Here is a 144,179-nt window from a genome sequence, read left to right on the forward strand (position 1 = left end):
AAATTGGGGGTCATCACATTTAAAAGAAATGGGCCAAAGCTTGACAAATGCAATCTAAGAAGATAATACAAATTCTAGAAGGCTGTGCAATTTTCTGTATTTCCCAGCATTTTACCTCAGAGTTATCAGATCGCAAGCATAAACCGTTTCTTAGATGGTATTAATTTTAGCAGAAATTATCCAAATGATGAGATTAATTAAGGCAACACTGAAAAGTCATATATCCAAAACTAATCTTTTTGTTGTTTAGATTGTTTTATTAATTTGAATTACAGAGAGGGAGTGAAAGACTGGATGGTTGGTAGTGGTAGGAGGTTGACAGAGTGAGGGAGAGGGAGAGGGAGAGAGAGAGAGAGAGAGATCTTCCACCACTGATTCACTCCCCAAATGGTCACAATATCCAGGGCTGAGCCAGGTCAAAGCTGAGAGCCAGGACCTTTTCCAGGTCTCCCGTGTGATGAAGAGGCCAAGCACTTGGGCCAACTTTGGCTTCTTTCCAGGCATATTAGTAGGGAGTACGATCAGCTGTTAGTAGCCAGAACTCAACTGGCCCCCAAATGGGGTACAAGGGCTGCAGATGGTGCTTAACTTACTAAGCTACCACTCTGGCCCCTAAACTCACATTTTGTTATTCTAGGTGATTTAGTGTATGTATGCGTGTGTGGGAAGTGGTGGCAGGGATATGTATAGAAAACTGGATTTAAAAAACTTTGAAACTTCTTCAGTCTGATCCTAAATCATAGGTTCCTTAGTATATGCTCAGGAGCCCTATTTTGGGAATGGGATGGTACTATCTCTTAACTTTCCACTACCTAACATGGGTCTAAAACTGGGCAGCCCTCTGTAGTTTGGGGCTTGCTGTTTCCCACTGACAGATGGTCACTCTCCGCCACGGTGAAAAACAGGGACAGGTGACATTTGATAGTTCCCCAGAGCTTCGGTGGTCCTCCCTGTACAAATTACTTCTGCAATTATTCACTGACAAAGAATATTTTCCTTGAAAACAGCTTTCCTTGAAAATATTAATTTATATGATTACTATTCAAATGCTGTATGTTGGAGTAAATTTACAAATTCAAATTTGACTAAATGAGGTAAAATTTGCATGATTTCCAAATTCCAGAAAATGTTCAAAGGCCCAGATATGTTTCATTCCTTTATGTCAAATTTATGTGAATAAGCTTAAGAAAAAAACTTAAAGAAAAAAAAAACATCAGTGCAGGACACAACTGGAAGGAAAACAGTCACATCAAACCTTGGATGATTCTTTCAGAACAGTAGGACCTCACTCAAGCTCAGATTCAAAAACTCAAAGGAATATCAAGAATTGGCCTTTATCAGGGAGTTCTAAAAAAAACCCTACCATTTGGGATATTTTATGTATATCAACTTTGTGGGTCTTTTTAGAAATGAGCTAATGCTTTTCTAGCTATGTGAAATTATTCGGGGTAATTTTACTAAGAGGAAACTGGATATAATTTAGCATCTTTCAGACAGTGCCTGGCAAGCCCCTCCACCTTCCAGGAATTAGAAAGGAAAAATAAAATTCAGGCAAAGGAACTGGTTCAAATCAGTGATATGATATGGCATCTAAATTAACCATCACTCAATCTCCAGCTTTATTTTACCTTCACTGTAATCTATTAGCTTAGTAAAAGCCATGCCTCCACGGTGCCATGACAACCTGTACAAATGACCATCTGACTGAGAGAAGAGGTGGAGCCGGAATTCCTGGAAGTTCATACCATTTTCCCAGAGCTAAGCTGAATACTACTCCTGTGGTCAGCAACACTCATTTCCTTGGGCCGTGGAACTCCACCCACACACAGGGTTGCCCTGTTACAGAACAGACTCTTCTTTGCCACTTTCCTTAATAAAACTCCTTTCCCGCTGCTGGCTTCACTGACTTCTATCTACGCCAGAGGTCAAGGGCCTTCTTGAGACCATAGAGGTGGGAGAAGGTGCCAAGTGCAGGAGCCCCCCAGCTGTCAGGGGTCATTTTTCTCACCTGCCAATGACATGAAATAACAAATGGCAGGTGGCAATGGAACAGGAGGGAGAAGCAGTACAGAGTGAATCCTAATAGGGGCAATATTACATTTCAAAAAAGCATAGGAATGGGGAATTTGACACTAGAAGAGCAGAGAATCAAATGCATTTATATATATGTGTGTGTGTGTGTGTGTGTAAAATAATATTTAAGGAGTAAGACGGGAATGTCACAGAATTCAAAATACAAAGCATACAAAATGCTCTATAATTGTAAAAGGAGAAAATACACTAAGGCAGATTTTTAATGTTCTAGCAACTGAGTTTTGGGTCAAAAATTTCCATGGCAAACCTTTTTAAATCAAATATTTATTCTGGGATCACAATGTGCATGATGTCATAAATGCCCACCTTGGCCAGTCTGCAGATGCTGACCTCACACAGGCAGGTAGGGCTGCAAGTTACTCTCCATCCTGAAAAGCGTTCGCCAGTCACCACTCTCATGAGCACTGCTCACTTTTACCTAAACACTTTTAAGTACATATGAGTTATTTCAATGGAGATAGCTGTAGTTTTCTACTAAACCTTCAGTTACTGAATTCAGTATGTTTTTTTACCTTGATACCTTATGTTCATTACCAAGTGAATTTACCTACGTAATATATCATCACAATATATTATGATAAATATCCAAGTGTAACTACAAGAAGCTCACAGACACATTATTGACTATGTCATAAAGAATCATGACCCAGCACATGGCATTATGGCTCAATTGGCTAATCCTTCTCTTGCAAGTTCCAGGATCCCATATGGGTTCGTGTCCCATCCAGCTCCCTGCCTATGGCCAGGGAAAGCAGTAGTGGACGGCCCAAAGCCTTGGGACCCTGCACCCGCATGGGAGACCCAGAGGAAGCTCCCGGCTCCTGGCTTTGGATCCGCTCAGCTCCAGCTATTGTGGCCACTTGGGGAGTGAACCAGGGGTAGAAAGATCTTTCTCTCTGTCTGTCTCTCCTGTTCTCTGTAAAAATCTGCATTCAAATAAAAATAATCTTAAAAAAAAAAAACAAAACAAGACACAAATTTCAGTGTAAGAGATTTACTTCTCTCCCCCTTAAAGCAAGAAATATCCCACAGATTCACATACATAGTGCCTCTTCTTAAATAAATTAAAAATAAAATGCTGTCCAGTCTATAAAATTATAAATATTTCTAGTCCATTTTACAGAATGTTAAAATGTAGTAAGTGTATTATCAGGAAATAAACACATGGCACTGCAAACTAGTTTAAAGGAAGAGAAAGTCATGACACTGGCCTATGGAAGCACCCGGGATTATCTTATAGCTCTCAATATTAGAAAAGTAAACTGAATCAGAAAAAAAAGCAAAAGAGAAACAAGAAACTTTACAACTATGACCTAAAAGAGTGTAATCAAATATCTTCATTCAGCTCAGTAACTAAATCATTTCTGGAATGAACACTGGACAAGATGGGAAGAGTGCTGCTCAGTCCTCGGGTTGGAGTCCCAGGGGAAGTAACTGACACACCTCCTGAGGAAAGACCTAGTCCGAAACAGAGTGACTGTTCAAGAACACATACCAAGATATAGCCAGCAAATTCCAGGTTGGCAGATTTTGACGGAGTGAAACTCAACGGAAAGTCACGATCCTAGGGATGCCAATTATCTTTTACCAATGGGAAGCAAGGAAACATGATTGCAAGGTACAATACACACTGGCAGGCTAGAATGAGAAATTATCAACAACTGAAGTAGCAGCGCGTTCGCCAGCTGCAGAGTGATCTGACTTGTGATGTGTCATCCACAAGTAAGGCAGCTCTAGTTCTGTCTGTGGCCTGTTCCATTGCTGTTCTAGCACAGCGCTTCCTTCCTCTCAGGCGCGATGGCCACTGGATGGCGCTGTGGTCAGCATGGACAAGGAGAAAACAGGCCACGTCCAGTGGTTGGAAAAGCGTGCTCCCAAGGTGATGCTTACAGTATCTCCAAATCTACATGCCGAACTTCAGGATTTCGTTTCTGGAAAGAAAATCACCACTGTATTAGTAGGAATCAAAACCTGCTGTTTCTTTTTATGCCTTTGGATCCTAAGAGCCACTGAAGTTATCTGGTCAAATTAATTTACTATAGCTTGATAGGGAAGAGAACTCTCCGTGCAAGAAGCGCATATGTTCATTAATACAAAGACGCATTAGGGATTTAGGGTACACACTGCAACTCAAAAGCAAAAATGTGGGCCAGTGTGGTGATGTAGCAAATTACTCCCTTTGCGGTGCCAGCATCCCATATGGGTGTTGGGTCAAGGCCCAGCTGCTCCCATTCTGATCTAATTCCCTGCTATGGGCATGGGAAAGCAGTGGAAGGGGCCTTGGGTGCCGGCACCCACGTGAGAGACCCAGCAGAAGCTCCGGGCTACCGGCTTCTCGCTCTGGTCACTGCAACCATTTTGGAAGTGAACCAACAGATAAAAGATCTCTCTGTCTCTACCCCACCCCCTCCATAGCTGATCATCAAGTAAAATAAATAAAATTTAAAAAAATAATAATAAATGATCTATCATATATACCTGTTGTGAGTTAGGAAATGAAAACAAGCCTTATTTGCCTTCAATGACCTTACTATATCTAGTGAGGATCTACAGATAATTAAGCAGTGCAATTATTATATTAGGGGGAAGATAAAGATTTTGCTATTATTTAGTACACAAAGAAAGAGCACGCAATGCAATTTGAGAGAAATTGTAAAAATACAATATGAGGATGAAGGACAGAAAAGAATGTATGAAAGAACAAAGTCTATGCCTATAAAATGTGGGTGTGATGGGTTAAGCCACTGCCTGCAGTGCTGGCGTACCACATAGGTGTGGGTTTGAGACCTGGCTGCTCCACATCCTGCCGATGTGCCTGGGAAAGTGTATGGTTTAGAATGACCAACCTGTTTCACATCTAGCTCCCGATTTGCTGTTTCTACTAAAGTATAATGAATAAAAGATTGAGTTCATTATTTCCCTTGCCAAGGAAGTAAAAACAAACAGATCAAGGTTTACACTTTCTCAGGTTGTCCTGTACAGAAGTAACTGCAAGCTCCTACTGCATACCTACCAGCGTGTCTGCTGAGGTCTAAGAGCTTTTCTGGAGGACTTGCAGGTCAAAAACACTTCCAAAACAATTCTAATATGTTAACTTTCTGCTCCGCTGGCATTTTTTCAAAGGACACAAAAGCAATGGAGAATAAAACTATGGGCACCTTTGTAGAGGTCAAGGCAAAGAGAACCAAACTGCACCAGTTGCTACTGGTTCCTTTACTGCCACACACTCAACAGTTAGAGTAAATAAATAAAACTAGTTTTACTTTAAAACATCTGTCTTTTGAACTAATGAAATGTATCAATTTGATTAATCCTCAACTCGGATACACTTGTAAGATGCAGGACAAAATGGGAAGTTACGTATAAAGCACTTCCATATCATACTGAAGAATGACGTCACCCAAGACACTTTTGTTTGTTTGAATTTACAAGAATATCATTTGAAAGATCTACGGAAGTCAGTGAACCAATGCTTTCCAAAATATCAGTTCACGATGTCATAGAATCATGTCTGGGTAAAAACAGTCAAAACAGAATTTAAAGACAGACTATGGATTTTATTTTTTATTGGAAATTCGGTTATACAGAGAGGAGGAGAGATAGAGAGAAAGATCTTCCATCCAATGATTCACTCCCCAAGTGAGTGCAATGGCTGGAGCTGAACCAATCTGAAGCCAGGAGCCTCTTGCAGGTCTCCCACATTTGTGCAGGGTCCCAAGGTTTTGGGTCATCCTCAACTGCTTTCCCAGGCCACAAGCAGGGAGCTGGATGGGAAGTGGAGCCACTGGGATTAGAACCAGTGCCCATGTGGGATACAAGCACGTGCAAGGCAATGACTTGAGCTGCTAGGCTACCGTACCAGGCTCTAGACTAAAGATTTTTAAGACAATAGTCGTCAGTAGAGGATTAACTGACCCAGATGGAGGTCTGGCCTTTGTCCTCTGTTACTGTGATGTGACTTCTAGAATGGGCTTCCGCGGGGCTATGTCTCTTAGTGCACTGGCCACTAGTCTAACAGTGGGATCTGTGGTGGGGTCTTGCTCTGTCTCTGGAGAGGGTGGGGATGAAAAGTCATTCACTCATCAAGTCAGTCATGGAGAAGTAATAGAATCTCTGGCTATTAGTACTGCTCCCTGTCCCGATTGCTCCACTACTGATCCGACTCCCTGGGGTGCCCAGGTCTTCCTGCACCCACAGGGGAGACCTGGAGGAAGCTCCTGGCTGCAGGCTGACCCCACTGTGGCCACTGTGATCATCTAGGAGGTGAACGGGTGGACGGATTTCTCTGTATATCTCTCTGAACTGGCAGAGAAAGATCTTTCTCTCCATGTCTCTCTGTGGCTCTTTCCAATTAGAAAAAAAATCTTAAAAAAAAAAAAATGGAAAAGATTAAGAATGAAAAGAATAACCAGACCAAACTATCTAAGAAATGCTCATCTACAATTTTGTCAGATAAAACTCATAAAAAAAATCGTAAAGCACAGAAATACTTAACTTCCATTTTGTTTCTCATTTCAATTTTAAACAAAATTAATGTCCACACCAACTGAAGAAAAGCTCCCTTAACAAATTACACGTTAAAGATCATTTTCAAGTTTGTATGTAAAGGAAACAAACTCTGTTAATAAACGACAGTTAAAGGATATTGAGACATTTTTAAGAACAATTTGATCAGGCAATATTTAAGTAGCATAACCAACAGGTTTCAATAATCTCAATTAAATAGAAAAAAATGTTAAATAAAATCCTGATTACCAAAATATAACCATTTTTCTTATGCCTTCTGACAAATTTATAACCTGCAAAAAGTTCATCTGAAAATTTAGTATAAAGAACTCTGTGGCTGCTCTAGAACTTCCCATGTGTTGTAACTGAAATTCTATCAGAGATTTTGACTATTTTAGAAATTAAACAAGACCGTACAGAGCAGTCAAGCATTGAACAGTGGATCAAATCACAATCCCTGTCATCCAATTTCTCCAACCCAATTATTTTCCTGGCCTTCCATGGAATTCCTGAGGGGACAGTATGCATACCACACACTCAGAACAGTGGCTGATACCAAGTACTCAAAACATGGCTGCCGGGCCCAGTGGCATGGCCTAGTGGCTAAGGTCCTCACCTTGAATGCGCTGGGATCCCATATGGTTGCCAATTCTAATCCCGGCAGCTCCACTAACTCTCTAAATCTCTCCTCCTCTCTGTATATCTGACTTTGTAATGAAAATAAAATAAATCTTTAAAAAACAAAAAAAAACAAAAAAAACATGGCTGCCACTATTATTAACGTTTCTTCTATGAACACATCTTACTTTTAGTTCCTTCTCAAGTCTATCAACTTCAGCTCCTAAGGTATCAATAATATTTTCTCCATGCTTAAGCATAAATGTCTCTAGTTCTTCTGGAGTTTTTACTTCTTGAATTTCCTATTTAGAAAAGAAAAGAAGAAAACAAATTATTTTTTCCCACAGAAAACATATTTTAAAGTTATCTTTGTAAAGATTTATTATTGTATTTGTATATTTAATTTATCTGAAGAGCAAAGTAACAGAGAGAGAGGGACAGACAGGGGGAGAGGAATCTTCCATCTGCTGGTTGATTGCACAAATGGCCACAACAGTCAGGGATGGGTGAGGTTAAAGCCAGAAACCAGAACTCTACCCTGGTCTCTCACCTAGGCAGCAGCCAAATACCAAGTTCATTGGCAGGAAGCCAGACTAAAAGCAGAGCAGCTGGGATAAACTAGAAAAATAGATGTCTGTACTCTCTTTTCTATCACTTTGCCTTTCAAACAATTAAATAAATCTTTTTAAAAAGGAATGTATACAGTACTAACTGTATCTACACTAACTTTTGTTTTTAAGATTTATTTATTGTTATTGCAAAGTCAGATATACAGAGAGGAAGATCTTCCGTCTGTTGATTCACTCCCCAAGTGGCCTCAATGGCCCGGGCTGAGCCAATCCAAAAACAGGATTCCGGAGCTTCTTCCAGGTCTCCCACGCGGGTGCAGGGTCCCAAGGCTTTGGGCCGTCCTCGACTGCTTTCCCAGGCCACAAGCAGGGAGCTGGATGGGAAGTGGAGCAACCAGGATATGAACTGACGCCCGTATGGGATCCTGGTGCATACAAGGTGAGGATTTAGCAACTAGGCTACCGTGCTGGGCCATGTACCAATTTTTTGAAATATTTATTCAGTTCAAGTGTACTGATTTATTTGAAAATTGGTGTAGACGGTATTGTACTGTATACATTTCCTTTTTATTTATTTATTTGAAAGGCAAAGGAAAGAGAGAAAGAAAGAGGGGGAGATAGAATAACAGGGAGGGAGGAACAGCGAGACAGAAGGAACCTTGCAACCACTGGTTTACTTCTGAAATACATGCAACAATGATCCATGTCATGTCAATGGCATAAGAGTTTACCACTCTGCTCAGAACAGCAACTTAAAACTTAAAAAAAAAAAAAGGACTTACTTAGTTTTAATGCAAAGGCAGATATACAGAAAGGAGATAGAGAGAAAGAGAAAGATCTTCCGTCCACTGGTTCACTCTCTAAGTGACCAACAATGGCTGGAGCCGGGCTGATCCGAAGGCAGAGCCAGGAGCATCCTCCAGGTCTCGACACAGGTGCAGGATCGCAAGGCTTTGGGCCATCCTCTATGACTTCCTAGGCCACCGGTACCCATATGGTATCCTGGTGCATGCAAGGTGAGGATTTGGCCACTAGGCCATAACATCGGGCCCCCAAACTATTTCTTTCATTCGTTTTCTTTTATTTATTTATTTATTCATTTACTTATTTGACAATCTTGACATAATTAGGGTAAAAAGCTTCAAGCACTACAGGAAGATGCATTCATTTTCCATTTAGTATTTTCAGACCACAGTTGACAGTGAAGAGATATAAACTTATAAAGTGAAAATGTGGAAGGAGGGCAGTCCCATTAATTCTTCATGAAAAAGTACAGATCCCGATTCCATACACAGGGCTCTGCAACTTCAGACAGGTTACCTAGCTTCCCTATGTCACATTTTTGCCTACATATTAAAATGAAAATGTTATTTCTTTACTTTACGGGGGAATTAACAAAAAATCAGATGAAACAGATAAAATGCCTGGCACATAATAAGTGTTAACAATTCAATAATAATTTTGCCTTTCTGCTGTCCCCTCAACCCACTCTCTCAAATTTTGGAACCTACAAAATGGACAGTTGAAGCTACGTTAAGACCAATAAGATATAAAGTTTATTACCCAAAGAGTCATTTTCTAATCTTTGGCCATAGAAGAAAATGATAAATATATAAACTCACTTGCAGCATTTGGTCGAAGTCTTGTTTTTCCAAATAGGATCTTGTAACAACTCGTCCATCAAAATCTACTTCTGCCTTAAATCTGACTTTACCTAATCCCAGATCGGTGGCTTTAACATCATGAATTGCCCTGCAATCAAAAACAATGCACACAAGTTCATGTAGACACACGCTGACGGCACACAGTCTAGACCAAGTCGCCTCTTCCTGCTGGTGATGAAGATGAAGCGTGACAGTTCCACAGGCTCACCAACCGTTTCTCACGGTTCATGATATATCTAGTATTTCTTAACCTGATGGTACACAAAGGTGCAAACCCTGATAAATATGCTTTGTGGTCATTTGTATGTGAGTTATACACTTGTACATTTTAAAAAATCATTACCTCTAAACTGGTTTCCTAAAATGTTATCATGTTAGCTCATAGTTTTCCCTATATCTACTTAGTAGTTTCCTAAACATTACAAATTTGTTTTATTGGTAACAGAACTTTAAAATATGTGAGCTGCTTTATATTCACTAGCTTCTTTAAAAGTATTCATACAGCTCTGTGAGGTGTCCTGTTAGGATGCAGTAGCAAAAACTACCTCAGGGGTGCTACTATGTTAGGAATGATGCACTAACACAAACAGAAAGGTTCCACCTTAAAGGGCCTAATCCAGTATCATCTAAAAAACAGCCATTTAGGGCCCAGCACGATAGCGTAGCAGTTAAAGTCCTCGCCTTGAGTGCACTGGGATCCCATATGGGTGCCAGTTTCTATCCCAGCAGCCCCACTTCCCATCCAGCTCCCTGCCTGTGGCCTGGGAAAGCAGTCGAGGACGGCCCAAAGCCTAGAGACCCTGCAAACGCATGGGAGACCCAGAAGAGACTCCTGGCTTCGGATTGGTTCAGCTCCAGCCATTGCGCTCGCTTGGGGAGTGAACCATCGGATGGAAGGTCTTTGTCTCTCCTCCTCTCTGTATATCTGCCTTTCCAATAAAAATAAATAAATCTTTAAAAAAAAAAAAAGCCATTTAGGGAACAGCATTCACAGATTCGACAGGCTGACCTCTTTAGATTCCAAACGGTCCACAGGGACTCCAATCACTGGCCCGAGGCAAGCTAGCCAGTCCCCAGAAAGCAGGTGGCCTTTATTATGCTTTTCCTCCCAAGAAGAACATAGATGCTTTTCCTGTCTGCTTTAGTCCCCAACCTCAATCTTACCCAGAAAGCTGCTGAAAAGTCCTCCCCTTTCAATGGTGATTACATCACCTTGTCATTATAGGATATAAAAGAAATAAGAAAGCATTCTGAAACCCAAAGACAACAGAGATCCACAGGGGGAAAGTGTGAAACTTCAAGAATCCTTAATGCATTCAGCCCTAATATCTCAGTCAGCTAAGTCCCAAATCCTTTACCCAAATAAACGATCTCTAGTTTTTAAAAAGATTCACCTTTATTGAAAAGACAGATCAGATTTATGAAGTGGAGGGGAGACAGAGAGGAAGATCTTTCATCCGTTGACTCACTCCCCAAGTGGCCACAATGGCCCGAGCTGAGCCAATCCAAAGCCAGGAGCCAGGAGCTTCTTCCAGGTCTCACACGGGTGCAGGGTCCCAAGGTTTTGGGCCATCCTTGACTGCTTTCCCAGGCCACAAGCAGGGACCTGGAAGGGAACTGTGGCCACCGGGACACGAACTGGTGCCCAAAATGGACCCTAGCACGTGCAAGGTGAAGACTTTAGCTGCTAGGCCACAGTGCTGGGCCTGTGATTTCAGTCTTGTTCACACTCAATTCCTTTTGCTATATTAGTTTGAGTGCTTTGATAAAGCTTTCAATGGGGCCTGATACTGTGGTATAGTAGGCTAAGCCTCTGCTGTGGCACTGGAATCCCCTATGAGTGCTGGATTGTGTCCCAGCTGTTCCACTTCTCAGCCAGCTCCCTGCTTGTGGCCTGGGAAAGCAGCAGAGCATGGCCCAAGGTCTTAGGACTCTGCACCCACAGGGGAGATCAGGAAGAAGCTCCTGGGTCAGATGGCCTCAGCTCTGGACACTGCAACCACCTGGGGAGTGAACCAGCAGATGGAAGATTTTTCTTTCTGTCTCTCCTCTCTGTAACTCTGTCTTTCAAATAAACTTATAAAATAAATCTTTAAAAAAAGAAAGCCTGCCATGTTGGAGAGATACAGGTGGCAAGAAACTAAGTCCTGCCAACAACTGTAATGGAAGATGATCCAAGAACTTGGGTCTATGTGGAGGTCAGGATGGAGGTCTCGGTTCCTGGCTTCAGCCTGGTCCACACCTGGCTGGTATACACATCTGAGGAGTGAACCACAGGATGGAGTTCTTTCTCCCTTTTAAAATTAAAAACAAGCAAACAAACAAATAAAAAAACACAAAAAGCCAGAGGACACATAAGCCATGTATGGATTCCTGCCTCACAGAAGCTGTCAGATTATTTCAACCCCAACACTTGGGGCTGTTTTGTCAAATATGAATAGTTAGCTAATGTGACACTTTAAAAGCTGTATGAATTTTCTGGGTTGCTATCATTTAGTTTTTCCAAAAATTTAATACAAAGATCCTTACTTTGCAGAAAATTTCGAATTTGTCACAATCTCTGAGATTATAGTGTTCAGATTTTAATTATATGTAAAACTATAAACATACACGTACCATACAACCAACCAAAACACATTAAGAAAAAAGGAAAAAAAAAGAGGAAAAACTGATAGAAATGAAAGGAAAACCAGACAATTCAACAAAAGTTAGCTGAAGACATGAGTAACCAACTTTGAGTAATAGATAAACCAATAGGATCAGAAAATAAACAGGAAATTTAAAATCCTAAACTACAAAAATTTACTTGTTTTAACTGGAAAGGCATCTTGCAGAATGAGTTCTCTGCTGAGACTTAATTAGTGATCACAGAGTGGGCTGTGACGAGGCAAGTTATTTCTCATCTTTTGCCTCTTCCAAATGTTTGCTCTTCTGTTTTCTGCAATGCACTGAGCAGCAGGAGGCCCATGTGAGATGCAGCCTGCAGGTCTAGATCTTCTCTAGCTCTAGAGATATGAGCTAAACAAACACCTTTTCTTTATACAGTCTTCAGGCTTGGGTATTCTGGTATAACAGCAAGAGACAAACTGAAGCACTGCTGGACCCTGTGCGGTAACCTAGTGACTAAAGTCCTTGCCTTGCATGCATTGGGATCCCATATGGGCACCGGTTTGAAACCTGGCTGCTCCACTTCCCTTCTAGCTCCCTGTCTATGGCCTGGGAAAGTAGTTGAGGATGGCCACGTGGGAGCTGAAAGAGGCTCCTGGCTCCCGGCTTTGGATTGGCTCAGCTCTGGCCATTGTGACCACTTGGGGAGTGAACCAGTGGATGGAAGATGTTTGTCTCTGTCTCTCCTTCTCTCTGTATATCTGACTTTCAATAAAAATAAATCTTCTTAAAAAATCTTGCTGAAGTTTGAAAAACACATATGAAGAAACACTAACAGAAAATGAGGAGTTTTAAGGTTTGTTCTTCCAAGCCATCACGAAACCACACAGCTGCTGGATTTTGCTGGAAATTTCTATCAGAACCACAGTTCTCTGTTTCTCCTAAGACTTTAGTTTGTTCATCTTTCACAATGTTAAAATATAGTTACAAGGAAAATAATTGTTGAATAGGCTGAAGCAGTCAATTTTCTTTTTTTTTTTTTTAAAGATTTATTTTATTTTTATTACAAAGTCAGACATACAGAGAGGAGGAGAGATAGAGAGGAAGCGGAGCTGCCAGGATTAGAACCAGCGACCACATGGGATCCCGGTGCATTCAAGGCGAGGACCCTAGCCACTAGGCCATGCTGCCAGGCCCAGAAGCAGTCAATTTTCAAAAGAAATATAATACATCTTTAGCTTGGTAATCAGTTCATCGTGAATAAAAATTTTGCAAAATTATTCTTGCAATTGCAATATAAATAGTAGCAAGTATAAATGTAGGGATTCCACATGGAGTTAACCACTTTGCAAACTTCAAAAGGCTAGGAATACAAATCATCCTCTGAAAGTGTTTACAAATCAAGCACTTCTGTTTTCTAATACATTTTGTAAGCCATAAAAGCATCAGTGAAGTAAGGCTGACCTTACTGAAGGGTCGTTCTCCAATAGCTCAGTAAGCCGTTGCACTTGTTCTGGCTGGATGGATCGCCCCAAGAGGGCCTCTGTGTTAGTGTAGATGAGAAAAGCTGAGACCACACCTAACAAGGTGCCCACTCCCAAAGAACCCAGGCTGTCATACAGTGGATTGCCTAGATAAAGCACATTTTAAAAAATTATAAAATAAATTAGCTTTCATATTTATCCAATATGATGTTACATATATCAAAACTAGTAGATAAAGTAGTAGTAGATAAAATCCACATCTAATTCCTTTAGCTACTTCCGTTAGCGTTACCCTGCTACAAAGGGAGGTGTTACTATCACTTGCTATGTAATCCAAGAGTATTACATGAAGAGTACCATATGACCTAGTTACTTAAGACCCATTTCCCACATAATTCAGAGTTTTTTAAAATAAGAAACATGATATGTATATTTTTTGGATATATTAGTAGTATTTTTCTTACCCCAGACTGACAAAATAATTGTGAAAACAAATGCTTAAAAAAAGTAAAGACTTTTTTTTTTGGTCTTCTTCCTATTATAGTTCTGAAGAAGAATTGAGGTCTACAGAAAATGATGAATGATTTTTCCTCATTAAACCAAGGATGATATGTAGCTAGTATTCCTCTAAAAGGCAAAAAACAAGCTAGTTCATCCCATGCCATGGGTGCCTTAAGGTGGCGGCTCTCAAAAGTGATTCCTTGACCAGCAACAGCATCACTTGAGAATGTAGCGAAATCAACTCAGTCAAGAAACCCTGGACCTTCAGAGTTCTGGAGATGGGGCTTAGCTGGCTGTGTTGCCCTTGGCCCTGGAAGTGATTATGACTCTCACATCTGCCTTAGGTTGTTAGGGCTTAATTCTCTCCCAGAACCAACAAACAATGCTAATTTACTATGAACACATATGTAATATTTATATAACAAATGCTAATAAGCATTAATAGTAAATTTTATAGGTATGCCCTTTTATCCTAAGAGTGAAATGTCAGGATTTTGCTTAGCTCTCTTAATAACTGACAAAATAACCATTGATTTCATCAAAAATCCAAATGTATACACTAGTTTTACTAACATTTAGTCAAGACATAACACTAAAAAGTAAACTCGCTATCTATACTAAGAAAAATGACCCACTTGCAAAGCACAATTGACTAGAAGGTTTATAATTAGAGTACAAAATCAAATAATCAGGTTTTACAAACAAATCCTTAGCAGTTTAGACATATTTACCTGTTACAGACGTAAGACCCATGCAAGTGGCTGCTATCATCACACCCAGCACTGCAGCAGTGTCCTCCAACAGGATGACATTCGTGCTAGGATCACGACTTCCCATCACTTCATCATTAAGAGAGGAACAAGAAAATTTCTGAAATCTTAACACTGGATGCTATCAGGTAACATTTTATCTACTTAAAATCAAACTATATAAATTAACATTAGAAACTGCATGAAGGCATCATGGTTTTTAAAATTCTGTTAAATATAATTTCTTGGCTTATGTAGCAATAACATATAATATATAAAGCCAATTACTTTCCCAAGTTGTACTAACATTTTTGGAATATAATAGTTCATTTGGTTAGAATTTAAAGTATTTGTGTTCAAATTGTACTACAGTTCTCTTTTTAATTTTTTTTTATTTGAAAGAGAACTCCTATTCACTTATTCACTGCTCCTGAAATACCCACAACTTGCGCCAGCTAGGAACAAGGAACTCAGTACCCCATCTCCCTCATGAGCGAGAAGGATCCAACTACTGAAACTCCACCTGAAGGCAGGATGTAACGCAGCTACTGCCCCTGGAATGTAGGCATCCTAGGTAGAGTATCACTGTTACATCAAAAACCCACCCCTATTTTTAAAATATTATTACTTATTTGTCTGAATACTAGAGAAAAACACAAAAGAGAGTCCCCAGCCACGGGTTACTCTCTAAACTCCCACAATGGCCAAAAGCCAGGAGTTCAATCTAAGCCTCCCACGTGGATATCAGAAACACAATTACCTGAGTCAAGACAGCTGCTTAGGATCTGCGTTAGCAGGAAGCTGCCAGCTATCAAGAAGAGTGTGTCTTAATCTGTGTCTTAACCACTAAACTCAACACCCACTCCCACATTTCTGTTTATAACAGACCCAGTGTACATGAGAGCCACATAAGGAAGAGACAGATCCACAATATCTATTAGGAACAAAGCAAGAGTATTAAGTAATTTTAAGCAAATAAAAGAATTAAAATAAATATCTAGTTTCTAATACACATACCATACTTGTAAAATGACATTCCTTTGGCCCGAGCACTCCTACGAAGTTCATTTACAGCAACAAGAAGTGTAGCTGAAAGAAAAGCATTCATATCAACAAGGAAGAAATTTCATGCCTTCATTTTAAAGATGGCGATTCAAAAGATAAATAAATAAATAGCACAACGCTTTATTGCCAGGGTTAAAAATAAGGGAAAGTGCTCTATTAACTAAATCACCATCATAATACGAATCCCATAATAAACATAATTTCTCTGGCAACAGCCTCAACTGTCAGGTACCACTCCAGGACAAACATTTTCTGATCCTCTCAAAATTCCAAGGCAGGTGTTATTATTAGATGATACATTACCAAAGATAAAGGGCCCAATAAACATTTACAATTATGATCTGACAATGAAAATACTTTTTTAAAAAACCAAATGAGGGAAACAATGTGCATGGAAAATGGCAATGTGTTTATGCATTCAACAATAAACCAGGCAGTTCCATGTCAACACTTGTTATTCTCTCTGGGAATACGAGGGCACTTCAAAACATACATGGGAGAATGGAATTCACAGAAGTTCACTAGCATTGACACAGGTCAAGCTGCTCCCTGCAGTTCAGAGATCCCATATGCCACTGTGCTGCCTGGCTCCTCCATTTCCAATCCAGCGCGAGCGCGCTCCCTCCCTCTCTCTCTCTCTCTCTCTCTCTCTCTCTCTCTCTCTCTCTCTCTCTCTCAGTAATCCTGATTTTCAAGTCAAATAAAATAAATATTAAAACAAAAATCTTCAATAAAAGATAAGTTTAACTTGGTGCAAAAAAATTTTTTTAAATGTATGCATAGTTTTTTCATAACACACATTTCTCAGCTTTTGGAAGACCCTTCATACATGTGGATTTAAAAATTTTTTGTACCAAATAAACATATACTTAAATTCTATTTTCCCAACCTTTAAACATTTTCTAACTTTAATTCTTATTATTTATTATTTAATTTGAAGGAGAAAGAGACAGAAATTTCCCATCTGATGGTTCACTCTAAATGCTTGCAATAAGCAGGACTGAGCCAGGCCACAGTCAGGAGCCAGCACTTCAGCTGGGTCACCCTTGGGGTGACAAAAACCCAAACACTTGAGCCATCACCTGCTGCATCCAGGGTGGACATTAGCAAGAAACTGGAATGGACAGCAAGAGTCAAAACTCAGATCCAGGCACTCCAATGTGAGATGTTAGCATCATAAGCATCATCTTAACAACTGTACCAAACACCCACTTTAAACAGTTATTTTATTTATGTTTTTGTTTATTAGAGAGAGAAAGAATGAGAGTAAAAGAGTGTGTGCACACACACCCATTCACGGGTTCACTCTCCAAACGCACCCAATGGTTCCTGGTTGAGGCTAAGAGCCATGATTTGGGTCTCTTGTGCAGGTGGCAGGAACTTGATTACTTGAACCGTCATCACTACTGCCTCCCGGGGTCTGCATGAGCAGCCAGCTGCAGTCACACTCAGGTTTCCAATCCCAGCACTCCAATGTGCAATGTAGGCATCCCAACTAGTCTCCTAACCAATTGGCCAATGCTTGCTTCTCTCTCCATGGACTTCTGAAATAGCTTCCTATTACTACAATTGTATATTTCAGAAATGAGCTATTCACATTACAGACACAGTTGTCTTCTGGGTGACACTACTAAAACCTGACTTTAGAAAGCTCAATACAGTTACATTTGTATATTCTATTTCAAATGTTCTGAGATGATATGATACCCAAGAACCAAAACACATTCTCCTTTGCCTCCATCCACTACAAGAACAGTCACAAATCATGATACAGATTTTATTCCCTTATAGCAGACAATGCTTATAGTTCTAGTCTCACAATTTTCTTTAATCAACAGATTTTAGCAAACTGCAATAATGGACCACTGAATAAATATTATTACACAATAAAGATAAACTTGGACAATATTTACCTCCTTCAGATACCAATGATCCTGCTAAAATACAATATGCCTAGAAAATAAATATAGCACAAAATGAGTACTTTACTACAGAACTGCTCATGCATGGTTTGTAATATCCAAAACCCAAACATAAATTCCAATCCAAGCTAGATGATTAGGCTCTTGATGAGAAACAATTCTTAAAAGCACAGTAAGATATGAACACAAAAATTTCAAAGCTGGAGTGTGCACATCAGATGCCGTAAGATCCACAATGATACTCAATAAAGTTGTGGATTGTTGTCTGGATGCCCAGTGCAAAAGGAATCTTGATTTGAAGGAGAAAAACAGTTATAAACAGTAATCCATTATTTTCTTTTTGGTAACACTACTTTCCTTGTCATCTCAAGATCTGTCAATTAAATAGATGGCAACAGAATCTTTAGTCCAGGGCTTAAAAAGCCCAAATTTTTCAAAACTTATAGTGAAAATGAAGCCAAGCATCTATTGAATTTTCAGTGTGCCCTTTTAGAACCCCCTGACCTTTCTTTCAAAAAACAAGATTGATTGATTGATTGATTGATTTATCTGAAAGCAAGAGTTAGGGAGAAACAGAGAAAGATTTTCTACTCATGGGTTCATTTCCCCAATGGCTGCAATTCCAGGTCTGGGCTAAACCCAAACCAGGAGCCAGGAGCTTGCTCTGGATCTCCCACAAGTGTGCAGGGGCCCAAGTTCTTGGGTCATCTTCCATTTTTGCTCACCCCAGGCCATGGCAAAGAACATTTCATGTGGAGCAGGTAGGACACGAACTGGCACGTTTATGGGATGCCAGCATCACAGGTGGCAGCTTTACTAGCTACACCACACTTTCCTGAAGGACAAAGTCCAATACTCTCACAATGCTGAAAAGGCAATTGGTATCTTTCAAGCCTGTTTTTCCTTAGAACACAGAAATAATAGAGTAAGAACTACACTGCAGGCTCTCTAGTTCATTTCCAAGTTTTTTTCCACTCAATATGAAACATAATTAACACAGTAGCTAAAAATCCCAACAACTTTTCAATCCTTGCATCTCCCTCTCAAAAGTGTTGATTTATTTTTTAAAGATTAATTTATTTTTATTGGAAAGGCTGATTGACAGGAGAGACAGAAAGATCGTCCATCCGCTGGTTCACTGCCCAAGTGACTGCAACAGCCAGAGCTCAGACAATCCGCCAGGAGCCAGGAGTTTCTTCTGGGTCCCCCACACAGGTACAGGGTCCCATGGCTTTGGGCTGTACTCTACTGCTTTCTCAGGCCACAAGCAGGGAGCTGGAAGGGAAGTAGAGCAGCCAGGATACAAACCAGTACCTATATGGGCTCCCAGTACATCCAAGGCGAGAACTTTAGCCACTAGGCTACAGTACTGGGTCCTCTCAAAAGTATTCAAGACGTTTATCATCTCATGAAAAAAGACAGCAAGTCAAGTAAGGATTCCAAAATAGTAACTAATAAACATAAACTGGTTTATAGTGCACTGAATCTATTATTTATTTAGCAAAATATCATGGTCTAACAAAATCCCTTTTAGTAAGGGCTCATTTGGCTGATCCTCTGCCTGCAAGCGCCAACATACCATATGGGCACTGGTTCGTGTCCTGGCCACTCCACTTTCCATCCAGCTCCCTGCTTGTGGCCTGGTAAGGCAGCGGATGATGCCCCAAAACTTTGGGACCCTGCACCCACATGGCACACATGGAAGAAGTTCCTGGCTCCTGACTTTAGATTGGTTCAGCTCCGGCCACTGTATTTGAGAAATAAAACAGCAGCTGAAAGATCCTTCTGTCTCTCTTCTCTCTGGAAATCTGTGTTTCCAATAAAAATAATTAAATATTTTTTTAATCCCATTTAGCTACTAAGATATATGAGTTTCTAGAAGCTTTATAACTTACACACAGTTTAAAAATTCTCTAACTTTGAATACTGTTTTGCCCTATAAAATAATGCTATGAAAGACTGGTTTAGGCACAGTGGTTTAAGTTGCTGCCTGTAATGCCAACATCCCATATTAGAACGCATGCTCAAGAAATGATTGCTCATTTCTGATTCTGTTCCCTGCCACTCACTGTGCCTAGGAAAGCAGTAAATGATGGTTCAAGTACTTGGGCTCCTGCCACCCACGAGAGGCCCATATAAAGGCGTAGGCTCCTGCCTTCAGCCAGGCTCCATCCCAGCTGATGTAGCCATCTGGGGAGCCAACCTCTTCTCTGTGTCTCCCTTTGTTTTTCAAATTAATCAAGTAATTAATCAACCTTAGAAAAAAATAGATGGATGTTAGGACAATGAAGTAGCTGTAAAGCGGTCAAACTTGTTTGGAAGGGAGTACATTTGGTCATTTTAATTACATAAAATGTATTATGGCAAGAAAAATAAACTAGTAAATAAAAAGCATAGGAAACTAGTCAACAACAAATGTAAATGAGTTAGCTGAATGGCTTTGCTTTACTTACATTTATATGATCAACAGGATAGTTAAAATGATAGCAATTCTGTCTTGTTCTAGCTTCAACCCAAACCAAAACGAAATAAATTTTGTGTACGCTCATATTCTAACATAAGGTGTTAAGTCATTACTAATCCTTGCACAGAAGGTAAGCACAGCCTGGGGTCTCTACCCACTAGACTACACCCTAACTCCACATCCAATGAACCACCCAGGAAAAGCTGAGCTGCGGAGGTCAACAGTGAGGGTTTCACTGGTGTACGCAATTGAGTTGTTGAGATTGCTCAGAAAGTTTTATGTGCGTCCCCCAGATTCTAGAATCACAGAAAATGGTGTCTGAGACACACCTGAACAATCACTCTACAGACAAGTCTGCTATTAGCCGCGTCAGCAGAATACATGACTATTAGGGAAGAACCTCCATTTCCCCAGAAAGTTAGAGATGTCTGTTTTGGCCCTGACATGAAGTCCAAAATCTTTTTTTTTGCTTTTTAAGATTTATTTATTTCTATTGGAAAGTCAGATATACAGAGAGCAGGAGAGACAGAAAGAAAGATCTTTCATCTGTTGATTCACTCCCAAGAGGCCACAGTGGCTGGAGCTGAGCTGATTCGAAGTCAGGAGACTCTTCTCAGTCTCCCACGCGGGTGCAGGGTCCCAAGGCTTTGGGCCGTCCTCGACTGCTTTCCCAGGCCACAAGCAGGGAGCTGGACGGGAAGCAGAGCTGCTGGGACATGAACCAGCAACCATATGGAATCCCGGCACGTGCAAGGCAAGGACTTTAGCCAAAAGGCTACTGTAATGGACCCAAAATCCAGAATATTCTGCAAACAGATCAACTATACAAAAGGTATTCTTGCCAAACATAGGGCAATGTTAGCAGCATCTGCAATAACAGCATGAGCTGAAAGGGCTGACAGTGATCAATCTGTGCTTGTCAAGGAGCCAGCATCAGAACAACCACACATGTTAACCTCTAACAAGAAAATGCAAGCCTTAAACAAAGGACAGAGTAATCACACAAAATGGTATCATCCCAGCAAAAAGTTGTACCTTTTATTTCTATTCCAACCTCAGACACTGCCTAAGGAAGCAGAAGGGGAGAAGCCCTAGGTGGGAGAATACAGAGGTAACTCTCCTCCCATTCCTACTGGAAGGTTCTCTCACTATTACTATACAAGATGGGTTTTTTTTTCCCCCAGCAATGTGGTGTAGCAAGCTAATCCTTCACGTGAGATGCCAGCATCCCAAATGAGCACCATTTGAGTCCCAGTGTCCACTACCAATCCAACTCCCTGCTAATGTGATTTGGAAAGCAGCAGCACATGGCTCATGCCTTTGGGGCCCTGCATTCATGTGGGAGACCCAGAAAAACCTCTGGGCTCCTGGTTTTGGCCTGGCCTAGCCCTGGCCTTTGCAGCCATTTAGGGAGTAAACCAGCAGATGGAATCTCTCTCTCTCTCCCTCTGTCTCTTCTAATCTCTCTGTAATTCTACATTTCCAATAAAAAAAAAAAATCATACCCCAAAAATGCAGCTGGGTGTTTTTTTAATTACAGGTACTAGAATATTCTTGTAAGTAAAATGAGCAAAGGCACCTCTTAGGTTCTTCAAAAACAACTGAAGAAATTAATAGAACTGCCTAAAATGTTAATAAAGGAGATGAGACTTAATAATTACAGAGATCCTCTTATTAAACATCAATGGGTCATGTGGGTTTAGGTCATATCCAAGCAGGTTGTGTGTGTGTTTTTAAACAAACACAACTACAGAGCAACAACCCTGTGTTGCAGTCAAAAAGGTCTATGTTATTCTTGTTCTTTAACAATAAAATGACAAGGGACTCTGCTGTACTCAATCACGAGGTCACGTTACTTCAAAATAGAAAAGAAAAATTACCCATAGAAGAGATTCTATTGGCTGAGGATGAAGCAATCCCATGACTCCATGGTACCAAGATAATCCTGCTCCCATCATGAAAATACCAACACCACTAATTAGTGAAGAAATGTAGCGCATATTTGAAAATCCATACCTGAAAGACAAAAAATACATTTTGCAAAAATAAAAATGGTTTCCTTCAAAATACATAGCTAATAGGCCAATGAAAAAAAATTCTAAAGATTATGAAAATATTATAGTTTTATATATTTAAGTTACATATAATTGCCAAATTCTAATCAAAAAAGCAACGTAAAAGTAGGAAAATTTTATAAGATCTTCAAAAATACATAACGTGAATACTATTTAATTCTAGTCTAATTCCCTTTTGTTATACTTATTTTGATTTAGTAGAGTTACTTTACTGTTATGTACTACAAATGCTAGTAAAATTAACCTCTCTTTTAAATGCATTCAGATGTTTAATGAATGGAATAATCTTTAAATTGCCTTGTAATGCAGCTTCTAATTGAATATTTAGCTCTTTGTGCAGTCAGTCCACAATTCATATCCCTATAATCTGATACTGGATATGAATAGTTTAGCATTAATAATTTATTGCATAACTAGGAGAGCAGGTAGTTTTCTTTTTAATATTTATTTTATTTCTACTTGAAAAAGGAGAGTTATACAGAGAGGAGGAGAGACGGAGATCTTCCATCCACTGGTTCATTCCCCAAATGGCTGCAATGTCCAGAACTGACCAAATCTGAAGTCAGGAGCCAGGAGCCTCTTCTAGGGCTCCCATGTGGGTTCAGGGGCCCAGGGACTTGAGGCATTCTCTGCTGCTTTCCCAATCACATTAGCAGGGAGCTGGATGGGAAGTGGAGCAGCCCAGATGGGAAAGCCAAGCTGCAGGCTGAGTATTAGCCTGTTGAGCTATTGTTTAAATTATTTTTCACATAGATATAATCTTTCCATAAGGAATTCTTAGTTTACAGATATAACAATTTCAACCAGTTTGATTTGGAATAAAATACTTTTCTCTGAAATACCCTCCCAAAGTAATATAGGATACAAATTTAAGTTAAACTTGAAATTAAATGCATTACTTTCATCTTAGGTATTTTCAGTGGCTCTGATGGCTCTTGGGAAAATTAAAATTATGTACATCTACATTCCAATTCACAATTCAGTTGCCACATGTGGCAATTTAAATTAATTAAAACCATGTATGGTTTAGAATTTAGTCCATCTGTAGCACTGGCTACACTTCAAGCCCTCAGTAACATCACACAGCCAGTGACGACCACACTGTCTAGTTAGAAAACTTTCTTCAGGAAGCGGATATTGAGCTTAATGATTAAGATGTTCATAGGAAACGTCAGAGTGTTGGGGTTCAGTTCCCAGCTCCTAATGGCAGCTGTCTGCCAATGCCGACTGGGAAGCAGCAGTGATAGCTCTAGTACATGAGTTCCTGTCACCCACCTGGCAACCTGGCTCAGATTCCTGGCGCCTAGCCTCAGTCCCAGCTTAGCCCCAGTCACAGTGGGCACTTAAACAACAAAGAAGCACATGTGGGAGCTCTCTCTCTCAGTGCCCTGAGATGGGCTCTCTTTCTCTCTCCCTTGCTCTCCTGTTCTCTCTGTGCCTCTAAGCAAAAAATAATAAAAGAAAACATTTTTAAAATTCTTTCCATCAACAGCAGAAAATTCTATGGGGCAGCACTAAAGTAGATTACTGAAAACACCCTGAGAAGCAATCTTCAGAACTAAAGGAATCTTACAATATTTTTTAACCATTGGTATATTAAATGGTTTGGGAAAAAAATTTTCTTCAGGAGAAAAACTTTGTTATGTGTAACTAGAAGATTAGAGAACTAGCTGTTCTCTGTACTAGCTTACTAATAATTACAAGGTATTTAAACTGTATTATTATTTCTAATAAAGCAGTAGTACCTGCTTTCAAGTGAAGAAAGCAATGCACAAAAGCACAGAGATGGGTTCTTGCATTAAAAACTAAAGGTGCATTTTTGCCTTAAGATTCATCACATTTGGGTCTGAAGTGGTAGTATAGAGGCTAAAGTCCTTGCCTTGCACACGCTGGGATCCCATATGGGCCAGCCCATGTCCCGGCAGACCCGTTTCCCATCCAGCTCCCTGCTTGTGGCCTGGGAAAGCAGTCGAGGATGGCCCAAAGTCTTGGGACCCTGCACCCTCGAGGGAGACCGAGAAGCTCCTGGCTTCAGATCAGTGCAACTCCGGCTTTTGTGGCCACTTGGGGATTGAATCAATGGACAGAAGATCTTCCTCTCTGTTTCTCCTCCTCTCTGTATATCTGACTTTCCAATAAAAATAAAATAAATTAAAAAATGAATAAAAGGATCATCACATTTGGGAAGATGCTGTGCCTGCATCTCACACTGCAGTGCTGGTTCAAGTCTTGAGTACTCTGCGTCTCATCCAGCCCCCTTTAAAAATGCCTGGGAAACAGCAGGTCATGCTTCAAGACCGTGAAATCTGGCCATCCATGTAGGTGACCAAGATGGAGTCCCTGGGTCCTGGCTTCAGCTAGGCCCAGCCCTGGCCACTGTAACCATTTGGGGAGTACACTAGCAGATGGATGAGCTCTCTACTAATCTCTGACTCTGTGTGTGTGTGCCACTCATAAAAAGAAAGAAAGATTAATGAAATTCTATTAATGAAAGCTAGATGAAAAAATGATACATGTTAAAATTCAAACATTTCACATGCTTTAGTAAAAGCAACAGAAAATATTTGATATTCTATATACATTTGCTTCTGTCTTCATGTTGTCAAACAAACAAAAACAAAAGTCGTGTCCTTACGGGTGTGAAGGGTCTGGTGTCTGTACTGACTTGCTGATGCCCACGGCTAGTAACCCCTAGGGGGGAGAACAAAGGTAAACAAACATTAGTGAGATGAAGAGTACAGTATGACAAGGACAACCCGGAAAGCACAAGCTGACAATGGCTAAAGGCACTGGGTGGCATCTTGAAGAAGCTCATGGAAAACACGTATATTTACAAACTGAAGGACTTGAAAAGTTCTTACAGCAAACAGATAAACATTCTGATTCCATTTTGTGTGTAGCAGTACCCTTGCATACCTGTCCACTGCTTTCTAATATTTATTTTAAAAAATAAAAGAGCTCAAACCATCATTGTTTATAAAGATCAAGAACATGGAGACAACCTGAAAAAAAATATTTGGAAATGTTAAAGAAAAAAAAAAGCTGTTAAACCATAATTTAATTTCCTAACAGTTCAGAGAAATGGCAATGAGATGTGGCTTCCTGAACTGACATGACGTAGAAGGGAGCAGGAAAGGCAGTTAGGACGTGCAGTACTGTACAACCAAAGTGCAGGACAAGGGTGCCAGAACACAAACTTCACTCTGCTCATGCCCCTGGGGAGAGCAGCAGGCTTGGGGTGTTCTTTACTATTTGTGTTTTTACAGGAAGGATAGCTGACCTAACTGCAAGTCAAAGCCAGAAGCATTTCTGTTCCCATGTCTTCTGGGGACATTCACAGGGTTTGGTCTGAGCAGATGCTTAACGACAGAGCCGCTGAGTCATGGGCCGAGATGCATGTCTACAGGAGGACTTGCACCATCAAGGTCTGAGATAGGGCTGCTCTACATCCTCACCAACATTTGCTTTTTAATTTTAATCATCATAAATGGATGTATAGAGAGGTATCTTGTTTGAACATTCTTGTCCTGATGCCTTTATCATGTCTTCTGACCACCATTCATGTCTCTGCTAGTTCACTCCCCGAGTGGATACAGCAGCTGGAGCTGAGCTGATCCGAAGTCAGGAGCTAAGATCTTCCAGACTCTTTTTCTCTAACCTTCATTTTTAGCTTTTTACAGCTGGGTATATGATCCATCTCAAATCTCTATACGGGTAAAGTGGGAGTAAAGGTCCTTGATTTTCTATATGAACATCCACATTTCTTTAGCACTGTTAATAAAAAATTTCTCTCAGGGATTGGCGAGGTAGTGTAGAGAGCTAATCCTCCACCTACAGTGCTGGCATCCCATTTGGGCACTGACTCTAGTCCTGGTTGCCCCACTTCTGATCCTGCTCCCTGCTAATGGCCTAGGAAAGGGGGGCCTTGGGACCCTGCACCCATCTGGGAGTCCTGGAAGAAGCTCCTGGCTCCCAGCTTTGGTTGTTGAGGCCATTTGGAAAGTGATCCAGAGGACGAAAATCTCTTTCAAGTAAAAATAAATACATCTTTGAAACAAATACTTCCTTTCTTCACAGAGCTGCCCCCATGCCTCTGCCCAAGTCAACTGGCCGGTAACACGAGCCTGCTAGTGACTCCTCTGCTCTGTTCCATCGCTATCAGTCCTCCTGCCAATGTCTCACTGCTGCAGTTACTGTACTTTATACAGATACTCAAAGTCCACCAAATTTCTTTTTCCAAGCTTACACTGAATATTCCGGTGCTTTGTGTTTACATGTAAATTTCAGAATTTACTGGTGTTTCAGTTTGTATAAAAAGTCTGCAGACACGACTGTGATTGAGATGAAATCTACCATCATGGTACCTAATTCATGTGAACAGACTCTATGCCTCCATTTCTTCAGACCTTTCATTTTTCCCAGCAGTATTTAGAGATTTCAGTATTCAGGTCTTCTGCATCTTTTGAAGATCTATTCCTATATATTCTGTGGTACGTCACAGACTAAATTTACTAAAAATTTCATTCTCCATTTATTTGTTGATTTTCAAATGCAGACTTCTGCACATTAACCATCTATACCTAATATTTTAAATGTTAAACCAACCTTACCAGTCTTGAAATCACTCACTGATTATGATAGATCATCATTTTCATATGTTGCATGATTGAATTTTATTACATGTTAAGGATTTTTTTTTAAATTAATTTATTTATTTTGTGCTAGAAAGTCAGATTTACAGACAGAAGGAGACACAGTCCACTGGTTCACTCCCCAAGTGGCCACACTGGCCAGAGCTGAGTCAATCTAAAGCCAGGAGCCAGTAGCTTCTTCCAGGTCTCCCATGTGGGTGCAGGGTCCCAAGGTCTTGGGCCATCCTCGACTGCTTTCCCAAGCCTCAAGCAGGGAGCTGGATGGGAAGTAGAACAGCTAGGACATGAACAATGCCCATATGGGATCCCAGCATATGAAAGCAAGGATTTTAGCTACTAGGCTATCACATCGGGTCCTGTAACTTCTTTATTTTTTTAAAAAAGACTTATTTATTTTATTGGAAAGGCAGATGTACATAGAGGAGGAGAGACAGAGAGGAATATCTTCAGTCCAATGATTCACTCCTCAAAGTAGCCACAACAGCCAGTGCTGTGCCAATCCGAAGCCAGGAGCCAAGAACTTCTTCTAGGTCTCCCACACAGGTGCAGAGTCCCAAGGCTTTAGACCATCTTGACTGCTTTCCCAGGCAACAAACAGGGAGCTGGATAGGAAGTGGAGCTGTTGGGACTAGAACCGGCCCCCATATGGGATCCAGGCGTGTTCAAGGCGAGCACCTTAACCATTACGCTATCACGCTGGGCCCCAGGTCCTGTAACTTCTAAATCTGTTCCTACACAATAGCAGTATAGATAAATAAACATTGAAAATATAGTCTCTTAATATGGTAGTCTTTAAACTATTAAATGATACCCAAGTAGAAACTTATTGTAATTGTTAAGAATTCACAATTGCATGTCGTGGGGATTCAAAAGGTATTTTAATTTTACAATAGTTAATTTGTAAATTCAAGGAAGGTCATTCAAACTACTGCTTTCACCAGTAACATGATTATTTTATTTCTTCAAAAGACTTAAATTCACTTACTCTTATAATCATAAGTAACTTACAGTCAGATTCAAAAATTGTACTCAACATAAGAAATCTCCACAAAAACATGTCCAGAACATTCAGTGAATGGTAATCATGTACTGCCCTGCCTGGGCATTGTGGGAAGTTCTAAAGCATTATATCCTGCTTCAAAACACCATGGTTGGGCCCGGCACAGTAGCCTAGTGGCTAAGGTCCTCGCCTTGAACGCGCCGGGATCCCATATGGACGCCGGTTCTAATCCCAGGAGCTCCACTTCCCATCCAGCTCCCTGCTTGTGGCCTGGGAAAGCAGTCGAGGACGGCCCAAAGCCTTGGGACCCTGCACCCGTGTGGGAGACCTGGAGGATGTTCCTGGATCCTGGCTTCGGATTGGCAAAGCATAGGCCGTTGCGCTCAGTTGGGGAGTGAATCATCGGACGGAAGATCTTCCTCTGTCTCTCCTCCTCTCTGTGTATCTGACTTTGCAATAAAAAAATAAATACATCTTTTAAAAAAACACAAAAAACCATGATCATATGTAAGTACATTCTATCACTCAGATGTAAAGTTCTGTCCTCTTCAACAAGCAAACTAAAATAATACATGTTTATAAGTAGATCAACTTTCTGGCTTAAGCCTAAGAGAAAATACCTCTAAATTTTTATTTAGAAAAAAACTTTCAATCTCACCTGATTACAAGTATCAGATAATGAATGTATAGCTTCTGAAAACATACTTGCTGATCCCGTATAAATCCAGGCAAGAAACTTAAAGAAGCAGTTTAATCCATTGCTAGGAGAGAAAAAGAAAACAACTTAGCCGGGTTTTGATTAAAATTTCCTTCAAAAGCTCATGGAACTGACTTACACATTACATTCTGTTGAAAGCACATCCTTAGCCTATAAGGGCCTTAAATTTAGGCAACAAAGCAGAAGTCTGAAGGATAGAGATTATGGTGCCATTAAGAACTCAAATGAAGAGATGTGCCAAATGTAAGCAAATCACTTAAATATATTTTGAGATTTGATGAGGGAACACATGCTCTATATTGGGACATGACGAAATTAAAAAGAGACGCTGTGGAAAAGAGGATCTGCACTTGCTACTGCCCAGCAGGACAGTATCCAAAGCAAGACTTTGGGGAGGGTCTACTTATTCAAACAGGCAGATGCCGGACACACTGGAGCAAGCGGTCTCTGGATCATCCTAGGAGATCCAGCTGTTGAACTCAACATGGTTGTCTCCAAGGGAACTTGCTGCCCAGATTTCTTCAGTCATGAAGAAATGTTATGAGGGCACAATCCTAGTCACTACCATGTTTGATGACAAATCTTACCTCAAGGAAAACACACACCTCCATCCACTTCCAACTACCCTTTTCCCTGCGTCTCTCCTTCAATCTTGAGAAAATATCTATTCTTGCTATTTCAGTTTTCTTCACTGCATGAAGACTTCAATTAATTCAGTAATGCTTTCTGTCTTCAAATTCCACCCCAGATTGTCCTTACCAACACTACCACTCATTCCTTGCAATTCAATTCCTGGAAACATGTTAGTATTTTCCTTACTTCCTCAGATGCATTTTGTATTATTATTTTTTTTTTCAAATAGTCTTTCCTCAGTTTCCTGGTATTCTATGTGTACAGGTTCTTTCTTCCCTACTCAATTCTCAGCAATGTGGTTTTATTTCTCCCAAAGGCTTTCTCTTCCTCACATTATATATATATTCTCTAAGCTATCTTAATGATTCCTTTTGACTTTAATTGTCACATAGATAGCAGCAAATTTTTGACACCAAATCTCTATCTTAGGTCAGCTTCCTGAGTTTTGGATAAATATATATATATTAACAATACGCATCAATTTATTAAGTACATATTACCAGCTGGTATCATAAGCAGTTCATTTATATTCCTTTGATGGAGACTGTAATGATGTCCCTGTTTTCCTGGCCAAAAAACCCCACTAATCTGCCAGCTCTAACAAAAGCCTATAGACTCCTCGAACTCAAACAGGAATGCATCATTTTCTTTGTTCCCACTCTGTGTTGTTTCCATGAATGATGCAATAGCTTCCCAACTGTACATTGGAAACTTTGGGCCCATCCTTCCCCATAACTTCTAAACACTTCTGGAACATGTCCACGTCTCTCCAGGTTTACCACAATAACCACCCTCTCTATGTCTACATTATTGGAAATGCCTTCCTCTAGTTTAGCACCCTTCTAATCCTTAAATAATTATGAATTAAAATTAAGTTTTATATTCCCAGACCCCATCACAGTATCAATCACAAATTTCATGTATTGTTTTCTTAAAGCTTTCTCTTATTTTAGAGGCAAAGACAAAGTTCCAATCTTTGGTTCACTCCCCAAATACCCACAACAACTGAGGCAGGAGCAAGAAGCCAGCATGCAATGCAGTCTCCCACAGGGTGGAGAAACTGAATTGCTTAGGCCATCACTGCTTGTCTCCCAAGGTCTGCATTAGTAGGAAGCTAGAGTCAGGTGACAGAGCCTAAAATTAATGTAGGAATTCTGATGTGGGGTGCTGGTATAACTGCTAGACTAAAGGCTTACTCCTGATCAATTTTTGTTTTTTTTTCTTTGAAAAACATTTATTTTTATTTGCAATTCAGATTTCTGCACAGAGAGAAGGTGAGAAAGAGGGGAGATCTTCACCCACTGAGTCACTTCCCCAAAAGCCCAAGACTTGGATCTGGGCTGAACTGAAGCCAGGAGCCTGGAGCTTCTTTTGGGTCTCCCATAAAGGTACTTGGGCCCCACGACTTGAGCTATCCTTGGCTGTTTCCTAGGCACATTGGCAGGGAGCTGGATTAGGAAGTGGAACACCTGGGACACAAAGCGCCCACTGTATGGAATCCCGGGCACATGCAAGGCAAGGATTTAGCTACTGAGCCATTGTGCCGGGCCCCCAAATGTTCTTAATTACATTATAAGTATACAGAGCACAAACATGGGTGTCTATACAGACTCATACTTCTCCCCCACCCCTTATAAACACTACTGAGGATTTCTTCAATTTTCGTAAAACAACATAGACTTATTTAAAGGAACATACTGCTATCTAAGAAGGCTTACTTTTCAGTACTTACATGCAAATGGCAACCATCACCACTTTTCCTGGTCCCTTAAAGAACACTGATGCCGTTCCAGAGCGTGGCTGCAAAAAAGCAGAAACAAAATCCTCCAAAAGGTCCGAGCGCAGTACTACAACAGGTGGCCCTGACACACCAGAGAATTCCTCTTAGGTCAAAGACTTCAGAACAACTAGGTTACTTCTTTCTCTCTAAAATTTCTTCCTTAAAATGGGTCTTTTTCCACAACTTTGTCTTGTTTCCTTATAATTCATGACCAGTCTACTTTTACAAAAGGATCTGAGTCTGCTACACAGAAATGATTAATAAAGTGATACAAATATTGAACTGAAAATCCAAATATTCTAATTTTTTAAAATCTTCTTTAGCAATGTGTTCACTTTTAGGAAAGAAACAATCCAAACCAACAAGTTTCCTGCTCTATTGAACTCCTGAGTGCTCTCTGCAGATGAATGAAACATAACGAAATAAAAATAATGCATTTGCTTTGTCAAAGTGACCCAACAAAGGTAACAAAACAACAGAGAAACATAATCAGGAAAATTATTTTCTTGATTTAAATTTGTCATTCCTTGAGTGGCTACTTCCTCTGGTTTTTCTTTCCTCTCCCTGAAATGTTACTACCTTCCACCCCAATCTATCAACTTTTTATCTATCTTCTTTCATATTGGGCCAAAAGCCAGCATTCTTTGGTGATCCACAAAGAAATACACATCATGTAACAAATTTATTATTTTATTTTACATTTCTATCAAAGTGCTTCTTTTTTGTCTCCTGTCCAGAAATACCTATTGTGCAACTACTCAAGAGCCTCCTGGTACTGTCGCTGTTAGGCACAGCAGTGAATAAGACAGTGTTCCAACTTGTGTAGCTTTCTTTCCCACCTGTGTAGCTTTTACATTCTAGTACAAAAGGACAGAGAATAAATCCATAAACAAATATATAATAAAGAAAATAAAAGCACTGGGAGACACACTAATGTGATGGATAGGGAAGGATATGGTGGGATTATTTTCACTTTAACCAGAAGAATGAGGGAAAGAGCATCAATCATGAGAAGGGAGCAAACATGAAAACGTGGGATAACGTTTTAGTCAGAGTATGTAACTGACTTAAGCTTGGTGTGGACAAAAGACAAAGACTGATGCTGCTAAAGCGTAGAGAGCATGGAAAATGGAGAGAATTAAGGACAAAGAAGCAGGCAGAAGCCATACCCTAGAAGAATCAGCAGACCATACTGGGGAGTTATTCTAATGGAACAAAAAAACAAAGCAGTCACTGGATGATTTTAATTTTAAGTAGAATCTTGACATAGCCGAATTGATTTATGTTTTTGAAAGGTACAGTTTATTATGGCTGATGCCACGGTGTGGTTGGCTAAACCTCCAATTGTAGCACCAGAATCCCATATGAACAACATTCCTATCCCAGCTGCTCCACCACTGATCCAGTTCCTTATATATGGTCTGAAAAAGCAGCAGAGTATGGTTCAAATCCTTGAGCCCCTGCACCCGGGTGGGAGACGCAGATGCTCCTGGCTTCTGGCTTCTGATCAGCTCAGGTTCGAACACTATGGTCATTTAAGAAGTGAACCAGCAGATAAAAGATTCTTTCTCTTCCTCTTTCTCTCTCCTTCTCTTACTCTGCCTTTCCAATAAAAATAAATAAATCTTTTTCTCTAAAAGGTACAGTTTACGATGCAGACAAAAAGCAAAATCAAAAGGTATAGGGATCAATCATGATGATGATTTAGACCAAATCTAAAGTTTCAATAAGGTGCAGAGAGAAGCAGTCACGTTAGAAATCTATTTCGGAGAAAATAGCAATAAGACTTGCTAATGGATTTTCGGTATGGAAAGAGTCTATAATGAATTTCCATTACTTGGAGAAGGAGATGAGGAAGAATTAGAGGAAATAAAATTGAAAGAGATTATCTTAAGCTCCCTGAGACGAGGCATTCCAAAGGGGACAAAAACTTGAATACTTTCTAACTTCTCTGATTTCTATGAAAAACATTCAGCCCTCATCTCCATACTGCTGGCCCCTTACCCACATATTTCCCTTCCTTCTACTGCTTCAGTAGGTAAACTAAGTTTAATAAGGTAGGTAAACAGGTAGCTCTACTAGAGAATCCTTACATCTCTCCTTTATTTTAGGATTCGGTATTCATTCTCTAAATCTGTTCTTCCACGGTTCTGTACCTAGGCAGTGGATAGGACAGAGCTGGCTACAATTTCTCTGGCTCGGTCCAAATCAAGAGTGTCCTTAGAAACCTAATGCACTGGACTAGACCACTGATAAACAGGTGAGGAGAACAAATACAGAGTGAAATCTGAGATTTTTAGTAAGGCCATGCAGCTTAAGAAATGGTTCTTAGTAAGGGTCCAGAATTTATGCCAATTTGGTCTCCTTTCTCAAAGGTGGCAGCAGCCCAATATTTAAGAGCAATCATCACTGCCTCCCAGGGAGCGCATCATCAACAACTGTAGTATGACTGGTTGTCTAAACTGCCAGGCCAAGCCACTCTCTTTGGGAGCAACTTTTTTTTAATCACTCTATTTGGTAAAACTCACAAACTAACACTTCACAGTTCATCCTCCCCGACTTCGTTCTCCTTGAAGAATTTGCATGTCATCCCTGCTTATGGTCCATGCTAATCTTCTCTGTATCATTCCAATTTTAGTGTATGTTCTGCCCAAGTGAGCAATGGAACAACTTCTTGATAAGAGATTCCTCCTAGCCAAGTTTCAATGGATGGAAGGCAACAAATCATAGGCGGATAGAATGCTCTGGAAGGACTGCTGACAATGGTAAGAGCCATTCAGTGGAGCACATCATAAATGCCCAAATTGTACTAGCATCAGTAGAAAAAAGAGGCGATGACAGCAAACTTTCTATGTGTGTCCCAATATTAACTTCCTTCTTGAAAGAAGAAAAACAGTGCATTCTGGTATACAACTGGGGACAAAAGATGATGCACTTTTATTAAATTACTATGTACTTATTTTTTTTTTCAATAAAACAGGGCCAACAGTTGAAGAGTGAACAGTGGGAAGACAGGCAATAACTATTGCAAATAGTGTAACTGTTGCAAATGGTAGGAGAGTGAATGTGCTGGGTAAGGTAAGTAAGACAAATAATATTGTCTGTTGATTTTATACAGTCACATAAGAAAGAAACAAATGGTCAAGATAATTATGTAATTTTCTCATCTAAGGGCTGAGTTTCTCGGGTCTGAGCTGAGAGTTAGTAGCTTGAATGCTGAACCAGAGTCACAGCAGCAGAAGGGAAAGAAAATTCAGGGTATCCATGAGAGCTAATCCTGCCAAAACTTTAGAAAATAAAATCTTCTCCATCTACAACTACAGGTTAATGTGCATATATGGTTATATTTTAAAGAAAATCTACTTCAATTTTTAAAATTTGAAGAAAATCAGCAACGAATAGACCATAATTTAGTAAATTAGTTTTCTCAAGAAAACCCTGAATTGAACACCATAGACATACTAGAATTTGCAATGGGCTAATATTAGTGCTATAATATCACCATCAGTATGAATAGCAATATTAATTAATATTAATAATAATATGAGATATCTGAAGTAGTCAAATTCAAACACACATTATTAGAAAGATTTCCTTACCTTGGTATTTCCCAAGAAATCTCTATATTCTCTTAATATTTTTTGGTTTCTAAACAGCCCTATAAGAATTACAAAATAAATTTAGGTCATACATATTTTTAGCAGTTGCAGCTTAGACTAATGCAGTTATTCCTTTTAAGATATGTTGGGGTCAACACTGCAGATAAAGACACTGCTTGCTACGCTGGCTCTCATATAGACAGTGGTTCATCTCCCAGCTGCTCCCCAATCCAGCTCCTTGATAATGTCTTGGAAAAGCAGCGAAGGATGGCTCAAGCCCCTGGGCCCCTGCACCCACATGAGAGACCAGGAAGATGCTCCTGGCTTTGGACCAGCCCAGCTCAGGCTGTTGCAGCACTTTGGGGAATGATCCAGTAGATGGAAGACGTCTCTCTCCCATCTCTCCTTCCCTCTGTGTAACTCTGCCTTTCAAATAAATAAATAAATGGACTATGGTAAACATGCTTTACTAGCTCCCAGCAAAAATATCAAGTTAAGGATATTTACATGTGCAACACCATAAAGAATAGCAAAGAATTAACAGGTATTTCTCCAAAAGTGATATGCAAATGTCAAGAAAGCACATGAAAAGATACTCTATCAAAACCATTAGAAAAACAGAGATAAAAACCATAAGGAGGAATCATCTCACACCATTAGGATGGCTACTATTGAACAAAAACAAAAACAAAAAGCACAAGTGCTGGCAAGGATGTGTGGAAAGCTTGTGTACTGATGACAGGAATACAAAAAGATGCAATCACTGTCGAAAACAATGTGGGGTTAGTTAAAAAAAATTAAAGCTAGAATTACTCTGTGGTCCAGCAATCTCAATTCTAGCCATCTATCTAAAACAAATAGGGTTTTGAAGAGCTATGTGAACACTCATGCTAACAGCAGCACTACTCACAATGGTTAAATGGTGAAACAACCCAAACATCCATTGGATGAACAGATAAAGAAAGTGTGATACACACATCCAGTGGAATACTGTCTGGTCTTAAAAAGAAATCATGTCACATGCTACAACAAGCAATAACCTTGTAGATAATATGCTAAGGAAAGCAAACCAATAACAAAGGACAAATATGAGTCCATCTATATGAGGTATCTAAAGTTCTCATATTCATAGAAATGAAAAGCAAAATGGTTGTTGCCAGCAGTTGGAGTAGGGGGAAAAAGCGTGGTAATTACTTAATGGGTACAGGCTAAATGGTGAAAGATGAATGACTCTGAAAATCTGCTTTCTAACAGTGTGAATATACTTAAAACTTCTGGACTGCACATTAAAAAACAGCTGCAATGTCAAATTCTGTCTTATTCATAGTCTTCACCACAATAAAAGTAGATGGGGGGGGTGCCTGGGTTTGCACTGAGGTAGCCAGTTGGATACTAGTTAGTAAAAATTATTTAAACTCAATATAACAAATCTTTCATTTAAAAAAATATTTCTTTTATTTGTTTGATAGGCAGAGTTAAAGAGAGAAAGCGGGAGATGAGCACCTGCTGTTCACTCCCCCAGTAGCTGCAATGACTGAGGGTGGGACAGACCATAGCCAGGAGCTTCTTCTGTCTCCCAAGTGGGTGTGGGGGCCCAAGGACTTGCACCACCTTTTGCTCCATTCCTAGGCCATTAGTAGGAAACTGCATTGGAAGTGAAGCAGCTGGGACTTGAACTGGTGAACAGATGGCATGCCACGGTTGCAGCCAGCAGCTTAATCCATTACAACACATATTTTTTCATTCACAAACGCAAGAGATACAAGTATTTGGCATAGTAGTTAAGGTGTTTCTTGTGAAATGTGCAAGCCAAACTACAATTCTTGGGTTCAAATCCTAGCTTCACTCCTAACTCCAGTTCCTGCTAATGCATTTCCAAAGACAGCAGACCACGCACAAGTACATGGAGCCCTATAGCCACACAGGAGTCCAGATTAAGTTTCTGGCTCCTGGATTCAGCCTGACCGATTCCTAGCTATTATAGGCATTTGGAGAGACAATATATGGCTGGGAAGTAACACAGCCAGGACTCAAACACCAAGCACAGCTTCTTGTTCACAGTAGGTGTTTATCAAATATCTACTAAATTATTTAAAGTCAAAGCTGAATTAACAGACTTTTCTGGAAGAAAGCAGTTACTGTTTATTATTTTCATAACAAGTAGAATCTTCAAACTAGACTGAAATTCAAATAGCCACATACGTTATAAAAACTACAACCTGTAGCCTCTCTCCCTCTCATCCTTAAAATGCTATGTGGAGGGGCCCAGTGAGGTAGCCTAGTGGCTAAAGTCCTCGTCTTGCATGCACTGGAATCCCACATGGGCATTGGTTTGTATCGTGGCTACTCTACTTCCCTTCCAGCTCCCTGTTTGTGGCCTGGGAAAGCAATGAGGGATGGTCCAAAGCCTTGGGATCCTGTACCCACGTGGGAGATCCCGAAGAAGCTTCTGGCTTTGGATCGCCTCAGCTCTGGCCATTACAGCCACTTGAGCACCAGCAGCTGGAAGATGTCTCTCCTTCTCTCTGTAAATCTGCCTTTCCAAAAAAATTAATCTTTAAAAAAAAAAAAAGCTATGGGGAAAAAAAACAAAGCATCCTTTTTTTAAATTTTTCTTTGTAAAATAACTGAGTCCAAGGCTAGTAGGTGTGCAAACCTTATAGATACGAGGTTACCACGGTACAGCTCTTAGTTACTTTTCAATTAACTTTTTTTTTCCATTCGCAAGTTGCTTTTCAATTAACTTTAAACGAATCCACTCACGTTCTCTATATTCTATTTCTGCTTCCTTGCGTAGTTTCTTCTCTCTGGCAAGAGCTTCAGGGCTTCCCCAAACTTCCAAAGATCTATGCACACACATACAGTCATCAGCAATGAACAACGTTCATGACTCTGATGCATCATAGTCAAATCTCTACAGAAACCATATCATATACACATGACAATCGCATAACAAAGCATAAATTCCTTTTGGAAAACACAGATCACTTGAGAAACTTCTAAGTCAAGTCTAAAAATATGAGTAAATTCAACAGTGAGTTTTCTTATACATTGCAATATATATTTTACATCTATATATACATGTAAGTTAGAACTAATACCCAGTTAGACACATTTGCAAATATAAACATGTAATCTTTTAAATATTTGATACAATAAATTCTGACTGTCTAATGTTTATCAGTGCTGTATTTGGGTTGTACTTTAGTTAAACAGGCAGGGGGTGTTCTTACTTTGCCTCCACATCTGATCTCAGGTACACAGTAAAAGACTCCGTATCTTCATGAGGACTTCGCCGCCTGATTTTTCTCAGCTGTTCTAGATCACTGGAGAAAGAAACATATTGAGTTTATTTAGACAAAGCATATATAGTTTATGTACTTTAAAAGATTACTATGGGCAGATAAAAGCTACTACATAGATCTTCAGCTTTTGAAGAACAGTTCAAAGATGGTATTTCACATTAAAAAACGATCCAGAGACAGTAGGGAAAAAGAATTATTGATATTTTATAGAAACTCCATCATGTAATATACAGAGATTCACTTCCTCCTCATCCATGTTTTTTTTTTTTCTTTTATCTGTAATGGGCACAACAGTGCCATTTTTAATGTCTGGGGGAAAGAAAACACAGATTAGTGGATCATTTTTCTATCTAAGAATTTAACAGGCAGGTATTCGTCCAGTTGGTTACGACGCAGGTCAGGATATGGAAGGCCCACACTGGAGTGCGGGCTCAGTTCCTCCTGCTACTGCGGACACTGGGAGGCAGCAGTGGAGCATCGGGAACTGGAGAGACTGCAGTCGCATTCCGTGCGGTCATCAAGCTACTACTAAGTAATCATTTCATATTTAACTTTGCTTCTTCCTAAAGAATTGTCCTAATGAGGACACCCATAAATAAAAATCTGGACATCATAAATTACAGAAACTAAACCTATATTTTCAAGAAATTGACAGCCAGTACCTGTCAGAGTTTGGACAACGCATCAAAAGCTATGTAACTAACTCTCTGTCACCGATTTGTTAAATTAATTGGGTCAAGTAATTAAATATTGAATACTGAGACAGCAATCAATACCTGATCCACTTAATTCACAAAATTTTTCTTGGAACTAAATGTGAAATGGAATAGTTTTACATCCGTGTTCTCACTGCTATTTTAAAAGTTAAATTGTGACATTTGTTATGGAAATACATATTTCTTTTTCAAATTAATTTATTCTTATTGCAAAGGCAGATTGACAGAGAGGAAGATCTTCCATCTGCTAGTTCACTCAATTGGCTGCTACAGCTAGAGCTGAACTGATCTGACACCAGGAGCCTCTTCTGGGTCTTCCACGTGGATGCAGCGTCCCAAGGCTTTGGGCCGTCCTCCATTGCATTCCCAGGCCACATCCAGGGAGCTGGATGGGAAGTAGGGCAACAAGGACACAGACACCCATCTGGGATCCTGACATATGCAAAGAAGGAATTACCTACTGAGCAATTGCACCATGCCCAGGACTTTCTAGATGATACAGCAGTTTGAAAGAACTCGACATTGTGATTTTAAGATGTCAAGAAACAAAATTTCTCATATGAGGGAAAAATGTAGTTTGGTCACCTAACAACTGTCACATTTTTGACTGGATAAAAATATTTCCTTGGGCCCGGCGCCGTGGCCTAGTGGCTAAGGTCCTCGCCTTGAACGTGCCAGGATCCCATATGGGCGCCGGTTCTAACTAATCCCAGCAGCTCCACTTCCCATCCAGCTCCCTGCTTGTGGCCTGGGAAAGCAGTCGAGGACGGCCCAATGCTTTGGAACCCTGCACCCGCGTGGGAGACCTGGAAGAGTTTCCTGGTTCCCGGCATCGGATCGGCGCACAGGCCGTTGTGGCTCACTTGGGGAGTGAATCATCAGACGAAGATCTTCCTCTCTGTCTCTCCTCCTCTCTCTGTATATCTGACTTTGTAATAAAAATAAATCTTTAAAAAAAACTATTTCCTTAATTTAGAAGGAAATCAAAAGGAAAATTCCCACATATGGATGGTAGCAGATTCTAAGACATAAGTGCTTATTGGGATTATGTAGCTAGGCACACTATTACATGTAAACAAACCACTGTACCTGGATTTAAGGCAGAACTCATTGATTGCTCTGACTCCAGTGATGAAATTATTCTGTGTGTACTTAGATCCATACTCCCTTTTCTTAAGGACTGCTTTGACTAAACAAAAAATGAAGAAAATAAATACACACACTAAAAGATGAATATATGCTAATACTAACAAATTCTACTTAAAAAACTCCTTTCTTGTGACACAATGACATCAGAAAAAAAGAATTATCCAAGTATAAAATAGAGTGAAATCGCCTTTGTCGCCACCTAGCTTTTTTTCACAGTTCATCTATAGCTGATGACACTGAGGACGAAGTGCAAACCATGTCCTATCAGTCTATCTAAACCAACTTAATGTAGAAGCTACTCAGCAAACATCTGTAGAACAAAAGAAAAACAGTCAGGTGATCTGCTTCAAATTGTAATGTACTTCATAGTCTGTTCCAGGATCTATCAATTCCGTTTGCTATTCTAAATTGCAGAAGGACTAAATACTACATGTTTTTAAGTATAAGTAAATATACTCTATATTTTAGAATACAAGAAAACTAAGGAGAACCATATAAATTAACAACATATACTTAATTCAGAGCATGCTCACGTTAAAAAATGGAATGAAACAGATACTCACCTCTTACTTGGAGAGGTTCTTTCAGTGGAGCCTTGAGTTCCGCACCTATATTTTCCACTGCAAGGTTTATTAAAAAAAAAAAAAAAAAAAGTTTACATTAAAAAGCTTATTTCATACTAATCCAGAACAATTAATATAACAATGTCTAAAACAGGTAATGTATCTGATGAATGCATTCTAAGACAGCAAGAGTAATTAACCTTTACTAAAGTTATTTTTCCCCTCATTAATAGATTAAAAAAACAACAACTATAGAACCATTTCAGAAGCTAAAGAAAAATCATGCAGCAAATTTAATAGCCACACAAGTCACAAGCCCTTTCAGAAATTAGGACAAAAATTTTTCTCTAACATGTAAAACTGATAATGAATAATGTATTCAATGGTGAAAGTTTACAGACATTCCTTGACAATGAAGGAAAAAACAGTATATAGTATATAGTTTTTCCACTTACAACTGTTCTAGAGATAATTCTCGGGAAAAGGAAAAAGCCTCAACTGCAGAGAAGATATTTCCAACTAATCAAGAATATTTAAATATTTTACATATTTAAAAAAAATGCTTCCAGGTCAAAGAAAAATACTATTCATGAGGGGGAAAAATGGAGATTAAAAAAAAACAAAAAAACTTTCACAGGAAACAAGACCTAATGCTGGCCAGGGCAGATAGCAACAGAAACACACACACTGCAGGAACAGACACAGGCACAGACCTTTACAAACACACTGCCATCCTCTAACATGCCTAACTACAACCCAGCAACTCTTCTAGGTCCATTTACTTGCCTTTAAGAAACTTAAATCAGGGCACAAAGGCAGAGGTACACAAATGCTTAGAACAACGACAGTGGAAAACAACCCAAGTGCTCACCAACAAGGGAAAAAAGGAATCACGTCCCAGTCACACCACATTTCATATAGGTGAATAATAAACATGGCTGTAGGTCCTGGCATGTTAGCATAGCAGTTAAAGTCCTCGCCTTGAACACACCAGGATCCCATATGGGCGCTGGTTCTAATCCCAGCAGCTCTGCTTCCCTTCCAGCTCCCTGCCTGTGGCCTGGGAAAGCAGTCAAGGACAGCCCAGAGCATTGGGAGCCGGAAGAGGCTCTGGGCTTCAGATTGGCTCAGCTCCAGCCATTGCTTGGGGAGTGAACCATCGGATGGAAGACCTTCTCTCAGTCTCTTCCCCTCTCTGTATATCTGCCTTTCCAGCAAAAATAAAATTTTTTTTTTTAAAATGGCTGTTTTTCTTTTAGATCTTACTGTGTGCCAAGCACTACTCTAAGCACTTAGTAGGTATTAATTCACTCACTCAACATCTCTCAGTAGTATGTGGTATAGTTATCTAAATGACAATTAATGAATTGACATTATAATACTTAGAATGAATTTTAGGATGGATATTTAGAATGAATCTCAACAAAATTTACCAGAAAAAGTAAATCACACAAGGAGTAACACAAACAGCCATTGCATTAAAAGTCCCAAACAAGCAGAACGATTAGAGATATAAACAAATGTATAAAGTGATTCCTTTTTAAAAATCAACACAAAATTCCAGATAGACACCTGGACACATGGGGTAAAAGGAGGGTAAGGGTGTGACCAAGAAAGGCCAAGTCTCAGATTAAGCACTAAATTTCAAAGTATTAATTTTACTCTGTCTCCTAACTTATATGTATTATATACTGTAATATTCTTTTACATGTATCAAATTTTCACAATAAAAATCTCACTGTTGGGGCCAGTGCTACGGCGCAGTGGTGGAAGTACCCTCTGAGTACTGACACCCCGCATGGGTGCTCATTTGTGTCCTGGTTGCTCCACTTCCAACCCAGCTCCCTGAAAATGTACCTGGGAAGGCAGCAAGTATGACCCAGGTGCCGAGGCCCCTGTGCCCAGGATGAGGACCCAGAGGAGGGACCTGGTTTCTGGCTTTGGTCTGACCCCATCCCAATAGCTTGGTCATCTGGGGAGTGAACCAGAGGATGGAAGACACCTATCTCTCTCTTTCTTGCTCACTCTTTCTCTCCCCCCCCTCTCTCCTTCTCTTTCTCTCTCAATAACTCTGCCTTTCAAACAAATCTTTTTTAAAAACCCACTGTTGAACGTTTTCCCTTATGTGTCTTTATGTCATCAATTAAAATAACACATCAAAATTCATCAGTTAGGGCCCGGCGCCGTGGCCTAGTGGCTAAAGTCCTCGCCTTGAACGTGCCAGGATCCCATATGGGCACCGGTTCTAATCCCAGCAGCTCCACTTCCCATCCAGCTCCCTGCTTGTGGCCTGGGAAAGCAGTCGAGGACGGCCCAATGCTTTGGGACCCTGCACCCGCGTGGGAGACCTGGAAGAGGTTCCTGGTTCCTGGCTTCGGATCGGTGCAGCACCGGCTGTTGCATTCACTTGGGGAGTGAATCATCGGACGGAAGATCTTCCTCTCTATCTCTCCTCCTCTCTGTATATCTGACTTTGTAATAAAAACAAATAAATCTTTTAAAAAAAAATCCTCAGTTAGAGGTAACATTTAACCATTTAACATGTGCCATATATTATTCTATATACTTTAAGTGTATTATTTAAGACTCACAAAGTCACTGTGAGATAAATACTGTTATCTTTATCTTCTGAAGAAACTGGGGCACAGAGAAGTTCTCACCACCTCCCTCAACATCACAGTCATTATTTCCATATGAGGAGAAATCTGGGCCACAGAGGTTGCTGTAACTTTCCTCAAAGTCACAAAGCCAGTATGTTAGGCACAGAAGCATGGCAGGGCTGAAACAAGTTATTTTGATTAGTCTCGGCTCTGAACTAGTGGTGTAAGTACTATTAGTACTAAGAACTACTGCCTCTGAACTACTGCTTCTAAGTATAAAGTATTTCAGCATCTTTTTTTCTAGGAGAAAAAAGAAAAGGACAGAAGTGAGTACCACATGTAACAAATCAATGGAGGTGAGCAAATCACTGGAGGTGACAGCAGCAGGTTCAACCCAAGCGTCGGGACGAAGGCAGTAGGTTGAAGACAGAATGAAGATGGAGTGGAAGCAGAGCTGGACTTTGCGCAGAAGAGGATCACACAACAGCTGACTGTGCTTGACAGGGATGTGGGAATGGTGCAGGAAAGAGAGAACCTGCTATGGGAGATTAAGGAGATTTCACAAGAGCGAAGTCTTCAAAGCAGATGAACCAGTCGTGGTCCCACGAGGGAACTCTCTCATGTCATGAAATAGGAACTGACCATGTTCCCACACATCTACAGTACTGTGGAGCCACTATGACCGTGCTGCACTTGACCTCCTGCGGCCTACTGTTACTTTCACTTGCCATATTTTTCCTTTATCTTACCTGCCATTTGTTACAAGGATCAAGTTTTCTTGTTTGCTCTGTAGCTGAAGAAAAAAAATCATAATCATGTAACCCTTCAATTTATATTAGAAATACATAATTTATTTGTATTTATTTAGAAGAGTGCCTGAGCTCCACTCTCAGCTCTATTTCCAATTTTCGGCTAATGCGTATCCTGGAAGGCAAACATGATGGTTAAAGTCCTTGACGCCAGCAGGGAGATCCAGGTTGGGTTCCAGGCATTGGCCAGGTCCAGCCCCAGCTGTTGGAATCCAGGAGTCAATCAGTAAAGAGACATCTCTCTTCTTTTTTCTCTGCCATTTTAAGAAATAAAATTTTTTTAAAGATTTATTTTATTTTTATTATAAAGTCGGACACACTGAGAGGAGGAGAGATAGAGAGGAAGTGGAGCTGCCGGGATCAGAACCAGCGGCCATATGGGATCAAGGCAAAGACCTTAGCCACCAGGCCACGCTGCCGAGCCCCAAGAAATAAATTTTTAAATGAAAAAGAAAGACACTGTTTATCCTTTGAAAACCTTCTTCTCATTATTCTTAAGAGTTTAATATTGAATATTAAGTGACAGTTCATTATTTTATTATCAATAGCTAATTTCACCAATATGTTTCACTCATTTCTTGTTCTTCATGGTTTTTTTTATATTTCATCCCTTTTTTTTCTCAGCTTATTCTGCTGCTTCTTTTTTTTTTTTTTTGGAAGATGTATTTATCTATTTGAAAGGCACTGATTTAAGGACTTGAGCCATCATCTAATTCCTCCCGGGGTATGCATTACCAGAAAGCTAATCAGAAGGAGAAGCAGGACTTAAACCCAAGTGCTCCCTGCCACGGGATGCAGGTATCCCTCCAGCAGGTGATGATGCCACATGGGTAAATTAAGAACAGGCCTGGCCAGCACCATGGCATAGCAGATTAGGCTCACATGGTGCCAGTTCCAGTCCCAGCTGCTGCACTCCCACTGCAGCTCTTCACTTATGCCTGGAGAAAGCAGTGGAGAAGGGCCCGAGTCCACAGGCCCCCGTGCCCTCATGGGAAGCCCAGAAGAAACCCCTGGCTTCTGGCATTAAATTGGCTCAGCTCCAGTCATTGTGACCATTTGGGGAGAGAACCAGCAGATGGAGGATCCCTCTAATTCTGCCATTCAAATAAAAATAAACAAATCTTTAAAAAAATGAAGACTTAAATAAAACTTTAAAACAAATTGAAAATTGTATTCAATTTATAGTTTATAACATTTGGATTGAAGGGTTACACGATTATGATTTTTTTTCTTCAGCTACAGAGCAAACAATTTCTCCAGCACCTTTATCTCTGGAACGTATATGCCAACTTCCTACCACTCTGCCTTGGGTGACGGCGGGCCAGAGTAAAGGGAATGGAGCAGGGTAGCACGTTCTCCACACAGCTGAGAACTCAACAACCAAAAACTCCTGCCCGGTTCAGAAACAGCTCCTTTCCTTTCCACAGTTCAAAGCCATTTAACCAAATCATAGAAAATGAGCTGCTGCAAGATGAATATCTCTGGATATTCTCCTCACTGCCAAACTGTCTAGCTGTTACTAAATATATACTGTTATCAAGCCTAAACAAGAGTGATAGTAAACGCCTCGCGTACATATATGAATCTTATTTTACATACCATCACTTTAATAAACTCACACTGCATCCTGGAGCAGAATCTTTATGATTTCAACAAGTAACCCAACATTCTATCCACGAATATCGCTATACATTCATCTTAAGTTCAAACCCTGGCTGTTTGCCACACATCTGCTATCATTATCAAAATTAAAACTAATTTTACTAAAATTTAAAACATCTGACTGCTCCTTAAAAACTTAAGGGTTCCTTAGCAAGTCTCGGATTCCTAATGAGCTGTTCCCGCTTCCTCGTGTGATCTGAATTATTCAAGAGTCAATCTCCAACCTTTAAAAATAAAAATTATCTTTCAGTCAAGCAATTACTTGCTGTCTATTTGATGGCTAACAAGACCTAATTCAGTCTAAGAAAATGTTTAAAAATTGAGTACAAAATAAAACCTTTGAACCTGGCGTGGTAGCCTAGTGCCTAAAGTCCTTGCCTTGAACGCACAGGGATCCCATATGCGCGCCAGCTCTAATTCCGGTGACCCCTCTTCCCATCCAGCTCCCTGCTTGTGGCCTAGGAAAGCAGTAGCGGACAGCCTAAGGCCTTGGGACCCTGCACCTGCGTGGGAGACCTGGAAGAAGCTCCTGGCTCTTGGCTTTGGATCGGCTAGGCTCTGTCCATTGTGGTCATTTGGGCTGTGAGTCAGCAGACAGAAGATCTTCCTCTGTCTCTGCTCCTCTCTATGTATCTGACTTTCCAATATAAATAAATAAATCTACAAGAAATAAAAGCACTACATTAGCTTTGTCTAGATCTGAGTTTCTATTTCTTTCAGTCTTCCTCCATTCCAATGTTTGCATTTTGCAAGGAGTTACTTTCTAAAATCTTGTATTTCATTAAGAATTACCTCTACCTGGGGCTGGTGTAGTTGCACATAGGGTAAACCCACCACCTGGGACACCAGCATCCCAGACAGGTGCTGGCTGACATCCTAGGTATTCTACTTCCAGTCCAGCTCCCCAATAACCACTTGGGAAAAGCAGTGGAAAATGGCCCAAGTGCTTGTCCCTGCTATTCACATGCAAGACCCAGATGAAGTTCCTGGCTCCTGACTTGAACCTGGCTGAGTGCTAGCTATTATGGCCATCTGGGAAATGAACAGTGGATGGAAGATTTTCTGTCTCTGACACTCTGATTTGCAAATAAATAAATATTTTGGGAATGGATTTCCCCTATTTAATATCCTCCAACTGATTCCCATTGCCTAAAATATCATGTCCATGTATGACTGATTGTGAAGGACCATACTATTGTAATGACATGGGGGAAGTCAGGGGGCTGGGACTTGGAGAGGGAGGAAGGGAAATCCCGAAGCCTGTAGAACTGTATTATGAAATCATAAAATAAATAAATAAATTTAATTTTAAATTAAAATAAAAGATAGCAGTAATAAATTTTTTTAAAAAATCATGTCTAATTCCTGAACAAGGGCCTCATCTGACTGCTGCATTCTTCGTTAGCTCCACCTCTCACACTGGCACTGCCAACACAACCAACACCCTCCCTAGCTCCTCCCCACTAGTCCAGGCAATTCTACTTCCTTTCTCCTTTCTCTGACATTCTAATTCTGCTGCTGTAAAGGGCATGGAAGACCAGAGAATAAGATTAAGTTATTCTCCAAATGAGTCTAAGAAGCAACATACGTAGCATATTTGCAAACCAGAAATAACTAATACATACAGAAGGGAACAACAAGGAAACAGACTTGCCTCTGCTTTGTCACTGAGTAAAGGAAAAGAAAAACGCTCCCCTGAAAATGCCAAGGACCAGCCACTGCTCACACAGGTATACAGCCTGAACTCATGCTACCACTGCAGTTTAAACGATATAATACAGAATTTAATTTAACACGGCCCCAAGTTGTGCCTCAAGCATTTAACAGAAACAAAAGCGGGCCAAGCGGCGTGGCCTAGCGGCTAAAGTCCTCGCCTTGTAAGCCCCGGGATCCCATATGGGTGCCGGTTCTAATCCCGGCAGCTCCACTTCCCATCCAGCTCCCTGCTTGTGGCCTGGGAAAGCAGTTGAGGACGGCCCAAAGCTTTGGGACCCTGTACCCGTGCGGGAGACCCGGAAGAGTTTCAGGTTCCCGGCTTCGGATCGGCGCGCACCGGCCCGTTGCGGCTCACTTGGGGAGTGAAACATCGGATGGAAGATCTTCCTCTCTGTCTCTCCTCCTCTCTGTATATCCGGCTTTACAATAATAATAATAAAATCTTTAAAAAAAAAAAAAAAAAAAAAAACAGAAACAAAAGCAAACCTTCTACACAAAAATGCATCCTCAATTTTTCAATCCAGATAAAGAGATAGCTAACAAAAAACTACAAGGAAAATAAACAATCTGGTTACAAAACAGATACAGCATCATGAATGAGAAGGCAAGAAACAGAGGGAAAGGATAATATAGTGAGTCCAAAAGATTTCATATAGTGGAATTTTCAGTCACAAAACACAGAACAGCTCTTTACTGTGTCTAGTGATAAAGTAGGAATTTGATAATACAAGAAGGAATGAAAGACTACTCAAGCAAGGTGGTACACAATTTCTAAAAAAAATTAGAATTACAAGCAGTAAAAATAAGAGCCCAACACATGCAATTAGTCATCAGATTATTGGCCACTAAAGAGGAAATCAGTAAACTAACACAGACTAGAAAAATAAATTAAAAAGGCATGACGGAAAGGTTTGGAGACCTGGAAAGCAAAGCAGGACAATCTGACACATTTCTAATTGTAGGTACAAAAGGAGATAACAGAAACATGGAAGAATTACTACCTGAGAGAGAATGACAATGCATGGTAATTCTAAAACTGTAGGAAAATACCAGTCATCAGATCCCGGAAGCCCAATAAACCCCAAGCAGGACTAATACCAAGAAATACACACCTAGTCACTTCATAAAACTGCCACTAACACCAAAGAAAAAGACTTTCAAAATAAAATTTTTGTACCTTCCATAGAATGTCAGAAAAAAAAACTATCAGAGAAATACAAAAAGGTAGTTCATAAAAAAATTCTAGATAAACCTAAGCAAGTGTATTATATATATATATGTTTAAAAAAAAAAAAAAAAAAAAAAAGAATAGTAGGATAGCACCAAAATACCAGTCAACGAATGGCAAGTTAGAAGGGAAGGAAACCCAAGTTCAAATATTTTGATTTCCTTGTATTTTTGAGAAGGAAAAGCGACATATCTATTGCTTCAGGGTTTTGAACACAGACCATATAACTTCCAAACAAAAGTGGGGTGTGTGTGTGTGTGTGTGTGTGTGTGTGTGTGAGAGAGAGAGAGAGACGGGGGGGAGGGAGGGAAGGAGAGAAAGACAGAGAAACCATGAGGAAAGAGGATAATGAAATGGCGATGTGGAAAAAAAACATTAAAAGGCAAAAAAGAAATTATAAACAACGAAAATTATGCTAGAAGTACACAATAAAATGGTAGAAATATGCCCAAGCATATCAGTGACTACTATAGCAAATGTAAACAACCTAAACTTCTAGTTAATTCACAAAGAATGTCATATTAAGATAACTATGTCAAAACCAATCTTACACTAGTAAAGAGAAATGCAGATGTTATAAAGAAAGCACTATTTTACAGCCAAAACGTTTGAATATGTATTAGCTAATGACAAAGCCTCAAAATATAAAAAGCAAAAATCAGAACTATAAGGAACATCAGAATATGAAATGCCAACACTATCTTGATAATAATAGACTAAAAGAAAAGACAAAAGTCCATACAGCACAGCAAAACTGAAAATGACACAAACTCTGAGCCAGCAGTTGAAACACTCATTGAAATCAAGCACATGAGGGCTAGTAAGAAACACCAACCAAATGACAAACGAAAAATTTATTCAACAGTTACTTTGACTAAATCACACAGATCACACATTTCTCCTCAACATAGTTACTACAAAATGATGCCTATACAAATTCTATCTACCTGGCAATTTTAAATTATACCTGAACAAGTTAAAGAATGACAATGTAAAAACAACACTGATGGTTGCCCCAGTAACCAGAGTAGGGCAGAGCTTGTTTAGAGCTGGTCCCAGGCTGCAACCCAGAACCCACGGCAGAAATTCTTGTGGGCTCCTGAGGCAGTGAAATCACCATTGCACCAACGCAGGGCCTGGCGACCCCCCTCCCAGCTCCAGCTCCCGTGTTACAGGGAGTTCAGAACTCCCTTGCACGGCTCGTCCGGCTTTCCTTCCCTCTGCTGTCCCCTCCAAGGCTACCTTTCCACTGCACCGGGAAGGGAAGCCTGGGACCGCGGTTTCCTGGAATAAAAGCCATCTAAATTCTTTTTCTGTATTCAGGGGATACATTCCTTCCATGGTGGTAGGCAAATCTTACACAATCAGAAGTACAAAGAATTTAAAATACCACATATCAAAACTTGCGGGCTGAGTTATCACGGCTTAATGCCTCCTTCAGAAAAAAGTCTTAATATTAGTGAGCAAAGTATCCAACTGACAAAAATAAAGTAATGACAGGATAAACACAAAGAAAGCAGAAAGGGGACTATAATTAAAGAGTAGAAACTGACCAAAAAGCATAGAACAACACGGTTCAAAGTAAAAAAATTAATATTTGGAAAAAATAAAGGACAAAGCTCTGGCAAGATTAATCAAGAAAATAACAAACATCACTGAGAATGAAAAAAGATATACCAACACACGTAACTGAGGGGAAACATGAGCGTATACATGGATTTAACACCAATAAAATTAAGATTTAGGGAAAGTGGGAAAATTCCTAGAAAAGGAAAAGCAAAATTAAGTAAAAAATGTTATATAAAACTTAAGTTAAAGCATTAGTTAGGCAGTTCCTACGAGGAAAATATGATTCTAGTTAGTGTTACTACATGTTCTATCAAATATCCAAGCAACAAATAGTTATACACAAACTAATTCAGTATACTAAAAAGCAAAAAAAAAAAAAAAAGGGCTTAAGAAATTGTCCACATACCTGTTTCATCAAATGATGGTACTTTTCCCACTCTGGGAGTTTCAGAACCCTGCCCTTCTTTCTGGACATTTGTAGAGTACAGCTTTACTGGACTTAGTATACAAGCATATGGTCGACCACAAGGAGCTACATTTGCAAAGCGTCCAAATGTCACCACATTCTGCCATTCTAAAAAGAAAAAAACAATTATTTCAATTTCAAATCAACTCACAAAAGCACCATTTCAAGTCATCCCCTCCAATGACGGTATCTTGAAAATGCTCTAATTTTCTGTAATTTTAAAAATTCACATAGGTTCTTTAAACTATATAATATATATACATTATTCTGACATTCTGGAAGGTGTCTAGCTCATTGTAGATAAGCTTTATTTTTCATACTGGTTGCATGCCCACAAATTGTTGGCATGAAATCTTTTTCAGGGCCGAGGACTGGGGAAAGTAGGGTAGTCAGGAGGGCTTCCCATTTAAAATAATCCTGAGTCCCCCTTCCAATTGCTGGACATATTCATTCCTCTCTCATGTCACAAACACTGAGTCCGTGATACTAATCAGTCATTCATAGTAACTGATTTTTAATCAATTAGATCCACATTGGTGCAATGCCTTGGCATCAGCGGATTTTAGTTGAGGGAAGAGTAGGATTTTAACACCAAGCACTTGAGCTGCTCATCTGTGCTCACTGCGGGCTGTAAGGGCTGCACACAGCAGGAAAACGCAGTCCCCAGAGGCACCAAAGTAGTGGAAAAGTGAATCTGTCCACTCGTTGGGGACTTCTGCCTGCACTGTGAGCACTTGGAGAATTCCTCTTTTTATAAGAACTCACAAGTCCTGTGTAGGTGTAGGTATAACTCATATATTTTCTAAAGTTTTAGGTGAAATAATAAAATTTTATCATTACAGATGACCAAATTTTTCCAAGAGGGGGAGTGCTGAATATATTTAACAGTTGAAACTTTTCTCACAACTTAATAACTGTCTTCCCAAAAAGTTAGTTCATTTAGGAGCAGTGCAGATACATGACTTCTAAAATAAAAAGCATTCTTGTTTTTTAAAGATTTATTTACTTGAAAGGTAGAGTTACAGAGAGACAAGGAGAGACAGACACAGATTTTCCATCTACTGCCCTACTCCCCAGATGGCTGCAACAGCTGGGGCCTGGCCAGGTGCAAGCCAGGGAGAGGAGCTTCATCTCTCACATGGGTCAAGCAGCCCAGGTGGTTGGGTCATCCTCCACTACTTTTCTGGGCACATTAGTAGGCAGCAGGATCCAAAGTGTTACAGCTGTGACTTGAACCAGTGCCCAGCATAGGAAGACAGCACAGTGGAAAACTCCTACATGTTCAGATATGTGGCCTAGTAGCAACATTAATTAATGAAGCAAGAGCTACCACAAATTTTCTTAAGAAACACACACTGGGCCTGGCGCAACAGAGCAGCAGTTAAAGTCCTCGCCTTGAGGGCCCGGCAGCGTGGCCTAGCGGCTAAAGTCCTCGCCTTGGAAGCCCCGGGATCCCATATGGGCACCGGTTCTAATCCCGGCAGCTCCACTTCCCATCCAGCTCCCTGCTTGTGGCCTGGGAAAGCAGTTGAGGACGGCCCAATGCATTGGGACACTGCACCCGCGTGGGAGACCCGGAAGAGGTTCCAGGTTCCCGGCATCGGATGGCGCGCATCGGCCCATTGCGGCTCACTTGGGGAGTGAATCATCGGACGGAAGATCTTCCTCTCTGTCTCTCCTCCTCTGTGTATATCTGTCTGTAATAAAATGAATAAATCTTAAAAAAAAAAAAAAAAAAAAAAGTCCTCGCCTTGAACACACTAGGATCCCACATGGGTACTGGGTCTAAACCCAGCTGCCCCACTTCCTTCCCATCCAGCTCCTTGCCTGTGGCCTGGAAAATCAGTCAAGGACGGTCCAAAGCTTTGGGACCTTGCACCCGTGTGGGAGACCCGGAGGAGGTTCCTGGCTCCTGGCTTCAGATTGGCTCAGCTCCAGCCATTGCGGTCACTTGGGAAGTGAACCATGAGACAGAAGAGCTTGCTCTCTGTCTCTCCTCCTCTCTATCTGCCTTTCCAATAAAAATAAATAAATCTTTAAAAAAAAAAGTATGTCGGGCCTAGCGCCGTGGCCTAGCAACTAAAGTCCTCGCCTTGAACGCCCCGGGATCCCATATGGGCACCGGTTCTAATCCCAGCAGCTCCACTTCCCATCCAGCTCCCTGCTTGTGGCCTGGGAAAGCAGTCGAGAACAGCCCGGAGCACTGGGATCCTGCACCTGCTTGGGAGACCCGGAAGAGGTTCCTGGTTCCCGGTTTCAGATCAGCGCAGCACCGACCATTGCGGTCACTTAGTGAGTGAATCATCGGACGGAAGATCTTCCTTTCTGTCTCTCCTCTCTGTACATCTGACTTTGTAATAAAAATAAATAAATCTTAAAAAAAAAAAAAAGTATGTCAAAATTAAAAAAGAAACAAAAACACACACACACACACACACACACACACACTCCGGAGAGGCCTCTTCACCATGGCCACGGGTGCTCTGCTTCCTAGCTGTCTTTGGGTAATCTTTGCACTTACCAACTGGAAGACAATATGCCACCTGCACATCCATTTTTTCACTCACTCTATAGTTTGGTCTAAGGGGTTTTTTTTGTTGTTGTTGTTGCCTTTTCCCCCACAATATTAATGTTACAAGAAAAACAAAATGGATTTTGTATCTTGGTAGTTTCCTAATCTGAATTTTGCTGATTTTATTCCCATTTTTCTATATATTCTATAAATCAACAGATGTAAAGGCTTTATTCAAATTCACTTTTTAAAAAATGAGAACAATGTTACTTGTTAAGTAGTGATGATTCTTTTTTTTTTTTTAAGATTTATTTTACTTTCGTTACAAAGTCAGATATACAGAGAGGAGGAGAGACAGAGAGGAAGATCTTCAGTCCAATGATTCACTCCCCAAGTGACCGCGATGGCTGGTGCTGTGCCGATCTGAAGCCAGGAACCAGGAACTTCTTCTAGGTCTCCCACACGGGTGCAAGGTCCCAAGACTTTGGGCCATCCTCGACTGCTTTCCCAGACCACAAGCAGGGAGCTGAATGGGAAGTGGAGCTGCCGGGATTAGAACCAGCGCCCATATGAGATCCTGGCGTGATCAAGGCGAGGACTTTAGTTGCTAGGCCACGGCGCTGGGCCCAGTAGTGACGATTCTTACATCAGGAATCAAACATCTGCTACGGTTTCTTTGTGATAGTATCTACTGCTCTTCAATGTCTGGAATTAGTCATTAATTGGTTACAAAAACATCTACTAGTCAGAATATAAACAGAAAGGTCCCGGGGGCCACTCTTGTGCTGGTTCAAGTCTGCTCCACTTCCAATCCAACTCCTGGCTAATATATCTAGCAAAAGTCCCAAGGCTTTGGGCCATCCTCTACTCCTTTCCCAGGCCACACAAGCAGGGAGCTGGATGGGAAGTGGAGCAGCTGGGACACGAACTGGGGCTGATATGAGATCCCTGCACATGCAAGATAAGGATTTAGCAAAAAGTTAAAAATTTTAAAATAAACATTAGTTGCCATATTTCAACTCACTTCAGTCTTTTTTTTAATTAACCCTGAATCTGTCCCATTTTTGGCCAGTAGGGGTCTCTTCAAACCCTTTTGACACTACTCTAGTAATAGCTAACTTCCTCACTAGCCATTTTTCAAAGTCTTTATTTTTAACGTCAGTAGAATTGCAGGGATCAGTGACTCTAAAGTACAAATCTGCAACAGAGTAGCAGTTAAAGTCCTCGCCTTGAATGCACCGAGATCCCACATGGGTACTGGGTCTAAACCCAGCTGCCCCACTTCCTTCCCATCCAGCTCCTTGCCTGTGGCCTGGGAAAGCAGTCAAGGACGGTCCAAAGCTTTGGGACCTTGCACCCGCGTGGGAGACCCGGAGGAGGTTCCTGGCTCCTGGCTTCAGATTGGCTCAGCTCCGACCGTTGCGGTCACTTGGGGAGTGAACCATGAGACAGAAGGTCTTCCTCTCTGTCTATCTGCCTTTCCAATAAAAATAAATAGATCTTAAAAAAAAGTACACATCTGGTATTAATGTAGTCAAAAACTGCACATTCAACACATTGTCTTCTTGACATTTTACATTCTAAAAGGCATTTGAACAAATGTAGAACAAATGTATCCAAACACACAGCAGTAGAAACACAACCATCTGGGCCCAGCAGATAACTCAGTGGCTCAAGTTCTTCCCTGCATGAGCCAGGATCCCATATGGCCATTGGTTCATATCCCGCTGCTCCACTTCCCATCCAGCTCCCTGCTTGTAGCCTAGGAAAACAGTAGAGGACAGCCCAAAGCCTTGGGACCCTGCACCCCCGTGGGAGACGCAGAGGACACTCCTGGCTCCTGGTTTCAGATCAGCTCAGCTCTGGCCATAGAGGTCACTTGGGGAGTGAAACAGCAGATAGAAGATCTTTCTCTCTGTCTCTTCTCTCTGTAAATCTCAATTTTCAGTAAAACAAACAACAACAAAAAATACCTGTTGAATGAATTATGAATTAATTGATTCTAGCAAACAGAAAGCAAAAAGTATTACTACTAATACTCTTCCATCAAGGTGACTTTTAGAATTTAACTATACATGGAAGATTAGTCCTTAGTTTGCCACTTACTCTTCCATCAGCAATGGGTCAAGGACTTTCTATACATACAGAGTCTGTTTTTCATCAAGATTGCAAGTACTGGTGTCTTATCAATCTTATCAGGTTAATCACACTAACCATCAGTCTAACCGTAAGTTTTAAAAATTATTTTATTTTATTTGAAAGGCTAAGAGATAAAGATACAAAGAGAAGGGGTAGGGAGAGCTAGAAGGAGTGGTCTTCAATTAATTACCAGGTCACTCCCCAGATGCTGGCAACAGCCAGGGCTGGAACAGGTTGAAGCCATCACCCACTGCCTCCTAGAGCTGCATTGGCAGGAATTTGGTAACAGAAGTAGAGCCGGGACTCAAACCTAGAAACCCCACTATGGGATGTGGGTAAACCAGGCAAGCAGTGTCTTAACCACTATGGTCATCGCTCACCTATCATGAGTTCTTTAATTTTGCTGTTATTACCTCCAAATGATGATTCTATGTCTAATCTGGAATGTCATCTACTACTCACTTTGGCTTTCAGACAAAATCTGGCCTTATTTTTAGACTGTGAATAATTAAAACAAACCGACCAAAAACTTCCTTTCCCAACTCATGCAAAGTGACAATTCAATGTATCGCTTTTACTGTTTCTGCAACAGTAAAAACAAAAATGTTTCTTGCAGTTTGAGTTTACTTCTAGCTAAGAAGAGAGTTAAGCTTGTAGCTTAAGCCTCTGGAAGTTGGTCTCCTTACAAACACTGTTTCAGCAGTTTGTCCCGCAAATTTCTAAAGCACTGACATCCAAAAAGACTGAAGAGGAAGCAGGCATCTGTCCCGGCTGTGCAGATTCTGCTCAGGAGGACACCTGCCACCAAGGGAGAGTGCCCAGGTTTGACCGCCAGCTCAGGATCCTGACTGCAGCTTCCTGCTAACGCAGACCCAGCAGATGGAGGCCCCTCTCTTTCTGACTCTCAAAAATTTCAAAAGTTATTTTTAAAAATGTGAACCAGTGAAATATTTGGATTATGCCTAATTTTCACTCATCTCTTGTACTTCTTTATATTTTTGAATCCTAAATTTAAAAATATTTTATTTATTTGACAGACAATTAAAGAGGACACAGAGGGAGGGATCTTCCAACCGCTGGTTTATTCCAAATGACCAGAATGGTTGGGGCTGTGCCAGGCCAAAGCCAGAAGCTAAGAGCTTCTTTTGGGTCTCCCATATACTTGCAGGTGACCAAGCACCTGGACCATCTTCTGCTGCTTTCCCAGGCACATGAGCAAGAAGTGTGATAGGAAGCAGAGCAGCGGAACGCGTGTATGCTACCAGAGATGATGCTGGCCCCACAGGCATCAGCTTAACTCAATGATGCTACAGTGCTAGCCTAAAATGTTTTTAAAACTGACAAATACATCCACTGCTAAATTATCTGGAATTTCATCAAGGTCTTATAACATCATCATCACAATTTGTGAAAGCCTGTGTAATATTAACATATTGACAATCTCCAGATGTTTTTATTCTTTCAGTTAGCCGAAATAGCAGTACAACCCCTTTTTATTCCTAACCATCTAGCAAGCAGAAGAGTGACTATGACCAAGTCACAGCAGCTCAGCCTGGTTAGCTACTGATGATGCAGTTCTTCTTCAAAAGACCAAGCAAACAGGAGATGTTGCCAACCTCCTGCACAGCATCACCTGGATTTACATACACACTCACACATTCACACACCTGCATACCAAGTAACGTTTTTCAGAAGGGAAGGAGAGAGGCAGTCACTGAAATCCCAGCTACTCTGCAATTCCAATCCAGCTTCCTCCAAATGCATCTGGGACGTAGCAAGCGATGGCAGCAGGTAACGGCACCCACATGGCAGACCAGGAGGGAGCTCCTGGCTCTACACAGACCCAGTACTGGCTGTTGCAGATATTTGGGGAGTGCATATGCCTTCCCTCTCTTGGCACCATTCCACTCTTCAAATAAGAAAATAAACCTTAAAAACAAACTAGTGGGGGCAGGTGGCATGGGAGAGCTGGTAAGCTGGAGCCCTACGGGCAGACACTAGAGGAATGGGTTGAAAGTCCCGGCTCTCTTTCCCATGTAGCTTCCTGCTGGTGTACACCCTGGCATGCAGCATGGGATGGCCTCAGTACCAGGGTTCTGTCCCCATGTGGAAAACGAAGGGGTTCCAAGCTCCCGGCTTCAGCCTGGCCCAGTGCCAGCTCTTGTGAGCAGTGAGGAAAGAACCACTGGGTAAAAGATGTCACTTTTGTTCTATTTTTCTCTCTCTCTGCCTTTCAAATAAGTGAAAATAAAAAATAATAAAGAAGTATGTGTTTGCTGCAGATCATTCCAAAAACACCAAAATCTTTTTAGAGAAACCTACTGTTAACATCACAATATATGCTCTTAGTGTTATCTTTTTCTATGGTTTTAGTTAATGAAAGGAGTTTTCTATGTCATCCCCCTAAAAATGGTTAAATATATTATCAACACATGAGACATATCATAGCGGGTTTCCAATTCTTCATAACTGTAAATTATCATAGTCCTTTAACAACGACCTTCTGCCCATGTTCTTATTTCTTTAATCATTTTAAGCAGCATTGTTAGGTCAGAGAACATGAATTGTCTATAGTTCTTTGTATGCAAAGAATAACCTCCCAAAGCATTGTTTGGAGCGCAGGCATCTGGCCTGCTGGATAAGGTATCAACCAGGACACTTGCATCCCATCGGACTCTGGGCCCAGTTCTAATCCAATTCAACTTGCTAATGTGCCTCCAGAAAGGCAGCAGGTGCTGGCTAACATAGTTAAGTCCCTGCTACCTCTTTGTAACCCTACCTTCGAAATGAAAAATCAATAAATCCTAAAGAAATTCTTTTTAAAAAATCAGGATCAGTAACTCTAACTAATTGTCACTCTATACAGTGGACCAGTTAGTATATCGAGCACCTGAAGTAAGATTAGTTGCAACTGGGCCCAGTGCAGTAGCCTAGTGGCGAAAGTCCTAGCCTTACATGCTCCAGGATCCCATAGGGCACCAGTTTGCATCCTGGCTGCTCCACTTCCCATCCAGCTCCCTGACTCTGGCCTTGGAAAGCAGTCAAAGATGGCCCAAGGACTTGGGACCCTGCAATTGTGTCCAAGACCCAGAAGCAGCTCTTGGCTCCTGGTTCCAGATCGGCTCAGCTCTGGCCATTGCGGCCACTTGGGGAGTGAACCAGTGGATGGAAGATCTTTCTCTCTGTAGATCTGAATTTCCAATACAAATAAATAAATCTTAAAAAAAAAAAAAACCCAAACTTTAGTTGTAACTGAACTGTGCCAGATTAGATTTTTTTAAAAGTTAAATAGCTCTTTAATTTTCATTCTGATTATCTATTGAGATACTCTTGAATATAGTAGGTAAATTAATTAATTAATATCAAATTAATGCCATCTGTTTCTACCAGACAACTCGAATGGCACAGGCAGCTCCCACATTCTTCGGACAGCATGGCTCTAGAAGGCATTTCTCATGGTGAAGTATCCAAGCCAACCAATCCCTTTTCTCATGGTTTCCTTCTCTATCCCTGACCAGCTTCTCCCAATCACATGGGTATTTCAAAAACATAAATACTTTATTTATTTATTGATAAACAAAGACATCTGTTTGTGAACTTTCCCTTCTCCCCCAAAGAGTGTCTTCAAATAGTCCTCACCTGTTTCCAGCTGAATAGCATTCTTTGGCTAAATGATTCTTAAAACTTTATCAGAATTTATGATTGCCCTTTTAGAAAAATGTTTAGTTTCACAACCAATTTTTCACAAACGTGGTTATTTTAAAAAAAAAGCTATTGTTTTTAAGTGTGAAAATGCATTTTAGGAATAACGCTCCAGGGAGCTGTGCAAAGCCATTCCGTCTGGTGAGATGGGTAATGACTATCTGTTTCACAGACAGATGAGATGAGGAGCATATAATTTTCAGCGTGATGACAGCCCCAAGGAATAGGCATTACAAATGACAGCATTTCAATTCCTTTCTATCAACATTTAATGGGCAATTTGGGCTTCATTTAACAGCCACTAGAAGTAATTTCAGTATAAAACCCCAAAATCGTTTGGTCAATAGAAGTAATTATATTAGAAATTTTTGGAATACAGTATATGACCAAATAAATCATTTCACTCATTAGAAAACCAAGTAGTCTGCCAAAATGGGGAGAGCTCAACAGCAGGGTTTATCACTCACTACCCTACAACGCTGAGTTAAAATGAATCCACCTGAAATATAAGAGCCAGCTTTTACTTCTTTACAAACAGAAAACGACAGTACCTTCCTTATTTGCACAGGTAAGCATTAACACAGCACTGCAACTTGCAACATCTCCCGTTCTGCCTCCTGCTGGGAGGTCACAGACAACCAGGCTGGTTTAAAAACACATTCCTGGGCATCTATGCCACCCCAAGCAGCTGGGGGATTAAGTTGGGCGTGGATGAGTGTCCCGTCTTCTCCCTTTGGTGTTCCCACCGATTTCTTAGGGTCATGCCATGGCAAACACTAGGATAAACTGGATTACACTTTACCACAGCAATGCAAACTTTAAAATGTCAACAAAGAACTGGAGGGGGAGGACGCACATTGTCGCTGTTCACGGGAAGGTAGGGTCTGGTGTTTCAGTCCCAAACCCGGCTCATGCGGTGACCGTACACGACCCTCCTACCTCGTCAGCGTTTAGCAGAGCCTCCCTGCCACTTAGGACATTTAAGAAAACAAGTTCGGAGTGTGGAAAAACGGGCAGGGCAGGCAAACCGCGGCCAACAAGAAAGATGAGTCAGACATTCCGCCATTTCCAACTTTGCCGGCGACGTGTACCCAAGGCTTCGGGACACATTCGTCAGCTCCCCTGCTCGGCGCACCGATCCGCCCTGGACACACAGGAGCCCACAGGGCGCCGTGCTGGGAGGAGGCTGCAGGCGGGACCCCGATCGGAGAGCTCGGTCCGGGCCCCGAGAACCGGAGCGCAGGACAGACAGCAGGGGCGGACGAGGCGAGCCCCGGTCCGGCCCCGGCGGGGGACACTCACCCAGGCGGTCGCTGGAGCCGCGGGCCGCCGCCCTGCAGCGCAGACGGAGCCGCCACACGGAGGACCAGCTCCATCTGTGTGCCGCAGCGGCGGCGGCCAAGCCCGGCAGCATCCTGGCGGGCCACAGGCCCCGACTCGCGCAGCACCGCCGGCCTCCGCGACGCCACGGCCACCCGCTGACTCCATAGACCGGACAGCAGCACAGCCCGAAGCCTGAGCCGCCGGGCGGCCTCGGCGACCCGGAAACTGTCACTTGAGGGAGCGACGCCCGCCGTGGCCACAGCGGAAGGGACGTCAAGGGCGGAGCGCGAATCGCCGGCTGCGGAGAGAAGGGCGTAGCTGCAAGTGAAGGTGGGGATGGAGCCCGGCCTTCTGCCCGCACCTGTGTGGTGTGTTTTCTTGGAAATCATCCCCGCCAAGGGACGCCTTTGGGGACGCAGCCGCCCTCTCTGCCCCTTTGTGCTGGGCCCGGGTGTTGGAATGTCCTCACACAGCACTCTCCGATCCTCTACCCAGGTCCCTCGTTCTCTGTCACCCCGTTGTGGACCAGCACCCTAAAGGCGAGCTCATCTCGGAACCCTGAAGTGTTGCCTGTAATGTACCAAGAAGTGCTATATGTTCCCGGTACGTTGGGTTCTGCAGAGGTGCACGGAGACCTAACAGAAGCGTGAACCGTGTGTATCTGGGGGTGTGCTCCAAAGGGGCCTTCCTGGACTATCTTTGCCATAGGAGATGTCCTTAAGAAGTTAGGGCAGATTGTGTATTATGAAAAGAGGAAGCATGGCTTTCAAATTTTTCACATCAAAGTAAATTTTTTATTATTATTTTGCATTTTGTCTGAAAACCAAAAAGATGGAGAGAGATCTTCTATCTGCTGGTTCACTCCCCCAAATGCCTGTAGTAGCCAGGCTCAGGTGAGGCGAAAGCCAGGATCTTGGACTCAGTTTGGGTCGAAGGAACTCAAATTCTTAACCCACCGCCTGCTGCTGCCAGGGTGTGCAGCAGCGGGAGTCTGGGAGGCAGGCACTCAAACACGGAAATTAGGAGCCCTAAGCAGGGATTTAACCAGGTGAAGGATTAGCCTGTTTAACCACTGCATCAGCCCCTTAACAGTCTTATTTTACCAGATGAGTGAAGTGAACAAATTATCACTAGAATATTGAGGCAATTTTAACCTCCTATGATAATGTAAAACATTCAGTGGACAGACACTAAAAGAAAGAAATGCCATCTTACATATATTCTTAGACTCAGTATTACCCAAATCTCTGAATATTACTGGAAAGTTATTCCTTCCTTATGAATACATCTTAACAGAAATTCAACTTTGTAATATACCTAAAAGTTTAATAAATTTTACTAATTGCATGAAAATCTCCACTAATCTTTATGGATGATTCCCACTGAAGAAAGCTAACCTGATACTTTAGATTTTTTTTTTTTTAAAGATTGATTTTATTGGAAAGTCAGATCTACAGAGAGGAGAGACAGAGAAAGATCTTCCATCCATTGGTTCACTCCGTAAGTGGTCGCAAGGAACCAAGCTGATCTGTAGCCAAGAGCCAGGAAACTGGAGCTTTTTCCACATCTCCCACGCGGGTGCAGGGTCCCAAGCCCTTGGGCCGTCCTCAACTGCTTTCCCAGGCCACAAGCAGAGAGCTGGATGGGAAGCAGGGCTGCCAGAATTAGAACTGGTACCCATATGAGATCTGGGTATGTGCAAGGCGAGGACTTTAGCCAGTAGGCTAAATAAAATATTTTTTTTAAAAAAAAGAAGACAATCTTTCTCTCTCTGCCTTAAAAATAAATAAAAAAAAATTTTTTTTAGAGAGAGTAATAAAAGGAGACTGACTTGAGTCAGTCTGGTGTTACTTATAACAATGCTATGTGTACTTCTGGACACAAACAACTGTAGAGAAATTGGAATGCAAAGAAAATCTAATCACTATCCTGTTTTCTGGCCAGGAGACAAGCATGGCTGTGACAGGTTGCAAATATGTCCTTGGAAGCTCAGACCTCAGCTCTGTGGCTATGAGATGGCAAACAAGGCTGATCGTGGCTTTGGCCCATTTTCAATAAGGAACAAGCTCACTGAAGTATTTCACATCTTCATTGCCTTTAACGGAAGTAAGCCATAAAAAGTCAGAGACTGCCCCCCCCCCATATTGGAATAAATGGAAGGATTTTGTGGAAATAAACAAAGGGGTATTTAAAAAATTAAGAAGTAATGCTTTATAAAAAGTTGAAAAAAGAATGATTGCTCAACCCACATGTCTGTGGCAATGCAATCAGAGGCCAGAGTACAAGGAAGAATTATTCATTAACTTATACTGTGGCATCTGCTACATGTTATTTTAGCAACTGCACTGTGTAGTAATGACAGTGAATTCAACACTTGAATATCTGATAATTTAACAATCACCCTTGCAAACAAAAAAAAAGAAAGGAAGCATAAAAATGATAGACAATATAAAGTGATGTCAAGACTAGTCATAGTATTTGATATGCTGCCAGACCTGGGTAGCCAGCTTGCCACTGACCTTGCTACTGAATGCAGTGGTTTTGAGGGTAACACACAGGTGAGAGCTCTGAGATGACAGCCCACTGCTTTACATCCTGGCTGCATTTCCTGATAATGGGTTCATAGCCTTACTCCTTTGCCATAGTAATATGTTCACTTGTTAGCTCACCCAACACCCCACCAAAGGAGTACCAGTCCCTACTCAAGGCATGGATTTGGGGTATTATTTATCAAGATGTCAAATGAGAAAATATGCAGCTCGTAATGATAGGAGCAAAGTTAGGAATGAAGAAAACTTTGAAACATTTTTAGTTGCTATAAAAGCAAATTCTAAATTAAAAATTGTTTTTTGCTAAATTAGATCTGTTCAATTGAGATTTAAAAAATGGGCAAAAGGGGATGCTGTATTTTGGTGCAACAGCTTAAGCTGCTACATTGTGACAGCAGCATCCTGTATCACATGTCATGCTTAAGGGTTGTTTTGGACTGGCTCCCTGCCAACATGCCCGGGACAGCAGCAGATGACCCGAGCCTTTGGACTCCCACTGTCCATGTGGATATGGATTTCCAGGCTCCTGGTTTTGGCCTGGACAATGAACCAGTAAATAGAAAATTCTATCTCCCTGTCACTCTCCCTTTGAAATAAACAACTCTTAAAGCAACAACAAAGAACTCAGTGCCAATGGAGGAAATTTATCATATTTTTGAACAATGCTTTGCCGATGAGGAGATTCCTATCTTGTCAGGCTACCTCCTCTTGATAAAAGACTGGAACTTGCTTTCCGAGGCCGCTGCAATCAGGACCCATGCATGGGACAGGTTCCAGCCCTGAGAAATCTGTGAGCAGCTTCAATTTCAAGCAAAGTAACTGGAAAAGCAAGGTTTTTCATGGAATGTATGAGGGCACTTCAAAAAGCCCATGTAAAATGGAATTACTTTGGTTCCAAAGTTTTTGAAATCAATGTATGTGGTTTTTTCATAACATGCACTTTTTTTTTTTAAAGATTTGTTCATTTTATTACAGCCAGATATACACAGAGGAGGAGAGACAGAGAGGAAGATCTTCCGTCTGATGATTCACTCCCCAAGTGAGCCGCAACGGGCCGGTACGCGCTGATCCGAAGCCGGGAACCTGGAACCTCTTCCGGGTCTCCCACATGGGTGCAGTGTCCCAATGCATTGGGCCGTCCTCAACTGCTTTCCCAGGCCACAGGCAGGGAGCTGGATGGGAAGTGGAGCTGCCGGGATTAGAACCGGCGCCCATATGGGATCCCGGGGCGTTCAAGGCGAGGACTTTAGCCGCTAGGCCACGCCGCCGGGCCCATAACATGCACTTTTAACGAACTTTTCAAGACCTGTCATTTGTATGGATTTCCAGGAGAGTTCCACAAACAGCAATGACTGTTCCCAGTGCAAACTCCCGGTTGTGTAGCATTCAAGCCAAATCCTCTGCTGCTTCCAGGTTAACTACCCAATGTCCTTCAAAACAGATTTCCTCTCCTGTTTAAGTAGGGTGTGTTTGGTTGCAAGTATTCTGCATTTTACTTATGGAATGCCTACTGTTTCAGGAACTGGCTTTTGGTAACAAAACAAAAACCATTCTGGTAAAGCATATCCACTTGTAGGGGAGACAAATGATAAACAATTGTGCAGTGGTGCTGTGTGCTAAATACCAAGTACTAGCAGACAATGATGAGTGTTTCAGAGAAAAATAAAGCAGGGAAGGAGAAAAAGCACAGAGGTGAGTGTAGCAATAATTAGGGTGGTAAGGAAAGGTCTTATGAAGGTGGCACTTCTATACAGAGCTGAAAGGGGTAAAAGAATGAGCTAAAGCATGTCTAGGTCAACATTCTAGGGTGGAAGTACTTGTATGCTTGGAGCAGTAGCACATTTCAAGCAAGGCAGCCAGCCAGGCTGAAACACAATGAATTAGGGGAGCCCAGATGAGGATACCAGCAGAGGGAGACAGATGTCTTGCCCATCACGGCAAGGACTCCAAGGTCAGAAGGCACTGCAGGGTGTTGTCCACGGGAGACATTTTCTAATGAATGGATCACTTAATAGAATCGCTGTAGTTAATGAATCAAGAACAGAAATTGGGGAGGCCAGTGACCCAAAGCAGGAGAGGAAAAGGAAGGAAGCTCTCGTAATAATCTAGGTGAGAGAAGGTGCTCTGGTCCCTGATGGTAACTTTGGTGGGTGAAGAGAAGCAATCTGACTTTGGATAACTGCTGAAGACGCAACTGATACAAACTGTTCTTGGGCTGGTTTGATGAGGTAATGGTTTGATAAGTAGGATTAGCATTAGGAGACACTGTGTTTTCTAAGAATCCAAACCATATGGTGTGTTCAACATTATTAGTGGTGTATACACTCTCTTGAGTTCACATTATCTGATGCATGTAATAAGATATGAGAAAGTTTTCAGAAAGTTCATGGAGAATGAGTATTATGGCAAAAACTTGCTCATGAAGTTCAAACATTTTTTGAACCAAGGTAAACTTATCTTTTGTTTCCATTTTTTTTCTTCCCCCATGAAATTTTTGAAGTCCCCTCAAACCTGGATTAACTGTATTGCCATCTCCCAAATTCAGCCCTCGCCATGGAAATCATGTGGGAGTGGGTCAGAGTTCTCATTCTCTCAAATGAAAAAAAAAAACAAAAATTAAATGTGTGGTTCATATCTGTGCTCTGAATTATATTTTTACTGGGCAGTGCTTCTCTATAAACAATCTTTTACTCATTTTTTAAAAAAAGATTTATTTTATTTACTTGGAAGGCAGAGTTAGAAAAAGAGAGAGAGAGATCTTCCATCCAGTGGTTCAGTCCCCAAATGACTGCGATGCGGCTAAGCCAGGCAGAAGCCAGAAGCTTCTTCTGGGCCTCCCATGGGATGCAAGGGCCAAAGCACTTGAGTCATCCTCTGGTGCTTTACCCAGGTGCATCAGCAGGAAATGGACCAAAAGTCCTGGAACAGCCCAACTCATTACATCACAGACCACCCCCAGTGAGTAGTTTTCACCTATTCCTTCCTATATGCGGTTCCAGTTTTCCTTGGGTCTTACCTCCAAAGGACAATGTCAGTCGTTCTCAGCTCCAAATGGTTCTGCTTTAATACTGGGCAGATTCCAGAACTTCAGGGTGCATGGAGGCACAGGAGCCAGAAGGCAATAACCTTGATGGGGCCTGACTCCCAGGGAAAACATTTAACAGTCAGATCTTTGCTGGTTTTACAGATGTTTCTCCTAAGGGACATCATTCAAACAAACACCCCTCTGCGAGAGTGGCCTTTTTTTTTTTTTTGAAGATTTATTTATTTATTTTATTACAAAGTCAGATATACAGAGAGGAGGAGAGACAGAGAGGAATATCTTCCGTCCGATGTTTCACTCCCCAAGTGACCGCAACGGCTGGTGCTGTGCCGATCTGAAGCCGGGAACCAGGAACCTCTTCCAGGTCTCCCACGCGGGTGCAGGGTCCCAAAGCTTTGGGCCGTCCTCAACTGCTTTCCCAGGCCACAAGCAGGGAGCTGGATGGGAAGTGGAGCTGCCGGGGTTAGAACTGGCACCCATATGGGATCCTGGCGTGATCAAGGCGAGGACTTTAGCCGCTAGGCCACAACGCCGGGCCCGAGAGTGGCCTTTAGAGAGCCAACATTCTAGAAAACAGATGAGGGTGGAAGGCAAGAAAGCCCATGCCGTGACTCATACATGGCATGATTTCGTGTATCACTCTCCTTGTTTTACAAGAGGAAACAGATGTTCAGAGTGCTTACATGTGCTCGCCAAGGTTTTGAGCTGTGTGAAGTACTCACTCCTGAAACCTAGGTACTCAACTGAAGCTCTCACTTCTATCATAGTATCATGTAGTCTCCAGAATGTAAACAGTACCTGGGTGGGGGTGAAATCATCAATTACAATATGGCATCTAGGGGATAATTATAGTTACTTACTGTTTGTGATATAAGTGGGAAATTATGCTAACTACTCAATTTATTCAGCCATCTACAGGACTGCTCTAAATTACAGATGAAATGACAGCAAAACTTACTGAGATCTTAGTGTGAGGCACTATGCTAAACACTGTGAGCTCATCTCACAGTATAGGAGTTACTGCTCTAGTTTACAGAGGAGAAGTAGAGGTCAGTTAACAAGTGTCAGCAACCGGACTTCAAAGCCCTAGGGCTGGGCACCTTTACACCGCCCTTCAGGGAAGATGTTCTGATCGCAACACTTCCTATACCTCACACATGGTCCAGCCACTCCCCATTTGTGGCAAATTCCCTAGTGATCACAGAACTGCAAGTCTAACCCGTATTTTGAACACTACAGCTAAATTTCATCTTCAGCCTTTACCACCCTATTTTTGCATCCTTATTATTCACTTAGGGCACTTTAAAAACGGTATGTCTTGGGCCTGGCACAGTGGCCTAGTGGCTAAAGTCCTCGCCTTGAACGTGCCAGGGTCCCAATGTGGACTCTGGTTCTAATCCTGGTGGCCCTGCTTCCCAAACAGCTCCCTGTTTGTGGCCTGGGAAAGCAGTCAAGGATGGCCCAAAGCCTTGGGACCCTGTACCTGCTCGACTCCTGGCTCCTGGCTTCAGATCGGTGCAGCCCGGGCCGTTGTGGCCACTTGGGGAGTGAATCATCATATGGAAGATCTTCCTCTCTGTCTCTCCTCCTCTCTATGTATCTGACTTTCCAATAAAATAAACAAATAAACCTTAAAAAAAAAAAAAAGCAGTATGTCTTAGAGGACTTTTAAACGCGTACTGATTCTGAAGATGCATTTCTGGAGAGAGCTATTACTGCTACAAAGGTGGAGTTGATTTTGTCAGTAAAAGCACCTTTGCTTTTTTTTTTTTTTTTTAAGATTTTATTATTATTGGAAAGCCAGATATACAGAGAGGAGGAGAGACAGAGAGGAAGATCTTCCATCAGATGATTCACTCCCCAAGTGAGCCGCAACGGGCCGATGCGCGCCGGGAACCAGGAACCTCTTCCGGGTCTCCCACACGCAGGTGCAGGGTCCCAAAGCTTTGGGCCGTCCTCAACTGCTTTCCCAGGCCACAAGCAGGGAGCTGGATGGGAAGTGGAGCTGCCGGGATTAGAACCGGCACCCATATGGGATCCTGGGGCTTACAAGGCGAGGACTTTAGCCGCTGGGCTACGCTGCCAGGCCTTTTTTTTTTTTTTTTAAACTTTGCTTTGTGTTCTGTGTAAGATTTGGTATTTTTGAGACTAGAAAAAATTTGATTGTTGACATAAAGCTTTGTCTTTTCAAGACAGGAAGAATAAACTGTAGGTACTGTAGGCTAAGCCTCTGTCTGTGTGGTCAACATATCACGTGGGTGCCAGTCCACATTCTGGCTGCTTCTGTTTCCAATCCAGCTCTCTGCTGATGCACCTGGGAAAGCAGCAGAAGATGGTCCAAGCACTTGGACCAGCACCCATGTAGCTGACCCAAAAGAAGCTCCTGGCTTCAGACTGGCCCAGGCTTGGCTGTTCTAGCCTTTTGGAGAGTCAGTATATGGAAGATCTCTGTCTCTCTATAACTCTTTAAAGTAATAAACAAACAAGGGAGGGCAAGATATTTGAGAAGCATGGAGATAGGACAGCTCTCATGCATTGTTTCCTTTGACAAATGCCCATACCATCCAGGAGCCAGAGCTGGGAGCTGGGATTTAACCCAGATCTCCCACGGGGGAAGCATGAAGCCAGCTACTGCAGTCGTTACTACTGCCGTCCAGGGTCTACATTAGTGGGAACAGAATCAGGAGCTAGAGCTGGGTATCAAACCTAGGTACTCCAATTTGGATGTGATTTCTAAGAGCAAGACCAAATGCCACCCTGAAAATGCTGTTATAAAATCGGCTTCAGGGCCTGGCTGATGGCTCAATGGCTAAAATCCTCCCCTTGAGATTGTTAGGATCCCATATGGGTGGGTACCAGTTCATGTCCCGGCTACTCCACTTCCCATCCAGCTCCCTGAATATGGCCTGGAAAAACAGTAGAGGATGGCTCAAAGCTTTGGGACCCTGCGTCCCCGTGGGAGACCCAGAAGAAGATCCTCACTTCAGATCAGCTCAGCTTTGGCCACTGTGGCCACTTGGGGAGTGAACCAGTGGACAAAAGATCTTTATCTTCTCTCTGTAAGTCTGCTTTTCCAATAAAAATAAAATGTATCTTTTAAAGAAAAATCTGATTCAAGGTTATTTGCACAACTTAATGACAAAAGGTTTATTAAGATCTGATGTTACTGAATGCATGTTAGTACTATATGTACAACAGTTAATTATAGCTGCCACAGAATCACTGAGAGCAACTTTTTAAAAAAAAAGATTTATTGATTTTATTACAGCCAGATATACACAGAGGAGGAGAGACAGAGAGGAAGATCTTCCGTCCGATGATTCACTCCCCAAGTGAGCCGCAACGGGCCGATGCGCGCCGATCCGAAGCTGGGAACCAGGAACCTGGAACCTCTTCCGGGTCTCCCACGCGGGTGCAGTGTCCCAATGCACTGGGCCGTCCTCAACTGCTTTCCCAGGCCACAAGCAGGGAGCTGGATGGGAAGTGGAGCTGCCGGGATTAGAACTGGCGCCCATATGGGATCCCGGGGCTTTCAAGGCGAGGACTTTAGCCGCTAGGCCACGCCGCCGGGCCCATACTGAGAGCAACTTTAACGAACACAAACATCCAATTTTAGTAAGCCTCCTTAGGGATTCTTTAACTTTACTGCATTAAAAGGCAAAAGAGTTGGGTCCGGATGGTAGCTTAATGGCTAAAATCCTTGCCTTGCATGCACCAGGATCCCAGTCACCAGTTCTAATCCTGATGGCCCCACTTCCCATGCAGCTCCCTGCTTGTGGCCTGCTTTTTATGCTAATGTGTATGTATGGAAAAGCAGATAATGGCGGTAGAAACTAGATTTCTGCCACCCATGTGGGAGACCCAGGTGGCATTCTAAGCTCCTGGCTTTGAAAGGCACAGAGATCTTCCATCCACTTCATTTTCCAAATGTCCACAGTACCTGGGGGGCTGAGCAAAGCCAAAGCCAGGAGCCTGGAACTCAATCCAGTCTGTCATGTGGGTGGCAGGAACCCAAGTATTTGAGCCACCACCTGCTGCCTTATAGGGTGCTCATGAACAGGAAGTGGAACTGGACTCCAACCCAAGCACTCTGATATGGGATGCAAGGGACCTAAGCAGCCTCTTAACCTAAATAAAGCTTTAAAAAGACTTTGCTTGTGTAGTACCCGATCAGACCCACTGACTCTCAGGATGTCCGGGTACCACTTCTGTAGACTCTGCAGCCAGCCAGCCTTAAGGGATGAGGTGGTATTTCCCTGCACAAAGCTCAGTTTCATACACAACTCCAAACAGTCCCAAACTATAAATGAAAAAGCACTGTGCATCAATCATGTGTATGAGGGACTTCAAAAAATGTACAGGGAGTTGAACTAAAAGATAAGTTAGCTGTGATTCAAGCACTTTAATCACATGCATAGTTTTTTTAATATATTTCCATTAACTTTTAGTAGGCTTTTTAATCTTTCTCCTCTTATGTCAACAACTCATTTATTAATCCAACATGCATTTACTTCTACAACTGCCTTTATACAACTGATCTCTGTAACACCTCTTACATTCTATGTCCAAGTGGATGAAGATTCAAATTGCTTGTATTACTTAGTACCAGTTATTAAACTCCACAGAAAAGATGTGTCAACTTGGAACGCCCAAAAGAGAAATCTATGTTCCCTGTTGGCTTGTGTGACTACAACTCTGGATCTACTGTGTATTGAGAATCACTGCAGAGATTGAAGTAACTCACCCACTAGGCCATAAATATCACTACACACACACGTACAGAAACTAGCCAACAGCTGAGATATCCAATGTAATTATTCTTTTATGCCAGTTTCAGGTCAGAGCCCAAGTCACAGCATTTCCACTCTTCGCAGCGGCTGAGGATGGCAGAGGTGAGTTCAAACTCGCCTTATTCTACGACAAGGCAGCTGGGCTCAAAGGAAAGCTGATTGTTAACTGCAAAAATGCTCTACTGCATCACAACACTTTAAAATCCACTTCAATCCAGAGATTTTTTATTACACAATTTGATTTTTACATCAGTAAAATAACAATAAAGATGAAGGAACAACAATTTAATTTGTATTGAAATAAATATTAGACAAAGCACAATGAAAAGGGGTCACAGTAAATTACAAGTGGAGACACTATTTTGCTCAATCACCACAGAAAGCCCTTGATACTTCCAATTCCACACCATCACATTTATCATCCTTGCTGATTTAAGCATAACACAGAGCAATACGGATCCCAGGGCTTACTTTCACAGGTACCAGCATGGATAATTTACTACAGTGATCCAATTTAGAAAGCAGTAGGGACCAGTAAATCGCTGCATAAAAGAAAAAGCGAATGAGGTCCTTTTTCCTTAGTGTCAGCAGGCTATGATGATGTTTATTAGATTTCAAAAGGACTTCACATTTCCTCAAATATGCAGGAAAACTCTATTTTCTCTCTGAGCTACATTAGCATTTATGTGCTTTGGTCTTGAATATAGGGGAATGATGAATTTCTCAATTTATTTTATAAATTTATATAGTCCAGATAGTATCGGCCCAAACAGTATAATTCCCCAAACTGCATAATATTGGACATTAGAAATGCACTTGAGAACTTAGAAATGCTGACACACTATATATACAAATTTTTGAGTTCAATATATCCCATTATGGAGTACCAGAAGTAATGCATTTACAAAAACAAGCAGCTCTATTTCTAATCTTTGTGGCCCTTTAACATTTGTTTCAATATACACGCATCATAAATGTGCCTGCCCAAGACTTTGTCCATTTGGTCTCAACTTACAAATATATATATACATGTAGGTAAAACCTAGTGTCAAAAAAAAAAAAAAAAAACAGTTTTAAGAGTTGGAAAACAGTAAATATGGAATCAAACTGTCAAGAGCTAAGAAAAGAAAAGGTTTCAAAGTGCTGAGCTTATATATCTAAAACATGTAGCATTGGAAGGCTAAAGGGGAAATGTAAATTGTTCTTGGACCATTTCTTCTCTGAGAATTTAACAATATTCTAACAAAGATCTCCATCTGCATTTTCCTGTTAGTTTCTAAGAAAAAGATGCAGCTTCAAAAAATGCTGCATCTTATCTCTTCTCACATGAACTCCGACTGAAGGCCAGTCAGTGAAAGAGCAGGCAGATAACAAGTACCGCCCCACTAGGACTGCATCCCTTGTAAAGAGTCCCTGAATCACCACCGGCATGCACCTCTCCTAGAATCAGCTCTAGGAAGGCTTCCCAACTTCTGGTAATTCCTGTCTTATTCTGAATCCTCGATCTAATAATAACTTCCTGCCCCAGGCGCATTAAGAGGACTGACTGCTCATTTAAACAATCTCTGGAAATACCAAAGTTGGAAGTCTGCCTGCCTATATCATCTAGTCTCTGAAGAACTCTAAAGCTAGGGAATGCCCATGCAGTGCTAAGAAAAACTCGTTGTTTCTATAGCCCAAATAATATTCAAATCTAGACACTATTGCTGGTGCAACATCCAAAAAGTCTGGTATTTCTGTTATTGAGAAAAGTAAATTTTAAGAGACTGAATTAGTATATCCAGGGTATTTGCATAATGATGAAGAAATTACTGATTTTCCACACATGTAAAAATGAAAGAAAAAGAACAATTTTATAATTTTATGTTGAGTGATTTAGGCACTTAAAATAAAAAACAAAAATCCAGGTACACAATGAACTGAGTGATGCCACACCCAACTGTGTGGTCTGAATTTGACTCTTTTCCTGCAAAGTACAAATGATAAGGTACTCCTTTCCAATGTTTCAGTTTTTCAAAAATGTAGTCATAGTAAATAACTACTAGTTATTGTTCAATATTAAATGATTACATATTTAAAAGGGCCATGAAACTCAGCTCCTTAGTTCTATGGCAATATATTTGGAGACCTTTAACCTAATATAGCATGTCAAAAAACGGGTGGGTATGAAGGACTCCTTGAGGAAAGAGTGCCACCTACTGATGATAAAGGCAACTGTGACTAATTTCCGGGAAAGTTTTCATTTCTGCCCCAAATTTGTGTCCTTTGGGTGACATCTTTGAAGCTAGCTGTAAGAATAGGATGAGGGGGGAGGGTTTGGGCAGGGGTGGGAGAACCCAAGTATCTATGTAACTGTGTCACATAATACAATGTAATTAATGAAGTTAAATAATAAAAAAAAAAAAAAAAAAAAAAAAAAAAGAATAGGATGAGGGTAGGTTCTGGAGTAACTTGACTGAATCCCTTAGCATTACTTCAGGAGCTTTACAAAAATCCCTCAAAATTAACTTCACTTAATTCTGATCTGACACACTTTTAAAAACTAAATCTCTCCTGGGCTAAATATATATGCTCAATTTCTTTTTCAGGATAAATAATATTTATGTTCTAGACTTAGCCAACCTAAGTTGAATCATTGGAACCGCTCTAAGGAAGAAAAGAACAACTGTCAGCTTTGCAATTCTCAATTACCAACATCCCCATGAACGTTCTCCAACCTCCAATTTAAATGTTAGCTTGCCTTGATGTTCTCTATAAAGAAAAATCCTGTGTGAGGCTCCACCTGTCCAAAACAGCCTCTCCTACTGCACTCATTTGTCATGTACTGCTGTTGTATTTTCCTAATTTAAATTTGACAGGTGTACACCTAAAACTATAATTTCAGATGCTAAATTAGCTGCTTGTACATAATTATGCTGCAGAATTTCTAACTACACGTTCATGCAAACTAATTATCAAATATGTTCAAATTACCAAAAAATTTACTTTATCATAAATTTAAGCACATTATACTTATTAGTAAACCTTCCTTTAAGGAACAAATTTGCATTTTGTTTAAGCATGAGCATACCAGAAACAATCCTGCTAGTGATTAAAAGCCTTGATTTAAACCACTGCTTGAAACTATAATAGTTTTAATGTTAAACATCTTTTTGTTAAAACCAGCATGAATTATTTCTTTTAGGAAAATCTTTTTTAACAACACTGATTCTGAAAATAAAGAAGAAAAACTCAATACAGAGGCAAAAGACGGTCATGGTAAAAAAAAAAATCAGTGCACACACCTACAAAAAATTGGAAAAACTGGTAAAAACCAAGTACATGTTTTACTTTAGTTACTAATATTGTTTCAAGGTTAATTTTGTACTTTGGATAAATGTTCTTCGGTTATGTAAGGTGTTAATACAGGAGGAAGCTTAGTAAAAGGTATATAGGTACTCTACTATTTTTGAAAACTCTTCGACAAATGTAAAACTATTTCAAGATAAATGGGAGAAAAGTAACTTCAAAATAAATATCCTCTCAGCTGTCAAAATGTATAATTCAAGACTTAGTTTTTAAAAACATTATAAATCAAGGTTTACTTAACATTATAATCATTTTATTGCTCTAGAAAGGTTAGTTTTTAAAAGCATTATATTACATATTTAGTGATAATGAGGCTACACACACAGACACACACACACAATTGTATAATAGGGCTGCTTTTCCAATTTAGTGGATATTACAAAAATATAAAAATAGTTGGCTACAGTTAAGCTATCAAGAGCTTTCTCATAATCTATCCTAAGAATATCACCTTTTCACAGATTAGGAAGTTGAAAAACAGCAACAAAAAACTAATGTTACTGATAAATTACTAATGAATATATTTTAGAAATTCCAATTACATGCAGGTAGAAGCAACCTGGTCACAAACCCCATTACATTATATTAAAATTATAAAATATTCTATACATTTCCAATCATGCAATAAGCATCAGAATAAATTTTATAAAGAAGTTAATGGGAGTTCAAACAGGATTTAACATACTATACAACCCTAATCACAGCTGCATAATACATTAATTCCCCTCGGTTTAACTATGCATTGTGAGACTGAAATGCACACTAGTTCCCACAACTCCCCACCTCTCTTCATTCCCAGTTAGCTTACCTACAAACCTTTTCATTTAATCTGTTAAATCAGATTTGATATGTAAATATGTATGCAATCTGTAGGATACTCATCATTATTATTTCAGAACAGACACAGATATATGCTCAATATTCAGTTACATTCCTTTGAAAAGGCATCTGAACTTCTGCATTTGTCTAGGAAAATTCAAGCCTAAGAAATGGGAGAAAATTGGCAGTCAAGAAAATGAACTAGGTAATTGTACAAACTATAACTTATGTATCCACATTTGTAAAAGGATTTATTTGAAAGCTTTACTCAAGGAGTTCTGAAAGCTGTGTCACTACTGCCTGCTGCTATGAAGTGGTTAGCTAGCTGACCCCACTTATTTATCTAGTTGGCTAACAGGTTTACAATTGAGCCTTTTCATTTTTTAGATGTTAAAAACCAGAGAAATTCCTATGGAGATAAAATTTTAGAAGGTTCTAGCATAAGATACTTATAATGGTATATCCTGGTAAAGCAGCCCAAAATCAGTAACAATTTGGAGTTACACACAGTAAGAAGTGTTTCTATAAATCACCAACAAAAATTACTGAATAGCAAAAGAATACTGTCTCAAAGTATACTAAATTCGCATGTTTACATATTACCATAATGAACCCATGCCAGATATAATTCAGGTTACTAATTATCTTGCAACAAACCTTAAAGCTATTTTACAACAGAAGTAAATGTACTTCATGATACAGGGACAGCAGCATCTAAAAAATTTAGTACAAACTTACTTAGCCATGAGCTACATAGCACAGCAAATTTTTCTCAGAAAAATTTAAAAAGGCTTGACTTAACATGCCAGGAAAACGATTATTTTCCACTGAGATGCATTCATTTAAATTATGTAAATTAGATTGAGGTCAGTGCCACACCTGGAATTTACAACCCCCTAGAAGTACCAGCTGCTAATAATGCTTATATATTTTATATATAAAACTACGCAACTGTTGGCGCCAGTCTGCTTATGAAGGCAATGCTCTGTAGACAAAGTCTTCGCACAAACAGCGGGCAGGCAGGTTTCATTATTATGTGTTCCACAACAATCCTCAGTTCATTAAACAAGATGCTGCAAAACAAAATGGTTTTCTTTTAAAAACACAAGGCAAAAACAATACAACACTAAGCAAATGTTGACGAGAGAATTTACTGCAGACATTAAACAATCTGAAGATAAATTAACCTGGATGCACTGCTGACCCAGAAGGTACAAAAATGCACCTAAGGAAATTCTCAAAATCAACACTTGCAGTTTTTTGGGATGGAGAGTTTATTTAACAAAAGTGTTTAATAAATGGCTTGCTCTGATGACTGAGTGAAGATTATTTATATTTTCTTCTTTACAGAAGTTACCTTTTCTTGGGCAAATTCAACTATCTTGAAGAGAAAGAAAAATCACATAATGTGAGCAGTCCAAGCACTGCTTCCTTGAATGGACACGCTCTCACTCAGCATGCTTCTCCTGGTGACACAGTGAAGTCCTAGTGAGACAGCACGGAGAGTGCTCATGAGCTAATCCTCCCAATCACATCACCCTGCTCCTTCGGCATGGGCGGTGCTTCAAAGGTCATCAGGTTAACGTCAGTCCCAGTTTCCAATGAATTCAATCTATGATGGCTTCAGATTTTCAGACTTTATAATGGTGCAAAGCAAAACACATTTAATATGAACTGTATTTGAAGTTTAGTCTTTTACTGTTCCAGGGCTAGTAGAATGTTGTGTGGCTCTCGGGTAGTACTGGGCAGCAGAAGGCTGCAGCTGTAAGCCGCAGCATCTGAAAGGATAAACAAACCCACAGTGGACTGTGCTGGGAAGCTCTGACATTGACAAGGGGGGGCACACTCCTATCTGGGAGATCTTCACCGCATGAAGGTTTATCAGGTAGAACCCCTTCGTAAGAGGAGGACCATGTATAATTACCTTCTCACCACTTCGGTCCGTAACAGGGTCTAAAAGGAAAACACTGCAAATCTCTAAATTCCAATATGCTAGCTAAATAATTCCTAAGACTTACAGACACTGTATTTTCACAACATTCTTAACAAACAAAACAGATTTAAACTTACTTACTTAACTGACTCATTTACTTCTCAACTTACCGACAATATGGATTTCTTCTAGAGGAGTATCGTAGAGTAAGAAATCTATAATATATAAAAGGTTGAAGCAAACTTCCTTGACCACTGAAATAAATAAATACGGGGTGTAAGTATACACTATCAATTCATATGCACAGTTTCAGAACTTAAAGCAATTCAAACAGAAGATAATGTCTTCTTCATTCATCAAATAGACAGCAATGTCTATCATATCTATACTCAAATTCTTTTTTTAAAAAGATTTTTATTTACTCTTATTGCAGTCAGATATACAAAGGAGAGACAGAGAGGAAGATCTTCCACCCGATGATTCACTCCCCAAGTGACCGCAATGGCTGGTGCTGTGCCAATCTGAAGCCAGGAACCAGGAATCTCCTCTAGGTCTCCCACGCGGGTGCAGGGTCCCAAGGCTTTGGGCTGTCCTCAACTGCTTTGCCAGGCCACAAGCAGGGAGCTGGATGGGAAGTGGAGCTGCTGGGATTAGAACCGGCGCCCATATGGGATCCCGGCGTGATCAAGGAGAGGACTTTAGCCACTAGGCCACAGCACCAGGTCCTATACCAAAATTTTTAAAACGAAACAACTGTTAACTGAAAAATTACTGTTTACATCTCAAGAGTTACGTTCTGTATGACATAAAATCATAAGATACTACACAAACACTTATGCAATCACAACTGATAAGAGGGTGGGGAGTTGCGGGGCGGCATCATGGCACAGCAGTTAAAGCGGCTGCCTGCAATGCTGACACCCTATGTGAGCAGAGGTTTTGAGTTTTCCGGTTCCACTCCAAACAAGCTCCTTCCCATATCCCCAGGAAGCAACGGGAGACAAACCAAGCACTTGGGCCCATCATGCAAGTAGGAGACTGATGAAACTCCAGGCTCCTACCTTCAGCCTGGCTAGGCCCAGCCACTGTTGTCATCTGGGGAGTGAATCAGCACAAGGAAGATCTCTCCCTCTCTCTAACTCTGCTTTTCAAATATAAAATAAGACCCTAAAATGAATACACAGATGGCTTATTTTATATAAAACAAACTATATTGGTTCACTAGTAAACCTATATAGTCCATACTAATTAGTGTTCTTATTTATAAAGCACAATTATAATACTCCAAGAGGACATACAAGTATTAAATTTATGAAATTTCTTTTTTTAAATTTATTTTTAAAAGCTTTATTGTTATTGGAAAGTCAGATTAAACAGAGAGGAGGAGAGACAGAGGAAGATCTTGAGTCTGATGATTCACTCCCCAAGCAGCCACAATAGCCAGAGCTGAGCCGATCAGAAACCAGGAGCCCAGAGCCTGTTCCAGGTCTCCCACGTGGGCGCTGGGTCCCAAGACTTTGGCCCATCTTTGACTGCTTTCTCAGGCCACAAGCAGGGAGCTGGATGGGAAGCAGGGCACCCAGGACTAGAACCGGCGCCCATATGGGATCCTGGCACATTCAAGGCAAGGACTTTAGCTACTAGGCTACTGCGCCGGGCCAAAGTTTATGAAATTTCAATTAAAAATGCTTACCTAGGACCCAGTGCATGTCCACGCTGTGTCACTTCCCATCCAGCTCCCTGCCTGTGGCCTGGGAAAGCCGTGGAGGACGGCCCAAAGCCTTGGGACCCTGCACCCACATGGGAGACTTAGAAGAAACTCCAGGCTCCAGACTGACTCAGCTCTGGCCACTACAGCCATTTGGGGAGTGAACCAACTAAGAAAAATCTGTCTGTCTTTCTCTCCATAAATCTGATCTGCCTTTCCAATAAAAACATAAATCTTTAAAAAAATTTACCTAAGAAAATACCAGGACCGAAATACTGAGTAACTGAAAATAATGTGGACAGCAAGGTGATAAGAGTAAGCAATTTTTCTAGTTAGTGGACTTAGTATTCAATTAGTTAAAACCTTGATTGTGAAATCCATAGAGCAGAATATAAAACTATGTCTATTGTAATGTATTATGGATTTTACACTTACTATGGAAGAAATACATTCAGATGCTAAACATGATTTCTTAGATTAATTTCTCAGTCTTTTTTCCTAAACTGCATATTACTATGACAACAAAAATCATTTAAACAATTATAAATTAACACTAAGCTAAATGTCACATTAATTTTCTCTGAAAAAATCATCTGAGATTTTCTTTTAAAATTGTAAACGTTAACACTTAATGCAAAAACAGAAAAAAAAATTCACTGGGAAACAAGTTTCCAAGCATTCAGCTTAGCTCCTTCCTCAGTTACAACACAACTTTTTAAGGTATTCTTTTTCCCTAGAAACACACGTACACAAATGTATGTAACCATTAACTTTGTTCACTTTATAATTCACTGAATCCATTTAACACACATAGGAGGAAGGTATTGCTATTCACATTTACCATACCCATGAAACTGACACAAAAAGAAACATACACAGCTGTACATACATACTCCGAATTATAAATGAGAAAAACCTAGTGTTAGCCAACTGACCTGTTCCCTTGGAGGCTGTCCCATACCACCACACACATACGACTGCACTCCTTCTCCACCTTCAAGTAATCCATCTTATGTCTCTATCATTATGTAATAAGCTCCGTACTAATGAATATTTAGGATGGCTCCAGCATACAATTGCAAATAAAGCATCAATGATTATTCTTTTATCTGTCTTTGCACACAAGTGCATGTTTGTGGAAGATAAACTAATCAGCTGTGTGCTCATTTTCATTCACAGAGCAAATGTAACTTAATAAAGCCAGCTGATATTAGACTACGTGTCTACCATGAAGGGTGGGACTCATAATGAAGACTACTAATGAAGTCACATTGCTTTTAATTCTATAGCTTGAGTTATATTCAAGTCATAGATTAAAGCATTAATAGCTTTTCCTAATAACAATGAAGTATGACTTGATTTTTAAAAATAAATCATCTATTTAAATTTTTCTGGTAAATTCTCATCTCTTTTACAATAATGTTTAAAATTAAGTTTGTACATCCCTAATGTTCCAATAAAACATCCCAAGAGCACAACAGAGCTAATACCAATGGAGTCAGCATCCCTGCAGCCAGCTCAGCGTGCACAGTACTCAGCATCTCCTGTCCATGACTGCAAGATGGCCGAAAGGAGCCTAACGTACACTGAGGAGAATCCGCAAGCTTCAGGATGCGAGCATCAACTGATATAAAAAACTAGTTTTGGTAAATAATATTTTAACTTTCACCCAGTTAACCAGAGACAAATTTCAGAACTTGGTGTCACCCAAGAAAAAGAAAACAATAGAATTGGGCAACTAAAAGTTCCTTTTACTAATTAAAGTGTGTAAGTGGTAAGAATTACAAGACAGGGAAATGAAAAGCTGAAACCTAAAATCTTGGAGATACACTGGAGTTTTTGTACTGTCCTTTTCTGCACCTCACCACAAATTACCCTTTCCTTTTATTTGCCTTTACCTTCTAGGAAAAAAGAATACTTTTATTCAACATCACAGTGAAAGTTTAGAGTTGAACAATTTAAAAATACTGCTTGGGCCTGGCAGCGTGGCCTAGTGGCTAAAGTCCTCGCCTTGAATGCACTGGGATCCCATATGGGTGCCGGTTCTAATCCCGGCAGCTCCACTTCCCATCCAGCTCCCTGCTTGTGACCTGGGAAAGCAGTTGAGGACGGCCCAATGCATTGGGATCCTGCACTTGCATGGGAGACATGGGAGAGGTTTCTGGTTCCCCGCTTTGGATCAGGATCGGCACAGCATCGGCCCGTTGCGGCTCACTTGGGGAGTGAATCATCGGACAGAAGATCTTCCCCTGTCTCTCCTCCTCTCTGTATATCTGACTTTGTAATAAAAATAAATAAATCTTAAAAAAAAAAAATAAGCAAACCTTTAAAAAAAAATACTGCTTAACCAAAGCCTATATTCAGCATTCAGGGAATGTTGCACATGGAAGGATTTTAGACATCTATTTATTTAAATTAATACCAGGGTATTTATCATTATTTTAATTTTGTACTGTGAGAGGCAGAGACACAGAGATACAGACACACAGAGAGAAACAGAGTTTGCATCAGCTGACTCACTCCCCAGATGTCCACAGAGCTACGGCTGGGTTATGACTGATGCCAAAGCCAGAAAGTTCATCCAGGCTTTCCACACGGGCGGCAGAAACTCGATCACTTGGGCCATCACTACTGTTAGGCAGTGTCTGCATTAGTGAGAGGGCTGAAGGCAGATTTCCTATGTGGGTTGCGAACCCAGGTGCTTTGTTATGGGACTCACTGCTTTAACACTCAGGCCACATGCCTGCCCCTGTTCCTGAGCCAACAGCCCAGCGAGGGCTGCTGTGGGTATTTCTGAGGTAAATTAAGACAGAAAATGGCTCTGTGTCTCTCAAATTAACTTTTGTCAATTAAACAAAATAGATATATTTGTTTTTTAATGATAAAAAGTTTACTGAAATTCATCTTTTTCCCTTTAAAAGATATTGTTAAGGAATTGAAAGACAAGCCATATATTGTGAGAAATTTTTACCTTCCATCACCTTTATAAGGACTTGTTTTGGGACCAGCACAGTAGCCTAGTGGCGAAAGTTCTCACCTTGCATATGCCGGGATCCCATTGGGCGCCAGTTCGTGTCTTGGCTGCCCCACTTCCCATCCAGCTCCCTGCTTGTGGCCTGGGCAAGCAGTCCAGGATGGCCCAAAGCCCTGTGACCCTGCACCTGCACAGGAGACCTGAAAGAAGCTCCTGGCTCCTTGCTTCAGATCTGCTCTGAATTACTAATAAAATCTAGAAACTTTGCCCTATGCTGGGAGAGACCACTAAAGAAAGGAGTTAGGGCCAGCTTTATGGTGCAGAAGTACCACATGCAGTGCTGCCATCCTATTGGGCACTAGTTCAGCTGCCAATTGCTTTACTTCCAATCCAGCTCCCTGCTAATGTGTCTGGGAAAGCAGTGGAGGATGGCCTGCGTCCTCGGGCCCCTGAACCAATGCAGGAGACTGGAGGGAAGCTCTAGGCTCCCGGCTTTGGACTGACCCAGCTCTGACCATTGCAGCCTTTTGGGAAATGAACCAGCAGATGGAAGTTTGCTCTCTTCATCTCTCATTCTCTCTCTGTAAACCTGCCTTTCAAATAAAAACAGATCTTAATAAAAAAAAAGAAAGGGAATAACTAGAAGGTCCATAAAAACCTCCCTAGGGGCAGGTGCTGGGGCACAGTGGGTTAAGACACCACTTGGAATACCCACAACCCTATCAGAGTGTCCCAGTAAGTCCCAGCTATGCAGATCCCAATTTCCTGCTAATGTGCCATAGGAGCCCCAGCTGTAATTCCAAGCTCCTAGGCTCAGTCTGGCTTCACACTAGCTACTGTGGCCAAGTAGAGAGTAAATCAACAATACAAGATGTTTCTCTCCACCTCCTTTCCATCTCCTCTCAACTAAACAAAAAAGTTCCCTAGTTAACACAATGAACATTAAAAATCACAAAACATATTGTCATATTTATTAGAAATTACAATTGTTGAAAACAGATAATACAGACATTTGAAAGGACAATCTGACATGATCTAATCCCTAACTACAAAACATATCACACACATAGCAAATTAGTTGATATCTTAAGAAAATACTGGCATGTAAGTGGACGTAGGTAAGAAGGTGTTTACTACATATTTTAGCCCTTATCTGTAATGTCCTATTACTCATAAGTCTGGATATTCACCCAGCAATCAACTATGCACAAATGTACACAGACTCTGAACTTAAATGTGAGACTATCCAAGAGGAACACCAGACTAATGTTTTAGCTTCTAAAGGCAGGTTTTCCTTAGTCATGTACTACTTCTGCAACTAAGACACAACAAGGTAATGGTAGGGAGCTTAATATGACAGGACTGTAATTTTTTTTTCTAGTGTAAGGGTAATGCAGAATAGGCTAAGCTAGACTTCTCAAAATTCTTTTAAAGGTAGCAGGAATTCTGAAATTTATTTTGAAAATGTTAAATACTATATCAGAAGAAATAACATACATTCCTAAGTTTCCTATAATGGCTCAGTAAATAGAATGTCTACCAGAAACACAAAAGGACTAGATGACTGCCAAGATGATCGAGTTCTACATGCAGACACCTTACCCACTCCAAGCAGGAGAAATTCCTAGCTGATATATTTGACAGGCAGAGCTATGGAGAGAGAGACAAACAGTACAAACAACAGACAGGTTTCTTCCATCTGTTCCCCAACTGGCTGCAATCGTCAGGGCGGGACCAGATCCAAGCCAAGAGCTCTCTCCTGGCCTCCTGAGTGCGTAGGTCACCTTCCACTTTCTTCCTGGATGCACTAACAGGAAGCTGGATGTGAAGCCAGGCCTCAAACAGAAGCTTATCGCACTATGCCACGACACTGGCCCAGTAGTTAAATTTTTTATTATTCTTACTAAGTCATCATTTTTCTGGAACAAGTATATTGTTATTCTTACCTGAAAAGCATAAATACTGTAGCAGGCATCAAGAAAATTTCATTACAAGCAATGAATTTCAGAATATTTTGTTGATTAGCACTTAATTTATCCAAGACAGATCTCAGCAGAGGTAAACTGTTAGAGCCCTTTGCCTAAAACAAAAGAAATAAATATTATAAATAAAGCATTTTTAATAACTACAGTGGTCCCCTAGTATCTGTGAGGGACTGGTTTCAGGAATCCCCAATAACAAAATGCAAATATTCAACTTTGTTACATCAACAAGGTACAATATAATCTATACACATCTATATCTATACACATATTCACATATATTTTTCATCAAACCTAGATTACTTACAGTTCTTAATACATTGTAATTGCTATATAAATCGCTGTTAAACTGTTATTGTTTAGGAAAAAATAGCAAGAAAAAGTCAGACCATGTTTTAGGCCAATTTTCTCTCTAGTATCTTCCTAGATGGTTGATTAAACCCACGGATAAGGAAACCAGACATGGAGGACCAACTGCATTGTATTTTTTAAGATAAAGGTCGTACAACTAATACAACTAACAACCAGTTATTTGACAATGACTGTATGTAAGTTTACAAATAACTTAAGGACAAATTTTCCTGCTTTAGTTTGTGTTTTTAAGAAGTTTAAAAAATACCTGAGTTTAGTAAAACTATTTGTCATTCTTAGATGCTCATTTTTCTTGAGACATCAGATGACTTCAGCCAAAATGGTAATTATTCTCTCCAATAAAAACAAAATTTTGACTACCCAGTAACCAAAATTATAAAATATCCGTGGCTCCAGCTTACTGACACTAGACAGCAGTTACTCACTTTCTGCCAATACAAATCCTGGGAAGCAGCCAGCAGTGACGGCTTTAGTGATAGCTCCCGGCCTGGGTCTTTGCGGGAGTGAGCCAGTCAACTGGAGCGCTATGTGTCTCTGTGCCTGTCTCTCTGTCTCTCAAATGAATAAATAAAAATTTAAAAAGAAATAAAGAATAGATCCAACGATTGCTGTGACCCAGGAATTAAAGAAAAAGGCCAACACAGACAAATTTGGAAACTGTAATTCCTGCAGTAAATCATCGGGCACAAGGAGTCAGCCTTAATGTCCCAAGTAAGCACTTCAGAGCAGTGGTCTAGCACCAGTGCGCATCGCTACACTGCACTCAGCTGGATGCTAAACACCGCCACAACAAAAGACCTCTACCAGCTCACCAAACTGAAAGGACTCTTGCTGCTCAAAAATCGTAAGAGATTTATGTCAAACTTCAAACATTCCTCCAAGAACTAGGAGTAAGTCTGAGGAATCCTTCATCTACACAATGCACTAGTTTGTGAAACTTCAACAATAAGAACTGCCAAAACTTCTGAACTTTGAAATCACAAATAGTACAAGTTTGCAGGGAAGCCTCTGCAGGACAATGACTCAGAACTCAGTCATGTTGACCCTAACCCAGAAGTCAAAGGAACAGGATCACTGTACTTACATCAAGGACCTTTCTCGTGTATGTGGCTGCATGGAGCAAAGAGAACAACAAGACTGGGAATATACTCACTGTAGAAAACAATTAAGGACAACATTCAAACGTCATCAGGAACTTGGCCAAGTAGGCTTTGCATTATGTCCAATACACAGATGTGAAACATTAGTGAGTTCAGTGCAATAGCTTTTGTTACTTATGTATATTTTACATCAAATAAAGTTTTGTAATCTATAAAGACAGAAGTAAACTATTTCATTTTACAAAATGCGCAACTGTTTGCATAAAAATTAGCTTTAAAAAATTCTTTTTCGGGGAGAGCATGTTGGCTCAACTGACTAATCCTCCACCTCCAAGTGCTGCACCCCATATGGGCGACAGTTCCTGTCCTGGCTGTTCCACTTCCCATCCAGCTATTACGGCCTGGGAAAGCAGTAGAGGATGACCCAAACCTTGGGACCCTGTACCCACATGGAAGATCCGCAGGGAACTCCTGGTTCCTCCTGGCTTTGCATCAGCTCAATTCAGCCATTATGGCCATGTGCGGAGTGAACCAGCAGATGGAAGAGCTTTCTGTCTTTCCTTCTCTTTGTAAATCTGCTTTTGCAATAAAAATAAATCCTTTTCTTAAGATTTATTTATTTTTATTACAAAGTCAGATATACAGAGGGGAGGAGAGACAGAGAGGAAGATTTTCTGTCCAATGATTCACTCCCCAAGTGACTGCAACGGCCGGTGCTGCACCAATCCGAAACCAGGAGCCAGGAACTTCCTTCAGGTCTCCCACATGGGTGCAGGGTGCCAAGGTTTTGGGCTGTCCTTAATTGCTTTCCCAGGCCACAAGCAGGGAACTGGATGGGAAATGGAGCTGCCAGGACTAGAACCAGTGCCCATATGGGATCCTGGCACGTGCAAGGTGACAAATTTAGCCACTAGGCCACTGCGCCGGGCCCGAATAAATCCTTTCTTAAAACAAAAACCTTTCTCATTATTTCTATTGGTTTAGAAAATAATGTATATATTGCAATCTAAGCCCACCTTAAAGGATTAAACACAGCTCAAACTCTCATTAATCAAGCTAGGGGCTTCCCCAGATCTCAACTACCAACTCTCAATGCTTATTATCTCTCCTATAAAGTCTCCATTACTTCGAGACAATAAAGCTGTTACAGCTTTTACTTTCAATATATAAAACTACAAAAGGTGTATGGTCCACTCAAAGTCTCATCAGCTTAATTACTGACACAGAAAGTATTCGAGTCCAACTCTTTGGTTTTATGCCCTAGATAAATACAGAAATTTCACTCCATTTTCTTATTCTTTGAGAAATGAAAATTGTTTAAAAGACCCCCATTTCTGTCAGATTAATAACAGAAACAACTTATGAAGTATTTCCAAACAACAATATAGACAACTGGCAGAGGTACTTTCCTACAGACGTTAGCAATTTCTATGAAATGAACTACTATATTTCTCTGTACCAACTGAAGCCATGGCAACACAGGACGTGGTGACTGCTGTCACACAACCTGAACACCAAATCCATGATAACTCAGAATTCCTTAAGGACCCAAAGGTTCCTGCTGCCCAACTGGTGAGCAAGAAACCAACCTCTACCGAGTATCAGAGGAACCCGACTCTCATGAAGCAGTTCTCCAAGTCAGTCTCTTAACCTTTTTTTCTCACTACTCCGAAGATTTGAATGTCAATATTCTGAACAGAGATCTCTCTCTTTCTACGAAACACACTCCCCTCCCCAAAACACGCTGAAATCATTCAACCCGAACTTTGACACATACCCAGACTCAAGAGCCTGGTTCAATAAAAGACAAGGTCAGTTTGTGAAAACAGAACCAGGAACCGAGAGCAAAGACACTCGGGTTCCAGTCCTAGTTCTGTCACAAAGCACACATCTGACCAGAGATCAAAACTACAAATCTGCGTCTTGTATTTCTAGTTCACAAACCTTAATAAGAGATTCATAAGCTCTTTCTCTCTACATAAATCTGACTTTCCAACAAAAATAAATCTTTAAAAAAATGTTATCTGGTGCTTCTGAAACATGACAAAGCATGGAACTTCTCTCCCTTTTGGAATATTATTATCCCACAACACACTTTGGAAATATGAAAATGTACAAATTGTAAATGAGTTATATGTTTCTTTTAATTGGCTATACAATCACAGATGTCCTAACTTTGTAATTTTCCTACAACAAATCTCCATCTTTTTTTTTAAATTAATGATCCTATTCTCATCTTAAAAATTATTTTTATGGGCCCAGCACAGTAGCCTAGTGGCTAAAGTCCTTGCCTTTCTCACACTGGGATCCCATATGGGCATCGATTCTAATCCTGGTGGCCCTGCTTCCCATCCAGTTCCCTGCTTGTGGCCTGGGAAAGCAGCTGAGGATGGCCCAAAGCTTGGGACCCTGCTCCCGTGTGGGAGACCTGGAAGAGGTTCCTGGTTCCCGGCTTCGGATTGGCGCAGCACCGGCCGTTGCACTCACTTGGGGGGGTGAATCATCGGACGGAAGATCTTCCTCTCTGTATATCTGACTTTGTAATTTCCATTTGTTCCTAGCTCACCTAGAATTAGGAAAGAGCTGAGGAACTTTTTTAAAGCCAGACAACTGGACATCTTCCCAAAGATATAAGTTAAATCAAAATATTAAAGTAATTTATACATAGGCTTGTGCTTTGAATCTGAAGTTTAAAATATCCATTGCTAATACAGAAGCTTAAGAGACAAGAATAAAAGTTTAAAATTCCCCAAACAAGTCTTCAAAGCCTAGATTTCACATTTTAAAAGAAATTTGGGTGCCAGCAAAGTGGTTTAGCAGCTAATGCTCCACCTGCAGCACCCATCCCTCTACATGTGCCGGTCTGCGTCCAGTCTGCCGATACCCGGGGAGAACAGCAGAGGACGGCCCAAGGCCCACGTGAGATCTGGAGGAAGCTCCTGCTCAAGGACTGGTCATGGCAGCCACCCGAGGAATAAACCAGCAGATGGAGCATCTAGTTCTCTGTCTCTCCCTCTCTCTTTCTGTAATTCTGACGTTCAACTGAAATAATCTTAAAACAAAACAAAAAACTTACTATTAAGAAAAAAGTCTGAAATTCTTACACTAAACATTATCTTCTTTCAAATGAAGTACCAGAAGGCAATATACAAGCTTTATGGAACGCCCTCATTGCTGAGTCCTTCCCGTATGCTTAGCTGACAACTCCACTGTGAAAGCAGCAGAAAAGGATACTTGTGACCGGGTAGGAGTTGACAAAGATGAGGGAATATAACAGGTAGTGGCAGCTGTCCTCCAACAAGGCCTGGGCCAGGAACGCTCGGCTGAGCTGGAAGTGCGGCAGCCGCTGATGCAGCCTCAGAGCGCTGGTGAGTGCGTTGGCCAGCAGAGCCCGCTGGTAAAAGCTGGCCGCCTCATGCAACCTGCAAATTACCAGAGAGGGTATCAGGAGACACACACAGCAACCACACCTCTTCCTCCTTTGTGAATTGCATCATGATTGCACAATACCTAAATCATTTAATTGTCAGTACAAATAAATTACAACTCTATCCTCTTAGCAGTATCCCCTTACAGACATATTATAAAGCAGTAGCTCTTGTCAGCTTAAAACAAGCCAAAAATTCATTTCCACCCCACATATCCATTTTCTTCAAATGTTCAATGCAATGCTTGTTTCAGAAACCACGAAATGTAAATTATTCCTCCAACTAATATTATTGGCTTAGAATGTTACAAGGGGAATTATATTTTATTTGTCCCTAAACCACTTTACAGGTTTGTTTTTAAAACAATTCTTACACCTGAAAGACAGTTCAATGGCAAAGGCAAATATATGCACAATACATACCCAAGAAGTGGCAGCACAAACAACGCAGAGCAGTACACTGTGAACAAGCGAGAAAGCCACATGGCAGTGTCCAGCTTATTGGTCATCATGAATTGCTATATTTAAAAAGAAAAATATTATAGTTTACGTTATGTTAAGAATGAAGATTATGTAGCCTCATTCCTATTATAAGTGATTTCATAACTTCAGGACACTTATGTTTCAAATCACTAAGTGAAAACTGTAACACAATGAATTGTTTCACTATTTGTCCAATGACAAGTCCAAACACCTTAAATTCTGATGTGGAAGGAACAGAAGTATTTAAATTAACAGAAATAGAAAATTATTGGCTGACATTTTAAAAACAAAGATTCACTAGGGAAAAAGTCCTGAATGGAAATTCAGCTGATGGTCTTGTGCTCTTTCAACATTTGGAACATAGTCTCCGTCTGTTTTAAAACAGTGTCAAATAAAATTAATTGCTCTCAAGAGAGTCATAATGCCTACTCTTAGAAAAATCACAAATCCAAATACACAGATAGGGTCTTAGAGCTGAACAAGAGGGCACCGAAGGAACAATACTGGCGTCACTGCTGAATTCAGCCTGCGGTCAATGTTCTTGCATGTACAGGACCTGGTCTCCGAGCAGGTGTCAGAGCAAGGCTGTCAGGTGTCCCATGGCACCGTTTCCCAAGAAGCTCCCCCTAAGTTTTACTCTTGTTTCAATAGCAATAGACTAAATGCCCACATATAATTTTCATCTCCATTTCCCTTCAACTTGTCTTTTCCTTTGCTATTTTTTTCCAATATACAGTTCGTTAACATCAAAGCAAGAATATTAAAATCTGTTCCATCATTAAAATACATCAAGTACACAAAGTTTTAAAGAGGTGGAGGGGTGGCTACACTTTACCACAATGTAATAAGTCATTTTAACATCAAGATCCAATTCAAACATCCACAGGTGCTAGAATATAACCAAAGTCCACAAAACATAGGTCTCCCCCATAAGCAGCAAGGACCCAACACACTTGGGCCATCTTCTACTACTTTCCCAGGTCCATTACAGAGAGATGAAGTAAAGTGGAAGAGACTTAGATGCCAGTACTGCAAGTGGTGGCTTAAACTACCTGCCCCACAACACCATGCCCCTAAAATTCAAGTTTGTTTCAATGCATGTCTTTTTAATCACATGCCATATATATCAGAAATAACCTGATTTATTCTTTGAGGCATAACATACTGTAACTCTTAAAATGTCCCATTTCTCTACAAACATTCTCTTTCGTCTGAAATTTAATTTTAGAACATTCTCTTTAAAATGTTTAGGGGCTAGAGTTAGTTGTTCCGTCCTTTTGGGAACTGAACCAACAGATGTTAGACCTCTCTCCTTTGCTTTGCCTTTCAAATAAACAAATCTTGTAAGGATTATTTTTAGGAAAAAGCTCCTGACTCTGGCTCCAGCCTAGCCCAGCCACTGAGGCCACTAGAAGCGCTCTCTCTGAAACCGAACCTTCCAAATAAACAAAATGTATTGCTTTATTTTATACCTCTTTTTTTTAAAAAGATTTACTTTTATATGAAACGCAGATTTTACCGAGACAAGACAGAGAAGGTCTTTCACTCACTGGTTTAATCCCTAAATGACTGCAACAGTCAGAGCTGAGCTAATTCAAAGCCGGGATCCAGGAACTACTTCTGGGTCTCCTACAGGGGCACAGGGACTTGGGACCATCCTTTGCTGCTTTGCCAGGCAATAGCCAGACAACTGGATCAGAAGTGGAACAGTCAGGAGCTTCTGGGTCTCCCACCTAGGTGCAGAGTCCCAAGGCCTTGATCCATCCTCTGCTGCCATGCCAGGCCACAAGCAAGGAGCTAAACCGGAACTGAAGCAGCCGGGACAAGAACCAGCGTTCATCTGGGATGCTGCCTGGGGGGTAGGGGGTGATTAGCCAGTTGAACCACTGTGCCAGCCCCTAGGACTAAGTATTTTTGCTCAAAAGTCTTTCATTGAAGATTCATTGACATTTCTGACTTGAATAAAGTCACTTTCAAAAGTATAAACCAGTCACTTTCAAAAGTATAAACCAGGGGCCCCGCGCTGTGGCCTAGTGGCTAAAGTCCTCGCCTTGCATGCTGAGATCCCATATGGGCACAGGTTCATGTCCCGGCTGCTCCACTTCCCATCCAGCTACCTACTTGCAGTGGGGGACGGCCCAAAGCCTGCACCCACATGGGAGACCAAGAAAAAGTTCCTGCCTGGCTCCTGGTTTCAGATCAGCTCAGCTCCAGACCTTGCAGCCACTTGGGGAGTGAAGCAGCAGATGGAAGATCTTTGTCTCTCCTTCTCTCTGCAAATATGCCTTTCCAATTAAAAAAAAAAAAAAGTATAAACCAGGGGGTTAAACGGAGGCAAGTCCAAAATGTTGTGTGTGGGGGTCTCATCAATCTTTGGGGCTGATGTTTGAGTGTCTCCTATCAGTGTCTTGAAAGACAAAACAAACATACAAATACATAAAGGGAGGAGGTGGACGGGGAGCTGCTCTAGGCACTAAGGCAGAGCCAGCCGACACCATGCTGAATCCAGGAGGCCATTTCAAAGGACAACTGAAGAAATCTGTTGGGCTGGTACAATACATGTACAAACATGTGATGCCTTGTGTAACTGCACCTCCGTGTGGGTTAACCACAGAGACTAACTCTCACAATGACAAAGTGTGTACAGTCAGATGGCACAAAAACTTTCAAAAAAAAAAAGTGACCTGCCCAAATCATAAGCCCACAGGGTTTAACATCTAGAGACGGCAGGGGCTTAGCCGAGCAGTAATGACCTCCACTGGCTACATCTCAGTGCCAGGGTTCAATCCCCAGGCCTGGAGGTTGCTGGTGACAGCTCAAGGTGGGTGCCTGTCCCCCACGTGGGCGACCTGGCTGGCTCCCCTCCGTGGTCTCTTACATAAAACAGTAGCGTACAGTGTCTCCGGGACAATAAACGAATAAGCTGCAGATCAGCATTTTAAACCTTTAAAAGGATCATTTCCAAAAGCGTAAAGGGCATTTCTGCTTCAGAAGGAGCGCAGGACAAAATGCACCAAGAGGGGGAGAAGGGTCGGCTCTAGGGTCTTCGCGTAAGAATTTCCATATAATAGGCACAAAGCGGGCCGACACACGCTCGGACGGCCCCGGGGTGCGCACCACGAGGCGTGGGCATCCCCGCACGACCTCGGTCACCTTTGGACCCCCGGGGCCGATCAGAAGCCGAGTCGTGGGCAAGGGCGGGAAGGGCCTCGTCTCCGCGACTTGGACCTGGGCGCTGTCCCTGGGCCTCTCCACGCCCACCCACCCCCGATCTTCCGAACGCTCGCGAGCTCCCAGCTCGCCTTCCTAACCCTAAAGCAAGCCCGACGCCCCGCTCACTCACCACGGCGCCCGCCCCTTGCGGGCCGTTCGGGGTCGTGTCGGCCATGGCGGTGGGCCGCCGGCTCGCCCAAGGGGACGACAGAAAGGGCCGAAACGCCGGCAGCCGGGCTCCGACCTCGGGTCACCGGCTTCCTAGCCGCCCTTCCCGACCTGCGAGCGCGCAGAGGGTCTCGCCGGGCCGGGGCAGCACAAGGCTCCGAGGAAACGCCGCAGCGACCGTGAAGCACCGGCCCTGACGGCCGCGAGCACAGAAGGATTTCCAGAAAGACCGAGGGGAAGGCGGAGCTTCCGAATGTGGCCCTAAAGGGCAGCCCTCACACAAGGCCGGCTCCCGGCGAAGGCCTAACCCAGAAGAGCTCCTTTCACTTCCGTGAGGAAGAGGCGTTAACGAAGGCGAGGCGGGGTTGGAGGGGAACCGAAGTCTCGAGGCATGACGGGAAGTGTAGTTTTTTCTCTCGATTGTGATTCCACCTGTGAGTCTGGCCAACAGGGGCAGCAGAGGCAACTTTCTCCTGATTCCAGAACACGCGTAAGCGCTCTTGACCTGACACACTGCTGGGGAGAGACTTGCACGCCCGAATCACAGTATACTGTAAGCAGAAGCTGATTTAATCACAGGGAGCCTAGAAAATACCTACATCAGGAATCTGACATGGTTCCCTGAAAAAGGTAATTCTGAAAGCTAAATCTTTTTAAAAGCATTCAAAAAAATTATTGGCCTGGTGCGATGGCCTAGTGGCTGAATTCTCGCCTTGCACGTGCTGCATCCCATATGGGTGCTGTCTTGTGTTCTGGCAGCCCCACTTCCCATCCAACTCCCTGCTTGTGGCCTGAGAAAGCAGTCTAGGACAGCCCAAAGCCTTGGGACCCTGCACCCGTGTGGGAGACCTGAAAGAAACTCCTGGCTCCTGGCTTCAGATCAGCTCAGCTTGCGGCCACTTGGGGAGTGAACCAGCAGATGGAAGCTCTTTCTCTTTCTATCCTCTGTATTATCTGACTTTCCAATAAAAATAAATCTTTTTAAATTTTTTTCCATCTTATTTTGAAGGGGGATAGGGAGAGAGATCTTCCAGTCACTGGCTCACTCTCCCAAATGAACAGATTGGCTATGTCTAGCCAAAGCCAGGCCAGCTGCTCCATCTGGGACCCCCATGTGGGAAGGAGGACTCCATCTTAGGCATTCTAATATGGGATGTTGATATCCCAAGCATGGCTTAACACATGGCACCACAGTACCCACTTCTTTTATAATTATTTCAATTTATGCTATTTTTTAATGATACACAGGTTAGTTTTCTTTTTTCCCAGTATTTTCTTTATTTTTGATAATCTTTACATAATTAATTATGGCAAAAAGGTTCAAGGGCTACAGGAAAGTGATTAAGACTTTATTTCCACATTATTTTTTTCCCTGTATCTGGGGTAAAAGGGGAGGTAGAGGGAGAAGCCTCACCCAGTCTCCCACCCATCCCAGGTCCCCGATGTGGGGCATGCTCCGAGGGTCTTGCTTAAGTGGTTTTGATAGTTCAACAGTTCTGAATTGCTGCCAATCTCGCCACTCCAAGCATGATGAGGTCGCTGCAGAATCCGCTGATTGACATAGTCCATCTTAGAGTCTCCGTTTGCCCAGTTTTTCACTGCCAACATATGAATGGGGTAGTTGATTGATTTGTTCTGTCCTCTGTTGTGATGCCAGGTATCCACTGTAGGTTCTGATGGACTGCCATATTCTCCATGTGCAGCTGGTTATGCTCTCCACTGTTCTGTCTGAGCCTCTGAGGAGGCTCTGTTCTGGCACTTGCACTCCATGGCAGACCATGGGTTCTGAGTCTGGCAGTTTGATTGGGGAGATCCCCAAAGAAACTTTGTCTGAGGTGATCCCAGACCAGATTCTTGTGTGTCCTTGCAAGTACAGGGCCTGATAGGGGGTTATTTTTCATTCCCCAAATGCTGCAAAAGCCAAAGCCAGAACCTGTTAAGCCTCATGGGTGACAGGAAGGCAACCACTGGACTCATCACTACTGCCTCCCAGGGTCTGTATTAGCAGAAGGCTGAAGCGGTCCTGAGACCTGGGCTTTGAGTTCCCAAAAATTGGTAGTGTAAGGAAGAACGTAAGACTTTGGAATGTATTTATTTATTTATTTATTTATTTATTTATTTTTACAGATTTGCTTACTTCTTATTTGAAAGGCTGAGTTATAGAGAGAAGGAGAGACAAGAGGGAGAGATCTTCCATCTGCTGGTTCACTACCTAAATGACCACAACAGCCAGAACTGGGCTGGTCTGAAGCTGGGAGCCAGGAGCTTCCTCCAGGTCTCCCACATGGATGCAGAGACCTAGGGAATAGAGCCACCCTCCTCTACCTTCAAAGGTCAGTAGCAAGGAGCTGGATCAGAAGTAGAACATCTGGGACTTGAAATGGCATCTACACTATGCCACTGGTCCCAGAATGCGCATTACTTTCAATTGCATATTGAGGAGGATTCCAGGGATTGCCTGATCCTGTAAACACTTAAGCATTGTGGGGGTTTTTGTTTTGTTTTGTTTTGTTTTGAGTGAGCACCTTCTTCTCTCTCTTATATATGTGTATATATATGTACATATATAAGAAGTTACCTCTTTTTTAAAGATTTATGTATTTATTTGAAAGCAGAGCATGAGAGAGAGGAAGATAGGAAGAACATCTTCCTTTAAACCATGTACTACAAGTTTGAAATCACATCACATGAAGGGATGTGTTAAATAAGGGTATTCTTAGAAACACTGAAAAAAAATGGCCCTATCGTCAAGAATTACTTTGTTTGTATAAAGTGGATAAATATCAATTTATGATAGAGATTTAGGAGTATAGCGACACTGCCCCCTCTATCCTCCTGTCTGCCCATATTCCCCACCCACTTTCTTCCCTCCTTATTTTTTTCTTAATTTTTACAATGGCATATTTTCTCTTCACTTCACACAGCCATAGTCTTGTCAGACAAAAGTTTCCAGCATTAGTAAGCTGAAGATATCAACTGTGAAAAAAAAAAAAACACACACACCTGTTCCAGAATTCAGCACTTCATATGCAGTCTACACATATTTTTTTTTCTTTTTTATTTGAGAGACTGGGAGAGAGCCAGAGGGAGCACCCATCCACCGAGTCACTTTCCAAATGCCCAGGACAGTTTTGAGGCTGACCTGGGTCCAAAACCAAGAGCTGAGAGACTAACTCAGGCTTCCCACATGGACGGTAGGAGTCTGAGCTGCCACCTGCTGCTTCCCAGAGTCTGTCTGTGTTGGCAGAAAGCTGGCATCGGAAATGAAGCTGGGACTCCAAGCTAAACCCTCCAGCTATGGAATGCCAGCATCCCACCAGGCTGCTTAAACAGCAGACCAACATCCTACTTTACGGAATGCACATACTTGCTACCCTGAGTGAAGGTTGGTTGTCTGGCAGTTTGTGGTGTCTGGTGGCTGTGTCGGTGCGAGGGTAGGCAATGGAGAATGCAGAGGAGTCAGAACGGAGCAGAGGCACTCTAACCACAGTGGCCAGAATGCCTGAGAAGTTCACACACATCAGATGCTGAGATGACTTGGTTCTGAGAAAATCTGAACTTCTTAATATATACAGCTTAGCAATACGAAAATCCTGTGTAGGGCCTGGCTCAGTGGCGAAATAATCACTTTGTGCATGCCAGGTTCCCATATGGGTGCCAAGTTGTGTCTTGGCTGCACCACTTCCCGTCCAGCTCCCTGCTTGTGACCTGGGAAAACAGTCGAGGACAGCCCAAAGCCTTGGGACCCTGCACCCATGTGGAAGAGCTGGAAGAAGCTCCTGGTTTCAGCTTAGCCCATTCCAACTGTTGCGGCCATTTGGGGAGTGAGTCAGCAGATGGAAGATCTTTGTCTCTCCTACTCTCTGTATTATCTGCTTTTCCAATAAAAGTGAATCTTTAATAAATAAATAAAACCTTCAAAAGAAAAGAAAAGAAAGAGAGATGGAAGACAATTTGGGAATGAGTTTTGTGGCACAACAGCTTAAGCTTGGTTCTCTGCATCCCTTTTGGAGTACCTGGCTTGAGTCCTTGCTGCTCCACCCTTCTGATCCAACTTCCTGCTCATGTGCTTGAGTGGCAGCAGATAACAGCTAAGTACTTAGGTTTCTGCCACCCAGAAGGGAAAGTTGAATGGAGCTCCTGGCTCCTGGCTTTGAGCTGATGTAGCCCTGGTTGGTGAAGGAATTTTGGAAATGAACTAGTCAGTGCAAGATGAGTATCTTGCTTTCTTTCTCTTCAGTGAGCTCCCTGTCACTTTACATTTCAAATAAATAAATCTTTTTAAAAAGAGAGAAAATTTTGATCTAGCACTTTAAGAGGGAAACTTGACCATGGTTCCGCAAACCCCAGAGAAGTCCATATCATGTTATTATTATGAGTTGCACGTATAAGCCAAGGAATGTGAAAGATCACTGAAAAATTACTGGAAGCTAAAAAGAGACAGAGAAGGGTTTCTCTAAAGTTTTCAAAAGGAGAAAGAATGGCCTTGCCAACACCTTGATTCCAGAAAGCTTTGTAGCTTATAATCACCTTGCTCCAGCAACCCTAGGAAGCTAATACAGTTGCTTCTTTTCTGAAATTGGATGATGGTAGAATTCAGAGGTGCCTTCCAGTCTTAGTTTTAATTTGTGTTCATCCTATCTTTTTTCTTTTTCAATTTTATGGGAAAACAAAAGGTGACCAGAATTTCCTGCTTATTTTAAAATTCAAGGTTAGCAGATTGAGTCACAGCAAGTTAAAACCAAGTGCAGATGAAGGTGAATATGTCGTCTAATTTATTCCAAGAAAATAAAGCATTTGCTGTGCAGTGTGGCTGATCGCCAGGGAAGTTGTTGAGAAAACAATTGTAAGTACATTAAAAATGACATTTACAGAAGCACTTGTCAGATTATTTGTGGGATATATTTTAAATTAAATTTTCATTTCCAATCCCAATACCAAAGAGCATTGTTAATATTGTTGATGATATTAATTATGCAAAGTCGGTACAGGATGGCAGACCTGCAAATAAATTGACACTATAAACAGAAATGACTTACTGTGAGAAGTTTAAAAGGCTCTTGGAAATTCTGCTTCAAGTACTGGGAAACTATTGATGATTCAGAGAGGTTTCCAACACTTTATGCTTTGTTAAAATCATCTTCAAGGTGAAACTATCTCGTTTTTTTAAAAGACTTTTTTATTGGAAAAGTAGAGAAGGAGAGACAGAGAGAGAGGATTTTCCATCTGCTAGGACGCTCCCCAAATGGCCACAACGGCCAGAGCTGGACTGATCCAAAGCCAGAAGCCAGAAGCTTCTTCCAGGTCTTGTACATGGGTGCTGGGGCTCAAGGACTTGAGCCTTCCTCTACCACTTCCCCAGGCCATTAACTGGAGCACAAGTAGAGCAGCCTGAATTCAAACTTGCTCCCATATGGGATGCCGGCTCTGCAAGGCAGGAGACTAGTCTATTGAGCCACTGTGTTACCCTTGAAAATATTTATTTTTAAGAAAAAAATTTTCAGAAATATTTTTTAAGAAAAAAGTTATTTAAGAAAATAAGTATTTAGGGTCCGGCGGCGTGGCCTAGCAGCTAAAGTCCTCGCCTTGAATGCCCCGGGATCCCATATGGGTGCCAGTTCTAGTCCCGGCAGCTCCACTTCCCATCCAGCTCCCTGCTTGTGGCCTGGGAAAGCAGTCAAGGACGGCCCAATGCATTGGGACCCTGCACCCGTGTGGGAGAGCTGGAAGAGATTCCAGGTTCCCAGCATCGGATCGGCGCGTACCGGCACTGGTCGTTGCGGCTCACTTGGGGAGTGAATCACTGGATGGAAGACCTTCCTCTCTGTCTCTCCTCCTCTCTGTATATCTGACTTTCCAATAAAAATAAATAAATCTTTAAAAAAAAAAGTAAGTAAGTATTTATTAATTTGAAAGACAGAGTTACAGAGAGTGGTATAGTTGGAAGACTTCCATCTGGTGGTTCATTCCTCATGTGGCTGCAATGGCATGGGGGGACTGGGCCAAGCTAAAGTCAGGAGCCTGGAACTCCATCCACATGTGGGTACAGGGACCCAAGTACTCTGAGCATCTTCTGCTGCTTTCCCAGACACATTAGCAACAAGGTGGATCAGAAGTGGAACAGCAGAACTTGAACTCCTATTCCTATCTAGGATGCTGGCATTGCAGGTGGCCCCTTGAGCCCCTGCACAAGCCCCGCATGCTTCCTGCTGCTTCACCACATAAAACACCTGTTTTCTTCCATGCACTTGGAAGAATGCCCAAGTCAGATTGCTTTACACACATACAATTCTCTCTGTTCAACTGAAAAAAAGAAAGTACTAAAGGATAAACTGGCACCCAGAATAAGCAAGATCCAGATGAGTTAAACTTGCTGGTAAAATGCATTTATTTAAGAATGAAAGGGAAAGGGCCCGGCGGCGTGGTCTAGCAGCTAAAGTCCTCGCCTTGAAAGCCCCGGGATCCCATATGGGCGCCGGTTCTAATCCCGGCAGCTCCACTTCCCATCCAGCTCCCTGCTTGTGGCCTGGGAAAGCAGTTGAGGACGGCCCAATGCATTGGGACACTGCACCCGCGTGGGAGACCCGGAGGAGGTTCCAGGTTCCTGGCTTCGGACTGGCGCGCATCGGCCCGTTGCAGCTCACTTGGGGAGTGAATCATCGGACGGAAGATCTTCCTCTCTGTCTCTCCTCCTCTGTGTATATCTGGCTGTAATAAAATGAATAAATCTTTAAAAAAAAAAAAAAAAAAAAAAAAAGAATGAAAGGGAAAGACAGACAGGACAGTAACATGTCTTAACTTCTAAAAATATTCCTGCAAAGATACTGTCAGAATAATGTATTCTAACTCATCTCTTCCTGCTAGACAAGTTTGCTGAACATGTATTAAATATTAGGATCATGGCATTTTAGAAAAAAAGATTTATTTGCTTATTTGAATGGCAGACAGGGATCTGCCAACTGCTGGTTCACTCACAACAATATCTGGGTCTGGGCCAGGGCAAAGCAAGGAACCATCTTTTATGTCTCCTACATCGGTAGCAGGGGCCCAAGCACCTGAGCTATCCTCTTCTTTGTCTATTTGTTTGTTTTGTTAATTGTATAGATTATATTTTTGATAATTTTTACATATTTGATCAGGGTGCAAAGGGTCAAGGACTAAAGGAAAGTGGGTGAGACCATTGTTTTGACATTCTCCTTCTTCCTTCCTGTATCTGTGAGGAGTGGAGAGATAAGGGGAGAAGCCACACCCAACCTCCCAACCACCCCAGTGTTCCCAATGTGGGGCATGCTCCGAGGGTCCGCTGAGACATCCTCTAATGCTTTCCCAGGCACAGTAGCAGGGAGTTGAATTGGAAGTAGAGCAGTGTGGAATAAGTTTAAAAAAGAGAGAGAGAGTCAGATTGGGTATCTTTTGTTTATGGCTAAGAGGCCTACCTGGTATGTTAAGTCTGTTGGAGAGTGGAGGGCAAGGCCACAAGAATTTCAGTTGGGGCTGGTGCTGTAGCATTGCAGGTTCCTGTGAAACCAGCATCTCCACTTGTGATCCAGCTGCCTGCTAATGCACGTGGGACAGAAGGCTGTTGAGTGCTTGGGACTGTGCACCTATGCGAGAGACCTGGAAGAAGTTCCTGGCTCCTAGCTTCAGCCTGGCCCATCCTTGGCCATCGCAGCCATCCAAGCGGTGAACCAGCAATCGAAGATCTCTCTCATTCTGGCTTTCCCTTTCTCTTTGCAATTCCAAATAAGTTTTTTAAAGAATTTCAGTTGAGGAGTGGACATATAGTATAGTAGTTAAGATGCTACATTCCACATCACAGTACGTTGGTTCATTCCCAGCTCCAGCTCCTGATTTCAGCTTGTTGCTCAGGTAGACCCTGGGAGGCCACAGCTGATAGCTCAGGTAACTAGTTTCCTGCCTTACCTGTGAGACCTAGGTTGCTAGCCTCTGACTCCAACGTCAGTCTCAGCTCAGCCCCCGTTTTAACAGTATATACTACCCCATCACCACTGGAATGATTTCAGAAGCAATACATTTGAAAATATGGTGCTGGAGGGGCATTTGATGCAGCCAAAGATTCAGGTCACCTATATCCCATATCTGGAATGGGTCGCATGGAGGCACCATGCTGCTACACTGGGTTCAGGTACCACAGTTTGAACTGCCTCCACTATCCACTCAGAGCTCTCGTCACTCATGTTAAAACAGAGATACTGACAGCTCCTCAAGCCACTTATATCTGTCACTTGTGTGCAGAGACTGGTGCCCAGACATGGCTGACCCAGTTGTCAAGATAGCTAAGAATGTATATTATAGTCGTTTTCAGACTCCAGGCTAAGCTCCAAGGAGAGAGATGCCTGTCACTGAGCAAGATGGTCCCTTGCAATGGTGCATCTGTCCTGTGTTGTCTGCATGGCTGGTTGACTCCTGGTTCCTTGAGGAATAAGTCTTGAGACTGCGCTTGAGGCAACATTACAATCCCAACTGCTCCACTTCCAATCCAGCTGCCTGCTAATGCGCCTGAGATGATCAGATGATTTCCCAAGGGCTTGGAGCTGCCCACCCACCGAGTAGGTGACTGGAAAGTGTTCCTGGCTTCTGGTTTCAACCTAGCCTGCAGCTGACTGTCACAGCCATTTGAAGAGCAAACCAGTGGATGGGCAATCTCTCTTCTCTCTTTTTTATACTCTGCCTTTTAAATAGATGAAAACAAGAAGAGTCCACCACCAACTCCTGAAGCAAAATCATATGTGTGCTCCAATATTGGCTCCTGAATGCCACCCCAGGTAACTAAATCATGACTTTTGAGAAGAGTCTAGATCTTCAACATATGGATCCTTGCCCCAGCAAGTCTCACACACATTAAAGCTCAAAGAGAACCTTTGAGGTCTCTGATGAGCTCATGGTACTTTGAACTAATTACCGTGGAAACGCTGGTGGGCCCAAACCTGGTCATGCTGTAAAGCATTCAGTAACCACTACTTTGGTTCCTTACTTAGAACTCTTACTGAAATCAGTTCAATCCACTGGCAATTTGGTCCTATTCCTGGTTCTTTTTTTTTTTTTTTTTTTTTTTTTTTTTACAGTCGGTAAATACAGAGTTAACACCCCAGGGTACTTGAAAACATTTGTGGAAGATGGAATCAAAAGATAAGTTTAGAGGTGGATAATTAGCCTTGTGTTCAAGACTCCGGTTATTCTGGGTCTCCTGTTGACGTGCCTGGCTGGGTCCCTGGCTGCTGATCCCAGCTTCCTGCTAATGCGGAGCCTGGGAGGCAGCAGGTGAGGACACCACTGATCTGCTTCTGTGCCTGTATAGGAGCGCTGGATTGAGTGCTTAGCTGGTGTCTTCCTCCCTAGCCAGGAGCCGGGGCCTTTGGGGAGTGAACGAGCAGTAAGCAGATGGAAGCTCTCGTAATTTATTTCAAAAACAAAACAAATAGCAACCAAGAAACACAAAAAAAATCTGCAAGTTTATTTAATTAAAAAAAAAATCTTGAAACCCATGGGTGCTCTTTTTTTTATTATAATACACATTTCCTATGAAATTTGAGAGGACTCTTTGGATACATGGATTTCAAACTTTTTGGTTTGGCCCATAATAAGCTGGTCTGTCAGTTCCAGTGTTTTATAAACTTCCTGAAGCTCCCTCACAGTCAGGGCGGTGTTACTAACACAGTTTAGAAGCATGGTGGGAACTGGGTGATTTGCATTTTTGTCCAGCAGCTATGGCATCAAGCAGCTGAAGGGAATTTCTAGCCCAAACCTACCAGCTATTTATTTGGAAATAGCTCCCCCTTCCCAATCCGTGGCCCAAGCTGCTCTCATGGAAAACTAAGTGCATCTCACAACTGATGGAAAATCGCCACTTCCTGGTCCTGGGATGCATTCTTGACTAAGTGACCCTTTGGTGAGAAGACTGGCCATGCAGGGTCTGTTAGCCTGGGTGGGGTTGTAACTCTCCCAGTACAGGCACCACGGAGTGACGATCGGATAGATCTTAAAGGCATCTTCCATGTACTTTTCATTGGAGGACAGCAGAAGCTTAGCAGAACCAAAAATACTTTTCTTTGGATTGTTTAGCAGACTTTCATGCTTTTCATTCATTCTTTAGGAAATGAAAAGCTGAGGCCATGTAATCACAATTTCTTGGGATTCTGAAAACCTCTTCAAGAGGCACATTGATGGCTGTGAATGGAAACCCTGTTGCGGGCTTGGGATTGGCTTCCCCGGGGGATCCCCACACGGGTGTGCTCAGGCCTCTCCGTCTTCAAAGCCTTCCTTTGTGTCCCAGATACCCAGGCAGTCTGCCTCCAATCACGCCAGTGCTCCTGGGTTACTACTGCTGATGGTAAGATTTCTTCCCCTCTCTTTGGGAGTTGCGGGTAGAACGTCCTTAAAGCCTGTAGCATTACATCAACAGTTGAAACAATGATTAGAAGTTTGGGTTTTTTTGGGGGGTAAAGGTGAAAGACAGAATGCTTTAATGCTGTACTGCCAATGGGAGGGTTTTGCCTTTCTTGTTCAAGATTTACTAAAAATAATAATACATTTTTTAAAAGCCTATAACACAGACTATAAGGTAATAATAGTAGTAATAGCAGGAGGGATAAGCGGGGAGATTTGTGACCAGGTAAGTGTTTAACCTTAAGACACAGTGACCCACCTGTACCACGGCATGTACGGGGTTCAGTTCAGAAGTCGGATCCCTCTGCGTAGGTCACTAACATAGCTTCTTGCCCCTCTTTTCTTCACACTCGTCTCAGGAGCGTGCAGTTGTCAGCAGTCCTGAAGCACTTTCCAGGGACAGTGAGGGTAGAGAGGCATAGCGGGCTTGTGGCATACGCTCAAGTGTGTTCATCAACATCTCGCATGACAGCTGAGTGTAACGTCCGGGAACCTCACCCAGTGTCGCGTGTGAGGTGGGTGCCCACAGAAGCACAACAATGTCGAGAGCCCATGCTCTGTATCCTGGGAGATCTGGCTGTGGCTCCCCGAGGGGAAAGCAGGTGGCAGGTGAACCATCACCACTTGGTACCCCCACATCCTGTATTGGGCTCCGCTTTTGGTCCAGGCTCCTGCTAATGTGCACCCTGAGAGGCAGCAGGTGATGGCTCAAGTGCACGATTGGGCTCATCTCTCTGTCTTTCTCTCCTTCAAATAGATTGAGAATAAACACGTTACAGAAAGGTGGAGCTCAAACCCTTGCAAAGGTCAAAGTCAAAATTGTCAGGCAGGATCATCACAAAGTGGCAACCCCAACAAATGAAGCTTTTGGTGGGTCAGCCAATCACCCAATGGCTGGAAACAAGGAATGTGTCAACTGTGTGGAGCAAGAGGGACAGGGACCACACGGGTCACCCGGAATAGGAGTACTTTAGAACCGAGCCGTTCTCCCCAGCCATGTCTGGGAGGGTGCAGCCCTGGGTCATTAGAGTTTGTTGTTTAGATTTCGTTCCAGTGATTTTCTCGAAGTTCAGCATCAAGGAACCCCTCCAAGGGCCCAGCGCATTAGTCTAGCGGCTGAAATCCTCACCTTGCACGCACCAGTATCCCATATGGGCACTGGTTCCCATCCAGCTCCCTGCTTGTGGCCTGGGAAAGCAGTTGAGGACAGCCCAAGGCCTTGGGACCCTGTACCGGCGTGGGAGACCCGGAGGAAGTTCCTGGCTCCTTCCTGGCTCCTGGCACAGAACCGGCCGTTGCGCTCACTTGGGAAATGAATCATCGGATGAAAGATCTTCCTCTCTGTTTCTCTTCCTCTCTATATATCTGACTTTGTAATAAAAATAAATAAATCTTAAAAAAAAAAAAAGAATTTGTAACTCCCCAGCCACTCTAGGAAAAATGGATATTGTTCCAAGATTAAGAACCTGTCCTCATATTTGAGGATGTCCCAAGCCTAGAGGACTCAAATGGCCCATTTTTATGAATTCCATGTGTTGGAAGTTCTATTCTTGTGGACTTAATTCATATTAACTGAAGGACTAGAATTCATTTCCTCCATTGCATGAAGCCAAGTGCTGCGGCTATTTTCATGTGCAATGACAGCTACACACCACAAGGGGGCAGTCCACTCATTGAAATGAGAAAGACATTCATAATCTCATCAGTAATTTCTTTTCTAAAATCACATTTCAAATGAACTGCCATTTCAACAAAATTATTACTAGCGTTACAACCACATATCAGAACTGGTCCCTGTTCCTGCCTTCTGTTAGATAAACAATCAAGACACAGAAGAAAGGAAAATGAGGTGATCTGGGGGGTAATCCACAAAGTGAATTGGACCACGGCTGCATTCATTGTACAGAACAAGGGTAGAAGGAGTGACAAGCAGTAGGATACTTTTTAAAAAATATTTATTTTTTATTTTAAAGACAGAGAAGGGGAGATAGAGAGATCTTCCATCCACTGATTCACTCCCCAAATGGCCGCGATGGCCAGAGTGTGGCTGCTCTGAAGCTGGGAGCCCGGAGCTTCTTCTGGGTTTACAACATGAGTGCAGGGACCCAAGCACTTGGGCCATTCTCAGCTGCTTTCCCAGCTGTATTATCCAGAAGCTGGGTCAGAAGTGCAACAGTCGGGACTTGAACCAGTGCCCGTATGGCACCACCACAGAGGCTTAACTTACTATGCTGCAGCACCGCCATCCTATGAAATTATAAGGCTCACTCTGTGGGCCAAAGGGATTAAGTAGCCACTAACAACTCCTCCGTGGAAAAGGGGAAATTAAATAACTAAAGGTACCACTTAAATAACTAAAGATGCCACTTCTATTGGCATCCCATTTTGGAGTGCCTGTTTGGTTGGAGGCCCAACTGCTCCATTTCCTGTCAAACTCCTTGTTAACGCACCTGGGAAAGCAGCAGAGGATGGTCCAAGTACTTGGGCCCCTGCCAGCTATAAGGGAGATCTGGACTCAGTTAGGCCAGGCTGGAATTCCAGCAGTTTTCCAAGCATTTGAGCTGTCTTCTGCTGCTTTCTCAGGCAGATTTAGTGGGGAGCTGGTTAAAGAAAGTAACATCGAGGACTCAATCAGTGCTTATATAGAATGACGGCATAGCAGGCAGTGGCTTAACCTGATGTGCCATAATGCCAGCCCCTCCATGAACTTTTAAAGTGCCTTTGTATATGGTAGAAAGGTTTTTTTTTTTTTTTTTTTTTATTGGAAAGCCAGATATACAGAGAGGAGGAGAGACAGAGGGGAAGATCTTCCGTCCGATGTTTCACTCCCCAAGTGAGCCGCAACAGGCCGGTACGCGCCAATCCGAAGCTGGGAACCTGGAACCTCTTCCGGGTCTCCCACACAGGTGCAGGGTCCCAATGCATTGGGCCGTCCTCGACTGCTTTCCCAGGCCACAAGCAGGGAGCTGGATGGGAAGTGGAGCTGCCGGGATTAGAACCGGCACCCATATGGGATCCCGGGGCATTCAAAGTGAGGACTTTAGCTGCTAGGCCACGCCGCCGGGCCCTAGAAAGTTTTTTTTTTAAACAAAACTCTGAATTGTTAATGTTTGAGGCATCACACAGAAATACAGTCAGGTCAGATCTGTATGGTTTTCTGCAATGTAGAACATTTATTGTATATTCCTGGAGTTTTACCAAGAATAAGGCATTTTGCTTTTTTTTTTTTAATATTTATCTTTATTGGAAAGGCAGATCTTCAGAGAGAAGGAGAGACAGAGAGATCTTCCATCCACTGGTTCATTCCCCAAATGGCCACAACAACTATAGCTGAGTCAATCCAAAGCCAGGAGCCTGGAGCTTCTTCCGAGACTCCCTCAGGGGTGCAGGGTCCCAAGGCTTTGGGCCGTCCTCGACTGCTTTCCCAGGCCACAAGCAGGGAGCTGGAAGGGACGTGGAGCAGCCAGAATACGAACCAGTGCCTGTATGGGATCCCAGCTTGTGCAAAGGCGAGGATTTAGCCACTATGCCACTGTGCTAGACTGCCTGAGCAGGGCCTTCCTTAGGTTCTGGGTTAACGAGAAAGTCCACAGCAAACACGTGGAACATTCCAGCATGAGAACGAGCATGCGATGTGCACGCGATGAGTGACAGCTCCCATTACCACAACCTGCTCCTCTCAGCTGTCCTGTGGGCTAGAGTTGTCTTGTCCTCATGGCCAGGTCTTAGCACACAGTGGCCAGACAGAAATTAAGTTCAGGGTCACACAGCCGAGATGTCAGTGTGTCCTCTTCCAGGGCAGGGTTCGAGCCACTGTTTATGAAAAGTAGCAACAGTAGCATCATGAATGGAGGCCTGGGCTGGGGGTGAATCCTTAGAAAATGTAAGAGTGAACAAGCAACCCAGCTTCCCAGCCCATTGTTCCCTTCTGCTTTCTGGTGCTGGCCTCCAAACCTCATGGACCACAGGCGTTCCTTCAGTGCATCAAAACAGAAGAGAAGTTCCTGGCCTTCACTGTGCGGAAGAATGCTCTGGCGAGTTTTTAGAAGTTTGAAGCTGGGGCTGGTGCATTGGCCAACTGGCTATTCCTCCACTTTCAAGCTCTGGGATCCCATATTAGTGCTGGTCCATGTCCATGGGTGGGGCCGTAGGCTCCAGGTTTCAGGCTGATCAAGCTCTAGCCATTTGGGGAGTGACCCAATGGATAGATCTCTCTTCCTGTATCTCTCCCCCTCTTTCTCTGTAATGTTGCCTTTTAAATGAACAAATTATCTTACAAAAAAAACCACACACACACATTAACCAAGACATTTTACTCATCAAGCTATTGGATATTGCCTTGGCTCTGAATTCATCTATGAGAAGAGGCACATCACACTGTGAGGCACATCCTGCATGTCACCCTCAAACATGCAGGTCTGTGACAGGTCACCCAGCCTGCTCCTCAGTCCTCATCCCCAAATGCAGTGGGCAGTGGGATCAGAAACGCTGTGTGGAGCCTGGGCTGGTAGGTCCTGTGTAGAACTGCCTCAGCGGCCAAGCCTCTTGGTACCCTGGCGGGTGCTGCCCTGGACTGACGGCTTCCTTGGCAAGCTGGTGCCGCAGACAGTGAACCCCCCTCCTGGCGGTTCCCAACTTCTGCTGTAAGTTTTCGGAGTTGGTTTCCGTGGGCAGAAGACAAGCTGTGTCACCGTTCGAACATTCATGCTTCCCCGCTCCCTTCTTTGCCACGCTGCAGCAGGAAAATTGCACTGTTGGAAGGGCTGGATGTGTTTGCGTGAGCCCTGCCCGGGCTCGGCCGTGTGGGTCCTCTCGCCCGTGGCTGGGTAGCTCCCGCCTCACCCGGGGGCTCTGAAATGTGGCTCCATCTTGGGCTTCACCTTTGTCCGAGTGCAGAGACAAATGGAATCAGCTCCAGATATCTTTCCTTAGTAAAAGGTCTTGGTCTTCACAGAGTGGAGGGTACAAGCACAGAAGAACAAAAGGTTTAGGCGAAGAACAATGGATTCTGTCCATTAGGGCGAGGTAAAGCTGAAAGCCAACGAACGCTTTCCATAGGAAGATGGACGGTGGTGGAGGGGGGCAGGCGCGCAGGAGCCCAGCACGCAGTGGGTACCACTCATCATGCGGAGGGACAGTTAAGAGCACGTGCACCTGCTGAGAAAGCACAGCACAAAAGCCTGCTCCTGGCCCATCCCCGGACCACGAGTTACCCAATTCCTAGCAAGAGCTCACATTTCTGCCCAGCAGGAGTGAGGGCCTGGGGCGCACCACACTCCTCCCTGGGCATCCTTCCCGGGGCCTCACCGCGGGCAAGGAGCTTCGCTCTCCTAGCTCGGTTGGAGAAAGGCAAAGCAGGCATACCTAAAACAGGGAAAGACGGGACATGTCCACTCAGAGAATGTCACTTTTCTACACCTGGCATCTCGTGTGTGTGTGTGTGTGTGTGTGTGTGTGTGTGTGTGCTCGCGCTCGTGGATGCGCGCTTCCTTCCCCGTTCGCCCCACCCCCACCCCCGCACAGGCGGGGCGAGGAGTATATGAGAGAGATGGCTGTGCTGATCACATCATTTGTAGTGATTTATTAGTTAAGAACTAAGGCATCATGGGTGGGAGTGATTACCACTGTGTAATCACACCCCTAGGGTGAGACTACACCACACACAGCCCAATTCCCCCTACGGGTATGATTAACTCATAAAACCCTGCTTCCCAGAACTGCCAGTCAGCCTCTGAAAGAAACACTGGGCCAGTCCAGTCTGTTCCCTAGCGTGTGAGTGTGGCTGAGGCCAGGACAAACAAATTAAAAAAAAAAAAAAAAATTCCCCCGAAAGAGCCTGCTGCTTCCTGCTAAACATGGCTTCCTCTGTTGCACTTTGGGGTCAACCCCTCCTGCTTCCAAGTCCACAAGGACCCTGAGTGAGGAGGCAAGGAGGCAAGAGGTCCTAGCGTTGCTGACTCTCTTCCTTGCATATCGTCACAAAGCTTTATATCTCGTTAGGACTGGCATGCTGGCTTGATGGACTTAAAAGAATGATGAAGTACAGTCATGCAGCGGTGGATTGAATGGAAAGGTGGAAATCTACCATTCATTCTTTAAACTTAACGTGGTTGATAACGGCGTCCTATGCAAATGCGGGACAGATGTGCAGGCGCCTTTAAAATAACTTTTCTTGCAAGCAACTTTGCTTTCTCTTGCTTTTCTTTGCTCTGCCCACCAGCAACCTCAATCATCTCCTTTGCTTCAGTCATTCTACTAAAAGACTTCTGCCTGTTCTTTGACCTACCTGCTTTTCACCGTGGGCCTCAAGGCTGTATGCCTCAGGCAAACTAAGCACAGCCATTCACCCCGCTCCCTCCACCTGCAAACCCGAAGGAGCTCCACACCAGGTCCCAGGTCTGAGACCCACTGGTTACACCCTGGCGACATTGGAGCCCCTTCATCTCTAGGCCAAGAGCCGGAGTACGACTCTACGTTTTGCTGTACGTAATGTCAATGGGGGAAGCTGTAGTGCCCAGCACACAGACCAAGGACTTAGAAGGAGTTGTTGTTCTTGTATCTAAGTGATTTTCAAAGTATTTGGATTCTCACTGAGGTCTGTGCAGACAAAATGCGCGGATGACCTCAGCCATGGTCCCTTGTCGGCCACACCACACTGACCACCTCCAAAGGCCTCCACTCCGCTCGGTGTCCCACCTGATTCTTCACATTGCTCTAAAATCGCTCCCCAAAAGGTAGCCTTTTATTGTTATTGTTATTATGTTTTTTATCAAGTATCTGGGGCCTAATGGCTGCCACAAAGCTCTGCTCCACAGCGGAACAGGGACAACGTGGAGGACGCGAAGAGTCGCCAGAGGGCGCGCTGCGCCCCTCGCTGCGCACGTAATGGATGGAGGCAGCCGAAAAAAAGATAATTAGTTTTATGTATATAATATTTGATCATGAAAATATCCGTTGCCTTATTTTGGTATAGGGGATCTGTAATATATGTTAAGGTAGCTAATTTTTTTCTTTTATTATCTCTTTGCAAGGCTGCAGCCCGACCCATCCGAAATTACCGGAGCATCAGCTGAAAATGTAGACAATGTTAGCAATGTGAAATCTAATTTTTCTGTGCAAAACCTAATTAGCCATTTTAAAAAAAGGTTAACGCCAGCGCCTGAGACGGTTTTTGTTTAATAATCCTATTACTGACGGCTCATCATGTATAAAATGGTGCAGGAGGATGCAAAATTTCCACTTGTTTATAAGTGTAGCGCCGAGAAATGTCTAAAATAATCGAGAGCGGCGGAGGCAGGTCGGAGCCGTGCGGACGCGCGCCGCCCACGTAAGTAGCCGGCGCGGCTGCTCGGGTTCTGGTCCCGACCCGGCAGGGATTTGCCACTAAAAGGGCCTCGGACATTTTGTTTGTTAGGGATTGTCTGTGGTTTTCAGAGTGGAATCGCCTCTGGGGGTGGGTGTCATCTGGGTTTGGAGGTGGGTGGTGTTGGGGGGAAGGGTTCCTACCTCGCTGCGGTATTAACTGGGCTGCCTACGGCCACTCTCGGACCCCCAGCGAATGCCGGGCCTCCGGCCAGCTGCGCCCGGGGTGCCCCGGAGGGTCGGCGGCTGAGAGGCTGTGATCCCTACCCGCGCCCCCCACCCCGGGCTCCCCTAGCCGGTGGGGCGGGGGCAGGGTCCCTGCCGCCAGAGCTGGGTCTCCAGGGAGGGAACCCTGCACCCAGAGCCCTCAGTGGAAGAGGCAAGGGCGCCCAGCCAAAAGCCTGCGGGGCGCAGCCCGCCAGCACCCCCCCATCCCCCCCGACGGGGGCAGAGTGGGAACATTCTGGAAACAGTTGGCCCGTCTGGGAAAGTGTGATGGTTAGGAAGGAGAGCTGGGGGGGGGGGGCGGAGATGGAATGGGGCAGGGCGCCTGGCGGGCGGCTCTAAGAACTTGAGGGGCTTTGGCTGCGGCGCCCAGGATGGAGACAAGGAGGGCCCCGAGGGCGAAGGCGCGCCGGGCGCCGGGGAGTGCGGCGGGATGGCGCGGGGTGCACGGGAGCGCCCAGAGTCCCCGCCGCCTTCCCGGCCGACGCCCGGCGCCCATGCCCCGGGGGGCGGGCGAGCGCGACCCCAGCGGCGACCCCGCGCCGCAGCCCGGCCCGGGCGATTACTAAGGAGACGCGGCCTCCCTCGCCGCCGTCCCCGCGCGCCGTTTGAAAACGGATCCATCAGCGGGTACCGGGCGCTTCTAGGGATCGTTCTGAAGGGACTTGTGGGAAAGGACAAAGACGGACGGCCCCATTCAGCCGGCCAGTCAAAAGCTCTAAATGGGGACATCAAAAGGCGCCCCAACCAGGAAAACGGATCCAATCGCCAGAGAAAAGAACCTGGTTTCTTTTCTTGGCTGCAACACGGCTGAAAAGCAAATAGGCAAAGAATGCAGAGGCGGCAGAAAAGGGGGGGGGGGAATAAAGAAACAATCTCATGAATGCATTTTCTTGAGCTCGAAATAACAAGCAGTGACCACTTCCTAAAGCGCCGTTGGGGGTCGGGGCGCGGGACTCGCACCCAGCGCGCGCCCGGAGGCTCCTGGGCGCTCCCATTTGTGCGGGACCTCCTTTTATTACCTAAAGAAAAGAAGGGGGATAAAAGAAAAAGGATTAAAAAAAAAGCAAAAAAAACCAGGGCCCCAAGAAAGCAGGTGGCAGAGCGAGGCCCCGGCTCTCCGTTGGCTTTTCCGCGTGCGGCCTCTGCTACCCAGCACCTGTGCCGGCATCCTTTGGCCGGCCAGGTAGTCAGGGCGTGGTTGGCTTTGAGGTTTCTGTCGGTGTAGAAGGAACAGGGCTGCGGAGCCGGGATAGCTTTCCTGCTCCCAAGTTCGCGCTCTTCGGCCCCGGATCCTTGAGCGTGGGAGTTACTGCTGTGTGTAGCCAAGTTTATTTGTTTGGTCAGCGAGGGCAAGGGAGGGAATGGCCGTCGCCTCCCTGGGACCACTGGCCGGGTTGCCGGCTGCGGAGAGGGGGAAGCCCGCCGGGGGGCGTCCGCACCGAAGGCCGCGCACGGGTAACGAGGGTGCTGTCCCTGGGCCACGGGAAGGCTGGCTTAGGTCCCAGCGTGTGTTCTGTGAACTTGTGACAGGTTATTAGCAACGGAGAGGGCACCGGGGTCAGGCAGATGCAGCACGCTCCGGGCCCAGCGCAGCCCGCGTGTGCACGCGCAGTGGGGGCTGACCCCCGGCGGCCCTCAGCCCGCTGGACGCGGCCACTGGAAGGGTTTCCGCACCAGGCTCAGCGGGCGCAGCGGGCACAGCGGGCGCAGAGGCCAGGGGGAGAGAGAACACGCTCTTGGTCCGGGGAGCCTGCGGGGCTCTGGGTTCTCCTGTGGTCGGGTTCCGCCCTAGACCCCAAGCCTCTGCCCTGGGAAAATAAATGGGGAGTGGTGGTGCATATGTTTTAAAAGAACAGAAATGTCCAAAACTCTCAGAGAGGAGAAAATCGGCCCGAGGTCCCATAATCCCCACACTGGTGCTCAAACGGACTCTGCACGTTAGGAAAACCTGCTGTGGACAGACGAGTATAGGCTTTATTAAGCTTCCGGGTTCACTTAAATACAGTGAGCTGGAGTAACCGGGGTGCAAGGTGCCACATTTCCGCTAGGGGATTTGGGGGGACCCACTTTACTCCGAGTTGATGTGCTTGTGGTGGGGGTTAACCGCCCCCCTCCTTTTGTTCACGGATGAGGAATGTCCATCGTGGCAGCAGCCGAGCAACGGGGGGAAATTAATTACAGCCAATTAATAATTAATCCCCTTTAAACAGCTTTATTATCTCTCCGAACGACAGGGATTTGTCTGATAACCCCCCGAAGACCAAATGTCAAGTTTAACCAAATAGTTATTGCTTTATCAACCGGAGTCTGCAAATAAATTAATCAAAAGCAAATCTGTCCTTTGTGCGGCTCATTTGCTGGTAATGGATGGATATGAAGATTCGCCGATATTATTGTCTGTCATTCAATCTAACAAAGTGAACATTTATTGCATATATATTAAAAATTATCCCGGAATCGAGTGGCGCCGCATTGCATTTATTGGAGTCTTCCCAGGGGTGAGGTCCCCTCGGATGAGGGCGCGCAGGGAAAAGAGAAAGTGCGGGAGCGCCAGTCCCAAATCTCTTTAAGTCTCTGCATCCGCCTTGGCCCCCTCCCCGAGGCGTCCCGCCTCCCTCCAACCCTGGACCCCCGCCCCGCATCCCCCTGCCTCTGCCCTGAGTTGCGGAGCGTGGGGCGCCAGGCTGCTGTCAACACAACAGCCCTGGAGCCCCTGAGCGCTCACTTGCGAGGAGCCTGGCCCTGGGAAATTTGGGGAGGGGGTGTGATTGGAGAGAGAGAGAAAAACGGGAGGGGGACAGTTCCTCTTTGTCTTCTCTGGGGTGACATCATTTTCTAATTAGGCATAAAATTGTCTTCATACACTGGTATTGCGGCCTTCATAAACATCGTCATTATGGTTCATAAGGACGCCCTTGTGGGGAGCCCGGCCCGAAATAGAAACAGCTGGGGCGGGAGAGGCCTGGAGTCCGGGAGGCCTTGCTTTGTCCTCCCCTGGGAGAAGATGGATGGCCAGTGTCACGCAGATGATGACTTGGGACTATTACATTGTTGGGGGGTGGGGGAGAGGAGGCTCTTTAGCAGCCCCTGGAGCTGGTGGAAAATTCTAGAGACAAGCAGGAGGGTCCTGGGTGGGAGGGGCCAGGCAGCCGGGTTCGCGGGGCCAGGTTGGAGATGGGGGAAGTAACAGGCCGGTGGAGGAGAGAGGGCGCGCAGCTGCGGAGCGCCTCCCGGGCACCCTGACTTAGGCGCAGGGAGTACCTGGTCTCCCCTGACCTCTCATGCCAGGCTGAGGACCAAGTAGGGCCAGGAAAATGAGGCGGAGCCGGCAGCGAATCTGGAGCTGTGGGAGTCTGTGCCAGGCTGGGAGACAATTGTTTCCATTATTCCAGCCCGGTCTCTCTCCAGGTCCTGGGGACGCGGCGCTAACTGGATGGAGATGGATGGAGGCGCCCAGAGCTCCCCCAGCCCCGGCGTCGTGTCAGACCCAGGGTAATTACTGTCCCGCCAGGGTGGACACACTGCCCGCCATTCTAACCCCGGCGTGCGGGCCCACTGGCTTACCCGCGCCGACTGGGAGATCCTCTCTCGCGTCTTTATAATAACCCGGCTTGACATAAGTAACTCCCGTGTGCTTGTCTAACATCTGTTTGACCTCCTGAACCCGCAAAAAAGAAGTCTTTTCTCCATTTAGCTAAACCGTGCTTTTGCTTTAGGAGAAAGAAAAACTTGTAAAACTGAGGTTCTAGCTCCTTTGGGTGCTGGTGGAGCGTCGCAACATCTTGTGTTTGCAAAGACGGTTTTCATTCGGTTTCTAAGACAGCGGTGCCAGTGCATGGTGCTCCAGAGGGTGCTCTGGTCTTCAAAAACCTTGTCCCCCGCCCCTCCCCTGGGCAGTCTTTTGCGGTTAGGTGGCAGAGGTAGTGGAGGAGAGCGGAAAGAGGCTCTCTGAGCTCCTTCTCCTCATTCCAGTAGTCTTGAGGGTTGCTACTGGGGGCCAGGCCAGAAAGCTAGCCCAAGCCAGGGCAACCTGGCATCCTCCTGGAGTGCAATCATTGACTGGATCTGAGGGAAGAGGGACAAGGTTGGGGGTAATGCCACGCTGGTGCCACACCCTGAGGCACCAGGTGCCAAGATGGAGGGCAACACGGTGGTATGAAGGAGGAGAACCGGCCTGATCAGCTCTTGCAGGGTGCGGTGCGCTGCAGGTGGCAGAGCCCACTGTACTATTTGAGCCTTCTTCTGGGTGGGCAGTGAGGAGTAGCTAGCGTTACCTGGCCACTGCCACAAGTCAGAGGTCAGAAGAGAACGCATCAAGCCAGGTGTGAAGGCACAGCAAGCCTGTATCTGCAACTAGGTTTGGCCTCCTGCCTGTCCTGGATGACCCATCTGCAGGGGAATCTGTGAGGAGCTGAGGCTGGGCCTTGCCTGCTGGAAGAGCTGGTGAGGGTGTGTCCTGGGACCTGCTTTTCCCTTGTTTCATTCTAGAAGTGCTGATTGGAGAAGGGAGACTGGCTTAGCAGCAGTATCAGAATAGAACAGAACAAAAGGAGTCAGTTTTTCTTTTGCTATATTTTCTCACCATTAAGAAAAAGAGAAGGACTGTTCAATGCCCAAGAATCTGGAGTGTGGTTTCCCAGGTCACTGTCCATGGTGTTGGGGGCAGGTGCAAACTGCCAATGTCCCTTTGATTATTATCGCTGGTGCCATCCTCCCTTGAGGAGCCATTAGTCATTCCTTAAGTAATTCCACAAATGCTTTGTCAGGAGACAATGCCATATGAGCTACAAAACCACTGCCCTCAAGGAACATGGTTCTCTTGGAAGATAAGTCAGATGTAGTGGGACCCGTAGGTGATTCTGACTGTGGGACCACAGGACTCAGGCTCAGCCTACATGTACACCTCTGAGCTTGGAATCCCAGGGTGGGGGACTATGGGTGTGGAATACTCACACAATCAGAAACTTATTATTGCTCGTGTAAAGTTAGTTATTTTATTTAATCTTCCTGAACTTGTTTTCCCCCTGAACACTGTTTTTTTCTATTCACACGAAAAAAAGTAGCAGCTCACAGCAGTAGCAAGCATCAAGGCAGTTGAAGTAACAGACAAGGAGCCCGGATTGCTCTCTGTAGAAGAAAGGTTCAAGATAACTATGTGGGTGTTGGTTCTCTTGGCTCTGCAGGAACTGGAGGATGCTGGGTTTGAGGGCAGCAGGTGTGCACACTGGCAAGACATCCCATGTGGCTGTGCTGCTGTCAGGATAAAACATTTGCTCCTAGGTACTATGGAGCAGTGTCCCAGCCAGTTCTCGCAAACACACTGAGAAAGGCTTGTTTCCTCCAGTCTCATTGAATTTTAACGTCTTAGGCTGCTTGGAAATTTCCTTGAAAATAAGATTTCTTATTGGTTGATGGGGGGGGAAGGTGAGGAAAGTGAAATTCTTTTGAAGTCTTTTGGCTGCTCTTTTCTTCTGCTGAAGAAATGTATGTTTCAATTACTAGCAGGAAAAATAAAGTGAACTCCAAACTTTGCTTGTCAGGATGCATGCTTGCTAGGAATCTCCTTAGGGAGGTGAAGCGAATGTTAAAAGTGAATTTACTTGCTGAACCAAGAGGAAGAAAAACAATAAAGGACTTTGGTTCTTTACTGGAAACTTTGGAAAATGAGAAACATGGTAGGAACCCCAAGACGAACAGGTCCGCCTCTCCCCTCTGCTCTGATGTCCCCAAGGAGGCTCCTGCAGCTCAGCCACTCTCTGTGCATCCCCGTGTGGCCTGTGGAAATCTTCCAGCAGGTTCTCCGTTAAGGGAGCTGCCTTGTCTTTTCATTCCCTTAACTTTTGTGTTAAATGTTAACAACCTGATGCTATCTATTATGGTGCCATTATCGCAGAATGTTGACCTAACTGGTTCTTTTATCTCTATTATGGGGCTGCCGGCACTTGCAGATATATGCATTTTTGATATTAAATTCTTTCCCTCCTGAAGCCCATGCTCTTGTTGACTTTCATCGACCCCCCTGACCTGGTCCCCAATACTTTTCCATATTTAATACTGAAGCATTTTTCTCAACGTCCCCCTTGGCTTTGTTGCCTTCCGTTTGACGGCTGTTCTTAATGGCCTATGCTGTTTGCTCTGTTCTTGAACTTGGTGGGGTCACACATTCTTCAACAGTGATGTGCTCCGAATGTCCACCCGTGCTGTCCAGCGCAGTTGCCCTGTGTCACAAGCTCTGCCCTTTTCTCCACCCCTAACTACCAGCCGCTGGTAATCCCTTAAACAAACACCTTTCCTCCTGGCTGGCCCCTGACCCCCCCCCCCCCTTGCTGACCTGATGCATCCCAGCTCTTCTCCTTGGAGCGCCTGCCTTGTCCAGCGCCCCCTGGGCCAAAGGCCAGAGTCCGGGCAGGACTGACCAGCTGCTTGAGGTGGCCACAAAAGACACCCAAAGACAACTTCAGCTTGGAGCCTGCCAGTTGAATGTATTCATTTATCCCACCCTCCCCCCCAACCTCTGCCCACCCCTAGGCCCATCCACAAACTCAGTCTACTGACTGGCTTGAGACAAGACAAAAGGAAAGATATCGGGGGAGGGTAGGGGGTGGAGGGTAGCATGTGAGGCCCATCTCGCACCAGAAATCTCAGCTTCCTTCTTGGGGGCGTCTGTTCAGTCTCACAACACTTACAAGACCAATTTCCAGAATTGAAGTTGCCTGGTGTTTTGATTCTTCCTTTGCCTCTGCATTTGTGCCCTGAAGGTCCCTTCCAAATGGATACTAATTGTGGGGGCTGCACACTGCTGGCTGCTCCAATGCCCCAGGGCCCTGAAGGACCTGCTTCTCAAAGCCTTAATTGACAAGGACCTGTCTGTATTTAGGAGCAGCTGGTCCTGAGCGTTGGCACATCAGTGCAATCTTAACACAGCATCCCTAGCCCGGAGGAGGATGAGGGTAAATGTGGTTACAATGAAGGAAGATTTATAGCCAGTCCCCTTGGGTAATAGGACAGAAGACAGCTCCCAAGATTTTCCCCTACTGGGGACTTGGGGGGTGCTTCATTCGTCAGCTCCTGGGCCTGGTACCCGGCTGGGAGGCCTGCCCAAGCTGTTATTACCACTGGGGGAGGGGATGAGGCCTTAGCACGATCAGGCAGGTGACAATATTCCTCTGTCGTGTGTTGCCTCACCCCCGCCCCTCAAACTAGACTGAGATTCGGGCAGGCCGTCACAGCCTTCCTTCCGCGGGTTTCGGCGCCGATGTCTGATGTCTCCGCCTGGGTCTGGCTCTGGGTTAATGGTGGCGCCGCCGGGAAAGGAGACGACAGTGTGCTCTGGCTGCCCTACCCGGGGACAGTGAGGCGTTCAGTGGTCGCTCAGGCTCCGTTTAGGGCGTTTTCCAGTCCAGAACAGCCGGTGGCTTGGGGGCAATGGCGTAGACTGTGCTCTCCATTTGGTGCGCTGCAGCAGGCGCGCCTAACTCTCCACTTCCCAACTTGGAGCTGCGAGTGCCTGGGCAAAACCGGCTCGCTTCGGAGCCCCGACCCATTCAGTCGGTTACAAAGAAGGTTGATGTGTTGAAGAGGAACCCGGTTTTGTTGGGATGTGTGGGAAATACTTTGATGTGAGCCTGGTTCGCACGTGTGAACAGGGATAAAGGGTTTGGGTATCTTCATTGCGATTTGAAGTTTTAAAAGCAAAATCCCCTAACTTTTTGCCCGTTTTTCTCCACTTTTTCTCTTTCTTTGTTTATTCCTTCAGGAACAATGCCAACATTGAAGCCCTCGGTTGGAGTCTGCACAGTTGGAGATCTTTGGTGCTGTTTGAGACATCTCTGGATTTCATCAATCAAACTGACTGCAATTTTCCATAAAAACCCTGAATTTGGGTCAGAAAGTGGGCAAAGTAGATAAAGATCCTTCGAGCTGTCTTATAAGATGATAAATAGATATCCTTTCAGGCCGACAATGCGAAAGTGCAGTTTTGTGATTGCCTTCCGTGGGCTCTGAATGCAGTGAGTCTAAACGATTTCTCCGTGTTTTCCCATGGGTTAGGCAGGGGTCTTTACATACTTGTCAATAGTAGCCTGACCTCTTTCCCCCACTGAGTTGCTAAGTGTGTTAATAGCTTGGGTATCCACACCCCAGTCCCATAGTGGTGTGTGTATTTCCCCCAAAACACACAAGAGAGAATTTGTGGTTCAAATCCATAGAACATGGATTGGATCTAGATGATTCCTTGCAACTCAGCTGGTTCCTGGAGCTTCTGGGTCTGGCTAAAAATTCCATTTTCTTTGTGGTGGCTCCTGAGGCACTTCTGACACCACTTTGGACACCACGCGGGGATGTAGCCACCACAACAACCATAGCACCCACTGGCACAGTGTCCTTCTTATTCTTGAACTTGACAAATGGTCTTTTGTACAAGGTGAATAAAAGAAAATCCTAAAAGAAACAGCAGTAAGAATCCTCACCCCAACGATATTAACCCACTCCTTCCAAAAACCTTGCAAAATGTTCTCTGGGACAATTGCTTAGTGGTTTAGCCTGTTCCTCTTCATTATTAGAAAATGATATAACCTGTTTGTTCTGTGTAAGTTGTGTCACTCTCCAGTCACTGTCCCCCCCCCCCCATAGCCTCTACCTCCTTTGCTGGATCTTCTTGATCCTTCTCAAGTGTGTTTTCATGGTGATGATCCTGCCTCTGAATAGTTTTAGTTCCCCAGGTAGTGATGAAAGTTCTTGAAGATTGCTTGTTCTTCATGGAGATCTCATGCTTGCCCTTCTTGGCTATTTATGAGTTAGTTCTCTGATGTGTTTTCATGGGCTCACACTGTGGCAGCACGCACAATGATGCAGTGCATACATTTAGTCTTCTCCATGTATGCATCATCCATACCTGGCACCTGCACAGCCTCTCTTTTGTGTGCTTTCCTTTTCCAAACTTGGCAAATACGGTGTGTGTTACAAAGCATGGATGGTTCAGTGGGAGTTCATTACTGTTATTAACTTACTGGCTTTATTAGTTTTGAATGAGGCACATAGCTGTGGCTACAGTTATTTAAGCACCCTTTATTAGTTCAAATCATTTGCAACTTTTTTGAAATATACTCACCAAATAAGATTTTAAATAGCAATTGGAGATTTAGAAAAATAACCCCACCTCTCTTCATTTGTCTTCGATAAATCTTGTTAAGTACTAAGCATTTGGACCTAATGTAAAGCTGTCTCAATGACCTTTTATGTCTTTCAATGTTGTTTTATTATCACTTTTACATTGTATATGGTGAGCAATCTACTAAGAGATGGTTAGTTTTAAAAGTATGTCTGGATTTTAACATGATTACTACAAATAGCAAATTCAGAAAAGAGAGAAAACCTAATTATTTATCATAATTACTTATCTAAAACAAAATATTTGAATGTGTTTAGCATTTTCCCTATTATCTTCTTTTTCTTTTCAAGTAGAGTAGAAGAAAGTGAAAGTTGAAATTCCAACCAGGATAAATCATGAAAGTGTATCTTAAGTCATTATATAAATAAGTGGGGGTCATTTTACCCAGGCTGTTTCAGCAGCCCAACTATCATTGTAGATGACATAACAGATGTATAATAGAAATTATTCAGCTTCTAGTTTAGATTTTAGCATGTTCTGGGGCATCCTGTAAAGGCCTTTTGATAGCCATCATTATTGGTGAGAGCAGAGACTCTATTAATACACAGTAAAATACTAAGCACCTATATTGTTCACACTCTTTCTATAAATATAGTACAGAGGTCAAATACTGCAGCACAAACTTAAAGCTTCAGAATTGAAGCTATATTCTAGAAACATACGTTTGAGTTAGAGCCAGAGAGAAGGTAACTTGAACTTTTGCCAAGTTACTGTCTCCCTTAGCCATCAGCAGGGAAGTTGAGCAGAGATGGGATGTCTCAGTGAAATTTTCCATTTTCCAGATGAGAAAGCCAAGCCTGCAAAGGGAAAATGGCGGCACGAGACCCATGGCAGTACTTCTGGTGCAACTGGGGGCCTTACACTCCTGCCCTTACACCCTCAGGCTCACAACTGTTCAGTTTTCTTTCTCATATCCACCCAAGGTGGGGGGTGGAGAAAGAATAAAGAAAGGAAGTTCAAGCAATACCCAAGGCATCTAAAGCCGGGCTCTGTAGGGACTCCTGGGCTCACAGATCCTTTGATGAGGCAATGCCGGCCCAGGGCAGAGAGACCCATGCCGACAGCCCACTTGGAGTTCTCTTTCCATGGAAAACTCTTGCTCTGAAAAATTATCAGGGTAACTCTCTCAGAATTTCCATTTCTGTTTTCCACTGGCAACAAAATGAAAGAAATGGAAATGATTCAGAGAGAGAGAGAGAGAAGAGGAAAGAAAGAGAAAGAGGCAGAAGGAATATGGACTGTGCCTTCACATATAAAGGGGGAAAAAATCCCAGAGAGCTCAGGTGAGTGAAACAAAGGCAGTTGGAATCAGGCTGCTGCCTGTCAGGAAGTCCTGAATTTATTGTATGATTAATGCTATGTTGGGTAACTACCACACCTAGTCTAGGCAAGCCATATACAATTCACTTCAGCTCCCAGTGATTTTTAAATCATAATTTAACATGCATCTGTAGATTCACAGTTATCTATTATGCTGCTCCAAAAAGCTTATGTTCCCATTCAGTGATGGCATCCTTCTTATTTTCAGTAATGACATTCATTAACTTGCTATCATCATCTCCAAGGGAGTGATTAGTTTGGTAGTTACTGTTAAATCTTCTAAAAACAATGTGGTTTACTAAGAATTTGAGGGGAGGGGATTTAAAAGGCAAAACAAAGTAAGCAGTTTAAGTCAAATTATACCCTGGTGTCATTTATCTGGGTAATTTAAACAAAAGTCGCCCAAGTGAGGATCATGAATTTTCTGAGATATCTGACCTCTGCTCCCACTTTTTAAAAACTTACATGCTGAAAATGATGCCTCCTTACTTCTATGCTAGTGTGCAATACCCTTATTTTCAGACATTTTTGAGTTTTAGTAATGACTGAATAAACATGGATTTAGAGGTAGGCAGAGCAAAGTTGTTAGATTTAATAGAGAATAACATATGGGAGGGGTTTTCCAGAGCCAGTCCCATCCAAACCTCAAAATGGCTTCAAGCAGCAGGTTGCCCAATGCTTATTTAATGAAGGAATGTGGGAGCAGCTGCTGATTCCCAATTTCAGATGCAGTTATCTTTCACTGCCCTGCAAAAAATCAGGAAGGACAGATTCCAGCAGTAATTTGGGACCATTCCATTAGGCATTACAGGGCTATACCAGTAGATTCATAAATAAGAACATCAAGGATGGTTGAGGAAGCAAATCAACTACAACTCTGGGGACAGAACCTGTGGGCTGTGTTTTCAAATCCATTGCTTAGTTGCTACAGCACAAAATTTTCTCAAGTTTAGATTAAGCCGTAGCCATCTCTGCATAGCTAAATAAAAATCCAATCTTGACACTGATTCTCGGACCTTGTGATGTTACTGTAGATGGACTTAGGAGGATGAACTTGGCCACCCTTTGCATGGTGGGCACTGTCAACACATGGTATCCCTCTAACATAGGAAAAGTGGTAGGCAACGTGTTTTCTGATAAGGCCCAGGGAGTTGGTGAGGTAGCTGATGCCAGGGCCGATGATGACAACAGGTGGCTGTGGATGTGAAGGCTCATATATACTGTATTTGCTGTATTTATTTCTTTGGTTCCTATCTGCCTTTTGGACAAAGATATTTTATAGGGACACACCCTGATTGCTCTCATTACCCACACATATAGCAGGACTCTTGAAAAGGAGTAAAGTTGTTACCAGGATATTGAATTGTAGACTTTCTACTGCAGAAACTTTTTTTTTTTTAGAAAAAATGAAGTTGACCTGGCAGATAGAGTTAATAGTAGCACTACACTGATCACTACCTGACTTTTTCTTTTTCCCTGAGCACAATTTCCAAGTTTGGTGCAGAAATTCACTTAAGAAGGATTACATTGACTGCTGCCTACTTGTGGTCTAGATTATGATTAAATCAGAGCTAAGGTTTAAAATTTTCTACTCAGGCCCAATAAAATGATGAGATTGACAAGTTCTTCTAGAACGCAAGTTTTTGACTTTTTTCTGTTAGTTTCTCAGGGATACATACTGATCCATTTTTAATGCATTTATTGGTGACTAAAGGAAAATATGAACTTGGGCTGTTAGAGGGCTGTATTTCACGCAGATTCCTACTGCGTGGCTGGATGAGGAAGATCAAATGGAGGTAATATGAGCCCTTCACTAGTGAGCTGGTATGGGTGAGGACTCTGAGCATGAATCAATCAGCATGGCTCTATATTGCTCGTTATGGATCTGCCAAATGGGTTTGCAGGTGAACTGATGGCCTGGGTTGCACACAGAGCAGGCACCAGGGGAGCCCCCATTAGCTGCGTTAAAAGCAAACACTCCGACTAACCAGTTCAAGCCTGGACCCTCCCGCTTAGCATCGGGCATCTTGGGCAAATCCTGTATTTAATCTCTCTGCCCTCGCTGCTACCCCCCACCCCCCATCAGCTGGCTAACAGGGTGAGATGACAAATACTTGCTGACTGTGAAAGAAGGAAACACTCCAGGCAGCAGGCTCCCATTGCATCCCTGCTGGACTGGGCTGCGCTCAAAAAAATATCCCTCAGCCTCTGGCCCCTTAAAAAAGCAGTGTCCATCCAGACTGGACAAATTTTGGGCTCCTGCTTGCTCCCAGGATGCTATTCGCATCTCAGCCCCTTGACCTTCCCCGAGGCCGGGCTGCCTGCAGATCCGTTAGGCTGGAGCTGAATGGAGTCCGAGCAGGGGAGAGACCACGGATCTCGCACCCAGGAGGAGAGCGGGGGGTGGGGGGCACTCGGGGTGCATGCTAATGAGGGACGCTCTCCGCGCCCGCCGCCGCCGGCGTCTGAGCGCTGGCCGCGCAGGAGCCGCGCCCCGGCCGGGGCACGCGGTGCCACTCAGGCTGGCGGGGGGCGCGCAGCTCGCCGCAGCCGCGCGCTCAGGCCTCTCAAAGCCCCTTTCAGCAGCTCTGCGGGCTGCTCACCGGAGGAGTCTGGAGCGACATAAAAGCGCATTATGAAAATTATAATATCAGCCACAGAGCATGTCCACGGAGGCAGCTCTGCACCTTTGAGGCATTGAGCCGCGTTCAGCTGGGCTGAGAGGCGGAAATATCCATTTGAATTCGGCCCCTGAATGGGAGCCCCGACGGCGGCCGCCACAACAGTACCGCCTTTATCCGCTCAGCTCCTGCTTGCTTATTCCCGGCCGCTTGCACCTTGTTTCCTTATGGGCAGGGCTGTGGAGGCGGGAGGGGTGCAGGCAGGACAAGGGCGCGGAAGTGGGGGGCCCCCTTTCACAGACGGGCTGGGACAACGAGCGTTGTTCTTTAGATCCCAGCGAGAATGATAAATGAGGCTCAGTTGAGTATCGGAGGGGCTCAAGGGCTGGATGCGTTTGTACAGAGACTGGGAGTGGGTTCGAGGCTCCGTGCCCCCCCCCCCCCAACTTTCTTGTTCACCTGCCAAGAATGAGGGCGGTTTGGAGCGGGAAGTAGGTGCAGGCCGCCGGTTCCTGGGCAGGAACCGCATCCAAGCTCGAGCGCACGGGAGCGCATCGGAGAGGACTCCTCCCACAGGTCTCCGCCCGGCCTGCAGGGCGCGCCGTTTTCCAAGTTCGGCCTCAGCCTGGGGGTCTTCTGCATTGATTCTTTGCGATCCCAGGGTGGAATTCGCACGCTGGGCCCCCGAGGCGGATCTGATATGTCCCAACAGTTGAGTTTGCCCCACCATTCAGAGTCCTGTCCATTGTCTTGTTAATCACCTTTCATTACAGCCTGCTCAGGACCGTCATAAAGCTTTTAATATTAATAAGGTTCGGCGCACCAGCCTGCCACCCCTCCGCCCCCCCAGCGCCGCGGTCACGAACTACCCCGCAGACGTGCAGGTGTCGCGCGGCAACCTGTTCAGCAGGCCTGGGCCGGAGTGTCCTGGGGTTAGCGCACGGCGCCGGGGATGGGGAAGGCAGGTGGCGCTGGGTTCCAAGGCGACGAGGAAGAAACACAAAACAAAAACAAACAACAACAGCAAAAACCCGCGATCCAAACAAAGGGATTTGCTAGGCTCCGCTGTCTGCGTTAGAAGAGTTGTTTCACTGCAGGGGAGAGGGGAGGTGAGAGCTGGACTGGCGAACGTACGGGCTCGCTCTAAGACTGGGACGTGACATTTCCTGTGGCGAAGCCTGCATTGGCTGCTAATAGAGATCTAATTGATGGGTGAAGTCCCATTTCCGCGCGCTCTCCTTTATTGCTCCATCCAGTCTGTTGCAAAATATAACCTTAATCTGATTTAGCAATTCCTCCAGGATTCGGTGCGAGCTTCCAGCCCCAGAAAAAAAAATCGTTATTAAAAAAGTTAAAGTAGAGACGTGGATTCGGTGCGTTGCCTTTAAAAATCTGGTCTCAACAGCTGACGTTTTATCTCTCTTTCTTTCTCTCTCCCACCCCCCTTCTTTATATAACCACCCGGTCAGTTTTGAGCACTAATATTGGCGTCGGCGACTTTTGGGCTCAGCGCAGTGCGCATTTGCTGGGCACGCAAATTGGTGCGGTGGCGCAAAGGCCCCGTGCTGTGGAGGCTCCTCCAGGCTGCAGCGGCCGGCTAGGGAACACTCCCGCACAGCGGGGGTGGTTTAGGGTTTCATAATCCTCTCCCTTCCCCAGGCATCCCGCAGTGGCCGGTGCAGGGCCAGCAGGTCTGGAAGGAAGAGCTGGCTGGTTGGTGCCAGGTAGTAGGATGCTGGTGGGAGGGGCCAGGGCTGAAGATACAACCTCCCTCTATCACCTTAACTTCCTGGGAAGGTTTAAAAATAGTAGCCCCTGGGCTTATGGTGAAGTTCATTGCCTTGCAGGTGCCTGATCCGTAAGATTGTTTGAGTGCAGGAGGGAGAGCCACGAGGCTACTACTACTCTGGGTCCCGGGCGGTGCCCTAAAGGATGAAAGCCTGTCTGTCCTTGCGACAGCAGAAGGATGTTGAGACCCCAGTGGGGTTGCGGCTTTGATCTCCCTTTCCTCCTGGCCTCCCCCCGGACCTCTGTCCTCCCAGTCAGATGGCCCATCTTCTGCCCTCAGTCGGTTCTAAGGGACTGAGTTCACCAGAACGATAAGTGCTCCCTGTTTTGGTTTGTTCACGGATTTTCCTCTTCTCTTTTCCAGACAAGCTGGAGAGGACTCTGAGGAAAGTGCATTTGTGTGTAGTTATCTAGCTTCCGTCACAGACCTGGATGCCAGAAACCCACACAAATAGCAGTGCCTGGCTCTGCCTCTCTCCACTGTCAACTAACGGTGTGGTGGGGGTTTAAGTTCAATGGCTCATAGCTTGGAGTCTTCACTTCTAGAAGCACATTGAAAGCCTTTTGCCTGCTGTAGTTACCTCCAAGGTTGTTGACTGCGAGAAAACTCGTAGTGATGTGTTTATGCATAAAAATCGACGCCTCCTCAGCAGCTAAACGCGGAAGTCCAAGTCATCCATCAGTAAAAGGGCAGTTTGGCAGAGTGCAGGAACTTGCTTGCCTGCAGCCTTAGTCTTGATAACCTGGAGGACATTGCAGTGTTTTATTTTGCTCCAGAGAGCCCTGAGTTGGCATCTCCTGGAGGCTTTTTACAGCCAGTGTTTGCATGGGCCAGTCTTCAAAACGCCACTGTGACCTCCAGTTTTACCAACAAACAAATGAGTTCCTTAAAGAGGTAGCCCCAAGACAAGGGTGCCTGCTTGTCAACCTGGGCTGATCACTCAATTTCCCCAAAGGGGCTGTGGGAATCTGCTGGGGCAGTCTCCTGACCCACCAGAAAGGATAGAGTTCTCTTAAATACCCTCTCCCCCTGGTCTGTGTGGCCTTTGGAGGCCTGTAATGCAGAGCAGTGGGACAGAGTGCTCAGGCATTCCCGGGGCCCCCTTGCCCTCTCTCTGCCGCGCCCTTGATGCGTTTAATGAGGCGGAACACCGTGAAGGAGATGTGAACTGGTCCAAATGATTGATGACGCCAGGGGCACAGCCCAGGATTTGCCAGATAAAGCCCCATACAGCCTGTGATAAAGGCGGGAGAGTGGCAGGGCTGGGCTCCTTCAAAAGCTGTGGCCCAAGCTCATTGAGAGGAAACAGGGAGGGAAGGTGCTCTGTTGTTACCTAATCAGTCCCTGCACTAAGCCACCAGCTACAGAGAGCAGGGGAGGGCTGCAGAGGAAGTGGGGAGGGGTGACAGGCGAAACCCCATACTACACACACACACACACACACACACGCACACGTTCTCCTGCTTCCTCTCTTCTGCCTCAACAAGATCGAGACCAGCCACAGCTGTCAAGGGGACTCCTCATGGGACTATGGCACTGCTTTCCACAGGAGATGCAGAGCCACGAAGGACAAGCCTTAGAAGAGCAGATGTCCGGGGTCCGTGGCTTGGCAGGTCTCATGCTGCATTAGGAACTTGCCTGCTCGCTATCCAGGCGTTAGATGGCAATGATCAGAACAACGTATCCTAGACACTGAAAGACAGAGCAAGAGGGATCCCATCAGAACCCACTCAGAGATTTCAGTGAAAAGCAAATCTCTATTCCTTTGTGACAAACATTTAAGATAAAATAAGATTCACTTTCTATGTGTAGTCTGATTGCTTTCTTTAGGTTGGTTTATTTATTTGAAAAGCAGAGTGAAAAGAGAGAGAGATCATTCATCTGCTGGTTCATTGCCCGAATGCCTACAATAACCATGGCCAGGCAGAAACCAGGAGCCAAGAATTCCACCTGGGTCTCCTATGCAAGAGGCAAGGGACTAAAGTACTCAAGTGTGATCACCCACTGCTTCCCTATTAAGTGGATGGGAAGCAGAGTAGCTGAGACTTGAACCACAATTCCAATATGGCCTACAAGTGTCCCAAGCAGCGGCTTAAACTGCTGTGCCACAATGCCAATCCCAATCTATCATATTCTACAGTTTTACAACAAATAGACAAAAAAGCTAACAGTCATTTGGACAGAAATAATTATAAAATTATTTATTTATTTTAAAGGCAGTATAATAAAGAAAGGGAGACAATAAGCAAAAAGAGGATAGAGATAACTTCCATCTGTTGCTTCAAGTCCCAAACGCCTGTCACACTCAGAACTGGGCCAGGCTGCAGGCAGGAGCCTGGAACTCCATTTGGATCCTGGAGTGTCTATTAGCAGGAAGATGAATCAGAAGTGGAGGCAGAACTCAATCCTAGGCACTCTGGTACAAGATGTGGGCATTGCCAGCGGTGGCTTAATGTCCTACACCACAATGCTTACCCCAGCTATGGGATTATAATGCACAATGGCTAGGGAAATCATTGTTGCAAAAATGAACATCAGTATACCTACAGCAGACATTCCCTCTCACTAAGAAATAGTGGGAGCTGTAAGAGACGATGCATTTTCTCCCTCCTGAGCCTCAGGGGTTGATTAGCAAACAAAGCCTGTTGTTTTTCTACAAACCCATGTTAATTCCTAAATACTTGTTGATAGGGAAGGGCCTAGGAACAATGCCACTCGTGGAACGGAAATTTTGGTTTTTGGCGGTGGCATAATTTCATATGAGATTTCTGTTCCATGGCTATTCCTAACATTCTATTATATTCAATATTCTGAAGAGCGTTAGTAACAAGGTAGGTGTGGGTGAAGATGTGAGAGCCTTCCAGATGAGGTGGGTGGAGGCAGGTGACCCAGTGACCGGTTGAGATTGAGACTCTGCTTGCTTGGATGCCTGTGTGCTGTACTGGAGTGCCTTGGGGTCGGTCCTGGCTCTGCTTCTAAATCCAGCTTCCTGCGGCTACACACCTCGGAAGCAGCAGCCGATGGCTCAGGAATGTGGGAACCCACATGACTCCTGGCCTAGCCTGGTTGTTGGGAGCATTATGGGAATAAACCAATGGACGGAAGGTCTTTCTCCCTCCCTACCTTTGGAATAAAGTAAAATCCCAACCAAAGCAAAGCCACTTGTGTGGGCATCAGCCTTCTACCACAGCGAACCACATTTGCTGTTATTCTGTTTTACTACCACACCCTATCAGCTGTATGTCGCTTTTTGCTTAGAAAGCCAGCTCCTGGAGCAAAGTGTCCTGTCTATTGAATGACTCTATTATTGTATTCAGCAAGCAGAACTCAAACAAATCATATGAGTTTACCATTGATCAGAGAAAGGTGGGAAATAGCTATTTAGGTCTTTCCAATAGAAAAAAAAATGTTAAAATTAGCCTTTCTCTACTTGTTAAGTAAGACATGGCATCAAATGGGCTTTTGAACATGTTATTATCCTTTAGAAAAGGATATTTTATGATTATATTTCTTGAAAATAGGTATGATTATTCCCTGAAAATTTTTCCTCTTTATATTTTATTAAGGTGAATCATTTTCTCTTGTGAGTTCCTAAATATGATATGGCCATAGCTATCTTTTAGAGTATAAACTGAGACCAGACCTGAAAAATTTTATCTTGAACACAACTTTGACTTGTCTGAGCTTAGAAAGAAATTATAGTGTTTTTTTTTTAAGATTTATTTTATTTTTATTGGAAAGTAAGAAATACAGAGACAAGGAGAGACAGAGAGGAAGATCTTCCATTCATTGATTCACTCTCCAGGCGGCTGCAACCACCGGAGCTGAGCCAGGAGCCAGGAGCCTCTTCTGGGTCTCCCACGCGGGTGCAAGGTCCCAAGGCCATGGGCTGTCCTCCACTGCTTTTCCAGGCCACAGGCAGAGAGCTGGATGGGATGTGGGGCTGTCGGGAATAGAACCGACGCCCTGCAGGATCCTGGTGTGTGCAAGGCGAGGACTTCAGCTGCTAGTATATACCGTGCAGGGTCCAATACCATAATCTTAAAAAACAAAAACAAACAAAACAAAACAAAAAAACCCCAAAACACATTTAACTTCAGCCAATGTCATCTACCTACAATCTTTGTAAAATTGGTTTATGGGGCTGAAATAATTATCCATGTAATTTCGCTGAATGTGATATGTTTTCCTTAATTTTTATGGTGACATGATAGAGTGTGTATCTCTAACTGCATGCACTTTTAAAATTTCCAACTCAAACTCTCTAAATTGATGAAGTTGATTAAATAACTGCTTAACATTCCCTTTCTTATTATTGTCTGTGAACAAGATATAAATGCAAGCTTTTCAGAATAAAAAGCCTATTAGGTGTCTTTAATGGGGTCCCTGGTTTCAAGTGTAAGTATGCAGATAGCGTTACTATAAAAAGACAGCAAATTGCATTTCCCCAAATGTGGCTTAAATTTCTGGTTGAAGGTCCCTCCCAGGAGCTTTGCTGGGCAAGAAACTTTCACAGCTATAATGAGAAGCCTGCAGTGTGCTTACAGGAATTACTGGAGACAAAACATTCTTAACTTCTTATGCAATTATTTTTCAGTGCATGTTGGAAATAGATGCACCTGCCAGGTGAATTAGTTTGCATATAAGAAAAGCTTCTACTGTCATTTCTTTAATAGTTCTAACTTTCTATTTTTACAATTGTAAAAAGAAGTGTGCACATAGATGATCATTCTTCGATCTTAAACATGAAAGTGAATTGATTTTGAAATAGGGAGAGACAAGAAAATATCCTGGAGTTAAAATATATGTGATTATTTGCATTTAGGGAATATGTTGTTAGAATAATAATAATAAAGATGTTAAATATGTGAACATTTTCCTGGACATGAGCTTTTTTTAAGAACCTCTACCAGATGTTATAAAATACATCTCTATTCTCTTTTCTCCTATTGTAATGCAAGTTTTGCTTTTTCATTAAAAATAAACTACTTGATTACACTTCCTTATTTTCTTTGTTTTAAGGAAGGCCAACAGAATGAGTCTAAAATTGCACTTAGAAGTTTTTGGAACTTAATCACTTTATTCAATTGTCCAAGCATTATTACTGCAGTTATGTATCTATTTGTATAGCCATTTCTTTACACTTATGATTTTCCTGAAATATTTTATCTGCTTAGAAATGCAGTGAAATTTTTTGCCCTTCTGGAAAACTCGCTGCCTGTGAAATAAAAATGATGAAACTTTTGATGTACTTAGTCTTCAGCGAATCTCTGGGGAAATCTGTAAAGAAATGAAAAAAGAACTAGCTTTAGCGACTGAAGCATTGCATTTGTTCAAGCATGGAATTCCATAAGCATTGAGATTTACATAACTATTTGTATGACTATAGAGTTTCATAAGCAGGAAGTATTCATGACTGATATTTACATGGCTACGGTTTAGTACATTTTGTTTGATAGTGATGCAGGTGGCTTTTGTATGTTTGAGTGAGACAGTGGGTAGCGGCAATAATAGTTTCTGTTTTATTTTTTTATATTGTCTATGGTAATAATAAAATCAAAGAAACCTCAACCCTCGGCCTTCGTTCAAGTTCAAATTCCTTAGACTGTTTTATCAGTTTTGAAGTTTCTTAGTTAAATAAACCACAAGATATAAAAGTTTGACTCTTAGAGTCAAATATACTCATCCATGTTGAGAATAACAAGATTTTTTCTTCTTTGCAATTAATTTACAAGAGAGCCTGGTCATTAGTTATGTTTTACAAAAACTTTTGCCATGCAATTGTTTAAACATATGATTCATGCAAGCGTGGACGCTTCGTGTTTAAATGATTCATTGTCCTTCGCACATAAAAACATGCCCCATATATTCAAAGACCATCTCTCTATTCATTGCTTCAGAAAATAAATGCCACTCATGAGCCAACTGTCAAGTATTCTAGAAAATGCTTTTCTAAGACTCTTTATTGGATAATTTCCCCACAGGTCCTAATAAGAAACAATATTGACCTTATTTTCTCTGTAAACTGTGTTCTCCGTAGGTCTTAGCTGATCATGAGAAATGTCCCCTTTATAGATGTCCCAGGGATTTTTCTTACAAGTCCTGGTGTGGGAATGTGCCTTTAAAAATTGTTAAATTGCTTTTAAGAAAACACATGCCCACTGGAAGTGGAAAAAATGCATAACAAAGATTAGCCAGGGAGTGTTCACTGTGCCTTGTTTGCTTTGCTTTCTTCAGAAGCCACTCCTGTCAGTGGTCAGTTGTAATAAAGGAAGAACAAAGTTCCTTGATGTATACTGAAAAAAAAAGAGCTGCCTGCAGTTCCTTTCAATGGCTCCATTGCCCAGGCAGGCCGGCCTCCAGCCAGAAGCCAGCAGGCAAAATTTAACAGCCACGCTTCAAAATGTTAGAGGCAGCTATCAATGTATCCATAACTCTTAGCCCTCTAGATATGGGGTCATCTTTCAATACTACCCCACTGTCATATACAACATTTGTCTTGTCCCGCATTCAACTGATTGTGTCAAACTATGGAGTGACTATATAATGCACATAAACAATAGCACAATGAAAGCAATAATCTCCAACCCAGTTTCTTTATTTATTTGAGTGCTATTACAAAGTTTCCTGCAGTAAGGAGCTGGGGAGGCTGCCACATGGTCCAGCTCCACAGTGGAAGTTAGCAGAGCCCAAGCTCTGAAGGGCTGAAGGATAGAATGTAATTGCTTTGGCTTTTCCCAAGAACCCCACTTTCCCGTTCCTTTGAGAACAAGTTTGTTTTCTTAAATTCTGGCACTTGCTACTTATATTTTACACCATCTCTCTTTTTTAAAACCTAAAAAGTGTAATACACTAAGGTTTGTCTATTCTGTTTAGAAAAATAATAGGCTCTATAAAGAGTTTTTAAATTCACCTTGATTTTAAGTGCAAATGATTTTCTGAAACAAATCCTATCTGCCAAAGTTTATCTTATTTTGTTGTAGCCGAGTCTGTAACAATATCACAGTGAGACATTAAAGTCATTCTTGCCTGAGAATTTCTTGTAGTCATTTGATCCATGTAAAAGCCTTCAGGAAGAAAAAAAAGTTGACTTTGGCGAATGACTGCATTTTTCTTTTGAATCTACACCTGCCATAAGTAGTGAGATGTCAACAAGTCAATAGAGAGCATTTAATTATTTAGTCACTGGAAAGGTTGACGAGGCATTTAGATGCAAGCCTGAATGACTGGATAAAATAATATTGAGAAGGACTGCACTCAATTTAGCAAGATTACATAAAGCAGAGATTTATTATGCTAAACAATTGTAAACATTTCAAAGCCTGAACACAACCACTGTTGTAATCAGGATTTGTAAGAAGCCCGTAGGTAAATAGCGTGAATTTTTTGGAGACAATTATTTCATTGGGTGATTATATGGCAGTGTTTCAGAGCAATAAAGAACCCCCTTTTGCCATGGCAACCTTATGAGAAAAATGAGGCAGAAAGACGTTTCTGGAGAGTGGTAGTCTTTTCAGCAGTCAGAACCCATGCTTTGTTCAGGAATATATGCCTGCACGCGATTACTATGAAAACGCCCATCAAAGAACACTGTTCACTTGCAGGCAAACAAGGATCTTATATCAGGCGCAGAAAATAGTTTGAAATTCTTATACACGAAAGAGGGCAGGACAGAAGCCGCTCAAAGGCAGAGTTCGTCTCCGGCGGAGTATGTTCAAAAAGAAAACAAATCTTGCATAAGTCAGTTCTCTTTCCACAGTCACACAATGCTCTTTGTAACAGAGCTGCAAAGTACGTGGGGTTTTCAGGCTCCCTGTAACATTTTTATAGCCCCGCAGTCACCATCTATTCCATATACACAAACATCCGCGTACCCAGAAAATAATTGTGGATAATTCAATGTTCAGATTCGATAATGGCTGCTCAAATAAATATGAGAATTCCAAGCAAATTTGTGCAAATGAAAAAAGATTTCCTCTGACATAATGGCATGGTGCAAGGCTGTGTGTAATGAGCTGTAATTTGTCTGGAAGAGCATTTTAAAGGGGTTCATCCATCCACTGGAAGGCCAGCAGCCGCTCCAAGTCTTGCAGCAGTGAGCCGGCCTGCCTCGTCTCAGAGGAAATTACACCACAAGCAGGCCAAATTTCTGACAACTTCCATAAATTATTTCAGATTTTCATATTTCAAATTTCATCTGCATTCATCATGTGAGTTTGACTGGGGAAAATCGTCTAGGGGAGCGCTGTGAGCATTGAATGCAGCAGTCCCAGGAGCCTGCCCTGGGACTAGATAATTCAATTTCATCTTGATTAGATTATTCTTGCTGCAGTCTACTGCCAATCTGAAGTATTGTGCCTTCTTTTCTACTTAACCTTCCTGCCCCATGCCTGCTCCAGCCTGCATGCAGCTCTCTGTATTGCAGAATATATTTGAACAATCAAAGTTAGGAGTTATTATTTTGCTTTCCATTGTCCATCCTTATAAAAGCACACATCTTTCACTGGGCTCCCTCTTCCCAGAAATCAGATTACTTCTTTTTTTTTTGAGTTTGTAATATTGTTTACCATTTTCAGTGGAAAGTGCCCTGTAATTTAGGTGGAAAATCTAAAATCATTACTAAATCTTAGGATGATGCAATAGACCATAAATAAGGATCATCTTTAAAACAACTATAATCATCACTGGATGAGACACCAGAGACTGAAAACAGGTAAATAATGAATACTCCCATCCATTCGACTCAAAAGCTAGTGTAAACCAAAGTTATTTTTCAGCCCTATACCTAATGGTCAATGAAGAAAGGCTTCTGTAATCGGTCTTCAACAACAGGACATTAGAAATTCAGAATGCAAACTCCCTGCAAACATGCAGAAGAGCGTAAACACGATTAACTTATGAAAAATACTGGTACAATAGCAAAATAATCTGGGAAACAGACTCTGTAAGGCTTTTTTAAAAATCCTTTAAATTAAATTTGAATGCATGAAATGGCGTTTAACAGTAAATAGAACCAGGGGTATCTCGCACCGCATAATCACAGTCCCCCCCCCCATATTTTTAGAAAATGACCACATTTATGTGAGATTCAATAACCAAGGAACACCAAAAATGTTTGTCCCTTACTAAGTTAGAGGGAGGATTATTAGAAACATAGCTAAATAAACAAAGCTAATGTCGTTCTTTAAGTAATATCTATCACTTCCCCCTTATTGAGTTATTTCTTTAAACAATATAAGTTTTTTTGATGCCATGTGTCTGAACTGAGGACTTTAGCTTCTTTATTGTTCTCCATTTTGATGAAAAAAATTGAATTGGGGTCTGCTATATTGAATTTTGTTCAGTAAATATACTGAAATTCTATTTTTGTTAGAAACTATCAATAAATCCAGTATAAGAAAAGTAATAAGATACAAATATGAACAGGACCTTTACAAAGGAAATATTACAAAGAGAGTGCACCCAGAAAATATATTAGGGGATGTGTTTTTTCCCTGCTGCTAGGAGAAAATACAGAAAGAAGGACATGAAATTGTTTTATTTTTCATACAGATTCCGTGCTGGAAGTGAAACCAATTCTAACTGTAATATCACATAGCTCAAGAAAGTAGTGTTTCCAGAACTGCAGTCAAACAATACAATAGGCGCACCTCTAAGTCATCTTTTCCTACATCCAGATGAGCTACTGAAAAGGTGTCATGCTTGATCAGTAGTTAGCACTTTTAGATTCTGGAGATCTCTGATGGAAGGAATCTACGAGTTCCGATTTCTTGGTTTTTGCTTTCTTTTTTTTTTTTTTGCCCAGTTTCTTCTTAAAATTAATTTCAATAGCATTTGTGACTAAATTATTTATTTTGAGAATGTCATTAAATTCTATTAATAATACTCTAGGAAAAAAGTCACAAAAACTTAACAAAGCCTCATTTATTATGAATAAATCTCTTGATACAATAGATTTATTGGAATCTATGTAAACTGTTTATTCTTCCAAGTGTTTGGGGATCCTAGAGGCCAAAAGAAAAAAAATTGCTGAATGCTATTTCATTCTTCCTGTGGTAGCGAAAGAAATGACATTGTAAAGTAAGCTTACTTGAGGCAACTTCATTTTGGGGGCGTGTCACAATTTCCTGGGTCACCCTTCAGTCTCTTGTTTGAAGTCCAATACTGGCTATTGATCACAAGGCTGTTAAAGCCTTCCATAATATCATCACTTCAGTATGTCCTTGGGGGAGAAAAACCACCTTAAGCTCAGGAAACTTCTTGGACATTTCCTGATAGCTTAGATACTTGAACTATTTTATATCTACTTGATTATCAGTGGCAGTTGTTAAGTAACTTCCCAACAAATAAAATTTTAAAAATGTAATTCCGTGTTTGCAGCTTGTCTCTAGGTTTTAAAGCCTTATTTCAATAAAATTAAGTGACTGCACTTGGAAAACCCTATCAAATCACTGCTTTTAAAATCTTTGTGACTTCACGTTGGAGCCATTGTGCTTGTTTGGCAAGCAGGCCTGGCAATTACGCCTTCTGTATTCAGTATTCAAATTTGAGAATGTCACTTTATGACTTTGATTTTTAATTATGGACCATGTCAGCAGAAAGACTTCCAATGAATGTAGTAAAAGGAAAAAAAAAAAAAAAAAGCAGCAGCCAAGCCCCTTCTTTCCTGGAAATGGCAGTCAATGAATAGAAAAAAAAAGTCATTCCTAGAAATGTGTAATTTATGATTGAAGCAAGCAGCTGCTGTGGACTAAAATCAAGGTAGTTTTAAACACAGTGGAGAACTGTGGCAGCAGTCCTAGGATTGGGTACCCTTGGCAGTGGACCTTGGTGGCTGCCGCATCGCTGTTTCTTTCTCTTTCTTTCTTTCTTTCTTTCTTTCTTTCTTTCTTTCTTTCTTTCTTTCTTTCTTTCTTTCTTTCTTTCTTTCTTTCTTTCTTTCTTTCTTCTTTCTTCTTCCTTCCTTCCTTCCTTCCTTCCTTCCTTTCTCTTTTTCTCTCTTCCTTCTTCCCTCCTTCCGTCCCTCCCTCCCTCTCTTCCTTCCTTCCTTGCAGCACTACAAAGAGAGATAGAAAAATCATCCATTGGTTTATACCCACTAAATGACTGCAATGGTCAGGGCTGGGCCACGCTGAAGCCAGGGGCCACAAGCTTCATCTAGGCCTCCCATGTGACTATAGGGCCTAAAAGTGGAACAGTTGGGATTTGAACCAGTGCCCATATAGGATATTGGCATTGCAGAGACGACTTAACTCATTGTGTTACAGTGCTGGCTTGGAACCTGGTTTCTGAGGCTGAGGAGTTGCCTGTGTACTTCAAGCCTTGTATAGCTGAGCTCTCAAAGGAATACAGTAAATGACAAAAGGGCTAGCTCATCCTCCACACAGAGTAAGCTTCTCGTGGCTATTGAAAAGGAAAGCAGAAACCATGCTATGGCAGCTGTTTTTCCAGGGTCAAAGCAGTTCGCGCTTTCACTTAGCAGTTGGAGACTGCTACAAGGCCCAACTCCCTACTCACACTAAGTGCCGTAGGACTGTGCAGCATGGGGTCATTTGCATAAGATATGGGGGGAACAGTACTCTGGTACTGCGGAGCTCAGCTCATCCTGTGAAAGCCTTTACTGAATGGTCTCACGACGTTGTGTAGAGAAGCTAGCAATGCGAGGATACAGCCAAGGAGCACTGGGTTGCAGGTTTTGTCCTTTGAGTGGAGCCTTTTCCTTTCCATTCCATGTAGACTTTTCCAACTCAGATCTGCCTAATCCATATCTCCCCAAATGAAAGGGCGGGCGAGGGGCATTCTGGAGCTGTCTCCCATTTATACAGAGAATGATAGGTTGCCAACACACACTAACAGCTCTCCACACATCACAGGGAGCAATGTTGCTTTAGCAATGTGACCCAAAGGCCAAATGGACCTGACTGTGTCTCTCAGGCTGATTCTTGTGGAATTAAATGGAGCCTTTCTTGTTCTCAGAAGGACATGTTCAGGCCAGCAACACTGGACTTCTATCAGGGAAGCTGGGATTGCTGGTACAATCTTTATTTGAAAAGAGTATTAGGCCCAGTGTGGTAGCCTAGTGGCTAAAGTCCTCACCATATACGCGTTGGTTTGTATCCTGACTGTTCCACTTTCATTCCAGCTCCTTGCTTGTGGCCTTGCAAAGCAGTAGAGGACAGCTGAAAATTTTGGGACCCTGTACCCATGTGGGAGACCTGGAAGAAGCTCCTGGCTCCTGGTTTTGGATCAGCTCAGTTCTGGCTATTGTGGCCACTTGGGGAGTGAACCAGTGGATGTAAGATTTTTCTCTTTGTCTTCCCTTCTCTCTGTAAATTTGACTTTCCAATAAAAATAAGTGTTAAAAAAAAGAAGAAAAAAGTATTACCTAAGAATATATGACAATTGGCTTAAAAACCAAATCATATGATTTTCTTTTTAAAGATTTGTTTATTTTAAAAATTTTATTCCACCTGAAAGTCACAGTTGCAGAGAACATGAGAGATGGAGATTCGCCATCCACTGGTTCACCCCCCACCTGGCCACTACTGGCAGAAGTAGGAAGCCAGGAGCTTCTTTTGAATCTCCCAAAGGAGCTACAGGGGCCCAAGGACCTGAGAATCCCTCCATTGCCTCCCCAGACCATCAGCTGAGAGTTGGATTAGAAGTGGAGCAGCCAGGACATGAACTGGTGCCCAATTGAGAGCATTAGCTTGTGACACCACCGTACCGCCCCTCACCCCCAATCCATTATGTCTAGATCTCTGGCTGAGTAGAGTCACAGGGCCTATGACAAAGAGCAAAGGAGGAAGATCAGAAGAAACAACTTTCAGGGCTGGTGTTGTGGCCTAGCACAGAAAGCAACTACCTGCAGTGCCAGGATTCCTCATGGGTTCTGGTTCAAGTCTCAGCTGCTCTACTTCCAATCCAGTGCCTACTAACGCACCAGGGGAAGCAGCAGAGATTGGCCCAAGTGCTTGAGCCCCTGAACTCAGCTGGGAGATCAGGCAGAAGCTCCTGGCTCCTACTGATCCCTGGTGTTGTTCTCATTGAATCAAGGAATGGAAGATAATCTCTCTTTGTATCCCCTCTCTTTGTAACTTGGCCTTTCAAATAGATTTAAAAAATGTTAAAAAAGAATCAATTTTCTTAGGCTTTACTTTCCTCATCTGTAAAATGGGTGACTGGATAATCATAGGTCTTGAGTTGTGAAATGTGTTGAAAGCAATTTGAAATGTATCATAATCATAATATAGAAATTTATATTTTAAATTTTATTTCAAAATAAACCAGAAGTTTTCATTTGTATAGTCTTTAAAACAAAGATATTTTTATTTGAAAGGTAGTTTTGCAGAAAGAGACAGAGAGAGAGAGGGAGAGAGAGAGAGAGAGAGGTACTCTATCTGCTGGTTCACTCCCCAAATTGCTGCAATGGCCAGAGCTGAGCCAATCCAAAGGAGCCAGGAGCCTCCTCCATGTCTCCCACATGGGTGCAGGGCTTGAGCTATCCTCTCCTGTCTTTCCCAGTCCCATAAACAGGGAACTGGATTGGAAGTGGAGCACTGAGACATGAACTGGGGCCCATATGGTGTGCCTACATGGTGGTGGATTAGCCTTTTGAGCCACTGTGCTGGCCTCACATTTGTATAGTGTTGATTCTACTTTCTTGAGTAGGGCAGACACATAGTCAACGCCCTGCTAATGGCGATGTGTCAGCTGTGAGGGTGTCATCTGCTAACTGTGCGACAGTGCCAATCTAGCTGGTAGTTGCTGAACCTGAGGACTCCAAGGTAGCTTCCATCAGACAGTCAATAGGCATGAGCCATTTGTTAGATATAGCCATTAAAGAAATCTTCTGTCTGCTGGCACATTTCCCAAATGACCGCCATGATGGGGGCTGATCTGGGCCAAAGCCAGGAGGCCAGAACTGCATCCAGATCTTCCACATGGGTAGCAGGGCTTTAAGTACTTGGGCTATCTTCTACTGGTTTCCCAGGCACATTAGCAGGGAGCTTGTTGAGCAGTGGAGCAGTATGGACTGAAACTCCAACAGCATTCAGGTGGGATGTCAAAATCACAGGTAGAAGCTATACCTACTATGCCACAATACCAGCCCTTAAAAACTTAGTTGAGAGGGGCCAGGTGTGATAGCCTAGTGGCTAAAGTTCTTGTCTTGCAGCCACAGGATCCCATATGAGTGCTGGTTCTAATCCCCTGGGCTGCTTCACTTCCCATCCAGCTCCCTGCTTGTGGCCTGGGAAAGCAGTCAAGAATGGCCCAGATCCTTGGGGCCCTGCACCCTTGTGGGAGAACTGGAAGAGAAGCTCCAGGCTCCTGGGTTCGAATTGGCATTTGAATCTCGGCAACTCCTCTTCCCACCCAGTTCCTTGCTTATGTACATGGGAAAGTAGCAGAAGATGGCCCAAGTGCTTGGGCTTCTGGACCCACATGGGAGATCCGGATGAAGCTCCTGACTTTGGCCTGACTGAGCAATGCCCATTGTAGCCATTTGGGGAGTGAACTAGAGTATGGAAAATGTTTCTCTCTCTGTAACTCTGCTTTTCAAATAAAAAGGAATATATATATATATATATATATATATATGTATATATATATATATCTCACATAAACTACATATATATATATATATATATATAGAGAGAGAGAGAGAGAGAGAGAGAGAGGTCACTAGGGCACCTATGGCATAGGTACTTAGTTATTTTTCATTTTGGTTGAAAGTCACACAAGTCTGTTCAATTTGTGGAGCGTCAGCCAGTTGAATACTTAAGATAACTGTGTTTTGGTAAATGTGTGGGGACTCCAAAATGCTCACGGAAAAAGTAGAATTAAAGGATGAGCTTATTTCATTGAAAAAAATTTTTGAAATTTATATGTAGTTTTATAATTTACTCTCCCATGAATTGCTTAAATGCATAAATGTTGCATTTTTTAAAAAAATTATTTATTTTTCTTGGAAAGTCAGAAATACAGAGACGAGGAGAGACAGAGAGGAAGATCTTCCGTCCGATGATTCACTACCCAAGTGGCTGCAATGGCTGGAGCTGAGCTGATCTGAGGCCAGGAGCCAGGATTCTCCTCTGGGTCTCCCACGTGGGTGAAGGGTCCCAAGACTTTGGGCTGTCCTCCACTGCCTTTCCAGGCCATAAGCAGGGAGCTGGATGGGATGTGGAGCAACTGGGATTAGAACCGGTGCCCATATGGGATCCCAGTGCATGCAAGGTGAGGAATTTATGCCGGGCCCTATATGTTAAGCTTTTTTTTAAAAAAAGGAAAAATAATTTCTGTATCATTTTCAAATTATATCTAGTGGGAAGGTGTCTTAGTAATAAATGTTCTAATTTATGCATATATTTTTATTTGAAAAACAGATTTACAGAGAGAAGGACAGAGAGAGGTCTTCCATTCACTGATTCATTCCCCAGATGGCTACAATGGGGATCCACCCGTTCACTCCCCAAATAGCCACATTGATCGGAGCTGATCTAATCTGAAGCCAGAAGCCAAGATCTTCTTCTGTGTCTCCCATATAGGTGCAGTGGCCTCAGGACTTGAGTCGTCCTCTGCTGCTTTCTCAGTTCATAAGCAGGAAGTTGAATCAGAAGTGGAGCAGCTTGGACTGGAAGAGTGCCTATATGGGATGCTGGCACTACAAGATGGAAATTAACCTGTTGAGCCACTGTTCTGGCCCTTAAGTAAACGATTTATATTATTGCGGGTAATGGCAGGAGACTGTGCTTCTGTCACTTAACAGTGTGTGTCTAGCAAAGTCCTTGGCCCACAAAAATGTACAGGAGTGAGAGCATGGCCTAATACTTAAGATGCTGGTTGAGATGTGCCATGCTGCAATTTAAATGCTTAGAAACAGTCAGAAAGTAATTGATTAAACCTATAGAAACACAGTCACTTTGCTCTAAAAGTGGTGAGCTGAGCAGATTATGCTATTTTATCTACTCTAGAAAACCAAAGGATAAGTGAAGCAGGCTCAAATTGTTCCTCACTTTAAAAAGGAACGGGAAACTTCTAAGACTCAGGTTTGAATGAAAGGCATTTCTAAGTTCTGTTTAGTTTGTCCTTTGAGATGTCAATTCCTTGAACAGAGAGTAGAACTGCCTCTCTATCTCTCCTCCTCTCAGTATATCTGACTTTGTAATAAAAAAATAAAATAAATCTTAAAAAAATAATTTTCTTAATGGGAAGGGATGGGAGGAAAAGAAACATCTTTAGAAAAGTTCAAATTATATTTAGGCAGCAGGATATCTTACTGGAGGAAGTTGGAGCTGCAGTCGAGAAGCGTTGAAGCTCTGTAGGGAAACCTCAGCCAGAAGTGGTGTGACCCTCATCAAACCCCATCTGCTCTGTTTCTGGTTTTTCATTTACAAAACAAGAAATAAACAATTTCTTTTGAATTCTGTAATCATGCAACTTCATCTAATTGTGGACACACTGGTGACTTAAATGACTTGAAAATAAGAATTATAAATCTTTAAAGAGGAAAGGTGATTTTGTGAACTTGAAACTGGCCCAACACAATCTCAGTTATGATAAATTTTAGGCTGTGTAGTAGAAGTCTTTCAAAGAAGCTTGACTTGGGACTGAAGAGGATTTGTAATTAGAATATAAAGAGTTATAGTTTTCTCTGCATTTTGATATCCATCACTAGCGGTGTGCTGAGCCAGTTTTCTCTTGCCCTTCCTGAGTCCAAGGTCTGTCTCCATTTCTCAGCTTCTGCCTCAGTGAGGGGTGGTTGTGTGTGTTCACTATCACCCAGGATCCTGCAGGTGTTGGCTCATCACAACCTCAGAACCTCAGAAACCTCATGGTCCAGATTAGCATTGTTGTAGATGAAGGGATGCTGGGCTTAGCAGTACTACTCAGAGGAGAGCAGTGGACCAATCAGGAGCACCTGCTTTGGTCTTTCCATGAACAGAAAATAAATACCTATAGTATTTGATCTCTTACATGTCTTGATGTTGACGTATACAATATTAATGTTTATTTAATGAAATGAATCAAAATGTGACATAAAAAGCGAAACAGAGAAACTGTAGAAGCGGTTGGTTGGGGCAGCAGCGAAGATGCCACTTGGCATGTGGGCATCCCATACCCATAGGGCCTGAGTTGGACTCCTGGTTCCATTTCTGAATCCAACTTCCTATTGATGTACAGTCCAGGAGGCAGTGGGTGATGGTTCAAGTCACTGGGTCCCTGTCCCTCACGTGGGAGAATTGGGTTGAGTTAGTTCTAGGTTCCTGGCTTTGGCCTAGCTCAGTACTGGCTCTTGTAGGTATTTAGGAAGTGAACTTGCAGATAAGAGTTTTCTGTATATTTGTATGGTTTCATCTCTCTCACTTTCAAACAAAATGAAAACAAATACATTAAAAAAAATTAAAAAACAAGAGAGACTAGATTGAAGAGAATGCTAATGGTGCAAGCAAAACAAATAAAATGGTGGAATTGATGGTTCCTTTTCTCACATGTTTGAGGAAGTGGGCCAGTTACTCTGTCAGTGGCTTTAGGAAGGTCTCAGGTTATGTTGTTAGCCAAGGTAGAAGCTTTGGATTCTGTTGGATTGGGTTTAAGTCTCAGCTCAACACCAAGTGCCTCAATTTTCTCACCTACAAAATGAACCCTACAATGTCCACATTACTAGGCTATTAGCCAGAAAACAGTGGCTAAAAAGGTGAAGCTGGGCTTAGACTGCCTAGAGTAAGATCCTGGTTCTGCCCAGAAAGACCTGGGCAAGACACTTCGAGTCTTTGTGTTTCAGTTTTGTCGCCTGCAAAGTGGGGTTAATAACATCTACACATTCAGCTGTGTTACCGTCTCTTGATTATTCAGAAAAAGTGCTCTTCTTGACTCTTGAATCAGAAGATAAGGGAAGAGGTCCAAGCCCCCGCAAGATTATCTTACACTCATTATGCTGCACACATGTGGGGTGGGCTGGGTACGCAGGCAGTGACTAACGCATTAACAAGGCAGCCGTGTACCTCCCAGCCCCTATAATTGCATTCCTTTCATTAGCTTCCATCCAGCTGGTCTGAATTGCACAAACAAAATATTGTATAAGATCAGTCCATTGATGGTAAATTCAGAACAATTTTTGTAAAACTCTGGCCAAGTTACATACTGACCCCAGGGTCTTGAAATCAGCCAAAAAAATGTTAAGCAAAAACTGAATTAAATCTATTATCACAAATTTGTGCCCCATAATCTGATGAGACTCCCAGATGTCCAGCGCGGGACCATCTGCTGAATGTCTGTGGGCGCACACTCCTGGAACATGTACATGGCCAAGGGGAACAGGCTGACAGCTTGGAGCTGGGAAACGCAGCCATTTCTACTTAAACAGAATATCAGACAAAGGGAAAACAACAACAGTGAGAAGTTTTCTTTTTGAGAATTTTTCAAGCCTTATTTCCTTTGGTTGAACTGATTAGTTGCTTCGTTGTCAGAAGGAGTTGAGTGGCTTTTCCACCACATGAGACCAGGCTCATTTCCCTCAAAGTCTGTGAGATTTTGAGTATTGGGAAAAGTCCCTGGATCTTTAAAAGTTCATTTCTACCTTGGCCTTGGTCATAACTCTGGATAGCACACTTGGTTCAGTACCATGTCTTAGTCTTACATCAAAATTAACAGACTCACACTGGGCACCTCATACGTCAGATGTTTAGTGGAGGTTGTCTCAGGAACAGCAAGAATGTGAGAGGGGTAGACTTGGGCAGAAGGGGCAGCAACCTTGAAAGGGTGATGATGCAGGACTCAGGCGTTCCCACAGGGAGCCTTGGAACCTGAGTTCTGTGATGGTTGATTTGATGTGTCAACTGAGCTAGGCTATAGTGCCCAGTTGTTTGGTCAACTGCCAGGCTGCATGTTGCTGTGAAAGCATCCTTTAGGTATAAATCAGCACACGTCTATCAAAGCTGCTGCAAGACAACTGGCCCTCATGCACTCAATCCAAGGCTTTCAGAACATGGAGACTTCTGAACCAAGAAGCCACTCTCCTCAAGGTTGCAACATCAATCGTCGGACTCTGGGTTTTCAGTCTGCCTCCCTGGAGCATTCAGACATAGACTGCAATATCAGCTCTTTCTCCTAAGTTTCCAACATTAGATGCCTTCACCGCATGTTGGAGTGCTGGTTTATGTCTTAGTTACTCTAATTCTAACCCAGTTTCCTATTATTCTGAGAGGCAGAAGA

The 144,179-nt window shown here is 43.0% G+C and overlaps 2 protein-coding genes, 2 long non-coding RNA genes and 1 other non-coding gene across 7 annotated transcripts; 2 read left to right on the forward strand and 3 right to left on the reverse strand.

The window, feature by feature from the left end:
• Positions 1-3,684: 3,684 nt before the first annotated feature.
• On the reverse strand, positions 3,685-60,394 carry SLC30A9 (solute carrier family 30 member 9). 2 transcript variants are annotated; one of them, XM_058670156.1, is made up of 18 exons: positions 60,139-60,392; positions 50,424-50,591; positions 40,434-40,490; positions 39,811-39,910; positions 37,934-38,026; positions 37,464-37,546; positions 34,701-34,759; positions 31,054-31,121; positions 28,629-28,731; positions 24,954-25,009; positions 22,124-22,259; positions 17,771-17,810; positions 15,810-15,881; positions 14,775-14,882; positions 13,523-13,688; positions 9,410-9,539; positions 7,407-7,520; positions 3,685-4,025 (listed from the first exon to the last, which is right to left on the reverse strand). In XM_058670156.1, the coding sequence occupies exons 1-18, from the start codon at positions 60,248-60,250 to the stop codon at positions 3,981-3,983; spliced, it is 1,710 nt and encodes a 569-aa protein (XP_058526139.1). In that variant the 5' UTR covers positions 60,251-60,392; the 3' UTR covers positions 3,685-3,980. The 2 variants fall into 2 exon arrangements, 1 of the variants encoding a protein (XP_058526139.1); XR_009246300.1 differs by lacking the exon at positions 9,410-9,539 and having other exon boundaries at positions 60,139-60,394.
• On the reverse strand, positions 33,656-33,761 carry LOC118760058 (U6 spliceosomal RNA). The gene has a single exon (XR_004996552.2). It is a non-coding gene; the product is annotated as a U6 spliceosomal RNA (small nuclear RNA).
• A 251-nt stretch (positions 60,395-60,645) lies between the features above and the next one.
• On the forward strand, positions 60,646-73,241 carry LOC105942703 (uncharacterized). The gene is made up of 3 exons (XR_001168534.3): positions 60,646-60,762; positions 70,583-70,643; positions 73,130-73,241. It is a non-coding gene; the product is annotated as an uncharacterized LOC105942703 (long non-coding RNA).
• Positions 73,242-74,652: 1,411 nt separating this feature from the next.
• TMEM33 (transmembrane protein 33) lies at positions 74,653-92,440 on the reverse strand. 2 transcript variants are annotated; one of them, XM_058670158.1, is made up of 8 exons: positions 92,031-92,440; positions 88,628-88,722; positions 88,012-88,199; positions 84,762-84,829; positions 83,270-83,403; positions 76,812-76,895; positions 75,661-75,781; positions 74,653-74,871 (listed from the first exon to the last, which is right to left on the reverse strand). In XM_058670158.1, exons 1-8 carry the CDS (start codon positions 92,073-92,075, stop codon positions 74,866-74,868), a joined length of 741 nt encoding a protein of 246 aa, XP_058526141.1. In that variant the 5' UTR covers positions 92,076-92,440; the 3' UTR covers positions 74,653-74,865. The 2 variants fall into 2 exon arrangements, with proteins under 2 accessions (XP_058526141.1, XP_058526140.1); XM_058670157.1 differs by lacking the exon at positions 74,653-74,871 and having other exon boundaries at positions 74,972-75,781.
• A 76-nt stretch (positions 92,441-92,516) lies between these two features.
• Positions 92,517-118,523, forward strand: LOC131481400 (uncharacterized). The gene is made up of 4 exons (XR_009246301.1): positions 92,517-92,558; positions 96,745-96,825; positions 109,507-109,802; positions 117,822-118,523. It is a non-coding gene; the product is annotated as an uncharacterized LOC131481400 (long non-coding RNA).
• The last annotated feature ends 25,656 nt before the right edge of the window (positions 118,524-144,179 follow it).

This window comes from Ochotona princeps, chromosome 11 (genome assembly GCF_030435755.1).
Source record: "Ochotona princeps isolate mOchPri1 chromosome 11, mOchPri1.hap1, whole genome shotgun sequence".
NCBI classification, from domain to species: Eukaryota; Metazoa; Chordata; class Mammalia; order Lagomorpha; family Ochotonidae; genus Ochotona; species Ochotona princeps.

Bases quoted from the DNA above. Each gene is read 5' to 3' on its own strand.
- SLC30A9 (XM_058670156.1), bottom strand. From the start codon at position 60,250: ATGCTGCCGGGCTTGGCCGCCGCCGCTGCGGCACACAGATGGAGCTGG. The intron at 31,122-34,700 runs GTAAGGAAATCT...GCTTTTTTGCAG, and splicing joins ATTTCTTGGGAAATACCAAG to CCACGCTCTGGAACGGCATC. The intron at 17,811-22,123 runs GTAATTTTTCTT...TTTATTTTCTAG, and splicing joins CAATAGAATCTCTTCTATGG to GCATATTGTATTTTAGCAGG.
- TMEM33 (XM_058670157.1), bottom strand. From the start codon at position 92,075: ATGGCCGACACGACCCCGAACGGCCCGCAAGGGGCGGGCGCCGTG. The intron at 88,200-88,627 runs GTATGTATTGTG...GGTAATTTGCAG, and splicing joins TTTGTGCTGCCACTTCTTGG to GTTGCATGAGGCGGCCAGCT. The intron at 76,896-83,269 runs GTAAGAATAACA...TATTTATTTCAG, and splicing joins ACAGTATTTATGCTTTTCAG to TGGTCAAGGAAGTTTGCTTC.